Source organism: Leucopleurus acutus (assembly GCF_964270905.1).
Source record: "Leucopleurus acutus genome assembly, chromosome: 2".
NCBI lineage: Eukaryota > Metazoa > Chordata > Mammalia > Artiodactyla > Delphinidae > Leucopleurus > Leucopleurus acutus.
Genome location: NC_139143.1, coordinates 87,044,186 through 87,188,364, shown reverse-complemented (window position 1 = coordinate 87,188,364; position 144,179 = coordinate 87,044,186). Strand labels below are relative to the sequence as shown.

The 144,179-nt window shown below is 40.3% G+C and overlaps 2 protein-coding genes across 6 annotated transcripts; both read right to left on the bottom strand.

The window, feature by feature from the left end:
* Window positions 1-53,140: 53,140 nt before the first annotated feature.
* PRKAB2 (protein kinase AMP-activated non-catalytic subunit beta 2) lies at window positions 53,141-66,527 on the bottom strand. Of its 2 annotated transcripts, none has more exons than XM_082832945.1 (8): window positions 66,339-66,527; window positions 65,889-66,071; window positions 61,968-62,134; window positions 61,080-61,173; window positions 60,723-60,843; window positions 56,950-57,083; window positions 56,209-56,277; window positions 53,141-53,878 (listed from the first exon to the last, which is right to left on the bottom strand). In XM_082832945.1, exons 2-8 carry the CDS (start codon window positions 66,042-66,044, stop codon window positions 53,801-53,803), a joined length of 819 nt encoding a protein of 272 aa, XP_082689071.1. In that variant the 5' UTR covers window positions 66,045-66,071; window positions 66,339-66,527; the 3' UTR covers window positions 53,141-53,800. The 2 variants fall into 2 exon arrangements, with proteins under 2 accessions (XP_082689071.1, XP_082689072.1); XM_082832946.1 differs by lacking the exon at window positions 66,339-66,527 and adding an exon at window positions 66,298-66,331.
* A 19,066-nt stretch (window positions 66,528-85,593) lies between these two features.
* Window positions 85,594-114,261, bottom strand: LOC309976820 (flavin-containing monooxygenase 5). Of its 4 annotated transcripts, none has more exons than XM_082862600.1 (9): window positions 114,184-114,261; window positions 113,776-113,953; window positions 103,610-103,798; window positions 101,501-101,663; window positions 99,822-99,964; window positions 96,869-97,068; window positions 93,357-93,709; window positions 87,497-87,569; window positions 85,594-85,954 (listed from the first exon to the last, which is right to left on the bottom strand). In XM_082862600.1, exons 2-9 carry the CDS (start codon window positions 113,908-113,910, stop codon window positions 85,609-85,611), a joined length of 1,602 nt encoding a protein of 533 aa, XP_082718726.1. In that variant the 5' UTR covers window positions 113,911-113,953; window positions 114,184-114,261; the 3' UTR covers window positions 85,594-85,608. The 4 variants fall into 4 exon arrangements, with proteins under 4 accessions (XP_082718726.1, XP_082718727.1, XP_082718728.1 ...); XM_082862601.1 differs by having other exon boundaries at window positions 114,106-114,255; XM_082862602.1 differs by having other exon boundaries at window positions 113,776-113,948; window positions 114,108-114,255.
* Between the last annotated feature and the right edge of the window lie 29,918 nt (window positions 114,262-144,179).

Here is a 144,179-nt window from a genome sequence, read left to right as displayed (position 1 = left end):
TCTTAAGTCCAGGCTAGACTATAGTGAATATGCCTTGTTTGGTTTGATTTGAGTTGGAAACCACATTCATTTTTTTATCATTATAAAATTAAATTAATTTTTAAAATGTCGCCTCTAGACATTGAAAGCACAGTGTAACAAATGAACCTGTGTATGCCTTTTGTGGAACAAGCATATGGATAAGAACTCACCCAAGAGGCTATAAAACACAATAATTTATATGTACCCCAGGACAGGGACAGAATTTAAAAACTGCTTTCTTCAATTGTGTTGTTATTGGCATTGTTAGTATTTCTTTATTCTTTTGTCCATGTAATGTAGGAAAAAGCAAAGGAGACTGTGAAATATCGTATTTCTGTTAGTCCCAGTGTCCTTAAAAACAAAAATACTGGTATTAGAGAAAAGAGATGCAGATGTACGATAGACGTTCAATAAAAAGCCTGTAGTTCTGAATTTGAATTGTGAATGTGGATATATGTGAATACATGAATACATACAAATATGAGTATTTCCTAGCTCTGTCCACTGGAAAGACCTAGAAATAAACCAATTCCAATGAGTATCTTTAGGTTACACAGTTTGACTTGAGAATAATGTTTTGCACAAAAAGAAACCAGAGATTCTTAGAGAAATGACTGAGTCCAACTCAGGCAGAAAATATTCAAGATGAGACAGAAGCACCTTGTCATACTGATATCAGGAAAGTTCTCAAAGACTATTAGGATCTTATCAAAAGAATGAAGGAGACAGCTTAAAGTCACTTTCCGTACTGAAAGAGAGGATAATTGGAGTGTCAGTAAAGACTATATTGCCATGAATTGAAATACTTCAATGTGTTTGAAACTTTGAATTCATATTAGCACAGGGGAAAAAAAAGAAATAAACTAACTGGTGACCACAGAAGATGCTTGGGGAATTGCTCATTAAGTTGCAGTTTTTTTTACAGAGGGTACCACTAAATAACTAAACAGTATTTAGTATTTAGGGGAAGTTTCTTTTTATATAAGTGTTCCAGTTAAATAATACATGATGATGGAACATCACCCTTTTGCTCCACATAATCAGTTAATGGATCTAGGCCTTGAACTCCAAGAGCTGCTAATATTATTTGAAGAAACACACAGGATTTGATGTGCCTCCTGATCAGAGAGCACACACCACTTCTGAGGTAGTCTTGCCAAGATATCAGACGTGAATCTCATCAGTCTCTGTATCTGCCAGGTCCAAAATAGGGGCCACTAGACACATATGGCTGTTGAACACTTAGAATGTAGCTAGTAGGACTGAGGAACTGGATTTTAATTATATTTAATTTATAATTCATGTGAATGTAAACTTAAAAACTGAAGACATGCACAATATTTTTCTATTAAACACAGCTTTAAAACTGGTAGAATTATATTTCCTTTACTGTGTAGCATTAATTAGCTATGTATTGAATAGGTCATATTTATATTATTGAGTGATTATACTTTTTTAGCTTGCAGTGTGGCTACTAGTAAAATTTAAATTACATATGTGCCTTGTGTTTTCTTTTTATTACAGCATTGCTCTAGATTCTACCACCAAAAAGGAAATAAGGAGGACAAGAGAATTTATGAAAGTACACCCAGGTATTCAATTTAGACTGCAGGAACGCTACAGAACAAACAGCTCAGTTTCTTCAACAAATGAATGATTTAAAAAAAAAATGACAGCAAGAGACCAAGAGAGAGCTGGAGCAAGAGAGAGAGAGGAAGGAAGGAAGGAAGGAGGGAAGGAGGGAAGGAAGGAAGGAAGGAACTGAGGGTAAACATATATGTAAAGACTTAAACACATATCCTACTGATTACAATTTGTGGATTTTATTTGGCTCCCAAGAAAGGATACTAACTTAAAAACAATAACTGGGAATTTGAACACTATTTTTATGATATTAAAGATTTTAAATTGATTTATGAATAATTGTAGTGCTATGATAATACTTTCAGAAAGAGTCTTCATTTAGGGAAACATACTGGCATAATTACAGATGAAATATGATGTCTGAGATTTGCTTTAAATAATATAGGAAAAGATAAGTGGGTGGAATTGTAGTGAAACAATTTCAGCCATAAGTTGATAAATGTTGAACGTGGCTGACGAAGATGGGGATGTTCTATTATATAATTCTGTCAATTTTGTGTACTATTGAAATTCTTCATTTGAAAAAGAATGATAGGAGACCACAGATCCACCTAGGATAACGGCAGCTGAATCTATCAACACATATTTCAGAGGGCTAGAGACTTAACATAGAGAGTCAAAGACACCACTCATAACCCTGCCGTAAACAACCAGAGGCCAGAGAACACTGTGGATTCCAACTGGTTTGTTTTCACCCAGGTCTTGGAGCCACACAGTAGTAGAGGGATCAGCAAAGACTCTGCATATAAAGGAGAGGAGAGCAAGGAGGACATACTCAGGAGGGAACCCAGGTAAAATTACTCACAGAAAGAGCATGTGGATAAACTCAGAGGATGCCTAAGACCTGGTCATATATAGCTCTGGTGTCTGGGGAATTGACAGGAAGGTGTTTGACAGTGCAGAGAACCAGAGGGTGACAATTTTGAGGAGGCACAATTACTGGGATCAAGTGTGAGACCTAGATGAAGGTAGCATCCTTTGGAAGCTTGTGGTGAAGAGAAAGAATGAAGTAACTGGTAGAAATTAAAGGTCCTACTGGAAGAAACAGAATCCCAGAATCAGGAGACACACCATGCCTTTCCCCAAAACCTTACATCTGCTAAAATAATTGCACAAGACAGATCTAGAACTAAGAAATCGACTAAGCCACTCAAAGCACTAATCTGTTCCTACCCAGAACTGTTCCTACCTAGAAACTGCTGTTTCTCGTTCAAGTAAACCCAGTCATGTTAAAATGAAAATCATACAACAGACATTTATTCTAAGATGACAGGATAAAAAACATAAATAGTTAAAAATTTCAGGTCATGAAAAAATTCCCTTCAAAATCCATCACAAAACATAGGAAAAGTGTAAAACGGCATCTGTATCTGAATTAAGTGTTTGTGAACAAAGCATTTGTACACACACACACACACACACACACACACGGGGAAAAGCCCCAAAACTTCACATAACAAATACACAACACAAAATAGAAGTAGACAAGAAAGAAGAAATGAGAAATTAGAATTGGCAGAGATTAGAAAAAATTGAAGGAAAAGAAAAGTCTCTGGAAAAGAGGCTAAATGACAAAGTACATAAGGGATCATATTTGTCTGAAATTAGAAGGGACATTGAACGAAAAAATGAAAGCATCAAACAGAATAGTAATGAATAAAAGATAATGAGAAAGGATCAGAGAGAAAGTCATAGAGACCTGGGAGAAATAGAACTGGAATGGTCAACTCTAAGACCTATCCTGTTAGAGCTAAAAGATTTTATTTTGTTTAATTAATTTATTTATTTTTAAGATTAAAAAAAAAATTTTTTTCTGTGAAGCTCCAGGCCTCCCTTTGCCCTCAATGGAGAGAAAGTTACATTCTACATCTCAATAGAACATGCAAAGCAAGATGTTTTTTAAAAAATCAGTAAATTCATTATGGTCAAGTCATGTATATTCAGTCAAGCTGTCCATGTATCAAAGCAATAGAAAACAAGTATTAAATATGCCAAACTTAGGGAGTCCTTACTCCATCATGAGGAATCTTTAAGGATGAACTCTACTCATCAAGAGCTGACTGAGGAAACTTTGAGTTTTGTACAGCTGGTCATCATTGAATATATGTAATTGTAGATTTAAGCCAGTGTGTCATGGGCCCTGCTCTGGGGGCAGCCTGGGCATACCCTCGGGCCTCTGCAGGGAGGCTGCTGGCACTCCCAGGGTGGGGCAGCCATCCTGTGCCACTAGGGTGTATAAAGGGCCCAGTGGGCCCCTCCAGCTCCTACCCCTACCTTGCCGGTTCCCTCATTAAAAAAAAAAAAAATAGAGGTGGGGACAAGGTGGGAAAAATCGAATGTAAAGGGTATACATTTGATTGGGTTGAAATAATACTGTAAGAAGTGGTAGGTAAAGACAGAAGAAAAGAGAAAAGTAGAATAATGTCCTTGATCATCACAGTGGTAAAAGTTGAAGTTGAGAGATGTCATTTAAAACTTATATTCCAAATATTAGAAATGTGACAACATACTCAGGGACTAAGGGGTCAAAAATTTTAGTGCACTAGCTAAAATTAGTGCATTTAGCCAGTCCTTTGTAAATACCAAACACACACACACACACAAATAAAATAACACAGAAAACAAACACAGAAATACAATCGCCTACAAATGGTAAATATAGCTTAAAAAATGTGGGAGAGTTTAAGATATAAAGATGAATAGGAGAAACAAGAATATTTATATTATATCTATACCCACTAAAATCAATCATGATAATAATGGATTATAACACTGAATTTTAAAAACGCATGAGTCCACAGTGAAACTCAAAAACACTTTTAATGATATGGAAGGGGTATGGATTGTCTTTTCCACCACACAAGGCCAGGAATACAAGTTTACAGAATGATTGAATTAGAAAATGTCCAGGGCACAAACACAAGTATGATAATTGACATACATGAGGGAACAATAAGGGATGGTAAAATATTTAGAGAAAGAGCATCACGGAACAAGATATTCATAAACTCTCAAAGTACTGCTAATCAAGTTACTGATTATAGACAGAAAACATGTCTTTCCAGTGAACGGATCTCATGGCCCGTGCATAACAAAGTGTCCAATGCTAAAATGACAGTAGTGGTGACAGGCACAGTGGACACTCTTAGTCTCCAAAGGGGCTGTGCTTGGAAGCACACAGCATGTAGTAAGTGGTGTTCTTGGCAAAAAGGATTCAACTGAACCCTTGAGGAAATGATCAGACAACTGCAAAATGTAGATCCTTGAGCCAGACAACTGACCTGTCCTCTGCAAGCAAGTCAATGTCACCACCATTGAAGACAACCACAGAAAGCTGAGGAGAGGTTTTGGGTTCCCAAGGACTAAAGAAATATACTGACACAATCTTTTTAGTCCTTGGGAATCCAAAACACCTATTCTCCTTTTTGTTGTCTTATTTGTGGAGACGTTGACTGTTTGAAGAAAGACAGGCCACTTGTCTTGTTCAATGGCCTAAATTCTGCAGTCATCTGATAACTACCTCATGATGAAACTCAGGCTAAACAGTTTCAGCAAGAACACTGCATAGTTAATGCCCTCAGATCCTAGTACAGTCCATCTAGTGGCAAAGAATGACCGGGTTGACATGTTGCCTTCTTCCAGTTGCTCCTGATGCCGGTGTGTGGAGGATGAACATTGAGACGAGCAAGAGTTAAGGTCTCTCCAAACTGTGTGTCCATCAAAGCATCGGTCTTCTTATCAATGAATCACCCTTGGAGGCTGATAACTGGGATTTCTTCCATCAGATCTGTGTCTTGGAGTGTGGAGAGTAGTTGTTGGTTGTAAGGTTGATTCTCAGGAAAGGATCCCTCCAGGGTTCTATTTGGGCTTTAACTTGACTTGCTGCTGCAGATTTATTTTCATCAAATGGAAAAGGTACATTTTATAATGCGGTTTCTTCCAAATTGGCGATATCTTTTCTTAGTTCCTAAAGTAATTGGTATCTGTGAAAGACAGAGAGAGAGAGGGGGGGGGGGGAGAGAGAGATGAAATGTGAGTTTTGTTAGGTCCTGCTGATAGCTGAGCCTGGAGGGATGGCTACATGGTGACAGAGGCCAGGGGCAGGCTGAGCTCCTGTCGACAGGAGGAGCTGAAGGGGGAGCCACAGGCTGGCTGAAGTGGAGAGTGAGGTACATGAGTTAGAAGAAATACCTCCCTAAACTTTCATCCAGCCTGTGGTGCAGGATCTAGGGACCCCTGTCCTCACCCCACCAGTGCTTGGTGATATCCCAGCTCAAAGCTGCTGCAAAGCCTTAACCGAATCCCCACCACCCAATCCTTAGCAGCCACGTACGTCCCTCTTGAATCCCCTTCATCTGGACCGAATGATGACTTTCTCACATGTACCAGGATGGATGTGCTTAGCATCCCTTGTACACTTTCAGAAACAGACTGCTATGGGAGCAGAGGATCCTTGGTAGAGAAACACACCTTCTTCTATCTCTACGTCCCTCCCTTCTGAGGAGGAGGGGCAGGCTACAGGGAAAGCCCTGGAATGTGAGAGCCAACAGGAACCTCAGAATGTTTCCAAGTCCAGTTCCACCTTTGACAGATGAGGAGCTATGTTTCCAAGGGGCTAGGGACTAACTAAAACCACGTGGCCTGTTATTGACAACCCTGGCCCTAGAACCCAGGCCACAGGCCCTTTCCATACATTTGGGGGAAGGGAGAGGAAAGGCTCCAATCTGGAGGTGTCAACAGTTAATGGAGGTTGTTTGGTCACCCTCCTGGACAGGAATAAGGCTTTGCAGAGAAATCCTTCTCCAAAGGGGCTGAGGAACAAATGGAAAAACAGGAAACTCAAAATGAAATTAGCAAAAAGAGAGCAGGGAGTGTAACTGTGGCCCAACCCATTTGCATCCCATGGACACCAACATTCTAGAAAGGTAATTTCATGATGGATCCACCTTAGGGCATTTCTAGGAATATTCTCAACATAAAGAAAAACAAAACTCTGAAGTAAAAGTGAAAAAGCATTAGTTTTAGTTATACTAGATTCTCATCACTTTCTTCTCAAACTTTTCCCAAAGAAAGAGTCTCTCCTACTCTTTTATGCTAGTGCATAGAAGCGCATGAAAAAGGATAAACATAGGAGAATGAGGCCTAAGATTCATTATGGGGTTTTTGCATAAGGAAAAAATTAAGTGAAAAAAAAAAAATCAATTTGTTGAATCTGCAGTTCTGAACCCGTTAGGGAAATCCATTTAGTGAATAGCGAACTGCAAGTTGCATTTTAACAGTAGAAAAGGAAACACTAAATTTCATTATTGTGGGAAGGGGAGGTACTATTTTATACTCTGGGTTTTTATGTAATTTTTTTTAAACTCTATCTTGTACGATAAAAATTGTGAGAAACTTGGATCCAAACAGAGATATTATATATCTAACTTATCTACCTTTTTTCTCTTTTCTCTTCTCTGAGCTGTACAAATAGTTCTGTTGAGAGAAGAATGCAAATTCCCCTAATGGCTGATGTTCAGGTTTTCTATGAAGTAGCCACACTATGACGTTGCCATACTGGTTACTGATATCCTACCAGATCCACAATCCTTCTAATCCCTAGATTCAAATTAGCAGAGTTTTTAAAAATACTGATACCCAAACCTCACTGCAGAACTTTAGAATCAGAATTTCAATGGACTGGGTTAAGGCATTCATGTTAGATAAAAACTCACCCAGTTTTTATTTTATAATAGCATGATTTAGAACTACTCATTAGACCTACACTATTTCACACCATTCTTTTTCTCCTCTCCATCTACTCCAGCATGGACTTCTTTCCCACTGGCCCTAAAGATTTTTTGATCTTTCTCTGACACTCTCATATAAATAACTTGCCTTCTCAATTAGATTTGTCTGAAGCAATGATCATCTTGTATTCTTGTGTATCTCCCTGGGTCTTCATAAATCTGGCCCAAAGTTAATTCACTACCATGCTCTCCTACATTCCCTGGCCTCAGATCCCAACTCAATTCATTTCTTCTGGATTTTTACTGAACATGTAGAAGGAGTAATTTTAAGACAGGGGAGAGGGAAACGCAAGAGGGAAGACATATGGGAACATATGTATATGTATAACTGATTCACTTTGTTATAAAGCAGAAACTAACACACCTTTGTAAAGCAATTATACCCCAATAAAGATGTTAAAAAAATGATTTTATGAGTAAAGCTTCTAACAATGCAAATGCTTCTCATAGAAGAAAAGTCAAAAACATAACCCGAGAAGTAACGCAAACCAGGTTTTAATCTACACGCCCTATGAACTGCTGCCCAAGGGGAACTTGCTCATAAATTAGGTCAATAACCCCATCAGGTGTACAGGTTGTGGATAGTTTCCATGAGATTATACCACTGAGACTACACACACGATTGAAACTATAACCCACACGTGGAAGGCTCATTGTTGCTACACAGAGGAGGAGAACCATGGCTATTTCTGAAGGATGGGACACCAGAGACAGATCTTTGGCTTCCTGGAAATCACAGGGCATGGACAGGATTTTATATTCAGGATCTGATATGTAAATGCTTCAGAGGGAGGTAGGCAGCCCAGGGAAAAAGCCTGGAGCTGGCGAACAATGTAACAGACAGTGCAAATATGGAGCAGACTGAAAACGTGTGGAAAGCCAGAGACTTTGTAAGAAACTACAAAGCAGAAGGGAGTGGCATGATATATTTAAAGTGATGAAAGGGAAGAACCTACAACCAAGATTACTCTACCCGGCTAGGATCACATTCAGATTCGATGGAGAAATCAAAAGCTTTACAGGTCTCGGGGAAGATGGCGAAAGAGTAAGACGCGGAGATCACCTTCCTCCCCACAGATACATCAGAAATACATCTACACGTGGAACAACTCCTACAGAACACCCACTGAATGCTGGCAGAAGACCTCAGACTTCCCAAAAAGCAAGAAACCCCCCACGTACCTGGGTAGGGCAAAACAAAAAAGAATAAACAGAGACAGAAGAATAGGGACGGGACCTGCACCAGTGGGAGGGAGCTGTGAAGGAGGAAATGTTTCCACACGCTAGGAAGCCCCTTCGCGGGCAGAGACTGCGGGTGGCGGAGGGGGAAGCTTTGGAGCCAGGGAGGCGAGCACAGCAACAGGGGTACGGAGGGCAAAGCAGGGAGATTCCCGCACAGAGGATCAGGGCCGACTGGCACTCACCAGCCTGAGAGGCTTGTCTGCTCACCCGCCAGGGCGGGCGGGGCTGGGAGCTTAGGCTCAGGCTTCGGTGGAAGCACAGGGAGAGGACTGGGGTTGGCGGCGTAAGCACAGCCTGCAGGGGGTTAGTGCACCACAGCTAGCCGGGAGGGAGTCCGGGGAAAAGTCTGGACCTGCCGAAGAGGCAAGAGACTTTTTCTTCCCTCTTTGTTTCCTGGTGTGAGAGGAGAGGGATTAAGAGTGCTGCTTAAAGGAGCTCCAGAGACAGGTGCGAGCCGCGGCTAACAGCACAGACCCCAGAGGCGGGCATGAGACGATAAGGCCGCTGCTGCCGCCACCAAGAAGCCTGTGTGCGAGCACAGGTCACTATCCACACCTCCCCTCCCGAGAGGCTGTGCAGCCCACCACTGCCAGGGTCCCGGGATCCAGGGACAACTCCCCCAGGAGAACGCACAGTGCGCCTTAGGCTGGTGCAACGTCTCGGCCGGCATCTGCCGCCGCAGGCTCGACCCCCATCCATACCCCTCCCTCCCCCCGGCCTGAGTGAGCCAGAACCCCTGAAGCAGCTGCTCCTTTAACCCCGTCCTGAGGGAAGAAGAGACGCCCGCCCTCCGGTGACCTACACGCAGAGGCGGGGCCAAATCCAAAGCTGAGCCCCGGGAGGTGGGCTAACAAACAAGAGAAAGGGAAATTTCTCCCAGCAGCCTCAGGAGCAGCGGATTAAATCTCCACAATCAACTTGATGTACCCTGCATCTGTGGAATACATGAATAGACAGCCAATCATCCCAAACTGAGGAGGTGGACTTTGAGAGCAAGATTTATTATTTTTTCCCCTTTTCCTCTTTTTGTGACTGTGTATGCTTCTGTGTGAGACTTTGTCTGTATAGTTTTGCTGTCACCATTTGTCCTAGGGTTCTATCTGTCCGTTTATTTTTTATTTATTACTTAATTTTTTTCTTAATAATTTTTTATTTTTTATTTTAATAACTTAATTTTATCTCACTTCATTTTATTTTATCTTCTTTCTTTCTTTCCTTCCCTCCTTCCTTCCTCCCTCCCTCCTTCCTTCCTTCCTTCCTTCCTTCCTTTCTTTCTTTCTTTCTTTCTTTCTTCCTATTTTTTCTCACTCTTATTCTGAGCCGTGTGGATTAAAGGCTTTTGGTGCTGCAGCCAGGAGTCAGTGCTGTCCCTCTGAGGTGGGAGAGCCAACTTCAGGACATTGGTCCACAAGAGACCTCCCAGCTCCACGTAACATCAAACAGTGAAAATCTCCCAGAGATCTCCATCTCAACGCCAACGCCCAGCTTCACTCAACAACCAGCAAGCTACAGTGCTGGACACCCTATGCCAAACAACTAGCAAGACAGGAACACAACCCCACCCATTAGGAGAGGCTGCCTAAAATCATAATAAGGCCACAGACACCCCAAAACACACCACCAGACATGGACCTGCCCACCAGAAAGACAAGATCCAGCCTCATCCACCAGAACACAGGCACTAGCCCCCTCCACCAGGAAGCCTACACAACCCACTAAACCAACCTTAGCCACTGGGGACAGACACCAAAAACAACGGGGACTACGAACCTGCAGCCTGCAAAAAGGAGACCCCAAACACAGTAAGGTAAGCAAAATCAGAAGACAGAAAAACACACAGTAGATGAAGGAGCAAGATAAAAACCCACCAGACCTAACAAATGAAGAGGAAATAGGCAGTCTACCTGAAAAAGAATTCAGAATAATGATAGTAAAGATGATCCAGAATCTTGGAAATAGAATAAAGAAAATGCAAGAAACATTTAAAAAGGACCTAGAAGAACTAAAGAGGAAACAAGCAACGATGAACAACACAATAAATGAAATTAAAAATACTCTAGAAGGGATCAATAGCAGAATAACTGAGGCAGAAGAACGGATAAGTGACCTGGAAGACAAAATAGTGGAAATAACTACTGCAGAGCAGAATAAAGAAAAAAGAATGAAAAGAGCTGAGGACAGTCTCAGAGTCCTCTGGGACAACATTAAATGCACCAACATTCGAATTATAGGGGCCCCAGAAGAAAAACAGAAAAAGAAAGGGACTGAGAAAATATTTGAAGAGATTATAGTTGAAAACTTCCCTAATATAGGAAAGGAAATAATTAATCAAGTCCAGGAAGCACAGAGAGTCCCATACAGGATAAATCCAAGGAGAAATACGCCAAGACACATATTAATCAAACTGTCAAAAATTAAATAAAAAGAAAACATATTAAAAGCAGCAACGGAAAAATAACACACAAGAGAATCACCATGAGGTTAACAGCTGATCTTTCAGCAGAAACTCTGCAAGCCAGAAGGTACTGGCAGGACATATTTAAAGTGATGAAGGAGAAAAACCTACAACGAAGATTGCTCTACCCAGCAAGGATCTCATTCAGATTTGATGGAGAAATTAAAACCTTTACAGACAAGCAAAAGCTGAGAGAGTTCAGCACTACCAAACCAGCTTTACAACAAATGGTAAAGGAACTTCTCTAGGCAAGAAACACAAGAGAAGGAAAAGACCTGCAATAACAAACACAAAACAATTAAGAAAATGGGAATAAGAACATACATATTGATAATTACCTTAAATGGAAATGGATTAAATGCTCCCACCAAAAGACACAGACTAGCTGAATGGATACAAAAACAAGACCCATATATATGCTGTCTATAAGAGACCCACTTCAGACCTAGGGACACATACAGACTGAAAGTGAGGGGATAGAAAAAGACATTCCATGCAAATGGAAATCAAAAGAAAGCTGGAGTAGCAATTCTCAGATCAGACAAAATACACTTTAAAATAAAGACTATTACAAGAGACAAAGAAGGACACTACATAATGATCAAGGGACTGATCCAAGAAGAATATATAACAATTGTAAATATTTATGCACCCAACATAGGAGCACTTCAATACATAAGGCAAATACTAACAGCCATAAAAGGGGAAATTGACAGTAGCACATTCATAGTAGGGGACTTTAACACCCCACTTTCACCAATGGACAGATCATCCAAAATGAAAATAAATAAGGAAACACAAGCTTTAAATGATACATTAAACAAGATGGACTTAATTCATATTTATAGGACATTCCATCCAGAAACAACAGAATACACATTTTTCTCAAGTGCTCATGGAACATTCTCCAGGATAGATCATATCTTGGGTCACAAATCAAGCCTTGGTAAATTTAAGAAAATTGAAATTGTATCAAGTATCTTTTCTGACCACAATGCTATGAGAATAGATATCAATTACAGGAAAAGATCTGTTAAAAATGCAAACACATGGAGGCTAAACAATACACTACTTAATAACGAAGTGATCACTGAAGAAATCAAAGAGGAAATTAAAAAATACCTAGAAACAAATGACAATGGAGACACGACGATCCAAAATCTATGGGATGCAGCAAAAGCAGTTCTAAGAGGGAAGTCTATAGCAATACAATCCTACCTTAAGAAACAGGAAACATCTTGAATAAACGACCTAACCTTACACCTAAAGCAATTAGAGAAAGAAGAACAAAAAAACCCCAAAGTTAGCAGAAGGAAAGAAATCATAAAAATCAGATCAGAAATAAATGAAAAAGAAATGAAGGAAACAGTAGCAAAGATCAATAAAACTAAAAGCTGCTTCTTTGAGAAGATAAACAAAATAGATAAACCACTAGCCAGACTCATCAAGAAAAAAAGGGAGAAGACTCAAATCAATAGAATTAGAAATGAAAAAGGAGAAGTAACAACTGACACTGCAGAAATACAAAAGATCATGAGAGATTACTACAAGCAACTCTATGCCAATAAAATGGACAACCTGAAAGAAATGGACAAATTCATAGAAATGTACAACCTGCCAAGACTGAATCAGGAAGAAATAGAAAATATGAACAGACCAATCACAAGAACTAATATTGAAACTGTGATTAAAAATCTTCCAACAAACAAAAGCCCAGGACCAGATAGCTTCACAGGTGAATTCTATCAAAGATTTAGAGAAAAGCTAACACCTATCCTCCTCAAACTCTTCCAAAATATAGCAGAGGGAGGAACATCCTCAAACCCATTGTATGAGGCCACCATCACCCTGATACCAAAACAAAACAAAGATACTACAAAAAAAGAAAATTACAGACCAATATCACTGATGAACATAGATGCAAAAATCCTCAACAAAATACTAGCAAGCAGAATCCAACAACACATTAAAAGGATCATACACCATGATCAAGTGGGATTTATCCCAGGGATCCAAGGATTCTTCAATATAAGCAAATCAATCAACGTGATACACCATATTAACAACTGAAGAAGAAAAAGCATATGATCATCTCAACAGATGTAGAAAAAGCTTTTGAGAAAATTCAACACCCATTTATGATAAAAACTCTCCAGAAAGTGGGCATAGAAGGAGGCTACCTCAACATAATAAAGGCCATATACGACAAACACACAGCAAACATCATTCTCAATGGTGAAAAACTGAAAGCATTTCCTCAGAGATCAGGAACAAGACAAGGATGTCCACTCTCACCACTATTATTCAACATAGTTTTGGAAGTCCTAGCCATGGCATTCAGAGAAGTAAAAGAAATAAAAGGAATCCAAATCGGAAAAGAAGAAGTAAAGCTGTCACTGTTTGCAGATGACATGATACTATACATAGAGAATCCTAAAGATGCCACCAGAAAACTACTAGAGCTCGTCAATGAATTTGGTAAAGTTTCAGGATACAAAATTAATGCACAGAAATCTCTTGCATTCCTATACACTAATGATGAAAAATCTGAAAGAGAAATTAAGGAAACACCCCCATTTACCATTGTAACAAAAAGAATAAAATACCTAGGAATAAACCTACCTAGGGAGACAAAAGACCTGTATGCAGAAAACTGTAAGACACTGATGAAAGAAATTAAAGATGATACCAACAGATGGAAAGATATACTATGTTCTTGGATTGGAAGAATCAATATTGTGAAAATGACTCTACTACCTAAAGCAATCTACAGTTTCAATGCAATCCCTATCAAATCACCAATGGCATTTTTTACAGAACTAGAACAAAAAATCTTAAAATTTGTATGGAGACACAGAAGACCCCGAATAGCTAAAGCTATGAGGGAAAAAAACAGATCTGGAGGAATCAGACTCCCTGATTTCAGAGTATACTGGAAAGCTACAGTAATCTAGACAGTATGGTACTGGCACAAAAACAGAAATATAGATCAATGAAACAGGATAGAAAGCCCAGAGATAAACCCACATACCTATGGTCAACTAATCTATGACAAAGGAGGCAAGGATATACAATGGAGAAAAGACAGTCTCTTCTAAGTGGTGCTGGGAAAACTGGACAGCTACATGTAAAAGAATGAAATTAGAACACTCCCTAACACCATACTCTTTACACAAAAATAAACTCAAAACGGATTAGAGACCTAAAGATAAGAATGGACACTATAAAACTCTTAGAAGAAAACATAGGAAGAACACTCTTTGACATAAATTACAGCAAGATCTTTTTAGATCCACCTCCTAGAGTAATGGAAATAAAAACAAAAATGAACAAATGGGACCTAATGAAACTTCAAAGCTTTTGCACAGCAAAGGAAACCATAAACAAGATGAAAAGACAGCCCTCAGAATGGGAGAAAATATTTGCAAACCAATCAACTGACAAAACATTAATCTCCAAAATATATAAACAGCTCATGCAGCTCAATATTAAAATAACAAACAACCCAATCCAAAAATGGGCAGAAGACCTAAATAGACATTTCTCCAAAGAAGATGGCCAAGAGGCACATGAAAATCTGCTCAACATCACTAACTATTACAGAAATGCAAATCAAAACTACAATGAGGTATCACCTCACACCAGTCAGAATGGGCAGCATCAGAATATCTACAAACAACAAATGCTGGAGAGGGTGTGGAGGATAGGGAACCCTCTTGCACTGTTGGTGGGGATGTAAATTGATACAGCCACTATGGAGAACAGTATGGATGTTCCTTAGAAAACTAAAAATAGAATTACCGTATGACCCAGCATTCCCACTACTGGGCATATACCCTGAGAAAACCATAACTCAAAAAAACACATGAACCCCAATGTTCATTGCTGCACTATTTACAATAGTCAGGTCATGGAAGCAACCTAAATGCCCATCGAGAGATGAATGGATAAAGAAGATGTGGTACATATATACAATGGAATATTGCTCAACCATAAAAAGGAATGAAACTGGGTCATTTGTAGAGATGTGGATGAATCTAGAGACTGTCATACAGAGTGAAGTAAGTCAGAAAGAGGAAAACAAATATCGTATATTAACGCATATATGTGGAACCTAGAAAAATGGTACAGATGAACTGGTTTGCAGGGCAGAAATTGAGACACAGATGTAGAGAACAAACTCATGGACACCAAGCGGGGATAGTGGCGGGGGGTGGGGGTGGGGGTGTGATGAATTGGGAGATTGGGATTGACATGTATACACTGCTGTGTGTAAAATTGATGACTAATAAGAACCTGCTGTATAAAAAATAAATAAAATTCAAAAAAAAATGTGTACAAAGAAATACGATTTTTCCCCCCTACTTTGTTTCTAATTTCTGCACGAGTCCCTAGGCTGAGTGGGGAATAGGAAAGACAAACTGTCACGAAGAGCTCACCTCACTGTCTAATGCTTGAAGTCTAAGTTTAAAAGAATGATCTACCCTCTTGTCATTTTGTAACAATCCCCTTATCTAAAAGTACTAAAGGGCAGTTCTTACATTTAGAGTGCCTCAGAATCAGCTGTGGAGATTACAGAAGCTCCTTCCTGGGCTCCAATCCCCGGAGGTTTCGTTGGTGTGAGGCCTAGAGTCTGCAGTTTTTCACGTAAACACAGACCACACGTTTCTGATGTGGGTGGGCTGCGGATCCCAGTTGAAAACCTATTGTTCTATAAGACTGATTCAAACCTATAAATAAGCTTGTCTTCCTTTAAGAATCTTTAATTGAAAAGTGTATAAGTCATACCACAAATTGACATAAAGATCTCAAAGCATTCCTTGGGAAAAGTCCTTAGTTATGTTCTTTTGCCTACCAGAATTAAAATCAAGCACTCACTGCACAATTGTTTCCTAGTAACGGTTGAAAAATTAAGCAACAACATGAACAAAAAGCTCAACCATTGTCACCACCACCACCATCAATCACAAAAAGATCCATCAAAAGACTCAGGCCTGAGGTAGACACATGCTCTCCTTCCGTAGTAGATGAAGTGACCTCGACTTCTGCTTTTACACTTGGTTATTTAAGTATTTTCCATGAGTGCCTTTAGCTGTCACTACAGAGGACCTCACTGGCAGAGTTAGCAGAATGGATGAAAAGTCAGCCAATCTATGAATTCTTACTTAAAGATAAAGCAGTAAAATTTGAGGACCTCTTGCCCTGTGGTGATGCAAGCATCCCAGCAATTCTTCCTTCCTCCCTGTGCTGCCAGGGCTGGAAGGCATTGATGGTGTAATCAGTAGTCAATGGAGAACTCAAATATTCCTTCTAAGAACTTCATTTTAGGGATGTAACATTTATGAAAACAACAGCATATGAATCCAGTAAATCTCAGACCTGGTCAGGATCAATTACTTTTAGGAAAAACTCCTAAAAGGCATTCTTGTGTTTCACCTTTGAAAAGTAGTTCTTCACCCTAATAAAAATAAAGTTGCAAAAAATGTATCTTTGGAATGGAGGATTCTACAGTATTTAACTTTCCATAAATTATATTGTTTCCCTCTACATGTTAGAACCCGTTCTTAAAAGCAAATGTGTCGCCACCAATGTCTTCAATTTGCTGTAATTGCAATGAGAACCATCTTGGGTACACCTGTGCAGGAAACAGGGTGAGAGTTCTTTAGGGGAAAAAAATGGAAAGGAAAAAACATACCTAATGTAATGCTTCAAACATGTACCAATATCTCTTGACTTGTCAGCCAAAGACAGACAGACAACCTGCAGATTTATACAGGGTTCATGTGTCCCCCGTCTTATTATTGCTAAGGTGAATATGCTAGACACTTATTGAATTGGTGTTCTATATCTGCTGTAATAAGTGACCACGAGTTTAGTGGCTTAAATGAACACACATTTACTATATTACAGTTCTGTAGGTTAGGAGTCCAACAAAGGTCTCACTGGACTAAAATCAAGGGGTCAATAGGGCTGCCTTACCTTCTGGAGGCTCTAGGGGATAATTTGTTTCCTTGTCTTTTCTGAAAAGGTTTTAGAGGTCACCCACATTCCTTGGCTTGTGCCCTCTTTATCCATCTTCACAACCAGCAACAGCAGGTAGAGTCCTTCTCACTTTGCATCATCCTGACCTTCTTTTCTGCTTCCCAATTTTAAGGTCCCGTGTAATTACAGGGGGCCCATCTGAAGAGTCCAGGATAATCGCCTCATCTCAAGGTCTTTATCCTAATCACAGCTGCAAAGTGTCCTTTTCTATGTGATGTAATATATTCACAGGTTTGGGGAATTACAACAGGGACAACCTAGAGGGGGCATTATTCTGCTGCTGAGAACACTACTAACTAAGGTGCCAACTAATATTGGAATAAAGAAAAAAAAACTTGTCTACTTTCAACAAAGTTTAGTAAAATTAAGACAGTATATGAAAGTGCAATGTAGGACAGCAAAGCAAGACAAAGTCAAATCAGAACCGTAGAAACGCTCCATTGATGGCCATACTATTGCACAAGAACTAGTCAGTTTAGGACTTCCCTGGTGGTGCAGTGGTTGAGAATCCGCCTGTCGAGGCAGGGGACACGGGGTCGTGCCCCGGTCCGCGAAGGTCCCACATGCCGCGGAGCGGCTAGGCCCGTGAGCCATGGCCGCTGAGCCAGTGCGTCTGGAGCCTGTGCTCCACAACGGGAGAGGCCACAACACTGAGAGGCCCGCCTACCGCAAAAACAAACAAACAAACGAAAAAGAACTAGTCAGTTTAGATTAGGTTTCTTTTCCCAGATTAGGTTTCTTTTCCCAGATGTTGCTTCCCCACCCTCCCCCCACCCCCAGGTTGACTTTGATGGTGGAAATCTCATCCAAGACTAAGAGCCTGTGGTAGAGGAAGTGAAGGTGGTGGTGGAGTCAGTGCACCTGGGACCCCACTAACTTCTGACTATGAACTTTCAGCTGGTCCCTGTGGAACAGATGGGTTTTCTCAGACCCACCCTTGCATAAACACCAGGTGGACGGGGGGAGACGCCATGCCCCTTTCCTTGGAACTTCGCCTTGTAAAGAAGCAGGCATCAGAAGGTTAACCTGTCTGGGGCCTCCTGAACCAGATGTTCCAGGTCCCAGTAGAGAGCTTCCTGACTTTTGGTCACACATCCCCGGGGTCGGCCTAAGGCCCGTGCTGCCTGGGTTGGCTGTGGAGGATGAGCTCCTCAGGCAGAGCCATCTTGCTCTGTCTCCTCCAAACCAGGTTCTGACCAGAGAGCAATGTGTTTGTGTTTCTCAGGCTGGTGGAAGATACTCCCTCGTCGTGCTCTCAGACTGGGGCAGTCCCTTCCCATGTTGGCCTGCTCTGAGGGTCGGGGGGAAGGGATGGGAGGATGGGAGCAAGAGGGGCAGGAACAAGAAGGAGGAGTGGGAACAAAAAAGCCTGGGGAGAAGATAGGGGAGGATGGCGAGGACGGGGGAGGCGGAAGCTGAGGAAGAATAAGGAGGACGATGACCAGAGCGTGAACGCCATGGAGGTTCTAGCCTCTGGTCCCAGAATGGCAGCTGCCCTCTCTTGAACTTCCCCTGACCTCATGCTGGACACACACACACCCCAGCCTCCTCTCTCATCCTCCAGACGCCTTTATCCCCACAAGAGCAGCCTCCCATGCCTTGATTCTGGGGATCTTTCCTTTCTCCCTAGGTTTCCCCAGAGCTAGGCACAGATCCCTTACCAGCAGCCAAACCCTGGTCTGTGGTTCTGGAGAGTCCAAAGCACGGAAATCTCTCATGAGAAAAGGAAATGCAGGCCACATGGGGTCACGGGGTCACGCTGCAGAATCTCAGTCCAGCTGTCCAAGTCATGCTAGGTTGATATTTGGGAAGATGTCAAACTTGTTTAAAAAAAAAAATCTAAGAAGATCCTTGGTGCAGGTCATTGCTACATGGAGTAAATTGCACTATGAAATTCTAAACCAGGTGATCAATCTTCATTCTAAAGTCACCTATCAGCCCTAACAAGGGCAAAACAGGTTGCAAGTACTAATTACAGGGAATGAACAAAACTGGGGCAAATCCCACAAAGGCCAGTTAGGAGAAGCTGCTTGGGCCACTGGCTAAGTAACCTCCTGTATTAGTCAGCTTGGGCTGCCATAAAAAATTACCATAGACTGGGTGGCTTAACCATAAATCTGTTTTCACACATTCTGGAGGCTGGAAGTCCAAAATCAAGATTGATGTTCTTGCCAATTCAGTTTCCAATGTGAGCTGTCTTCATGGCATGCAGATAGCAGATGCCTCACTGGGTCTTCACATAGCCTTTTCTCCTTGCTTGAGCTGGGGTAGGGCAGGAACCCAAGCTCTCTGGTATCGCCTCTTGTAAGGACACTAATCCTATCAGATCAGGGTCCCAAGGCTATGACCTCATTTAATCTTAATTACTTCCTTAAAGGCCCCTTCTCCAAATACAGCCCTACAGGGATTAGGGTTCAAGATATGAATTTGGGGGGCGGGTGGTGGAACACATACATTCAGTTCCTAACACCCTCTCCAGCCTCCTCCTCCCATGAAGGCGTTTGCAGCTCTCAGCTCTGGTCCCTGGGAACTTCCCAGGCACTGGGGCCTCAGATTCCTCTCCCCACAGACCTTCTCCTTCTCTCTCTCTGACTCAAATGCCTCAACACGGGGCACAGCTGTTGACTGGCTGACATTCAAAGGCAGTGGACTCAGTTGCTTTCACCTGGCTTTCAGAAGAGAGGGGCCGCCACTGACTGATATGTTTGCAGAAATGTGTTCACTGAGGAGACTGGCTGTGGCGGCAGAATAATGCTTCCCCAAAGATGTCCACATCCTGGTCCCTGGAATTTGTGAACATGTTACTTGACATGGCAAAAGAGACTTTGCAGGTGTGATTAAATTAAGGACCTTGAGATGGGGAGATTATCCTGGAGGGTCCAATGGAATCACAAGGGTCCATATAAGTGAAAGAGGGAGGAAGGAGAGTTGGTGTCAGAATAATGTGTTTTGAGAACAACTTGATCAGCCGTGACTGGCTTTGAAGATGGAAGGGGACTGTGAGAGTAGAATGTGGGCATCTTCAAGAGGCTGGAAAAGTCAAAGAAAGAGATCCTCCCTTAGAGCCTCCAGAAAGAACCTCACCTCCACTGTCACATTAATTTTAGCCCAGTGAGGTGCATCTTGGACTTCTGACCTCCAGAATCATAAGATAATAAATGCGTGTTTTTACAAGCCACTAACTGTGTGGTAATGTGTTACAGTAGCAACAGGAAACTCCTACATTGGACATTGGTGGATAGAGAGAATTTAGAACCAGTTTTGGTGGCTATTTCTTACCATGGCTTTAGATCAATTACTCTACCCCCAGAAATATGAACTTTCAAACTTTTCAATTCTCAGTGGAGATAATGTAAATAATACTGGATGATGTACCCACCATCCCTGTATAAGAGGTTGAAACCCTCACCATGTGCTCAGGGATAAACATCTAGTATGCTCCGAGGTTGGGTCGTGCACACGTGTATATTTGAGGCAGGGTTGCAGTGGCTTGGGCACTGGATTTATAATGTTATCCACAGGGCTGGCTGCAGGGTGCTGGGTACAGGGGGGGTCTTTTCCCATATCTAAGCCATCTAGTATCTGAGCCCCCTTTGTATGAGGAACTTCCCACATTCTGCAACTTTTAAGGATCACATACTTGCTTTCTTAGTTTTCCTAGGGGCTAAGATGGGGGTCTATTACCGAGAGCTGGCCAATCCTCATCAGCAACAACTACTCGAGCATTTGACAGGAGTTGAGAGACACAAGGAGTAGGCCCCGGGGAAATTTTTTCTGTCCCCTGCAACAGAAGAATCTCCCTACCTCAAGATCCTTAGTTTAACACCGACCAGGTGCAGCAGAAGTCATGGAGCCATTGGAGGTGTCTAGTGTCCAGGGCCAGTAGTGTCACCTGTGCAAAGCTACAGGGTCTGTCACTCAGCAGGGGGCACTAGTGTCCTTCCCATTTGGTCTGTGTGCTCCCTTCCATTGGCCTTTCGTATTCTTCCCTGTTTGTACAGTCTGGTTCTCCAGTTTGCTGGAGATTCTCTGAGCTATTACTATCCCTGGAATAAAGCATATTTCAGATGAAATGAGCCAGAATTTATTTCTGATGGCTGCAGAGAGAGAAAGGAGGGGAAAGGGGGAGGAAAGGAAGCTTCTTCCTGGAAGTTAGCTGGGTGCTGAGTTCCTTTGTTGTTGACTCCAAGATTCTCCAGAAGAGTCAACTTCCCCCTTATGCCAAAGGCATCCTCAAGGATCAAGTTACACCACTCCTTGCTCTCTGGTCTGAAAACACAAATTGGCTGCTTTCTGCAGTCTCCCCCCTCCCCGCCCTCAGGTCTAACCCAGTCTTACCCAGTAAGAGAAAACCAACCAACCAACCAACCTCTCTTCAAGCAAACAAGTCATCTTTCTATCCCTTATCTTGGTCATCAGCTTCTTTTTCAGAATCTTCATTTCTTGTATTCTGTATGGTGGGGAAAGGAAAAACATGGTCCCTGGGATACCACGAGATTGAAGTATAGAAGGACGTGCACAGAAAATACACCGAGTAGCACTCTGAGATGAAACCCTGAATCTGTATGTCTATACACAAGACACACACATATATACTTGTATCCATTGTTTTACAACTTCTTTACTACTTAAAAAATTTTTGTATCAGCATAACACACGATCCCAGAATTCCTTTCCCCGGAGTGTAACGCAGGACAAAAGGTAAGAATTCGAGAAGAGTGGCAAAATCCCGCTGTATCTCAAATAAAGGATAAGAGGCGTGTTACCTCGGCTTGGTGGGCTCCCGAAGTGGGCGGACATTGTGACGTCACTTCCCTTTCAGCAGCCGGCCCGCCCATTGGTCATCTCGGCAGGGCGGGGACAGGGCGGGGGTTGGAGGAGAGGAGCCGCCTTAGAGGTCAGGAATGGGGCTTGGCTTATGTAAATCTTGCAGCTTATGGGTACAATTCCCGGCGAGCCACTTCCCGGACTGTGGAAGTTTTCGGGAGAAGTTGCTTGGATTTTATTAGCAGAGTCGTTTGGAGGGGCTGAGAGGCGTGGAAGGGGAGGGGGTGCGGAGGGTGGGTGGGGAGCGTGTGTGTACAGTGTAGGCGTCTAAGGCTGTACGGGGGGGCGGGGAAAGCGATTCATACTTACCTGGCAGGGGAAATACCATGATCATGAAGATGGTTTTCCCAGGATGAGGCTCACCCATTGCACTTCGGGTGTGCTGACGCTTGCGATTTCCCCAAATGCGGGAAACTCGACTGCATAATTTGTGGTAGTGGGGGGCTGCGTGCGCGCTTTCCCCCTACAACTGGTGTTTAATAGTAGAATTAATTTCTGCAGTCTATGTAACATACAGCTAGGATTTCTGTACTTTTATTTCGGGCTTTACAGATACTTTAGGAAGTAGGTGTTTCTGGTTGTGTAGTGGTTAGAAATCCGTCTATCAATATTGGCGGCGGGGGTTCGTGTCGGGGAGCGATCCGGACCCATGAGCCGTGACCGCTACGCCTGCGCGTCCGGAGCCTGTGCTCTGCGTTAGAAGGACCCACGGCGGTGAGAGGCCCGCGTACCTCAAAAAAAAAAAAAAGTAGGTGCTGTGTGGGAGAGTAGGCGCTGTTTCTATTTTTACTTTGCGGGAATCGCGCATAAACTTTCCATGCAAGTGGTGTGATGCTCTACAGAAACCATTTTTGAAAGATTATTTTAGTGCTTTAGTTTCTTACTCTGAGTGTTCCTATACTCCGCAGTAATTAGTCAGGGTTTCCGCAGACTTTTTTTTTTTTTTTTTAAGAAGTTAGGCTTTCACAGTAAAAATCTAGCAGGAGACGTGAAACACAGGTTTCTTTGGCGAGTAGTATGCGGGTTTTCCTGGCAGTGCAGGGGTTAAGGGTCTCCCGCGCGGGGCGGAATACGGGTGCGAGCCTACCAGAAGTCCCCTGCTGCAATTATTGTACTCTGCGTACTTGAAAGCCTTGCTCCGCAGCGTGAAACAAGCCACTGCGTCAGGAAGTACGGCGATGAATAGTAGCCACCGCTACCGCTTGCCGCAATAGGAAAAAAGCCCGCGCGTAGCAACGGCGACCCAACGCAGCCGCAAATCAGTGAAATTAATTTTTTTAAAATTAAGAGACTAAGAGTCTGATGAAAAATGGTAGTGAGTTATCCTGAGGGATGGGAAACTATGGGTCCAATTTATTGCTTGGAGAGTTTGCAAGCAACACGCACGAGGGCAAACTGAAATGGAGCCCAGTGGACCTTGTTGAGTTGAGAGCACGGAGCGGACAGCAGGAAAACCGCAGGAGTTATCTTTCAGCAGACAGACTCACAGAGATGAGAAAGATGCTAAAAGTAAATCAGAACTGCGAAGGAGATCTGTTCAGCGTGCAGCACAGTACTGAGCAGTGCGGCCGTAGGAGGAAACTCCCTAAGGTCGGGAGAAATCTTTGACAAGATCAGAGACTCACACAGGTCGTGCTTTTTACAAGCAGGTAGACTAAAGGGAAAAACAACGACAAAAATCGTAATTCGTACGCGGTACCATCTTGCCTGAGTAGCGGAAGCTGGTTAGCCCCAGAGGGAGCGCTGCTCGGAACCCCTTCGCAAATCCTAAAAGCAATACCTTGAAACGATCAACCTGTTTGCAAGTAACTTAACTGCATCCCTCAGCAAAGTTCAGCGTTTACAGGAACCCAACTGTCCAGCTGCCAACAAGGCACCATTCACAATGCCTGCTGTATCAGAGATTTTGAGGTAGCCAAAGAGGCAGGAGGAATGACCCATAATGCAGAGACACATCGGTCATTTGTAAATGACCCAGAGCTGATACAGATGTTAGAATCACCAGAGAAGGACATTAAAACATTCATTCCACCTGTATTCCGTAACTTAAAACAGTTAAATGTACACACGGAAAAACATTTAAAAAAAAAGACCCACTCTAACGTAGAGAGATGAAAACTACACTGTCTGAAAGGAAACGTACGTACTACAAGGGATTAACAATGAGAAATTCGAAAACACAGAAGAAAAAATTTTGAATAGGAATTGTCTTGACTTTGCAGAACACTTGGCGTAGAAAGCGACAGTCCCAAACGAAAGGGCGGAGGCGTCCTGAGATGGGGCGGTGAATACTCCGCGCGGGCGGTGCCATGGAGCTTGATTTATGACGTCGCAGCTTGAGTAAGGGATGGCCGCCACCCGTGTGCGTGTGCCTTCATCCTCTGGCAGGTGTCCTGGAACGTACAAGGCAGATGACTTAGTGAAGGCAGCCCTCCAGGTGGTGCAAAGAGACCACGGGGCACCAGGTAAAAACCGGGAGCAGGCGGAGATCATCAGCTGGGTGGAGATTCCGGGAAAGGGTCTCTGGGGAGGAACTGAAAGGGCAGACGCATAAAAGCGACAGCTGAGACCTCGCTCATCGCATTCCAAGACCAATCTTCGTCCCTGGGTGGGCTCGAACCACCAACCTTTCGGTTAACAGCCGAATGCGCTAACCGATTGCGCCACAGAGACGAGCGGCTGCGAGGTTTTCTTGTAACATCCTGGAATCAGAACGTATTCCCCGTCCCTTCCAATCCCAGCGGAAAAGAGATTCAAATGTATCTTGTCCAACCTCGCTGGCGCCATAGACACTGAGTCTCGTCGTCGGGCACGTCCGGCCGTGGACACCGAGCCCGAGTGAGCTGGGGGCTCCGACGAAGCCACGCCGGGCCCACGACCATCCTCGCCTGCTCCTGGCCGCCTCGAAAGCGGCCCCTCTACACGAGACGACGGCCGCCTCTCTCGGGCTCAAGTCCTCCATTTCCCACTCGTGATCGGCCTCACCCGTCGCGCTCACCGCAAGTCCCCCTCCAGGCCCGGGTGGTCGTACGGGGGAAGGACAGCAATCGGCTGTGCCCCCACCGTTCTGCCCCCTCTGGGCGCCTCCAGAGAAGGGCTCCACGAGGCACGACCCGGAGTTTGTTCACCAGGCAGCCCCTCGCCCGGAGCAGGGCCTGGCATCCAGCAGGCGCCCAATAAATGCCTCGCGGAGGATGCATTCCGCCGCCGGGGCCCGGCGTGGTGGGTAGACCAAGAATTCTTATGCCACCTGTAAGGTTTTAGTCCTCGAGGAACCTAGATTTTTCAGATCAGCTGTTCTTCAAAACCTTTCTTCTAGCAGCTGATTTAGAACCAGATAAAAGTCCTAGAAAGGCCAGGAGGGCACCACCCCGACCTGCTCTGAACTCCCCACCCAAGGCGGTGCTGCGGCCTCAGCCTGCGGGGGCAGGTGTCGGGTCTGAGAGCCGTGAAGGAGGAAAGCTGCAAAGGAGAAAGACGGCTGGGCTAACGTGGATCCGACCACAGCTCCGTAGGTCGCCGGTGGAGCATAGCGGTCGTGGTGTGATTGGTGCGGTGATGGGAGCCTGCCTGCTTGGTCTGAATTCGAATCCTAACAGAAAACGGGTTTCCCGTGCCTGATCACCCCCGGCAACACCGTATGGTTCTACCTTTTGGACTTGGTGCCTTGCCCCCTACTGGCCACAGAGCAGGCGGGAGAGGTGGCGAGGCGCACACCTCACCGGAGGACTCCACGTTCTGAGGACCCCCCGACTCCGCCCGAGACCCCCACGGCCTGAAGTCAGCATTTCCTCCAGCTGCGCCCTCGCTGACGCTCCCGGTGCCGCCCACTCTGAGGAGAGCGCCTGCGGCTCCAAGAACAAACTTCTCCTCTGACTGGGGGCATTTGGCTGGGTTCATTTGTTACATTGTGTTTTCGATGTCTAGAGGCGACATTTTAAAAATTAATTTTATAATGATTAACAAAATGAATGTGGTTCCCAACTCAAATCAAACCAAACACGGCATATTCACTATAGTCTAGCCTTGACTATAAGATCTGCACGTGTCTCAAAGGCCTGGAGGGAGGTGGGTCAGGGATCCCTGCTCTCCTCAGACGCCGGAATCCGCAGCCCGGGCTCCCCTTTCTGGCTGAGCTTGGGATGAAAGGATGAGATTTCCTAGAGTCCAGGTTCAAATCTTAGCCTAAGAGTGCCTTTTCGTGTCCAATGGAGACTTAAGAGCGAGAAATTCTGAATAAAATGGGAATAAACTGGAATAGGATCAATTAAAATTCTGAATAAAATAGGGCACCTGAATACAATACAGTACTTCCCATCCAGGTCTGGAACCCTCGACCCGAAAGCTAAGACGCTGTCACCCTGGCTGCTCAGCGACGTCACAGCCCCGCACCGCGACCCTTTACTCACAGGGACCAGCGCGCAGTTACAAGACGTGCGGTGCGAAGCCCCCTCGCGGGGCAGGAGTCAGTGGGCGCAGCCTCTGCCTTTTGCCCCCGAGACCCAGGGTGACCCGACGAGGGGGTGCCACCGGCTTGGTCGCTGAGCCCCTGGGCAGCGGGGCCGGGGCCTCCGATGGCCAGCGACGGGCAGAGTCGCCAGGGTCCAGCGGGGACGCCGCGGGCTCGTCCCCCCACCTGCCCTCCACGTCCGCGTGGACCGCGCGGACCGCGCCTCTCTGGGACGCGGGAGCGGGAAAGCACGTCACATCTGAGGAGTAAAAAATCCTTCTTCTAACTAAGCAGAAAGGTCCCACCGAGATTTGAACTCGGATCGCTGGATTCAGAGTCCAGAGTGCTCACCATTACACCATGGAACCCTCTAACGGCCGCTCCGCTGCTCCCTCCACTGAGCCAGGCCGCGCACAGCCCCGCGGGCCCAGGAGCGGCCTCCCGCCGGGCGCTCTCGTCACTCCGCCCCGAGCCCGCTTCCTCCACGACGCCAGGAGACGCCTGACTCGCCTGCCCTCGGCCGTCTCTTCAGGTTTGCTGGTCGTAGAATAAAATGAAATCCATTCGGGGTGAGCTACAGGGAAGGGCTTTTAGGGCTCCCCTAAATCCACCTGCTCTGCCGCCATTTCTAGAGTTTTCTGCCCTGAGGTAAAATTCCCGCGAGGAAAAAAAAAAGTTCTTTTCCTCTTCTTTCCAAGTGTCCTCTTCCCGCTGCCCTGGGAGCTCTGAAGACCCTCAGGACAGCCCTTGGGACTTCGTGGGATTGCCTCCTCCTCCGCCTCCGATTCTACTCTCGAGAGCCCTCTCTCCTTCCTGCGTTCCTTGCTGTCTTCCTCCTCATCTTTCCCGCTTCCTGCATCTGCTTTGCTATCACTCGTCCTCACTTTCCCTGCGCCCGTCCCAGTACACAGCTTAGGCTATAAGAACATGGGGAAGAGCGGCCACAGTGTGACAGGAAGGTGAGGAACATTTTCCATCAACGAGAGAAGCCCGACTGCTTCTCGGGTCAGGACCCTTTAGGGGACTTTGCTCGAGGAAGTGGCTGAGCGTCTATAGCCAGTGCTCGAGGCCTGGGCAGCGCGGGCCTTTTGCCCGCCCGGGACCACCCTGGAGCCGGGGTGACTCCAAGATGAAGAACTTTGGGTTCGGCGCAGCTCCTGGGTGATTGGTCAAATGCCACGAAAGTGAACCGTCAGCACTCTTCTCCTTTAGACCTTCAATTGGGAATAATCAGTGGCTCATATCGCCCCCTCGTGGCTACATCCGGTACCGCGCACAATGGGGTGCAGTAGATACCAGAAAATTCAAAGAACGCTGGGCGATACTCAGGACCTTGAAATTAAAAATCCCACACGGCTTCTCCGGTGGCGCAGTGGTTGAGAGTCCGCCTACCGATGCAGGGGATGCGGGTTCGTGACCCGGTCTGGGAAAACCCCACATGGTGCGTACCGGCTGGGCCCGTGAGCCATGGCCGCTGAGCCTGCGCGTCCGGAGCCTGTGCTCCGCGATGGGAGATTCCACAGCAATGGAAAGGCCGAAGTGCCGGAAAAAAAAAAAAAAGTCTGACAAACTACCGACTAAAATACATTCATGGAGGGGAAAAAAGCATGCTCCTCCCTTTTGGCTACAAGCCAAAAAAGGGCTTGAAAAAGCAACCTTCTAATGTTTTAGGATTCAGGCAGAAGAAAGATGAATGGGTCATAGAACGTCCCACCTTCCGCAGCCAGCCTTCTTATTTTAAAATTTCCAGTGGCCCAGAGACTCTGCTGCAGGTCTCCCACCACCATCTGTGCACAACCCAACATCTGAGCGTGTGGACACTCATAACTCTTGAGTAGAGAGTGGGATCTTACACTCATTGTGTGGAAAGGGAGAGAAGAAGAGAAAAGGTCTTGCCCCTTAGACTGAAGTATATTAGTCAGATTCAGTGGGGAATTATAAATGAGCCAGAGCTGTGGTTTATGTCCTGTTAACAGCGGTTACTCTTAGGGAAGTTAGTGTGGAGGAGAATTGAAATTTTTCCTTGTACATTCTTTTATCATGTAACTTACAAAGAATATATACAGGTGTAGCTTGGGTCTAAAAAAGAAAGGAAAAGAAAAAATGAAAGAAAGATGCTTCAGATGCCAGTGCAGAGGCAATTTAATTGGGGAGGGGGAAGGAGAGCCTCTTTGGGGAGAGAACTCGGAGAGGGTGCAAGAATTCTGAGAAGATCCCTGGGGATAAAGCTGGAGCTGCACTAGGACCAATTGGGGCAGAGGAAGGAGGTTTGGCTACTGGACTGAGCAGCATTCTCCTACAGTTGGGTTCTTCTGGGATCTATCCCTGCCCTCATACTCTCCTCTAAATCAGATGGCTCTCAAAACCACGCTCCCCCTACTAACGCTGTCTGTGCTTGTGAAATGAGTGTGATCACAAAGGTTGATGATTTCATAATGATTGGACCCCATTTCCCATATTTAAGAATGACCAGTTAATACATAACATACCTAGAGTACTTTGCAGCCATAAATGTGAGGAATATCTCTATGAATCAATATGGAGTTATTTCCAGAATGTGTTTGTATGTGGAAAACAAAAGGCAAGGTACGAAAGAGCAGGTACACAGTGTTACCAATCCCGGTCTTTGGACTTTTCAGTCAATAGAAATTGATGAGACCAGATGAGAATTTCAGGCAAGGCTTTACTGGGGCTTGTGCTGCAGCACAAGGGAGTGAAACCTAGAAACAGGTGCCCTTGCTTGCTCCCAGAGAGAAGCTGCTTGGGTCATTAAAAGGAGTAACAACAAGGGCAGTCCATGGATTGGTCAGGTGACCTGGTCTGCCCACCCCCTTGGTGGTGTTGTGTGCAGGGATCAGGTGCAGTACCCTGCTTTTGCTCCAGGCACCTCAGAAATGGCAGTTGGTTTGTGGCCTTTTTGTAGTGTATTGTTCATAATTGTCCCAACAGTGAAGGTGTGCAGTTATTTTATTTTTAGTCCGTTATAGTTTCTTTGTATTCTGTTGCTCTAGGAGATGTTTGTCCAGGTGCAAGCCCTCCAGTAAAGGGTCCTAGGTCCCAGCCTATCTCAACAGGATGCTATCTTTTATGTAAGGAAAAGGGGAAATAGATATGCTTATCTTGCAGGAAGGATAGGCCAGAAAATAATGAAAACGTTTTTATCTAGGGTTGCACAGGAATGGAGTCTAAGATATGGAGATGGGAGGGGATTTTTTCTAAGTGTATCTTACAGTTTTCATTTTTTAAACGATGTCACTGTTTTACATATTCCAAAAGAGGATGAAAAAGCTAATCTTAAAATTAAAAAATAAAAGCAGAACAAAAGAATTTAATTATATATCAAATGATAGCATAACCACATAGAATATAATTAATTCAAGTAAATTTTGAAAGCAGTGCTTGTCTGTACACCCATAGTGGGATATATCCTAAGGACATCTTGAACTTTACTTAATAGGTTTAAGGTTGGTTGTAGAATTGGTATAATAATTCTGAAGCTGTCTTGTGTGTATAGTAGGATAGAGCAAATAAGTAAAAATGTTGATATTATCAGGAATCAAGGTTATCAACTTGGGAGATGAAGGACAAAATTATGAAATGGGAAGAGCTGAGGAAGAACCTTATAGTGTTGGATTGGAATTGGAGATAGCCATATCAACTAATTGTTACCAAGTCCAAGCTCTCCTACTTTGTGCTGCACAACAGGCCAATAAATTGAGAGATGAATTGTTAGGACAAGAAAAAGTGACTTGATTCAGAAAGCCAGCAGACAGAGAAGATGGCGGACTAATGTCCCAAAGAACCATCCTATGGAGTTAGAATTCAGGCTTCTTTTATACCGAAAGGGGAGGGAAAGTGATTGGTTATTGAAAATTTCTTGGTGCCAGAATCATTTGTTCTTGCAGCTGTCTGAGTAGGTCTGATCACAGTGTTCCTATAAACTTCCAACAAGACATTATGCCTTTTAAAGGTCAGAGCCTTGAGAATGGGCTGTCTTGTATATTTCAGGCTATAGGCAACATTCTTTTAGTTATTAACTTGTAGCAAAAGCAATAGAATACAGAGTTTAAAGTAAAAGAACCAGATCCAATCTGGAGTCAAATTTGTTCTTCCCTATTACAAAATGATACCCACTGATAAGGTCTAGAAGCAGTGATACCTCACAGTAATGAGCTCATCTAGTGGTCAGTTTCTAAATACCATTTGTCTGGGATCCCTTGTAGAAATGCCTGATTTTGTGTTGGGGGAGAAAAGTATAAGTGAGCCTGCAACATTTTGTTGTGTCCAAAGACTAGTACAGACATGTCAAAAGATCACAGGGCTTCCCTGGTGGCACAGTGGTTGGGAGTCTGCCTGCCGATGTAGGAGACACGGGTTCGTGTCCCGGTTCGGGAGGGTCCCACGTGCCGTGGAGCGGCTGGGCCTGTGGGCCATGGCCACTGAGCCTGGGTGTCCGGAGCCTGTGCTCCACGGTGGGAGAGGCCGCGGCAGTGGGAGGCCTGCGAACCGCAAAAAAAAAAAAAAAAGATCGCAGAAGCCAGCCTGAAAAGTTCCCCTGTTTAACCTGGAGACCAATGGAGCATCAAAAAGAATAATGATTATATTATTACACACTGAATGAGAGAGGAATCCATATAATATATATGTAGTATACACATAGTATAATCCATGTGCTATACTTAAAGAAAAGAAGGAGGAGGGAAAGCTGTATCTTATAGAAGAATAGCAGTTAATAAGTGTGGAAGGAAAAATAAGGTTGTCTGTTAGAGTCCATGTTTACAAGAAATGATTAAGTTTTCATTTTGCGGGGGGGACCAAAGCTAAACTGGGTGACCACAGGTTTTTTTGTTTATCTCAGGTTTTAGATGTTGACTGCAGATGGTGTTCATGTTTATTCATAATGGTGAAAGGGCAAAATGTCAGTTTTACTACCGTAGTTCCTCTCTGTAGTCAAATTTCTACCTGTAAGGCATGGTTCCATTCACCTAAGTGCTTGGCAATTTTCTGGTTCAATACAATTATTTTGAATTTTTATTTTATTTGACAAGTTTTATTTGCATAGCTGTAAAAAGAAATGTTGATTAATGCCCATAAACATCCTTTTTAACATATAGTTAATATAATTAGATACTAAGGCTATGAGTTAACTTCTTTCTGGAAGCCTTGTAAAGCCTCTGGGGTTGTAATTTATTTTGGAGGGAATGCAAGAAGTATTTTATTCTCTTACCAGTTTTACTGAGATCAAGAACTAATAATTATCCAGACTACCTCTACCAGGATTTATCTGCTGCACCTAAAACTGTATGGGTCCTCTTTCCCTAAGATCCCCATACTTGTCAATGTTGTGGCCTATAGAAAGGGACATCTTTTAGTATCTGTAAGCCTGGGATTCCATAAGCCGTATACCAGGTAAGAGACCATTTTTCTGAAAGGACTTTGTAGGCATCATTTCTATAAGTGAAGTATGGCTCTTATGCCTTAAAGTGAGTTTGCACACCAAATTTAACAAGATCTGTTGCATGCTCATATATTACAATATAATATATTATTATGTTCTGGTAGGAAGAATAAGGATTCTTACTGAATATTTGTAAGTAACTACAAGATCATGAAAAATAAAGGAATTTAATAAAAGCATTTTCCATTATGTTTAACCATTGTTACATTATGCTGAATAGTTTTGTAAGCCAATCAACACATACGTTTTTTTTTTCTTGGCCGTGCCACGTGGCATGTGGGATCCTAGTTCCCAGACCAGGGATCGAACCCGTGCCCCCCTGCAGTGAAAGCATGGAGTCCCAACCACTGGACCACCAGGGAATTTCCCATATTATTTTCTATAGAGTCATTATTCTTAGATTTTCTTGATGTTTAATTGGCTTACAGTCTATAGTAAGACTTCCCCAGGATGTCTTTTCAGTATTCCAAAGACTCAGGTATCATGAAATACCATTTAAACAATGTTTCATTTCAGTTTGTACAAATAGACCCTGTTAAATTGAGGAGTCAAGGTGTATTAAAAAGAAAAGGGGTTTTCTCATATGCACACTAAAGAGAATATTAACCACAATTTGATTAGTTCTTTTGGTACATTTAGACCCAGTAATTAATTCATGTTTTGTTGATCTTGGGTAAATAATCTACTTCCTTACAAAGTCATCTGCTTCTGGGTAAAAGAGTCCTGGAAATCCTTGCAGGAATCCTTGTACAAGTTGGAGTCACTTGCACAGTCTGACAAATGTCTGTCTGAGGTGATGATGTTAGCTTACACTGGAAGCTGTACCCATGAGTCTATTTCCTGTACTATTAACAGTTAAGACTAGATACAGTCTTTTACTGAGGCTCTTTTGATGTTTCTTTCAGAAGCCTCAATTTCTTTCTAATTTGTAGTTTGTAGGAGGGACATTGCATAAGGGAAAAGCAAAAATCACTGTGTATGAAAAGACTGAATGGCTCTGGATAATTCTATATTATAACCAAAAATCTCAGTATGGCTAAGAGTGCAGTTGTCTATAGAAATATACACAAAACGAATTAATTAGAATTTAATCATTGATTACCCTGAGACTTGTACCAATTAAGCCATTAAGTTATGTCTTCCTTGCTAACATAGGGAGTTTGACAGCATTCATGATTGGGGGTATGCAGGTAAAATGGTGTTCAATCTCTCTCTCTCTCTCCCTCTCCCTCCCCCTCCCCCCTCTCCACCCACATACAACTGTCTTATTTGCACAGATTTACTATAAATAGTTTTATGCATTTAGTAAGTTACAAGCCAATAAATTCAACTGAGCAGTTGTGAAATCTAACATGCAAGAGCTTGACTTAAACTTAGACAGTGATTCACGATATTTCTGACATGTCTTCAACTGGTGAAAGAGAATATTTGGTTTCCTTCTTATTTTCAACCTGTTATTTGACTATCTTCCCAATGAACATATTTCATGTTCTTCTTTACCATTCTTGTTTTTGCTTTTGGATCGAAGCAATATGACTTGCATACACTTAAGCCCAAATAAAGCTCTTGTATTTCTGTTGAACAGTTTCAATGCCTGTCAACATATTTTGTTGAAAAGTCAAGATTTTCAAGTCTACCTTGGTTATATTTAATTTCAGCTTCCTGCTGACAGCATCGCTAGATCTGACAGGTGTGTTGTGTGGATTTGTCACCATAAGCTCCTCTAAACTAAAGGCTTCTTTGCATAATTGTGTTCATTGATGTATAGTTCTACAAGTTTACGCTATGCTTCTTCATCCCCAACCCAGATTCTTCTAAATACTCATTCATATTAATTCTGAACAGCTTTCACATTTCCCCAGGGTGTTTGAATTTCAATTTTATGTTTTCTTATAGAAGTATCAGCTGGATCTTTTGTAAAATTGGGTCACATAGCTATATAACATCATTATATCTTTCCATGGCGTCAGATTTCACTTGACTCTGTGACTGCCAGGAAACTTCAACTCCTGAAGGCAAAACAATGCCAAGGCATACTGACCATAGCCTAGGGCTGCAATCATTACCTATTCACATATTATCCAACTACCATCTCCAACCATAGAAGCATATTCACTAATTAACTCTTAAACTTTTACCATTTGACCACTATTTCAGGAAATTTGTTCTTTCCTTTTTCTCATTTTATCTCACATCTTCTTCCTAAAGCTCAAATCTTCTAAAAGATAAGACCTTTGTCATCTTTCCAGGATCTAAAGGCAGCTGTGCACTTTCCCTGGAGAATTTTTAAAATTATAATCTTGTGATCATTTTGTTTTTCATGTCATCATTCTTTTTTTTTGAATTTTATTTTTTTATACAGCAGGTTCTTATTAGTTATCCATTTTATACATATTAGTGTATACATGTCAATCACAATCTCCCAATTCATCACACCACACCACCACTACCCCCCCGCCACTTTCCCCCGTTGGTGTCCATAGGTTTGTTCTCTACATCTGTGTTTCTCTTTCTGCCCTGCAAACCGGTTCATCTGTACCATTTTTCTAGCTTCCACATATATGCATTAATATACAATATTTTTATTCTCTTTCTGACTTACTTCACTCTGTGTGACAGTCTCTAGATCCATCCATGTCTCTACAAATGACCCAACTGCGTTCATTTTTATGGCTGAGCAATATTCCATAGTATATATGTACCACATCTTCTTTATCCATTCGTCTCTCGATGGACATTTAGGTTGCTTCCACGACCTGGCTATTGTAAATAGTGCTGCAATGAACATTGGGGTTCATATGTCTTTTTGAGTTATGGTTTTCTCTGGGTATCTGCCCAGTAGTGGGATTGCTGGGTCATATGGTAATTCTATTTTTATTTTTTTAAGGAACCTCCATACTGTTCTCCATAGTGGCTGTATCAATTTACATTCCCACCAGCAGTGCAAGAGGGTTCCCTTTTCTCCACACCCTCTCCAGCATTTGTTGTTTGTAGATATTCTGATACTGCCCATTCTAACTGGTGTGAGGTGATACCTCATTGTAGTTTTGATTTGCGTTTCTCTAATAATTAGTGATTTTGAGCAGATTTTCATGTGCTTCTTGGCCATCTGTATGTCTTCTTTGGAGAAATGTCTATTTAGATCTTTTGCCCATTTTTGGATTGGATTCTTTCTTTTTTTAATATTGAGCTGCATGAGCTCTTTATATATTTTAGAGATTAATCCTTTGTCCGTTGATTCATTTGCAAATATTTTCTCCCATTCTGAGGGTTGTCTTTTCGTCTTGTTTATGGTTTCCTTTGCTGTGCAAAAGCTTTTAAGTATCATTAGGTCCCATTTGTTTATTTTTGTTTTTATTTCCGTTACTCTAGGAGGTGGATCAAAAAAGATCCTTGCTGTGATTTATGTCAAAGAGTGTTCTTCCTATGTTTTCTTCTAAGAGTTTTATAGTGTCCAGTCTTACATTTAGGTCTCTAATCCATTTTGAGTTTATTTTTGTGTATGGTGTTAGGGAGTGTTCTAATTTCATTCTTTTATATGTAGCTGTCCAATTTTCCCAGCACCACTTATTGAAGAGACTGTCTTTTCTCCATTGTTTATCCTTGCCTCCTTTGTCATAGATTAGTTGACCGTAGGTGCATGGGTTTATCTCTGGGCTTTCTATCTTGTTCCATTGATCTATATTTCTGTTTTTGTGCCGGTACCATATTGATTAGATTACTGTAGATTTATAGCATTATCTGAAGTCAGGGAGTCTGATTCCTCCAGCTCCATTTTTTTCCCTCAAGACTGCTTTGGCTATTTGGGGTCTTTTGTGTCTCCATACAAATTTTAAGATTATTTTGTTCTAGTTCTGTAAAAAATGCCATTGGTAATTTGATACGGATTGCACTGAAACTGTAGATTGCTTTGGGTAGTAGAGTCATTTTCACAATATTGATTCTTCGAATCCAAGAATATGGTATATCTCTCCATCTGTTGGTATCATCTTTAATTTCTTTCATCAGTGTCTTATAGTTTTCTGCATACAGGTCTTTTGTCTCCCTAGGTAGGTTTATTCTTAGGTATTTTATTCTTTTTGTTGCAATGGTAAATGGGAGTGTTTCCTTAATTTCTCTTCCAGATTTTTCATCATTAGCGTATAGGAATGCAAGAGATTTCTGTGCATTAATTTTGTATCCTGCAACTTTACCAGATTCATTGATTAGCTCTAGTAGTTTTCTGGTAGCATCTTTAGGATTCTTTATGTATAGTATCATGTCATCTGCAAATAGTGACAGTTTTACTTCTTCTTTTCCAATTTGTACTGCTTTTATTTCTTTTTCTTCTCTAATTGCCATGGCTAGGACTTTCAAAACTATGTTGATTAATAGTGGTGAGAGTGGACATCCTTGTCTTGTTCCTGCTCTTAGAGGAAATGCTTTCAGTTTTTCACCATTGAGAATGATGTTTGCTGTGGGTTTGTAATATATGGCCTTTATTATGTTGAGGTAGGTTCCCTCTATGCCCACTTTCTGGAGAGTTTTTATCATAAATGGGTGTCGAATCTTGTCAATTTGTTCTTCTTTCTCTAGTTCCTTTAGGTGTAAGTTTAGGTTGTTTATTTGAGACTTTTCTTCTTTCTTGAAGTAGGCTTGTATTGCTATAAATTTCCCTCTTAGAACTGCTTTTGCTGCATCCCATAGGTTTTGGATTGTTGTGTTTTCGTTGTAATTTGTCTCTAGGTATTTTTTGATTTCCTCTTCGATTTTTCCAGTGATCTCTTTGTTATTTAGTAACATATATTTTAACCTCCATGTGTTTACGTTTTTACATTTTTTTCCCTGTAATTGATTTCTAATCTCATAGCGCTGTGGTCAGAAAAGATGCTTAATATGATTTCAATTTTCTTAAATTTACTGAGGTTTGATCTGTGACCCAAGATGTGATCTATCCTGGAGAATGTTCCATGTGCACTTGAGAAGAAAGTGCAATCTGCTGTTTTTGGATGGAATGTCCTATAAATATCAATTAAATCTAGCTGGTCTATTGTGTCATTTAAAGCTTGTGTTTTCTTATTAATTTTCTGTTTGTATGATCTGTCCATTGGTGTAAGTGAGGTGTTAAAGTCCCCCACTACTACTGTGTTACTGTCGATTTCCTCTTTTATAGCTGTTAGCAGTTGCCATATGTATTGAGGTGCTCCTATGTTGGGTGCATATATATTTACAATTGTTATATCTTCTTCTTGGATTGATCCCGTGATCATTTTGTAGTGTTCTTCCTTGTCTCTGGTAACATTCTTTATTTTCAAGTCTACTTTATCTGATATAAGTATTGCTACTCCAGCTTTCTTTTGATTTCCATTTGCATGGAATATCATTTCCATTCCCTCACTTTCAGTCTGTATGTGTCCCTAGGTCTGAAGTGGGTCTCTTGTAGACAGCATATATATGGGTCTTGTTTTTGTATCCATTCAGCGAGCCTGTGTCTTTTGGGTGGAGCATTTAATCCATTCAAGTTTAAGGTAATTATCGATATGTATGTTCCTATTACCATGTTCTTAATTGTTATGGGCTTATTTTTATAGGTCCTTTTCTTGTCTTGTGGTTCCCACTTAGAGAAGTTCCTTTAGCATTTGTTGTAGAGCTGGTTTGGTGGTGCTGAATTCTCTTAGCTTTTGCTTGTCTGTAAAGCTTTTGATTTCTCCATCAAATCTGAATGTGATCCTTGCCAGGTAGAGTAATCTTGGTTGTAGGTCCTTCCCTTTCATCACTTTAAATATATCATGCCACTCCCTTCTGGCTTGTAGAGTTTCTGCTGAGAAATCAGCTGTTAACCTTATGGGATTTCCCTTGTATGTTATTTGTCTTTTTTCCCTTGTTGCTTTCAATAATTTTTCTTTGTCTTTAATTTTTGTCAATTTGATTACTATGTGTCTTGGTGTGTTTCTCCTTGGGTTTATCCTGCTGGGGACTCTCTGTCCTTCCTGGACTTGGGGGGCTATTTCCCTTCCCATGTTAGGGAAATTTTTGACTGTAATCTCTTCAAATATTTTCTCAGGTCCTTTCTCTCTCTCTCTTCTCCTTCTGGGACTCCTATAATGTGAATGTTGTTGCATTTAATGTTGTCCCAGAGGTCTCTTAGGCTGTCCTCATTTCTTTTCATTCTTTTTTCTTTATTCTGTTCCGTGGCAGTGAATTCCACCATTCTGTCTTCCTGGTCACTTACCCATTCTTCTGCCTCAGTTATTCTGCTATTGATTCCTTCTAGTGTATTTTTCATTTCAGTTATTGTATTGTTCATCTTTATTTGTTCTTTAATTCTTCTAGGTCTTTGTTAAACATTTCTTACATATTCTTGATCTTTGCCTCCATTTTTTTCCCCCAAGGTCCTGGATCATCTTCATTATTCCCAATTCTTTTTCTGGAAGGTTGCCTATCTCCAATTCATTTAATTGTTTTTCTGGGGTTTTATCTTGTTCCTTCATCTGGTACATAGCCTTCTGCCTTTTCATCTTGTTTATCTTTCTGTGAATGTGGTTTTTGTTCCACAGGCTGCAGGACTGTAGTTCTTCTTGCTTCTGCTGTCTGCCCTCTGGTGGATGAGGCTATCTAAGAGGCTTGTACAAGTTTCCTGATGGGAGGGACTGGTGGTTGATAGAGCTGGGTGTTGCTCTGGTGGGCAGAGCTCAGTAAAACTTTAATCTGCTTGTCTGCTGATGGGTGGGGCTGGGTTCCCTCCCTGTTGGTTGTTTGGCCTGAGGCGGCCCAATACTGGAGCCTACCCGGCTCTTTGGTGGGCCTAATGGCAGACTCTGGGAGGGCTCACGCCAAGGAGTACTTCCCAGAACTTCTGATGCCAGTGTCCTTGTCCTCATGGTGAGACACAGCCAACCCCTGCCTCTGCAGGAGACCCTCCAATACTAGCAAGTAGGTCTGGTTCAGTCTCCTATGCGGTCACTGTTCCTTCCCCTGGGTCCTGATGCACACACTACTTTGTGTGTTCCTTCCAAGGGTGGAGTCTCTGTTTCCCCCAGTCCTGTCAAGTTCTGCAATCAAATCCCACTAGGCTTCAAAGTCTGATTCTCTAGGAATTCCTCCTCCTGTTGACAGACCCCCAGGTTGGAAAGCCTGATGTAGGGCTCAGAACCTTCACTCCAGTGGGTGGACTTCTGTGATATAAGTGTTCTCTGGTTTGTGAGTCACCCACCCAGCAGTTATGGAATATGATTTTATTGTGATTTTGCCCCTCGTACTGTCTCATTGTGGCTTCTCCTTTGTCTTTCAATGTGGGTATCTATTTTGGTGAGTTCCAGTGTCTTCCTGTTGATGATTGTTCAGGAGTTAGTTGTGATTCCTGTGTGCTCTCGCAGGAGGGAGTGAGCACACATCCTTCTACTCTGCCCTATTGAACCAGTCTCCCATGTCATCATTCTTAATGCCAGTCCTTTTATCCTGAATCATCGCAAAATAGCTTGCCTGGCTTAAGTTCTAAAAAAATTTAGGTGTGTGATATTTTTGACAAGTAAAATGCAGCTTTGTTCCCACATTAAAACTACAATTGAACCATATGAATATATTATGATGGATTATTTTCTTTATTTCCCACAATTACTGACCTAAAACACCAATTTGTTTAATTTTTCCCACAGTCTTGAGGATATCTGATAATACAAAATATAGAATCTCCCTAATGCACAGCCTTACCTGTCAAGGAGTTATCATTGAGCTTTGCTTTTCATAGTCTATGTCTTAAAAATAGTGGGCTTTTTTCGAATATCTTTTCTCAAACAATACACGTGCCTCTTTCTCTCTCTCCTTCACCCTGATATTGTTTCAACACCTGTCATTTCTTCCTTCTTATTGAGAAACTCTGTCCTAGTTATTCTGTTCCCCATTCCCTTGTTTCAAAGCATTTTTCCTTGATGACACACGAGTCACTAAGCTTCCTGTTCTGAGACTGTAGAATCCTGAGAAACCTAATTTAGGGGCTGAGCTTATCACTGGTCATCCAGGAGATAATTCTTCAGATTTTGAACTACGTATTTACTTTGCTTCTTCAGTGGTGGTATAAGAATGACCTAGGAAATTTGTGGAAGAAAGAAACATCCTGTGCCCTATCCCTATGCCCAGAGATTATTAACAAGTTCCTCATGTGATTGTGGTGTAAATGATCCCTAGGTCTGCAGCCCGTGCACCAAGGATTGGAGAAAAAGGAATTCATATTAATTGAGTGACTTCTCAGACACTGAACTTAGTAGTTTGTCTGTTTGTCTGTCTGTCTAGCCACACACACACACACACACACACACACACACACACACCCATACATACACAAACACACACACATATTTAAAATCATCCAAAAGATCTATACATAATGTTATATTCTCTATTTTGTAAAATGGGATAATGAGGCTCAAAGAGATTAAATAAATGGTCTACTATTGCATATTTAGTTAGTGGTAGATCTGGTATTCAAATCCAATAATATCTTTTCCAAATCCATGGTTTTATTTCGTTAATCCAGCTCCAGTAAAGGATTTTGTGAGGAATACACTTGGAACTAAGGAATATTGGTAAAAATTAGCTGTTAATCAAATAAAAGTTTATAATGACTTTTATTCATTCATTCAACAAGTATTTATTGACTATACTATGTGGCAGGGACTTGTATAGTAAGGACAAGGGGGGAACAAGACAGGTCCTACACACACAAATATTGTCTTCTAACAGCCAAACATTATATAGGTAATTACTAAATATATTGTAATTGTAATGAGTGTTAATTATTATTTACGTGTTCCTTCATCTAGTTTCATCAACTAGGGATTGAAAGCTGACTGGGCATAAAAAATAGACCCATGGAATCCATGAGAATATATTTTTCCTGGGCAGGAATCTTCTTATTTTTTCATCTTAAAAGTGAGAAAAATCACTGTTTATTCCACTCTGACATTCTAATATGAAGCTGTATGGCACAGTGTAAAGAGCACTAACCTGGAAGTCTTGAGGTTCCCAGATTTATAAAGGTACCTCTGCCACCAACAAGCTGTGGGAGCTCTAGCAAGTTTCTTAATCTTTGTAAGTCTCAGTTTCTTCATCTATAAAATTAGGTTATTGTCCTTCATTTTTCCAGTTTTGCAAGTTCCCTATAGAGGAACAGCCCCGCCATGGTGCCCTGGAAACCTTCTTTGTATTCACATAGTTCACACAGGCTTAAATTGCAGCTAATCTGAGTTTTGGCAGAATGCGTTTTTATCCTCTGGAATGCAAGAGGATGGGAGGCTTGTGAGAAGTTGCCTTGAAGATCCCACTAGTCTCCCTGTTTCCCTTGCTAGTCTCTCATGAGATAGATTATCAACACCTACCAGGTTTCGATGAGATATGATGCTTTCTGCCTGCTTTTCTCAAGGTACAGCTGAGACTACAAAACCAATTAGTTCCAGTCTAGAATTGGCTCCTCAGCAGTGGGTGTCCTACAACTCACATTGCAGTCATCAGCCCCTTTTTTTTGGTGGTGTACTTTTTGATATGTAAGACAACGGCTCAGGGAGCTTGTACGTTTGACTACTCTTTTTTCACTGTCTATGTAAGTAATAAACTGCATCTAAAAGTGGCTCATTGTATTTTTGCCAGCTGAGTCAGTCAGGCCTTGGTCTTATCTTGTGTGCTTGACAGTTTCTTCCTGCTCCAGTGTTCTCTTTGAGCTGTGATGAACTCAGTGTGTGTTAAACGGTCATTAGGAACTGCAACCAAGACCAGGCCATAGTCCTTGGTGTATGTATTTGCTGAAAAAACATTATGCTTAGCCTATGCCCTGAGACCATATAACTGAGGAACTAGCTGGAAGAGTGTCTACATGTTTAGAGAATTATAAAAGCATGTTGAAGGATGAGCTGATGGTAGTCTTTTGGTAGCCAAAGGGGATGAAAATAAGGACAGTATTCAGGCTAGGTTAGGAAAGCTTGAGGGGAAAATAAGAAATGCCTACAACAATATCCAGCTCCTTAAGGGGCAGCCCAAGCTGAGTGGTGTGGTCTGAGAGAGTAGCTTACCCCACAGTGAATTGTGCACCTGGCCAAGGAGGTCCACAGAATGGACCCAGGGCTAATCTATACTGCTGGGGAGCATCACCTCCAGGGGGAGGAGGATGTAATCATGAGGCTCTGCTGTACACCTCAGAATTCAGCCTTGGGGCTGTCCTTACAGTAGATGCCTACCAAATAACTTTTGGATTAGCAGGAATGAAAGATGCTTGAAGATGTATAATGAATTTTACCTTAATGGATCTTCTTCATAGGATCAGAAGGGGCTAAGGAAAAAGGATCATTGCATGTAAAGAAATATAGTAATAATCATTTTCTTCTGTACTTTCAGTTTACAAAGGTGTTTTTTTTTTTTTTTTTTTTTTTTTTGCGGTACGTGGGCCTCTCACTGTTGTGGCCTCTCCTGTTGCAGAGCACAGGCTCTGGACGCGCAGGCTCAGTGGCCATGGCTCACGAGTCTAGCTGCTCTGCGGCATGTGGGATCCTCCCGGACCGGGTGACAAACCCGTGTCCCCTGCATCAGCAGGCAGACTCTCAACCACTGCGCCACCAGGGAAGCCCGACAAAGGTTTTTATACACATTGTTTCATGAATATTTATTGAGTAATTAATTTCCTGACTCCATGCTAGGCACTGGAGTCACAGAGTCAGTCAAGTTCTCCTTGAGAACCTCAAATTGGTAGGAAATAAGGCTCAAAAACAGATACTTTTATCAGAATGTGGCAACTGTCCTAACCTTTGGATATTATAGCAGCATAGAGGAGGGGCATGTAGTACAAGACAAGAACATGTCTTGCTAATAGGAAGGTGAAACAGTGAGAATTTTCAAGGACAATCCTATTCTCATCATAGTTCACCACAGGCGAATGTCCTCAAGAATGGATGGTATAAGGCAGGGTCTTTCTAAGGAAGGGTCTTTGCTGAATCTTTGAAGAGTGAAAAGAATCCCTCAGAGGATTCTTGGGATAAAAATGCAGGAGCTGAAAGCCGTCTAAATTTTAAAAGGAGAAGTAAATTATCTCTGTGCACAGATGACATGATCTCATATGTAAGAAATGCTAAAGATTCCACACCAAAAAAAAGTTAGAAAAAATAAATGAATTCAGCAAAATAGCGGGCTACAAAATCAACACACAAAAATCAGTTGTGTTGCTATACCCTAACAATGAACTACTAAAAAAAGAAATTAATAAAACAATTCCATTTGCCTCAAAAAGAATTAAATACTTGGAAATTAACCAAGGAGACGAAAGACTTGTACAATGAAATTACAAAACATTGCTGAAAGAATTTAAAAAAGACAAAAATAAATGGAAAGTTGGCCAAAGTTCATGGATTAGAAGATTTAATATTGCTAAGATATCCATACTGCCCCAAATGATCTGCAGATCCAATGCATTCCCTATCAAAATCCCAACTTTTTTCACAAAAATAGAAAAATCCACCTTAAAATTCATATGGAATTTCAAGAGATCCTGAATATCCAAAACAATTTTGAAAATGAAGAACAAAGTTGGAAAACTCATATTTCCTGATTTCAAAACGTACTACAAAGTTACAGTAATCAAAAAGTGTGGTATTGGCATAAAGACAGACATATAGACCAATGGAATAGAATAGAGACCAGAAATAAACTCTTACATATATGGTCAAATGATTTTTGACAAGGGTGCCAAGACCATTCAATGGATGAAAGGACAGTCTTTTCAACAAAGAGTGCTGGAGGAAATGGATATCCACCAGCACTAGAATAAAGCTGAACTCTTATTTAACACCATATCCAAAAATTAACTCAAAATTGATCAAAGACCTAAATGTAAGAGCTAAAACCATAAAACTCTTAGAACAAAACAGGGGGAAAGCTTCATGACATTGGATTTGGCAATGATTTCTTGGCTATAACATCAAAGGCACAGGCAACAAAAGAAAAAAATAGGTAAATTAGACTTTATCAAAATGAAAAATTTTTGTGCATCAAAGGACTTCTATCATCAGAGTAAAAAGGCAACCCACAGAAAAGGAGAAAATATTTGCAAATCATATATCTGATATGGGATTAATATCCAGGAAATATAGAGAACTCTTAAAACTCAGCAACAAAAAACATACAACCCAATTTAAAAATGGGCAAAGGACTTGAATGGACATTTCTTCAAAGAAGATACACAAATGGCCAATAAGCATGTGAAAAGATGTCAACATGACTGATCATCAGGGCAATGCAAATTAAAACCACAATGAGGTTTCACTTCACACTCATTAGGATGGCTATTATAACAATTTTAAAGGTCTCTAAACAAGAAAACAAAACAAAACAATTTCTACTACAGAGGTTGAGAATGTTTCCAGGAAAATTATGTACTCTATGATACCCCCTCTATCTCTTCCTGAGCACATATGTGAAGTTACTTTCTTACAGAATAGCCTTCAAATTAAACAAAATTCTTTATGTTCTCAAGGACAGTGTTTTCTCTTACCTAGTCTGGCAATCTTAATCTTTTAGTTCATTGAAATTTAATGTAATTACTATTATAGCTGGGTATATGTCTACCACTTTATTACTTGGTTTCTATATTTACCATATGTTTTATGTTCCACTTTCCCCTCCTTCTTTGCTTTCTTTTTGATTAGACAAATATTTGATGTTATTACATTTTCTCCTCTTAACTTACCTTACCATTCTTTAAGAGTTTACCTTAGAAATATCAACATGCAACATTTTTTATTTAGTATATTTTTTTGTTTGTTTGTTTGTTTTTTTTTTCTGCGGTACGCGGGCCTCTCACTGTTGTGGCCTCTCCCGTTGCGGAGCACAGGCTCTGGACGCGCAGGCTCAGCGGCCATGGCTCACGGGCCCAGCCGCTCGGTGGCATGTGGGATCTTCCCAGACCGGGGCACGAACCCGTGTTCCCTGCATCGGCAGGCGGACTCTCAACCACTGCGCCACCAGGGAAGCCCTTATTTAGTATATTTTTATACAAATGATTACTTTCACAATACTGCTAGAATTCCAACTAGGATTATTTTCATTCTTTCATAAAAAGTAGTTTTAGAGCTTCCCTGGTGGCACAGTGGTTGAGAGTCTGCCTGCCGATGCAGGGGACACGGGTTCGTGCCCCGGTCCGGGAAGATCCCACAGGCCCGTGAGCCATGGCCGCTGAACCTGCGCGTCTGGAGCCTGTGCTCCGCAACGGGAGAGGCCACAGCAGTGAGAGGCCCGCGTACCGCAAAAAGTAGTTTTAGTATGTTTGTAATATCCTTTGCTGGTGAGTCTTCTCAGTTTTTGTTTGTCTAAAAACATAGTTATTTCACCGTCATTTTAAAATTCTTAACATTTTTTGATTTATTGATGTATAATTAACTACACATATTTAAAGTGCACACTTGATCTGTGAGGCATCACCACACTCATGATAATGAATATAACTATCATCCCCCAGAGTTTCCTCCTGCTCTTTCATAATCTCTCCCTCTTTCCTATCTCTACCATTGATACCTCCATCCCTAGATAATCACTGATCTGATTTCTGGATCATATGGTATATGTTCTTTTCTGTTGGCTTCTTTTGCTCAGCCTAATGTTTTTGAGATTTAACCATGTTATTATGTTGTGATGGCTTATTTTATGTGTCAACTTGACTTGCCCAAATAGGATGCTCAGATAGGTGGCAAAACATTATTTCTGTGTGTCTGTGAGGGTGTTTCTGGAAGAGATTAGCATTTGGTCTATTAAGCTCTATCTCTGTGCAGCTTTCTCCTCCTTGGTACTCTACCCCGTGCATTCTGCATTGTTGGTCTTTGCAGACTTACCAGGCTGGAAATTCTCAAGGTATTCAGCCTGGGCAATTAAAGGGCTCACTTCATTTGTTTCCTGTATTTCAGGGATTACTGTCCTTCACTGCTTGTTTTTGAATGTCTAAAAACCATTATTTAATATATTTTGTCTGGATCTTTGGTTGTTTTAGATGTGAGGATAAATCTAGTCCCTGTTATTCTATTTTGACCAGAAATAGAAGTCTCCTGGTAATTTTTGATTGGATGTCAAATATTGTGACTGTTTACATTGTTGAGTGCTGGATATTTTTGTACTCCTATAGGTATTCTTGAGTTTTGTCTTGGCATGCAATTATTTGGGAACCATTTGACCTTTCAAGAATTTTTAGTATAGTTCTTTTGTGTCCCATCCCGCATTAGTCCAATACTTGACAATGTCTTGGGACCATGTGCTTCAATCAAGCCCCTTTTCTCCAGTTAGTCTTTACTACCTCAGAACCAGGAGACTTTGGGACATTTCACTCTGCTTTTTATAAGCTCTCATGCTAGCTCTTAAGCCTTCCATGCAGTCCAGACTTCAGTAAGTGTCCTTTAGGGAAAACTAGCTGTGCATCTGATGACCTTCAAGTTTTCAACTCATCCCTCTATCACCACATACCCACTAAGAGCTTTGTTGGTTTCACTTTACCCCCATCAGATACCCTCTGCCTGGGCAAAGCTCAGTCCTCAGCCCATGCCCAGAATCAGCAAATAGCTACAGGGAATAAGATGGCTAGTGATCTCACTTCACCTTGGGCAGTTCTGCTTTCCCTCCTGAACATTAGATAATTTAGTCCTGGCTGCAGCCACAGTTCTTTGTTACATCTAAAAATAAGATGCCACTCTCAGAATCCATTCTGTGCTCAGACTGGCTCTTGATCAGGTAGATCCCTGGATTGTCAAATTCCTTTACTCTCCTCAGATATCCTAACTCCAGGTCATTCTCCCAGACAACCTACAGGAACCAGCTCTGCTAACTGGGGGAGAAAAAGAAACACCATCTTCAGGTTGCCACAAATGTTTCCATTTGTGGATACAACAAAAGACCCCAAACGTTCAAAGTATCTCCAGTCTGTCCCCTGACCCTCAGAAATATTTTCTGAGATCCTGTTGAATGTAACACCCATTCCACTACCCAATCCCAAAATGTAACTTGTAACTGTGACCCAGACTACTGTAATCGATGACAAAGATCCCTGAAAACTAGAACTAAGTTAGGTCTGTCATCATAGTTTTGAGGATCAGTTGGCCTGGAGTTAAGGCTTTTACTCCTAAGATCCAGGTATACAGGTCTGCAGTAATCTTTGTGGCTCTTTCAGGTGTTTAGACTTCTCACCTGATGTTCTCATCCTAAGCTATCACTAGCAGGAGGGCTTTGGAAGTTGTAGTGAAGGGAAATTAGTTTTGGAGTAGTTGAGAATTTGGTGAAAAACTACTTTGGGTTTTAAAATATCATATAGCATATGGCCTTCTGACAAAGAACCTTGCCCTCCTCCCTAGAAAGTCAACGAAGAGAATACTCTCAAGACAGGAGTCTCCTTCAGCATATGACCGAGTGCCTGAAGAATTCTTACTGGTAAAAGAGCACAGAGAAGTTCATCTGTAAGTACCCTGGAGCCAGGGAACGGGTTAGGGAAAGGGAGGTGGTACTCCAGATCTGCATATGTGCTGCTGGATGAATAGTGACCAAATAGGGCAGCGGAGAGACTCACAATGTCTCCCAACCACCTGTGTCATGGGTAATTGTCGATGCAGGGGAGGAGTTTGTAAGGGATACAACAAAAGACCCCAGATCAACTGGGCCAGAAGGAAGCACTTTGGGAAGCATATATCAGTGCAAGTGTGGGTCTTGACAGAATTCTGGTGCCATTTTATTGTTTCAGTGACCAGGGTACATGATGTTCAGGAGACCATTCTGTTAGTGCCTGAGTCGACGTTACACCTACCACTCTCTACCTCTGGTCTGCAGGCAGTCTTTTGACCTGCTGTTGAGCTTTGAGGCTGTTTTGGTCCATATCTACTATCACATGTCTTCATTACCTGTCCTTCTACTTTACATCTCCACTTCTCTCTTCAACTCCCTCTATTCTTCTCACCCTCTAGTCACTCCCGCAGTGTCATTCCCTTCTCTCCCTTGAGGAAATTTAACTCAGTTGAATCTTTACAGCAGCAAATACAGGGTAGCCTTGCTGTGTTATCTGAAGAAAAGTCCAGAGACCAGCTATGTAAAAACCCCATGAAATAAAGGGATGGAAAATAAAAAGGATATTATAATCATGGCCCTGAACAAAGACATCTGAGGGAAGTGATTGCTGTCAGAATGAAGTATATAACCTGCTTTCAAGTACATATCTGACAGAGAAAGAATGAGTAGGGAAGTTCCAGGATAATGGATATATATATCTCTGGATATATGTTAGAATCACCTGGGGAGCTTAAAAAAATATAGATACCTGGATCCCATAGCAGAGATTTTCATTTAATTGGGGTGGAGGTAGTAGACTGGGCAGCAATATTTTTATAGAATCTGTATAGGTAGTATTAATGTCAGCCAGCGTTGAAACGCATTAGACTAGGATCTCAGCTAATCCAGCACAGGATGATGGCTAAGTGTGCAGTTTACAGAAAGTGCTAAAAATCAAACCAGAGTTTGCATTCCTCTAGTTAATGTTGGCAGAGCCTGGAACAAAAAGAAGAGAAAAGGTGGCAGATGGAGGGATGACACCATGTGTCCCCTATACCTATTACTTTTCTCTTTATTCAAAAGTATCTGTGTGGCAATTTACATTCTTTAGATCCTGAGGCTAATTGAGTGGATAGGTCTTGATAATATAATCAGTAATCAATGAAGAACTCAAATATTATTGCTGTATAATACTTTTATTCAACAGTGTTACGGGAAAAAAACCCTCACATTTCTGTATGTGTTATATCACATAATTTTCAGACATGTCAGAGTCCAGTGAAAAATCACATTTGGAGAAAAGCTTTAAAATTCATTCTTGTATGCCACTCCTTTGTGAAATACCGAAAAGCAGCTCTGTATCGCAGCACTAAAGGTTACAAAAAGCACCATTTAAAGGAGGACTCACATGTTTAATTCCCTTTATAGTCTTATTCCCCCTTTGTAACAGAGCTGTACTCACTCAAAATGCTTCAGTGTAGTAACAACCAACATTCTCCAATTTACCAAAATTTAAACAAGTTTCACATATGGGGCCCAGTGTGGAGATTAGGACTAATCAACATTAGTGAGCTTTGGCTGTTCTAAAACCACAACCTGGGTAGGTGTTCTGTAGATGGGAATAGAAAAGAAATAGGATGATGAACACATAATGTAATACTTATAGTAGGTACCTCCTCGACCATTGTAACCTGACTATAAAATCCACATAGCGTTTAGTTTTTCATATCAATCTTACTGCAAAAGCACTGTGCTACACAAAATTCGACTCCAACTAATGTTGGAACTAAAACAAAATTTAATTTTTAACAAAACGTATTCATTCAAAGCACAACTGAGGGGCTTCCCTGGTGGCGCAGTGGTTGAGAGTCCGCCTGCCAATGCAGGGGACATGGGTTTGTGCCCCGGTCCGGGAAGATCCCACGTGCCATGGAGCGGCTGGGCCCATGAGCCATGGCCGCTGAGCCTGCGCGTCCAGAGCCTGTGCTCCGCATTGGGAGAGGCCACAGCAGTGAGAGGCCCGCGTACCGCAAAAAAATAAAAATAAAAAAAGCACAACTGAGTAAAGCAAATCAAGACAAAGCCCAAATTTGAATCCTAGAGGGATTCCACTGCGAAGAATTGGATTTCGTAAGTAACAGATTCTTGGAATTCTTTCCTTTTCTTTCTGTTTTCTTATAATTTTTAAAGATTTGGCCTTTTTACTCCAAAAGTTTCAGTTCATTTCAGAAATCACAGCCCTTCAACCTCCAGTTGTGACTGGTGCTTAAGGAGAGACAAATGCCTAGATCCAGAGTTTTAAAAGACCCTAACTCCTATCCCTCCCAGGTCCTCCATCCCATGGGTAACTAGAGTCAGCAGTTCCTAGAAGACAGCAACAACTTGGCTTTAAGGATGAGTCACAATAATGCAGGAACCAACTGTGTATCTGCTCTTAAGCCTAGGCCCCAAATCACTAGAACGTGAGGATTTAGAAATCTCTGAGAATAGAATGTATTTCAAACATACGCAAACATAGACTATTGCATATCATTTTTAGTTGAGGTCAAAAATTTAAAAGCTCTACTTCCCCAATTAAAAGCAGGGGATTCTATATCATTAATGTGTCTCCTTCATTTATACCCAGATTAATATAAGACCAGTCTAGAGGTAACACTTCTTTCTGAATTTACCTTCATTTTAGCAGCATATGTGGAGTACCAACACTTTTCAAAGATTTTATCTCAGATCCATTAGGTCTACGAGACTAGAAATAATTGGGGTGAAGTGAGTGGGCCTGGGTTTGTAGGATCCTGTCAGAAACCTCTCTTGGATTCTTCTTTTACAGAGCTTCTTTACCATATATAAGCACTGTTTTAAAAAAAAAAGCCAACACTGTTGAGGCCAGGTATGACCTTCAGGGGTTTTGCCTACAGTGATTAAATCTCATTCAACTCTAAGCTTAAAACAAGCTAATAACCATAACACAGAAGTTCTCCTTACCAGCAAGATGACTAATATTTGTTTTAGGTAATGTTTGACTTTAGACCCTGGTAAAGCCTGCCTGACACGTGAAGTTAAAGCACAACATAGGAGAAAGTGTAGTAAATAGAAACAAGAAAAAGATTTTTTATACTGTAAATTCTGTACAATGAGATCCAAAGACACCAGTATATGTTTGATTTAATTTAAAAAAGGATATTTTTAGTTCCGAGTTACTTAAGCCTTAACTTTCCTAGTACCACTCCTCAGCTCAGTTACTCTTTCTTTTTCCCATAACTCCTAAACCATGATACAGTTCAAGAGTCAGCCCTCCCTAAGAATTACATCCTTACTCTTTGACTGTGAAACTCTTATAGGCAAAACAAATTTAAAAAACCCTAAAAAAAGTTTTTTCCTTTATTCATTTTCAAAATCTGTCAAATTCTTCTGCAGAAAATAAACTATCCCTTTAACCAATATAAAAGAATGAGTGAACTGTACTCTTGGGTACCTTCCTCCCTCCCTCGCAACCTTCTAGAACAGTTTCTAGGGGACAGACTGAGAGTATGATAGGAATTCTCAAGGCCGTGGTATGTTAATCAGCAGTACAGAGGAGGGACAGGGCTGAATGAGTCATCATCCGATTCCTCTTACTGATCCCTTTCCATACAACCTGGTAGGCTCCAGTTTCACATCTGGCTGAAAGATTACCTCAGAATTTGGAAAAGTGACACTTTCTACACATTTCCAGATTAGAAGGATCTGAAGGTCACCAGCACCAAAACCTACAGTCACTGGAGACAGACCCATTTCACAGAAGCCTCTGGCCTGAGAGAAACTGAAGGAATCTCTTTTCCTGCCACACTCTAATTATCTGTGCAGAATAGAGATTTTAATACAGGAACACAGAGACAATTACATGTCAATACTGCTGACAAGACATATGAGTACAACAAAATCCTCTAGGTGACAACCAAGATTTTAAATCCTCCTAAGTGGCCCACTTGTTTAATGGGTAATGGAAAAAACAAAATTCTAGTATAACTGAAGACAGTGTAGATCCTGAGAGTTGGTAATAACAGAATTTGGCCTGGATTTTTAAAATGGCACACCATTCTGAAAGTGATTGGAACCATAAAACGTTCTCCACAAAAGCCTTTTGAGGCGGATGGTGGCCTTGAGTGGCTAAAGCAGTATTTACTCTCAGCAATTAACCACCAAAGCACTGAGCAATTTACATTCCCAGCAAGACAACAATCCCACACCCTACTGCCTCACACACAGGATCTAGGAGTTCTACATACTGGAAGACAACTGTATCATCAGCTTTACGTGGGAAAGACAGGAGGTAGCTAATTTACCTGTGGGTGCCCTTTCAGTGGGGCTGGGCTCATCTTAGCAGTCAAGGAGCCTCTCCAGCAACAAGTTTAGCCTCCTTCAGTACTGAATGTTTGGCTTGCATTTATCTGTAATGGAAGAGCCACAGAAACTTGGGGGAAAATATCTTATCTCTGAATCTCAAGAGTGGATTGAATAGATACTTTTTACTCCACAAATGGAAATCACTGACCCCAGTTCATCAACAAACACTTTCTGGAAGAGACAGAAGAACAAGATAACTCTGTTAGCATTTAGTGCATGAAAGGGATACTTTTCATGGCTGGGAACACCAAAGGTAATTTCTTGCCTCTTGAATCCTTAAGTCGAGGGACACTTTTAGGTGCATAAAATGAGCCTGAATGGGTCTGTATCTAGAGCAATGTTTACTGTAATGACGTACACAGAGTCAGCCTTATTAATCTAAGACTGTAGGGGGCCAGACTAGAGAAGAAAATATTGGGGGCAATTTATCATAAGCCTGAAGTTCTCCAAATGCAGTCTCTTAAGACCAATGAAAAGGCATTTTTATTTTATTTTATTTTATTTGTGCGATACGCGGGCCTCTCACTGTTGTGGCCTCTCCTGTTGCGGAGCACAGGCTCCGGACACGCAGGCTCAGCGGCCACGGTTCACGGGCCCAGCCGCTCTGCAGCATGTGGGATGTTCCCAGACTGGGGCACGAACCCGTGTCCCCTGAATTGGCAGGCAGACTCTCAACCGCTGTGCCACCAGGGAAGCCCGAAAAGCCATTTTCTGATAAAAGAAAAATGTAGGCACATAAAAATCTTCCAAGGATGAAAGATATGAAAGTTTTCCCTGGCTTCACTCCCACCTTCAAAGCTATCTGCTCTGTGAAAGAAAACATGGAAGCAGGGCCAAACCAGGTGGGAAAAAGTATGGGAATGTGCCAATACAGCCTAAACTGTGGCACCAAACCAAAACAAAAAAGTAGACCTGCATTCTGCCTTTCATACAAGGCTGAGCCATATTTTCTTCAGTAGAAGTTAAAATAAGTGGTGACAAAGTGTCATGGGCCTGTGCTGAGCTTAAAAAGGAGACTTTCTGGCCGCCCTAGTCTGTAAGGTGGGTCAGGTCTCACACAGCCTTTTTTTTGTTTGTTTGTTTGTTTGTTTGCGGTATGCGGGCCTCTCACTGTTGTGGCCTCTCCCGGTTTTGCGGAGCACAAGCTCCGGATGCGCAGGCTAAGCGGCCATGGCTCACGGGCCCAGCCGCTCCGTGGCATGTGGGATCTTCCCAGACTGGGGCACGAACCCGTGTCCCCTGCATCGGCTGGCGGACTCTCAACCACTGCGCCACCAGGGAAGCCTTCACACAGCCTTTGAAAGGGGTCACTTACCCACTGAGTTTTGCGTTAGGCAAGAGTCAGATATAGGATCTGAAGGAGGTTAACAAAGCAAGAATGTGGAATGAGAGGAAAAACGGTTCTTGTGGGGTACCTGGTATCATATAAAAAACAGATTGTGCACATACTCTGGGAATACAGAGAACCCATGCAAGAAAAGCTGCTTCTGCAAGGAGGCAGCTGTAAGTAGGGCAGCACTCTGGCACAAGTCCATCCCTTGGAGAGCCAAGGTAGCAGTGATAGAATCTCCACCCAACAAGGATCCTGAGAGTTTGCTCTTCATTCACTTTAGGAAAAAAGCTTCCTGTAATGGTTCTTCCTGCAGCTCTCCCCAACAGATCTTGGTGAGTTCCCACAGGTAGAGAGAATACATCTAGCTAGGAGGCTTCCATTAACTTTCCTCTCGTGTGTGTGCGTGTGTGTGTGTGTGTATATGATTTTTTCTTAAAATAAATTCCATGAACTCCTAAAGCTCTCATTTGCAATCAAATGCAAAAGCAGAGCATCCTACTCAGAGGCTCTGAAACACATGTATTAGCCTCAAAGCAAATCAGCCTTCCAGTCCCAGGTAAGACTGGTCTAGTCCAGAAAGGCAAGGGAGATGCTTCTCCTGAATCCTGGGAGGCAGGAAGGAATCCCTTCAGATGGGCTTGTACAGCAGAGTAGTGACATACTTCTTCTTGTAGCGATGGGTTGCGCTAAGGACCATCACACTGTCCTGCAAGGGAAATAAACGTATGTAATTAATTCACTAGTTCAGGACGTAGGCAGCTGTTCCCAGCCATTAATCCTTCACAACTGCTCACTTTTAACAGAGTTAGTTTGATATTATAAAAAAAAGGTTGGTTTTGGATTCAAATCAATTTAAGTTTTGATCCTGACTCCTACTGTGACTCTATTTGTGACCTTGAGTAATCTACTTAATGTCTCTAAGTTTTTTCTCATCATTACAAAGGACAACACCTACCATTAATATGGTTCTGATGATTATATGAAATATCTGACTATCTGAGAAAGTAGGTGCTGAAAAAATATTAGTCTCCTACCTCACTTCCTTCCCCACCTCACATTCAAATATTGGGCTTAAAACTATGATGGAAAAAAAGGGCTTCCCTGGTGGCACAGTGGTTGAGAGTCCGCCTGCCAATGCAGGGGACACAGGTTCGTGCCCTGGTCCAGGAAGATCCCACATGCCGTGGAGCCGCTGGGCCCGTGAGCCATGGCTGCTGAGCCTGCGCATCCGGAGCCTGTGCTCCACAATGGGAGAGGCCACAACAGTGAGAGGCCCGTGTACCGCAAAAAAAACCACAAAAAACAAAAGCAAAAAAAACAACTATGATGGAAAAAAAGAAATATCCTGATATCTATCTCTAGAAGGAAGTCTTAAAAGCAATGAGAAAAAAGGGCAGTGATCCTTTTGAAAAACCATTTCCAAGCCCCATTTAATACCAGGGATGAACTTTAAAAAAAGTCATCTCTGATCAAGAGGGGACTCAGGAATCATCTTCTATCCTTGAACAAAGTGGACCCTAAAATCCTCCTTGGAAAGACACTCAATCCAATGGATCAGTTCCAAACAGCTTAAACAATCTGAGAGAACCAGGGATAGGTCAAGGCCAAGCTGAACCACAACAATCAAGACCTTGACCTGGGTTAGAACCAGTGTGAAGAGTAAGAGGTACCATTTCCCAAGCAGTGTTACAGATGCTGGGTGTACCATAGAAAGAGATGGCAGACTGTGGACATCACCTGATAGCCAAAGAGCAGATACAGGAGGCAAAATTCAGTTAGATCACAAAGAACCCAAGCAAATCCAATTAAGAAACCAGTGCCTCTTCCTATTTTCCTCTATATTGTATCATCTACAATGAAGACTTCTCAGATTGACATTCTGTGACCACAGTATGCAGATCACAGCCTAAAAATGACAGAAGCAAGGCAGGTAAAAAATTCAACTCCAGAAAGAGTTTGGTGGAAATGAAAAGTGGGTGAGAGAAAGAAAGATCTACTTGGAAGAAACAGCACAATGGTCTCTAGGAAAGGACATGGAATAAAGATGGGAGGACTGGACCTCAGTCCTCTCTCTTGTACTTATTGGCAATATGACCTTCTATGAGCCTTAGTTTCTTTATCTATAAAACAGGGTTAAAAAATAATACTTATCCCACAAGGTTATTATAAAAATTAAATTCAATAATATACATTTAGTAAGTACCAGGTAATCTGTTAAAGTCAGCTGTATCAGTGATTTCCCTAATCTGGCTGCACATCTAAGAAATATAAGCAGCTTAAAAAAATTACTGAGGCCCATCCTAGATGCACGTATTCAGAATCCCTGGGGATGGAGCCTCTGAATCTGTATTCTCCCGAACTTCCCCCAAGTGATTCTGATGATGTTCAGCTTAGTTTGGTAACTACAGAACTATATAAAATATTATTCCAATAGCCAGACCACAAAGACATGACAAGACTGAACAGATATTTTCAATCCAGAATCTAAAGCAGCAGAGAAACCAAGAAGCATTCTAAGAGCTGGGACGGGGATGGCGGGGGGAACAGGTTAAGTCTGGTCACATTTCTCCTTTAAGTAGTGGATAGGAAAGATGCAAGCACTTGGGTATATATGACTCAGGCAGCTGAAAGCAGCTCATGTCCACCTCTAAAAAAGTGGAAACCTTAATATCACATTCAAGCATTCTTTGAACTGGAAGGTAAACTTGCTTTTTCTGTAAATGAAATCCTAGTACTATGAACTCAAACTTAAGTAGGTGGTGCAAAGGTTATAGCTACCCAGAAAGAAACCAGGAAGCAAAAAAGTCCATTCAATCACAGCGCAATTCAGCTAGCCAGAACTCAGATATCGAGACTAAAATTTAAAACAAACAAACCCACTAGTTAAAGAAAGAAACTTCTTCTCCTATAATCTGACCATTACTGCCAGCTTCAGCTTCAGTGACGTAGCAGAGCAAGTAGCCACTAGGGAACACGTGTTCAACTCTTCCCCTCCCATTTTGGGGAACTATGTGAAGAACCAGGCCCACCACTTACCTTAATGGACAATGCATAGAGATGGTTCAGCATAACATGATTGGGCTCGGGGAGCAAGGCTGGATCACACTAAGAGGGGTAAAAAAAAAAACAAACCCAAAAAAACACCACTAAATGGGGTTAAATGCACAATCCTAAACCAGTTTATTCTTCCTCAGAGATCTTTGGGACTGTTGAGAAACTCAAAACTAGAATGTATTATTTCCTTTAAATAATGCACTCATCCTAGTATATATAAATAATACATTCTCATTACAGAAAATTAGGAAAATTCTGAGTCCAGGGCAGAAACCCTTAGCCTCACTACCTATTCATCCTCTTTAACAGACCTTGCCCACAACACATCTAGAAGATTTGTGTAAGAGACAAAAATAATCTTAGTGGGAATCAAGTGAATTGACTAGAAACGTAAATTATATGCAAAATATACTTCTTTTGGATATCCCCAAATGATAAATACTCCTTATCTTATGTTGGAATAGAAGTCTTAGAAACTGGTTCTAGCAATCCATAGCTCTGAGCCTGATATATTCGGACCAGAAGACAACTATGAATTTTGGTAACAGTATTTGGAAAAGTCGCAACTCAGCCCTGGAAAAAGGAACTTGTAAAGCTACTGATACGTATATGATTTATACTCAACACACCTTTGTAATAATCCCAACCTCTACGATTACTACACTGTAGCTCAAATGGTCTAGTAACCCCCAGATGCCCCAGCAATACTCTTAGGATACTCACAGATATATTAGTGTCCTTGTTAAGAATAACTTGGAGAAGGTGAGGAGGCAGGATGGGTGGGGATTTGAATCTCTCCTCTGATCGAAACACATACATTTCTTGACCATAAGGCCCTGGGGGTGAGCTGGAAAGGTCTGGAAGATATTTATTCAAATATAAGGGAAAGTTGGAGAGCTATTAAAGATGCATGAAAAAACTGTCAGTACATGGCAGCTAATATTAAATATGGTAGAAGTCAAGAATCATAAACTTGTGACTTGTTGGGTCTACAACTGTAAGGCAAACAAAGAAAAAGTCTGCGTCATCCTGAACATAAACCATGAAGTTCCTCAACATGGTAACATGACGTGAAGGATAGGGGAGGAGATGAGGGGTAAAAGATGTAGGTTCAGGGAAGAGCTACTCCATTTATCAATTGTATGACTTGGGACAAATCCCTCTTCTACAGTCAGTTTCCTCATTCATAAAATGAAAATAACAATCTCTGCCCTATTTCACAGTGCTTTTATAGGAATCAAATGAGACAACAGATGTGACAATGTCTTATAAACTATCAAACAATATGAAAATATTAGATTTGTTCTTTTTTCCAGTCAAGCAGCAAGGTTATAAACTTTAAAACTACTGATACTATGATGACTGCAACAAAAAGGAAAAATTAATAACAATGTAGTAGTCATTAGGGGAATGCAAATCAAAACCACAATGAGATACCATTTCACACTCATTAAGATGGCTAGAATAAAAAAAGACAGACAATAATAATTATTGGCGATGATGTGGAGAAGTTGGAACCTTTGTATTATTCCCATTGCTGGTTGGAATGTAAAATGGTGCACCACTTTGGAGAACGGTTTGGCAGTTCCTCCAAAAGGTAAGCACAAAGTTACCATATGACCCAGCAATTATACTCCTGGGTACATGCCCAAGAGAAATGAAAACATATGCACACAAAAACTTGAACACAAATGTTCATAACACCATTATTTGTAACAGACAAAAAGTGGAAACAATCCAAATGTCCGTCAGCTAATGAATGGATAAATAAAATGGTATACGCATACAATGGAATTTTATTCAGCCATAAAAAGGAATGAAGTAATTATATATATTACAACATGGATGAACCCTGAAAACATTATGCTAAGTGAAAGAAGCCAGACACAAAAGACCACGTAGTGTATGATCCCATTTCTATGAAATGTCCAAACTAGGCAAATCCATAGAGACACAAAGTAGATTTGTGGTTGCCAGAGGCGGAGGGAAGGAGGCAATGGGAAGTGACTGCTCATGGGGATGGGGTTTCTTTTGGGGGTGATTAAAATACTCTGGAATTTGGACTTCCCTGGTGGTCCAGTGGTTAAGAATCCGCCTGCCAATGCAGGGGACACGGGTTTGATCCCTGGTCCGGGAAGATGCCACATGCTGCGGAGCAACTAAGCCCATGTGCCACAACTACTGAGCCTGCACTCTAGAGCCCACAAGCCACAACTACTGAGCCCATGTGCCTAGAGCCCGTGCTCTGCAACTAGAGAAGCCACTGCAATGAGAAGCCCACACACTGCAACGAAGAGTAGCCCCCACTCACTGCAACTAGAGAAAGCCCGCGTGCAGCAGTGAAGACCCAGCGCAGCCAAAAAAAACAAAACAAAACTCTGGAATTATATAGTGATGATGGTTGCACAACTCTGTGAATATACTAAAACTTACTGGATTGCACACCTTAACAGAGTGAATTTTATGGCATATGAAATTATATCTTAAAAAAATGGAAAAAGTGTATGCAGACAGAATAGAAATACACAAAAATGAAGAGAACTATAATTTTTTGCTTAAAAATTTTTAATGTTTTTTACAGTTTCTAGTAAAAAGGATTTTAACAACCAGTTCAGCATAAGAACTCAGATTTCAATTAAATATACCGTGGGACAAAAGAAAAGAGTAGCAAAAATACTGTTATATTAAACAATATCTTAAAAATGTATAGAACTTGAAACTTTTCAAAGTACTCTCAGGTATTTTATCATAGATCCACAAAAACACTCTTTGCAAGTACATAGAACAGTTTTTTTTTTTTTTCCCTTTCCATCAGAAAAAAAAATGGTTAAGTCATCTACCCAAAGTCACATACACGGCAAAGATGGTCACTGAGTGCAGATTAAAACCCATTATCTGAAGATTCCTAATAAAATGTATTCTAAACCCTACCTCAGTGGATCAGGAAATTGGGTGAAAGTGGGAAGAGAGAAATATCAAAAGTATGCTAGTCCTCTTTCTCTATAATTATGATTATATGTCTATTATTCATTGGTTGCTTTGCTAGAATCATATAATGCAAAAATTTAGAGTAACTAGTGGCCTCATCATTCAATTCAGTATTTTTAAACTCTTTTAAATCTCTGCGCCACCAGTTAAGAACAATGTCCAGCCTTACTTTCTGAGCTTATATAATGAAAACAATATTTTTGTAATTTTCCTAAACAATTATTATACTATTGCTTATTCTTTTAGAAACTGCATAAGCCACTCTTGTGTCCTGAGATTCTAATATGTCTCACTTCAGGTATTGTGTCTCCTCAGCTGTGAATCGCTGAGAGTCTAAGCCTCTGATTTTACTGATAAGGAACCAAGAACCAAAAAGGTTGAAGGAGTTGTCCGTGATGCAAAGCTAGTTAGTAGCAGAGGCAGGCTTTGAACTCACAAGGGAGAAGTGTGCTTACTGGAAACACAGTTCTTTAGACAGTCATAGCCTTTACTGTAAAAACAACAAAATTGGTAACTGTGAGTATGGATAGCAAATCCCTTTTCTGGTTTTATAGCTAATGTAAGGAGAGATGAAGGCCTTGGAAAAAGCACTGGGAGAAACAAAAGGATACAAGTCTTTTCCTCTACGAAGGGATTTTTTTTTTAACCCAAAACTTACAAAACTTCAGTTAACATATACACAAAAGAAATGTGAGGTTTGGGAACTTCCCTGGTGGTCCAATGGGTAAGACTCCATGCTCCCACTGCAGGGGGCCCGGGTTTGATCCCTGGTTGGGAACTAGATCCTGCATGCATGCCGCAACTAAGAAGTCCACCTGCTGTAACTAAAAGATCCCGCATGCCGCAACGAAGAGCCTGTGTGCCGCAACTAGGACACAGCACAGCCAAAATTAATTAATTAATTAATTATTTAAAGAAATTAAAAAAAAAGGAAATGTGAGGTTTTTATAACCCTTTTCCCCCAAAAAACTGCCATATATGTAGGCCCTATAAAATTATAGAACTGCCAACTGAGCTATCAAACTGGCAGGATTAAGCTGAGGCAGCTAAACAAGGCATATGAGACACAGCTAGCCCCTGCTAGTTGATACTCTCAAAGGTCAATGAAAAACTTGAAATATTATTAGAAATAGCTTTTTAAACTATAGACCATAGCCTATTAGTGGTTTATAAAAAGAAGGATAAAATAGAGTACTCTACATGTAATAAAGGCAAATATTATACTGTAAGACTTGTGTTACTGGTGTGTGTGTGTGTATATGTGTGTGTGTGTGTGTGAGTGTGTACTGGGTTACAGTGTAAACCTACTGGTTAAAAAGTTTGAAATCAAATACACTAGACAGATTTTTTTCTTGAAGACGGGTACCTAATGTTTATAGGAGAAACATATACATACAATTGATAAGATTCCTAAGGAGAAAATGAAAAAACAAACAAAAACCACTCTTGGGAAGAAACACGCATTATAAGAAAAATAGATCAAGAAAGAGCAAATACTACAAAATTACCTCGACAAGATGTCTCTGAGCTTTCCATTGAATCTAGCTTTAAAGCATCAAACACCTCAAAATCAGACTTCTTGACATGGATCAAATTGTTAATTGTGCCAAGCTGACTGGTAACCACAGGCTGAAACAATGAATGGAAAAAAAATTCATGAAACCCCATTTCAAATACATCTCTTCCATTCAACTCTCCTCTTTTTAAAAGGGATCATACTTGGCACCACCATCTTTTATCAAGAAAGAAATCCAACAGAATAGGAGCCTATCAGTCCTGACTGCAATGATGTTTGACACCAAGGGGAATGATAGTTTAAAGGAGACTGTTAAGTCAGTGGTTACCCTCGGAGATCAAGGCCTTACCTCTGATGGATCATGAACCCACTGTCCATCCACAAAGAACTTGTACTGGTGCTCTCCCTCAGGGAGGTCCAGGATGGCAACAAAGTCATTATGGCTATAGAAGAAAACAGAAAGTTAAATAGGCCAAATTTCTATTAGAAGACAGAATATAAATGTAAAAACCACGAGGCAATCACAATATCATACCAATGATCTCCTGCATTCTTAAGTGATTGCAACCCCTGTAGTAAAAAATAATTTATAAACCCATTCTCCTTTTTTATATCACCTTGAGCATGTATTTGCTAGCCCCTCCCAATAACTTTAGTTCTTAACTAATATCTGGAAAAGAACAATAAAGATGTTAATCCTCCCGAATGTTCCACCTTAGTACAACTATTTTGCTTCAGCAAAACGGATCCCTCATGAATGTAAATAAGATAGCAAGTAGGTTCAGGATAAGAAGTGCCTCAAGGTACCCTTCCCATATTTTGGTGGCAGATTCTAGAAAATTACCTATATACAAAGGGCCATAACCAGTTACATAATTCACTGTTGCTCTGAAAGCAACAAACAACATTACTACCTAGAACTTTACAGTGTGTTTTGTTTTAGTGCAGAAGTCAGAGCAACTGGACTCAGGCAGTTATGGAAGACTTCCCACAAGCATAGAAAGGACTGGTGTTAACACAGTCTTAAAGAAAATGACATTCTAAGTGGTAAAACATCTCTTACTCACTATGAGGTTAGAAAAAAATGTCACAGATATACTTATTGGTCACAGAAAATATTCTAGAGAGAGTCCCTAGCAGGTGGAGAGGAGTAGTCCAGCCAGGTCTCTCTCCTAAGAAAGGAAATCAAGTCTCTACTCCTGGACCCTGTAGACTCAACCAAGACACTTGTCTTCACCTCTTAATCAGTGGAATCTTGGTGCTCCAATTGTTGAAGGACCCAGAGATGAAGACCTCCTTGCCTCCTTCAGACCAGCGGATAACAGTGGGCCGGGCCTGCTGTGTGGGCTTTACGGAGTCCTCCAAATCCTGCTGCCATGATACAAACTCTTTGTCCCCAGGGAGCTGTAAGAAGGATTAGGTCATCCCTAAATTGTGACCCAGGAATTCTGAAAAGGTCACTATCCTCCCTAGGGCAGAGAGGGGTGCTACGTTTCTGCTAAGGATTAATAAGCCTTGAAATTAGCAACTAAATCAGATTTTGAACAAACTATAGAAAAAGAACTCATCTAGGACCAAAATGGTCAACTGGCTTATGCTCAAAGGCTACCCAAATCACAGCCTAACTTCTGAGTCTGCATGTATCACTCATTCTTTCAGAGCCTTAGGATTTCCCTTAAGAAACAAACAAAAAACCTTACTTCCTCTTACCAGATTAACTCATAGGCAGACAATTATGATATGCTTCTGAGTGTCTCTTAAGAGAAAAAATATGAAAATAAAGTATGGTTCTACAAAAAATAATTAAGTTAACCACATGCAAATATGAGCAGCTCCCAATTTATCAGCTGTAATAGAAATTAGAGATGCTAAAATTCATAAGTAATTCACAATCTCTACTTTAGTTAATAGGTTACAAAAGGACATTAAAAATATAAAAATCAGGGCTTCCCTGGTGGTGCAGTGGTTGAGAGTCCGCCTGCCGATGCAGGGGACGCGGGTTTGTGCCCCGGTCCGGGAGGATTCCACATGCCGCGGAGCAGCTGAGCCTGAGCGACCGGAGCCTGTGCTCCGCAGTGGGAGAGGCCACAGCAGTGAGAGGCCCGCGTACCGCAAAAAAAAAAAAAAAAAAAAAAAATATATATATATATATATATTTAAATCAGATCATTGGTTTCATAAATTTTGAGAAATGGTTATGAAATCTTACTTGCTCACCTATGCCAGGTTTGTACTAGTTATTTCAGGAGTAGGGATGAAAATTCTGGAGCCCCAAGAAGCATCAGATCAAAACCACAGTTTCCTTTAAAAAAGTGGTTCCAATATCAAATGAAGTATGTAGGATTCCGGAAAAACAACTGATTCCTTACTTAGTTTCTTTTCATTACCATCCTTCAGAACAGGAATTGGCAAACTATGGCCAGTGAGCCAGATGCTTTTACAAATAAGGTTTTATCAGAAAATAGCCACACTCATTCACTTACTCATTTTCTACAGCTGCTTTCATGCTACAATGGCAGAAGTGAGTAGTTGTGACAGAGACTGTATGGTCCGCAAAGTCTAAAATATTACCTACCTGGCCCTTTATAGAAAAAGTTTGCTCACCCCCACTTCAGATTGGCTTAAATAACTTTGGTAAATAAGACTATATGGTACCAAGCCAAAATATTACCAAATAAAATAATGTGGGTTAAAAAAAAAAAGGACTAGTTTATTCATTTGGGCTTTACTTTCAAAATGGCTGAGGCAGACTACCTTCCATACTCTCTCTCAATATTCCTCAAAACTACGCTATGAGATACCAGTAGCAGCATAATCCAAAGCAAGCAGAGAAAGAGAATTGAAGGAACTTTCACATTATATAAGGAAGTGGCTTAAGAGGAAAGTCTGATCTCCATTTTCTCAAAGCAATGAACTCTTATTTGACAGGCTGCATTAGAATTACAGAAATGTTTACATATGCCTAACAATTACATATGCCTCAGATTCTGATTCAGATATAAGGTCCGGGAATCTACTTTTAAAAAGCTTCCCAGACAGTAATACTGAAATTATATTAAAAATAAAGAAAGAAAAAAAAAATAAAATAAAGAAAGAAACCTCATCTTTAGAGATACATCCTAAAATATTTACAAATAAAGTAATATTTGATATGATGGTCTGGGATTTGCTTCAAAATAATTGGTGGAGGAAGAGTGGATTAGGGTATAGGTGACATAAATTCATTCATGATTTGATCATTGTTTAAACTGGATGACAGTTAATACAGGAGTTCATTACACTGTTCTCCTGACTCTGAAACATGGAAAATGTTTCAAATTTTCTATGCAGTGTTCAAACAAATCTCAGGTGAGTCTAATGTGCAAATAGGACTGAAAACCATTGAACTAGTAAACCGAAGAAGGCTGGCATTTGAAGCAATGTAGACCCGCCTGCCACTGTTTCTATTACTTACTTTTATGATTTAATAGTTTCAGTTTAGAATTTGAAAGCTACAAACTATTAATATGCCTAGCTTTGGAAGAAAGCCCTTCCACGTATGACATGACATTTCTGTGGTAGGCATGAGTGCAGCTGACTAGCAAAAAGATTGTTTACTCCAAGTTAAATAGTCAGCAAAATCATCAGGAAAAGAGGCAAAACAATTAGAATTATAACTGAAAAATGTTTAAGTGAAACATTGAGGGAAGAAATACAGTAGATTGAGAACTATAAAATCTTAGATTTGGAAGTGACCTTGGGAATTATTTGAACCAATTTTCTTATTTCACAAATGTCAAGATTGAGGTAAGGGAATGAATGATCCAAAATAGGCTCCATTTCAGACAGAGCAACCTGGCTTTTATTCAGGACGCCGATTACTGCAGTCACAGTTTGACAAATACACTGTACTTAAATCCTGAGTCACCAATGTAGGAAACTGGTAAAAATACAATCACCTTGAGAAAGCTCTGAAGAAGTAAATTCAGATGGCTGAGGAGAGGGCCCAAATGTTGAGGAAGAAGTCCTGAAGTGGGAGAAGGAAGAAAGGAACGAAGAAGAAACCTCAAGAAATCACCCTCACTTCTCTTTGTGATTATGTTCTCAGTTGTGATCCAAGAAAATAAACAGTAGAATCCACATTTCATGTGTTATCAACACGGCAGATTATTCTCTATTTACAAGAGTAAATAAAATAAAACCCCAGATGGGTGGGACAGGATGAGTGATAACATCAAACCTACCCCAATCTCCCCAACCCCTCCATTTTTCTACTTCATTCTAGTCAGACTACCAGGAGGAATTAATGTATTTAATGCCTACAACTCTGAAAGTGATTAGAAACATTCGAATAGTAATTACATTGCTGTCAGCTCCATCTATCCTTTCTGTAGGGTGAATACAAGTTGCCACTTCCCTGAAAGTCCTTGATTGAGAGCAAGGTCTTCAGGGCAACTGTGGGTTGTCCATTCTCAGCCGCGGTAACATTATGAAGTACTACCGGAAATTAGAGAAATCCTGGAATTATTTGCTCTCCCACTTGAGAAGCAGCTGGACGTGAAAGAAGCAGCTCAGCCAAGACTACTGTAAAGTATGAGATGAAAGCTAAGCAGTCAACCAAATAATGTCCTTTATTGATCCCCAAGACTAGAAGAAAGTATTCATATGCTGCTCACAGCCATGCCAAAGGGGAAGAGGATCTGAAGTGATGAGCTCTCAGAAGGGCAAAAATGATGCTGATACACAACAGCTATCAGGAAAAAGAAATTCATTTACCTACCTCAAGGCAAATGCGAGAAAATGCCGCCTATGGTCAGCAACTCGGGTAACCTACCCTCTGAAGTTTTTCACCAGGGCTCACAACCTACAAATTCATCAGTACTCTAGAAGAGGGTGCCTGTTAGGAGAACCAAGGGCGACCGGGCGGAGGTTTGTTGGCCTCATCCTAAAAATGTGGCCAAAAGAGTAGTCGAGTAACAAGAACTCCGCCTCTATCCTACTTTGAGACAGCACTGCGAAAGGAATTACCACTCAATATCTCCGTCCCCGAAAAAAGCCTTTAATTCTAAAAACCGTAACCCAGGTCAGTGTGATAAGAAAAAATCAAAATAGGGAGGAGAAGCCCTGACACCCAGACTACTGCAGCATCGCCACCAACTGGGGGCGTGGGGACACTCACCTTGGAATCCGGCAGGCTGAAGACGCTGGGGTCATCGGTGCTCCCCACCATGATCTTATGTTCCTTGCCCGGGGCATGGCCGCCGGCGCCCTCGGCGCGCGCAGCCTTGGCGCCGTGGCGCTCCCCGGCCACCCGGTCGCTGGTGGTGTTTCCCATGGCGGTGCAGCTCGAGTCGGGGGCCACCTGCCGTGCGGAACAACACGGGGCTAGGGACACCCCGGCGGTCGCGTCTGGGGAGCCCCTGGCCCCGCCCCTGCGTCTGGGGACCCGGGCAAGGGAATCCCCGCCCCAGGAAAGCCGCGCGCAGGGGAGCCCGCCCTCCCTCCCTGGCCGCCAGGAACCCCCGGAACCCCCAATCCCCCTAGTTGCCCGCTGCTCAAGAAACCCGCTTTCTGAAACACCCCCGCACCCTCCGCGCTCACTGCCCAGGGGCGCTCCCACCCCAATCACCTCCCGCGATGCTCTGCCTCCTCCCGGGACCAATGGTGCGATGGCTGTTCTGCGGATAAGGCCACCAATAAAGTTATTGAAATTGAAGCCACGCCCCGGGCTAGCGACCCGGGTTTCCTCCTAAAATGGCTACAAGGCCAGAGACGCGGGGTCGCCCCGCGCGCGTTCCCTGCGGCCGCGCCGCGGTAGCGCCCGGAGCCCGCCGGCCTCTCTAGCCACCGTCGCCTCGATGGTGGGCAGCCGCGCGCAGCCTTCAGCGCCAGGCGGGGGCGCCGGTTCCGCAATCCACCGTGTGCGGGGCCAGGACTGCTTCGCTGGCGAGACTGCGCCGAGATCTTTGGTTGAGCCTCAGGGATTGCCATCGGGTGGGGACGGTCACCGAAGGACACGGGGTCCCCTCACGGGCTCTGGTGCGCACCCGGTGGAGCGGCATTGCTTTTTTCCCCGCTCCCTCACCTGGCCTCAGGTTCGCCAAACGTTTTCATTTTGTAGCGTCTTTTCGACAGGCATCCCGGAGAGGTGAGTTCCTATAGGGAATAAGAAAACGGACTTGCAACTGAAAGCTAAGGAAGTAGTGGTAATTGCTCGAGGTTAAAACTAAGTGCTATGGGGAGCAGACAGCCTGACTGGGTCCCCAGGGAACAGGGAATAATTAGGAGATAAATATTTTTTAAAAAAAATTTTTGTTTATTTATTTTTGACTGCATTGGGTCTATCGTTGCTGCGCACGGGCTTTCTCTAGTTGCGGCGAGCGGGGGCTACTCTTTGTTGTGGTGCTCGGGCTTCTCATTGTGGTGGCTTCTCTTGTTGCTGAGCACGGGCTCTAGGCGCACGGGCTTCAGTAGCTGTGGCTCTTCGGCTGTAGAGCGCAGGCTTAGTAGTTGTGGTGCACGGGCTTAGTTGCTCCGCGGCATGTGGGATCTTCCCAGACCAGGGATATAACCCATGTCCCCTGAATTGGCAGGCAGATTTTTAACCACTGCGCCACCAGGGAAGTCCCAGGAGATAAATCTTGACAAATTGTTAAAATTAGTATAAGGAGAAGGAGAAAGCTATTCTAGGCTAAGAAACAGCACTTGCAGTGAGCAACCCCAGAAGAAATGAAATTCAAGAAAGAGAGCAACAGAACCATCAGAAGGAATACTTAGGTGGAAAAGGGCAATGACAGTCTTGTTGGAGCAGTTTTAGGTTTCTACTGATAATTAATGGGACTTATGTGGTATTTACTAATTCTTACTTTGTATTATGATTATATGCATGTCTCATTACCTACTAGAAACCCTTGTCACTCAGCATGTGTTATAGTGACCAGCAGCATTGGCATCACCTGGGAGCTTGTTAGAAATGCTGAGTCTGAGGCCCCATCCTACAGAATCAGATTCTGCATTTTAACAAGATCCCCAAGGGAATGTGTATACACATTAAAGTGTAAGAACCACTGCATTGACTACTGGCAGAGAGCAAATCTAGGTTTAATTTTTCATGTTCTTGCGTGCATCTTGTACAGAGTAAACATTTGCAGAATGAAGGGTACATGAATACTGTTTACTACATTTATAACAGGATAATTGCACTTAGTCTTAAACACAGCCAGTAATGGGGAACCCCAAGTCACACAAGGCCACCTTTTCTGAATGAGCAGCTCTATTTGTTAAAAAGTTCGTTTTATATTAAGTTGAAAACCCATCCACTTAAGTCCAACAAATCCTCTGCTCCCCCTTTTGTTTTTGCTCTGCCCCTAATAAACTCAGTTATTCTGTAGCTCTTAACCAAAGACAGTTTGCAGAAAAAAAGGTACATTTTTTTTACTGCAACCTTTTGCTCACCCCTCCAAAATCATTACTGTCTAGTTACCTCCTTCTTGGATAATCTTACCCCCCCCCCCCTTATTCCCCGAGTTCCTTTCAGTCTTTCCACAGGACTCTGAAGCAAGGTCCTTGAAGGACTAATACAATAAACATTAACTTGTGTACTGTTCAGCTTTCTAGCCCCAGGGTGGTTTCTCCATGCCAAGTAATATGTCCCTAGTATGTATTTCCTTGCAAGCGTCAAATCAGCATAGGAGGAGCAAATCTGCTTTGGGGATTATTCATGACACTGTTCTGCTCTAATAACATTTATAAATCGGTCAGTAGTTAATAATAAAAGTCAACTTTGCATATTGTGTATTTTAGACATAAGACAAAAGTAATTTGACACTGTAGGAAGGATTAATTGCTTCTCCCTAGTCCCATGTTTGTTTGTTTTTTCCTTATACTCAGGAAAGACTAGGTAAAGAAACATGATCTCTTAACCAACACCAGTATAATTTCTCTCTTCAGACTTAATGCTGTTGCCCCAGTGTCCTATCCTTCCTTCTAGAGGGAAGGAAAAGAAGAAGGTAATAGGCAAAATAATTGGTGGGGGTTCTCTTGATGTTACTGTATCTCAGATGTCATTGCCACTCGTCTCCTCAGATAAGCCATTCTGCCTGATAAACTGAGGAGAATAATGGAGAGCATGGGAGGCTTCACAACACAGTATACTTTTATGCATGCTGCTAAAGGTGTCCTACTTCCTCTGAGAGGTGAGGATGGGGGAATGGGGGAAGAATATATCGATTTTACAGAACTGGATGACAGGTTAGATTCGGCATCTGGAGCTTTACTTTCCTGTCTCTGCTCCCCAGTTTGCATCCCCACCTGTGATCAGGAATGAGTGTGACATCTCATCTTGGTGATTTCCATTTCAAAAACAATCTGATCTTTTTTATAAAGTTAAACATACACCTAACATGCAGTTTAGTAATCTCACTCTTAGGTATTTATTCAAGTGATATAAAGACAGGTTCACACAAAAACCTGTACATAAATATTTATTTGTACAAAACATATGTGGCTTCACTCATTTTCACCCCAAAAGGTAAACAACACAAGTGTCTTTTGCCTGGTAAATCTATAAACAAAATGTGGTATAGCCATAAATGGAATACTGCTCAGCAATGAAAAGGATTAAACTCTTGATACATACAACATGGATGAGTATCAGATGCATTATGGGAAGTGAAAGAAGCCAGAGTCTATTTACATGACATTCTGGAAAGAGCAAGACTTAGGGTCACAAAACAGATAAGTGCTTTCCAGGAGTTGAAGGTGGGAAGAGGTGTTGACTACAGAGGGGCCCTAGGAAATTTGGGGGAGTTATAGAATACTTCTGTATCTTGATTGTAATGGTGTTATGCATCTGTCAAAACTTACAGAACTGTACACTAAAAAGGGTGATTTTATTGTATGAACATTATACCTCAATAAAAAATAAAAACAATTTAATACTATTTAAAATATCAGCTTTAGGAAGAGGAAGATACAAGTTTATACACAAAAGAGACTACTCAACCATTGTGGAAAGTAATTATTTTTAAAAACAAATACCATTGATACTAATTTTTTCCACCTTTATTGAGGTATAATGATAAAATTATATATATTTAAAGTATGCAGCATGATGACTTGATGTATGTGAACACTGTGAAATGATTCCCACAATCAAGGTAATTCACATCTATCACTTCACACCTCTGTGTGTTTGTGTGGGAAAATGCTTAAGATTTACTCTCTTAGCAAATTTCAGGTATATAGCACAGTATTATTAACTATAGTCACCATGCTGTGCTTATTCATCTTATAACTTAAAGTTTATACCCTTTGACCAACATCTTCCCATTTCCCCTAACTCCTGACCCCTGGCAACTATCATTCTACCCTCTGTTTCTCTGAGTTCGACTTTTTTTTTAGATTCTAGGTATAAGTGATACAACACAGTATTTGGCTTTCTCTGACTTATTTCACTTAGCATAATGCCCTCAAGGCCCATCCATGATGTTGCACATGGCAGGATTTTCTTCTTACGGCTAAATAGTATTCCATTGTGTGTGTATATGCTACATCTTCTTTATCCATTCATCTTTAAACAGATATTTAGGTTGTCTGCATATCTTGGCTACTGTGAATAATACTGCAGTGAACATGGGAGTGCAGATATATCTTCATGATCCTGATTTCATTTCCTTTGGATATATACCCATAAGTGGGATTACTGGATCATATGGTAGTTCTATTTTTTAATTTTTGAGGAATCTCCATACTGTTTTCCACAGTGGCTATACCAGTTTACATTCCCACAAAAGCATGCAAGGTTTCCCTTTTCTCCAAGTCCTTGCCGACTCTTATCTCTTATCTTTTTGGTAATAACCATTCGAACAGATGAGGTGATGATATCTCATTGTAGTTCTGATTTACATTTCCCTGATGATTAGCAATGTTGAGTGCCTTTTCCTGTACCTGTTGGCCATTTGTATACCTTCTTTGGAGAAATACCTATTCAGGTCTGTGATATCATGGTTTATAATAGGAAACATATATTTGGTCTTTGTCCCTCTTTATGAAATCCCAAAACCCTTGGCATTTCCTAAGTGATGAGAGCATTAAAGGTGTTTCTCGTTAGGTTAACGAAATGCCTTTTGGACTGAACCTAAGAATGGGAGCTGTTGTCAGGAAAACCAAACACGTGATTAGAGGGTTGGAACTTTCAGTCCCACACCCTGACCTCTGGGGAAGGGAGAGGAGCTGGAGGTTGAAACAATTGCCAATGGACAATGAGTTAATCAATCATGGCTGTGTACTGAAGCCTCCACAAACCCCCAAAAAGGACAGGAATTTGGAGAGCTTCCAGATGGGTGAACACGTGGAGATTCACGGAGAGTGGCCCCCTTGGAGAGGGCATGGAAACTCTGAGCCCTTTCCCCATACTCTGCCCTCAAGGAGATGGATCAAAACTGTCTACCCCTTAAGTATGGGCGGAGCATATTAACTTCCTTCCAAAGAATACAATATAGAAAAGGGGAAAAAAGGATAACTTTACAGTGGAGAAACTTAAACACAACCTCAGCCCGCTTAACATCATTAGTGGGAAGTCAGTAGCAGTACCTTTGATACAAGGTGATGAGAATAGCACTTTACCTCTGTAGTTTTCCTCCTGACAGCCCAAACCCCTAGACTAATCATGAGGAAAAAATATCAATCACAAATTAAGGGATAGTCTACAAAATACTTAACTAGTACTCCTCAAAACTGTCAAGATCATCAAAAACAAGGAAAGTGTAAGAAACTGTCACAGTCTAAAGCAGCCTAATGATAAGGAGTAATGTGATACCCTAAGTGGGAGCCTGTGATAGAAAAAACATTAGGGATAAAGTAAATAAATCAGAATAAAGTATGGAACTTAGTTCTTTTCAAATTGTCAAGTTCCTGAAAGAAGCAAAACACTGAAGAACTGATGAAGATTAGAGGAGATTAATGATACATAACAACTAAATGCAATATAAGATCCTGGAACCAAAAAGGGAAATTAGAGGGAAAAGTGATGAAAATTGAGTAAGTGATTTAGTTAACAGTTTTATATCAATGTTAATTTTCTTGTTTTGATAATTGTTGTAATGTTATGTGAAGTCTTATCTTTAGGGAACCTGGGTAAAGCTTATACAAGAAGTCTTTGTATTTTTTTTGCAACTTTTCTGAAAGAATGAAATCAATTCAAAATAAAAAGTTTAAAAAATTACTAAAGTAATCCAAATAGTAAAACACATGAGGAAGCCCAGTGACATGATCTTGAGTCAGAAGACTTTTTTTTTTTTTAAATTTTTGGCTGTGCTGCGCAGCATGTGGGATCTTAGTTCCCCAAGCAGGGATCAAACCCGCACCCCCTGCATTGGAAGTGCAGAGTCTTAATCTCTGGACTGCCAGGGAAGTCCCAGAAGACTCTTCAAATGACATTTTCACCCAAAGAAATAGAGAAAAAGAATACTCTGAAGAGAGCTTTAAAATAAGTTTATTTAAAATCCTCAAGGAAGGGAAGATACTAGTTTGAATACACCCCAGCTCCACACCACTCTCATCCCAACCCAATTTTCATAACTCATCATCTGTTGGTTCTGGTAGATAGTAGAGACCTCAGAATCCGTTCAAGTCCTGACAGAAAGAGCAATTACAGGTCTTCCTCGCCTTTTGGCTAAATCGGTGGTTCTTAAACTTTACCATGCATCAGGAGGGCTTACTAAAACACAGATGACTGGTGACTGGAACTTCTGATTCAGTAAGTCTGGGATGGGGTCTGAGAATTTCTATCAAGTTCCAGATGATGCTGGTGTTTCTGGATCAAGAACCAAATTCTGAGAAACACTGGGGCAGGCAACAGTCTGGAGACGAGTACTGGAGATCCCTAATAAAAGGCAGTGTGAGGAAAGAGGTAGCTGACTCTTGGAACCATAATAGTGCTTCCCATATCTCCAAAAATAAAGAATTAAAACCAACCAGAATATGGGGAACAATCTCCTATACAGAAAAATTCCACATTTATGTATGTATTGCCTTCTCAAGGAGGTGGAGCATAACTCCAGTCCTGAGGTTGCTTATCCTTCGGAAGGCCACCTTGCATCTTTGGCCGATGGCTGGTGTCTGGGAATTTGGATTTGGGGAGGGTTCTTACCACCCCAACTGATAAGAGTGGCTCTCTGTGCCTATACTGTGTAACCGTGTGGTTTATACTGAACACCTGCTCTCCTTCTGGGAGTCTGGAATTTTGATATGGGCAGGCAGAGGGTGCCTGTGGACTAGCCCTATTACAGACCTTGGGCACAGAGTGGAAAGATGTGAAAGTCTTCTGATTGCTTCTATTTTCTTAGAGAAAAAAGAAACAAGGATTAGTGGTCATGAATTTAAGACGTCAAATGAGCACAGTGATATTTTTCTCTTGCCATATTTGTGTTTTAGTGCCGGCACATAACCAAAGGTAATGTTTAGCCAAGCAAGTACGGAGGAAAGGGCAAAGGAATTGAGAGTGCATGGTAGGGTATGATTATAATTTTGGACCATGGCTTATAGACCAGGTGGGCTAGGAAGTGAAGATAGAGCAGGTTGATGGAGGGCATGAAGTGGAGTCAAAAAACTGTGGAGTTAGAGTACTGGAGTGAATGTGCTGAAGAGATAAGAGACGGTATTGGAGAGTGGGTTGCTTGAAATTGAGATTTTGGTGGTAATGACATAGGTAGATTATAAGATCATTGGAATGAGAAGGTCATTGAAGGGAGAGGCCAGGTGGTAAAGGCCTACCTCAACACTCATACTCATTCTCCCGTCCTCCTTAATAACAGCACCTTGATTTTACCTGGACACACTGCCTCTCTGTATAAAGACACATTTCCTACGCTCCCTGGTAGCTAGATATATGTGACTAAATACTTCCAATGAGATCTAAGTGGAAATGTTATATGGAGCTTCTAGTAATTTTCCTTAAAAGGGTTGTGGCCTTCTTCTATATTTCTCTTTCCCTCTGTGTAGAATGTCCATATATTGGCTGGAGCTCCAGCAGCCATCTTGGACCATAAGGTAGAAGCCATATGCTGATAGTGGAGCAGAAAGAGATGCTGTGGAGCTGTTACACCATTTCAGGACTATCTTCCTCTAGAGTTTTTCATAGGAGAGGGAAATAAACTTAAACCTTGTTTAATCCATTGTTACTTTGGGTTTTTCTATTATATGCAGTGGAATCTAATCCTAACTAATACATTGGGTTGGTGAAAGTATTACCTACACAGATGTGAACTACAGAATAATGCTGCACATCCAAGTTCATGTCAGCATTATTCACAACAGCCAAAACATGGAAACAACCTAAGTGTCTATCAGTGGAGAAACAGATAAAGAATATGTGGTGTATATACACAATGGTATATTATTCAGCAAGGAAATGAAGGAAATCCTGCCTTTGCAGCAACATGGATGGACCTTGAAGGCATTATGCTAGGTGAAGTAAGTAAGACAGAGAAAGAGAAGTATTGTATGATCTCACTTCTGTGTGGAATCTAAAAAACAGAACAAAGCACCTGAACTCATTGATGCACAGAACAGATTGGTGGTCGGCAGAGGCGGGGGGTGGGCAAAATGGGTGAAGGGGGTCAAAAGGTAAATACTTCCAGTTATAAGATAAACAAGTCCTGGGGATATAATGTACAGCATGGTGAGTACAGTTAACAATACTGTACTGTATATTTGAAAGTTGCTAAGAGAGTAGATCTTTAAAGTTCTCATCATAAGAAAAAAATTTGTTAACCATTTGTGGCCATAGATGTAAACTAGACTTACTTTGGTGATCACTTCATTACATATATATATAGAAATTATTATATGGTACACCTGAAACTAATATAATGTTATATGTCAATTATGTATCAATAAAAAAATTGAGGTTAAAAAAACTGCTGAAAAAATTAACTACAGGAGTAGTTATATATATAGAGAGGGGGAAAGCTTGGTGCTAAAATCTTCACTGAATGAAGAGGAGTAAACGGGAGGTCCGTAAATAATTTCAAACAGGAGAGGCAGTGGTTGCTTTAAAGAAGCTGGGGAATTTGAGAAAGCAGGGAGAAACAGCAGTGAGGACCAAGGCAGCAAGGAGGATCGAGGAAGACACGCACCCCACCTTCGTTCCCGCGCTAAGATATTGCCTTTTAACATCCTGTGTTTGATTGAGGAAATAAGATATGGATAGGACATGTCTCTTGTGTTTCAAACCAAACAATGTTAGCGATGACATACTGACTCAGAGCAATGATCTATCCCAGAATATTTTCTGGAAGAACATGCTTGCCCCACAGACATTTCAAAATGTTAAGCACCTCATAATCTCCTCAATAACTTTTTAATAAAATAGTGAAGTATTATTCACTATTTTATTTACTCCTTTAAAAACTCATCCATATTTTTATCTCCCACACTGAGCTTAATTAATTAATCATTTAATTAATCATTGATTTACTGAGGTCTTACTGTGTTTCAGGTACTATATTAGGCACTAGGAACATACAGATTAATTACAAAGTATCTTTCTCAAAGGAATTTACTAGTTCAAGGAGGAACTAGGTGACAGAAACAATTGACATTATATAGTGTGACAAATGATAGTCACCACTTATAATTGAGCAATATACCAGGTGTGGTGTGAAGCATAAAGATAGGTCACCTATTTAATCCTGGAGGTTTCTAGAACAGAAAACAGATTACGTGAATCTTGAAGGTGAAATAGGTTGGGCAAGGGGAAACATAAGAATGTATATAGAAACATGGAAAAACACAGCACTTTGGGAAATTCCAAGTAGACAGCCTGGAGGATGTTTGTATAGTATTATACATTATATTACTACTGACAAAAGTAACCATGCACAGATCCAGTACTGAGTAAAATTACCTCATTCATGAATATACTTGTTATTAATATACCGTACATTTTGCTAGTGGAGACTATTGGCTTAATGTGCTCAGCTATAAGAAAGAACTTACCTAAGTATTTCAAGAAAATGTGTCTTTTGACCTCATATTACCATTTTCTCCTCTCTACAACTGTAGTCTATACTTATTCAACAAAGGAACAAAATTGCTATAGTAAGTAATAGTATGCTTTATTAGAAGAACTTAATTTGTAGAGTAATCAAGGGAAAAGATAGTAATTTAAATGAATGGTACTATCCAATATTCTTCCTCCTCTGAGAAAATTCCACTAGACTGAGCCTCTGGGTCAAATCCTGAACCAAAAGAATACTTTTTTAAAAAAATAATTTTAAAATTTTAGAATAGTTTTAGATTTAAGAAAAATTGGGAAGATAGTACAGAGTTCCTGTGTATCCCACACACAATTTATTTTATTGGTAACATCTTACGTTACAGTGCTACATTTGTCACAACCAATAAACCAATCAGTACCTTGTTATTAACCATAATCCATACTTTATTAATATTTCTTCAATTTTTACTTAATGTCTTTTTATGTTCCAAGATCCCATCCAAGGTACATTACATTTAGACATCAGGTCTTAGGCTCCTCTATACTATGACAATTTCTCAGACCTTCCTTTTTTTTGATGAGCTTCAGTTTTGAGATGGTCAGGTATTTTGTAAGATATTCCTGAACCTGGGTTTGTCTGATGTTTTCCTCATGGTTAGACTGGGTCATGGTTTTAGGGAGGAAGACCACAGAGGCAAAGTACCCTTCTCATCACATCATATCAAGAGTACATACTATCCACGTGACTTTACTGTTGATGTTAATCTTGATCACCCAGCCGAGGTAGTGTTTGTCAGATTTCTCCACTGTAAAGTTATTTTTCTCCCTTTACTGCTCTTTGGAAGGAAGTCACTCTATGCAGCCTACACTTAAGGAATGGGGAGTTATGCTCCAACTCCTGGAGGGCAGAGTATTTATATAAATTGTTTGAAATTCTTCCATATGGGAGTTTTCTCTATTCTACCCCACTTATTATTCAATCACTTATTTATACCATTATGGACTGATGGGTATTTTTTATACTTTATATTATAATCCAATGCTAGGCTATTTATATTGTTCAAATTGTTCCAGCTTTGGCCATTGGGACCACTTTCATTTGGTTCCTGTGTCCCTGTGACATTCCCCCATCGATTTGCTTTTTGAGCACTTCCTTACTTTCTGGCACTACAAGAAAGCATTTTTCTGTATAATATAATTGGGAAAATGATACAACCTTTTAATATAATTACAAAAGCAAGATATGGTAAATTGATGATTAATACACATTCATCAGTAACTGGGGCTTTGTATCTTGAGTTGTTTTGAGTTCACTTTCCTATTCACATCTTACTTTTAGCTTGGTTTAGAATTTAACCAATGATTTTTTTGGGGGGGTAAACTTTCATATTATAAGGAAACTGAGAGAGTCAGTGAGCTTAGAATTACATGCTTTTTATTTAAAGAGGAAACTGGGGTACTTATTGCTGATAACTAGCAATTACATTATCAAAGGACTTTAATTCAACAGACTTACATGCTGAAAGAGGCAAATTTATATGTTGAAAGAACGAAATGGAAAAGAAGCGGCTTTCAATTTAATTTTGAACAAGAATAGTGTGCAGATTAAAAGATACTAGGTCCATTTTAATAGAGGATAAATCCCCAGTACCACAAAGATTCTGGAAGAAAAAAGACCATCCAATTCTCAAAAAGCATTTTCCACAGGGAAAATTAGGCAAAATAGCAGGGAATTGTACAAATAGTTATATGATTAGGAGGAAGTTGTAGTCTCACATTTCTGGTTCTCTTATTTATTGTACATTGGGAAAGATAATGATTTCTAATGTTGTTCTTCCAGTTGTTCAGATTTATTTTTTGGTTAAGCAATAGGTAGCAATCCCAAATGTATTACACCACAGCTTATTTATGAACACACTTGGCTGGTACATCAGTTCCTTTCTTCATGAAATTAGGTGTGTCAGACATCTAACACTTAGTTAACTACTCTGACAGACAAGAACAGAGCAAAACTTCTACGGATGAGAAAACAGAATCAACAGCAGATAAACTGGAGGCCTCCAGATAAACTGGAGGACATAAACTGGAGGCCCTGGTTTCATTTCATTTGCTTTGTTTTTCATAACTACAATGTGTGACATAAGAACTGTTATAAGCAGAATACCCCTATATTTAGTTATTAATCCTCATTTATTACATAACTGACCTCTTCGAATACTTACTACTTAGACTCTCTGTGTGAGAGGGTGTGGAGGGGAGATAGTAGGAGTTGGGGGGAGATAAATCCAATCACATTTGTAGGCCACACCACAGCAGTTGATGGCTACTTATCATAGTTCCTAAGTTAAAGTCTTGTATCCTAATATGGGAACTAAGAGATCAAAAAAGACTGGACAGCTCATTTAAAATCCCAATTTTTCCAGCCAAGTTGAACCTGCTGGTAGCTGCTAGATTGTTAAAATGATCCATGAGCCTAGAAAGTTGGAGGTGGTTTCTTCATTGAGAAAATAGAGATGTGTTGCTTAGAGGAAAAGAGTGAAAAATGACCAGGTATCAGACACACTAGTGAACAGCTAGTGAAACAAAGTGTTTAAGTATCTATATATCTTATCTTAGGTATATACGACTGTTATAAGACCATTATTTCTCTTATCTCTGAGGAAAAATACATTTAGTTACAATATTAAAAACAAATAAAAGATTAAAAGTCTAGTAGAAAGCCAAATCCTGTCAGAAGCACAATTACATGGAATCTCCCATTTCTTATGTAGATATTGGCTTATTCTTCCCACCATATTATTTGATAAATGACAGCAAACATTTATTAAGCACCTACAACAAGGGCGGAGTCAAGATGACGGACTAGGAGGACGCGGAATTCGCGTCTCCGCATAACTAGGGCACCCACCATACACTGGTGGGGGACCACAGACAACTAAGGGGAATGGGAGGAACCTCCAGTGACAGGGTAGGATGTGGGGCTTGTGGGGGGGAGTGAGAGAGGAGGAGAAGTGGAGGTGGGACAGGACTGGTGCCCCTGAGGGGCGGCTGTGGGAAGGGAAGGGATCCCATGCACAAAGGGGGAAATTGGGGGACCATTGGGAGGGCAGAGGATCAAAAGGGAGCATGCCCAGGTTTTCCCTGCCCTCTTGGGCCCCTGGGAGCCTGCTGAGATCCCAGGCCTGATCCTCTGCCCACCGAGGCCCCCTCCAGCCACGCGGGTCCTGAGGGAGTGGGAGGGAGGTAAGGGGGAGCAAAAGTAAAGGCTGACATACAGGACAGGCATCCCTGAGGGGTGGCTGAGGGATGGGAGGAGTTCTTACACCCAGTGGGACCGACCCACAGTTAGGGGGGACGGCAGTTGCGGGGACACCCTAGAGGGTGGCGCAGAGGAATGGAAGGGAACGTGGCCAGCGCTTTCCCTTTCCACTTAGGCACCAGGGAGCCTGTTGGGCTCCTAGGCCTAATCCTCTTACTTTGGAACCTCCTTCCTGCCATGCAGAGCCCAAGCCCAGCCCCTACACCCCACCCAGGGCTCTACCTCTACACTCGGAGACCCCCTCTGAGAGCCCCTACAGCCACACTGGGCCTAAACCCCACCCACACACCCTCACCCAGGACCTTACCTCCAAACTCCAGAACTCCACACTCCAGAGGCCCCCCTTTGGATGTGCTGCCTCTCCCCTTCTGCGCAGACCCTAAGCAGAGCCCCTGCCCCACGTTTGAACGGAGCCTGCCTAGGCCCCACCCCCAAGGCCTTTTCCGGCTGCATGGGTCCTGAGCCTAGGCCATGCCCCACTCCCAAAATCACCCATCTCTCGCCTAGGTTCCGCCCCCCACGCTAAAGCCCACCACTGCCTAATTTCCACCCACGCTGAAACTCTGTGCCCCATAGCCAAGGCTTTTTTTTTTCTTTTCTCTTTTTCCTCTTTTAGATTGAGGTTCTGTTTTACCTTGATTCATTCTTGTTGATTCATGTATATTTTTATTTTTTCTAATAAATCTTTTAGTTTAATTTTATTCTTTATACTTTGTTACTGTTCTGCTCCTTTTGGCTTGTTCTCCCCCTTTTTTTCCCTTTCTTTTTTCTGTTGTGGTTTTGTTTTATCTTGTTGCAGTTGTTTCAATTATATTTTTTTTCCTAATATATTTTTTATCTTTCTAATTTTATTTTGTTTTTTATTCTTTGTTCTTGTACTGCTCCTTTTTTTTTTTCTTTTTTTTTTTTGCTGCGCCACGTGGCTTGCGGGATCTTGGTTCCCAGGCTGGAAGTCAGGCCTGACCTCCTGTGGTGGGAGTTCTGAGTCCAAACCACTGGACTAAGAGAGAACCTCAGACCCTAGAGAATATTAATTGGAGTGAGGCCTCCCGGAAGTCCTCATCTCGGCGCCAAGACCCGGCTCTATCCACCTGCCTGCAAGCTCCAGTGCTGGATGCCTCAGGCCAAACAACTAGTAACACAGGAATACAGCCCTACCCATCAAATTAAAAAAAAAAAAATGACAAAAAATAATTACAGACGAAGGAGCAATGTGAAAACTTACAAGACCAAATAAGTGACGAAATAGGCAACCTACCTGAAAAAGAATTCAGAGTAATGATAGTAAAGATGATCCAGAATCTCGGAAACAGAATGGAGAAAATACAAGAAACATTTAACAAGTATCTAGAAGAACTAAAAAGCAAACAAACAGTGATGAACAACACAGTAACTGAAACTAAAAATCCTCTAGAAGGAATCAGTAGCTGAATAACTGAGGCAGAAGAATGGATAAGTGAGCTGGAAGATAAAATAGTGGAAATAACTGCCAGGGAGCAGAATACAGAAAAAAGAATGAAAAGAATTGAGGACAGTCTCAGAGACCTCTGGGACAGCATTAAACGCACCAACATTCAAATTATATTCAAACATTCAAATTATAGAAGAAGAGAAAAAGAAAGGGTCTGAGAAAATATTTGAAGAGATCATAGTCAAAAACGTCCTTAACATGGGAAAGGAAATAGTCAATCAAGTCCAGGAAGCGCAGAGAGTCCCATACAGGATAAACCCAAAGAGAAACATGCTGAAACACACATTAATCGAACTATCAAAAATTAAATAAAAATAAAAAATTTAAAAGCAGCAAGGGAAAAGCAACAAATAACATACAAGGAAATCCCCATAAGGTTAACAGTTGCTCTTTCAGCAGAAACTCTGCAAGCCACAGGGAAGTGGCAGGACATATTTAGAGTGATGAAAGGGGAACACCAACAACCAAGATTACCTGGAAAGGATCTCATTCAGATTTGACGGAGAAATCAAAAACTTTACAGACAAGCAAAAGCTAAGGGAATTCAGCACCACCAAACCAGCTTTACAACAAAATGCTAAAGGAACTTCTCTAAGCGGGAAACACTAGAGAAGAAAAAGACCCACAAAAATATATCCAAATCAATTAAGAAAATGGTAAAAGGAACATCCATATTGATAATAACCTTGAATGTAAATGGATTAAATGCTCCAAGCAAAAGACACAGACTGGCTGAATGGATACAAAAACAAGACCCTTATATATGCTGTCTACAAGAAACCCACTTCAGACCTAGGGACACATAGAGTGAATGTGAGGGGATGGAAGAATATATTCCACGCCAATGGAAATCACAAGAAAGCTGGATTAGCAATACTCATATCAGATGAAATAGTCTTTAAAATAAAGACTGTTACAAGAGATAAGAAAGGACACTACATAATGATCAAGGGATCAATCCAAGAAGAAAACGTAACAACTATAAATATTTATTCACCCAACATAGGAACACCTCAATACATAAGGCAAATGCTAACAGCCATAAAAGGAGAAATCAACAGTAACAATGGTAGTGGGGGACTTTAACACCCCACTTACACCAATAGACAGATCATCCAGAGAGTAAATAAATAAGGAAACACAAGCTTTAAAAGACACAATAGACCAGATAGACCTAATTGATATTTAGGACATTCCACCTGAAATGGAAAAACACACTTTCTTCTGAAGTGCATATGGAACACTCTCCAGAATAGATCACATCCTGGGTCACAAATCAAACCTTGGAAAATTTAAGAAAACTGAAATCGTATCAAGCATCTTTTCCAACCACAACGCTATGAGATTAGAAATCAATTACAGGAAAAAAACAGTAAAAGACACAAACACATGGAGGCTAGACAGTGCACTGCTAAATAACCAAGAGATCACTGAAGAAATCAAAAAATACCTAGGAACAAATGACAACAAAAACACAATGATCCCAAACCTATGGGATGCATCTAAAGCAGTTGTAAGAGGGAAGTTCATGGCAATTCAAGCTCACCTCAAGAAACAAGAAAAATCTCAAACAAACTATATAACCTTACACCTAAAGCAACTAGAAAAAGGACAAAGCCCAAAGGTAGTAGAAGGAAAGAAATCATAATCAGAGCAGAAATAAATGAAATAGAAACAAATGGCAAAGATCAATAAAACTAAAAGCTGGTTTCTTGAGAAGATAAACAGAATTGATAAACCTTTAGCCAGACTCACCAAGAAAAGAAGGGAGAGGACTCAAATCAATAAAATCAGAAATGAAAAGAAGAGATTACAAGTGACACTGCAGAAATTCAAAAGATTATAATAGACTACTACAAGCAACTCTATACCAATAAAATGGGCAACCTGGAAGAAATGGACAAATTCCTGGAAAAGTACAACTTTACAAGATTGAACCAGGAAGAATTAGGAAATATAAACAGACCAATCACAGGTAATGAAATTGAAACTGTAATTTAAAATCTTCCAACAAACAAAAGTCTAGGACCAGATGGCTTCACAGGCAAATTCTATCAAACATTTAGAGAAGAGTTAACACCTATCCTTCTCAAACTCTTCCAAAAAGTTGTGGAGGGAGGAACACTCCCAAACTTGTTCTACAAGGGCCACCATCACCCTGTTGCCAAAACCAACCAAAGATATTACAAAAAAAGAAAATTATAGACCAGTATCACTGAAGAACATAGACACAAAAATCCTCAAGAAAATACTAGCAAACAGAATCCAACAACACACTAAAAGAATAATACACCATGATCAAGTGGGATTTATCCCAGGGATGCAAGGATTCTTCAATATACATAAAACAATCAATGTGATACACCATATTAACAAATTAAAGAATAAAAATCATATGATCATCTCAATAGATGCAGAAAAAGCTTTTGGCAGAATTCAACACCCATTTATGATAAAAATTACAGAAAGTGGGCATAGAGGGAACGTACCTCAACATAATAAAAGCCATATATGACAAACCCACTGCAAACATCATTCTCAACGGTGAAAAACTGAAAGCATTTCCTCTAAGATCAGGAACAAGAGAAGGCTGTCCACTCTTGCCACTATTAATCAACACAGTATTGGAAGTCTTAGGTACAGCAATCAGAGAAGAAAAAGAAATAAAAGGGATACAAATTGGAAAAGACCTAAAACTGACTTTCCCAATGATATGGTACTATACGTAGAAAATCCTAAAGATGCCACCAGAAAACTACCAGAACTAGTCAGTGAATTTGGTAAAGTTGCAGGATACAAAATTAATGCGCAGAAATCTCTTGCATTCCTATACAGTAACAACGAAAGATCAGAAAGAGAAATTAAGGAAACAATCCCATTTACCATCACAACAATAACAATAAAAAATACCTAGGAGTAAACCTACCTAAAGAGGCAAAAGACCTGTACTCAGAAAACTATAAAACACTGATGAAAGAAATCAAAGATAACATAAACAGTTGGGCAGGTATACCTTGGTCCTGGATTGGAAGAATCAATACTGTGAAAATGACTATATTACCCAAAGCAATCTACAGATTCAATGCAATCCCTATCAAATTACCAGTGGCATTTTTCACAGAACTAGAACAAGAAATCTTACAATTTGTATGGAAACACAAAAGACCCCAAATAGCCAAAGCAATCTTGAGAACGAAAAATGGTGCTGGAGGAATCAGTTTCCCTGACTGCAGACTATACTCCAAGGCTACAGTAATCAAGACAGTATGATACTGGCACAAAAACAGAAATATAGATCAATGGAACAGGATAGAAAGCCCAGAGATAAACCCATGCACACAGGGTCACCTTATCTTTGACAAAGGAGGCAAGAATATACAGTGGAGAAAAGACAGCCTCTTCAATAAGTGATGCTGGGAAAACCGGACAGCTACATGTGAAAGAATGAAATTAGAACACACACTAACTACAGACACAAAAATAACCTCAATGGATTAAAGACCTAAATGTAAGGCCAGACACTATAAAACTCTTAGAGGAAAACATAGGCAGAACACTCTATGACATAAATCACAGAAAGATCCTTTTTGACCCACCTCCTGGAATAAGGGAATTAAAAACAGGAATAAACAACTGAGACGTAATGAAATGTAAAAGCTTTTGCACAGCGAAGGAAACCATAAACAAGACGAAAAGACAACCCTCAGAATGGGAGAAAATATTTGCAAACAACAACTGACAAAGGATTAATCTCCAAAATATACAATCAGCTTATGCAGTAACACAAAAACAAACAACCCAATCCCAAAATGGGCAGAAGACCTAAATATTTCTCCAAAGAAGACATACAGATGGCCAAAGAAGACATACAGATGGCCAAGAGGCACATGAAGAGATGCTCAACATCACTAATTATTAGAGAAATGCAAATCAAAACTACAATGAGGTATTACCTCACACCTATTAGAATGGGCATCATCAGAAAATCTACAAACAACAAATGCTGGAGAGGGTGTGGATAAAAGGGAACACTCTTACACTGTTGGTGGGAATGTGAATTGGTACAGCCACTATGGAGAAGAGTATGGAGGTTCCTTAAAAAACTAAAAATAGAACTACCATATGACCCAGCAATCCCACTATTGGGCATATACCCTGAGAAAACCATAATTCAAATAGAGTCACATAGCACAATGTTCATTGCAGCACTGTTTACAATAGCCAGGACATGGAAGCAACCTAAGTGTCCATCAACAGATGAATGGATAAAGAAGATGTGGCACATATATACAATGGAATATTACTCAGGCATAAAAAGAAAGGCAATTGAGTTATTTGTGCTGAGGTGCATGGACCTAGAATCTGTCATACAGAGTGAAGTAAGTTAGAAAGAGAAAAACAAATACCATATGCTAACGCATATATATGGGATTTAAAGAAGCAGTACTGATGAACTTAGTGGCAGAGCAGGAATAAAGATGCAGACATAGAGAACTGACTTGAGGACACAGTGGGGAAGGGGAAGCTGGGATGAAGTGAGAGAGTAGCATTGATGTATATACACTACCAAATGTAAAATGGATGGCTAGTGGGAAGCTGCTGCATAGCATAGGTAGGTCAGCTCAGAGCTTTGTGAAGACCTAGAGAGATGGGATAGGGAGGGTGGGAGGGAGGCTCAAGAGGGAGGGGATATGGGGATATATGTATACATATAGCTGACTCACTCTGTTGTACAGGAGAAACGAACACAATATTGTAAAGCCTTTATACTCCAATAAAGATGTAAAAAAAAGAAAAGAAAGCACCTACCACATTTCAGGAACTCTGCTAAGGACAAAACAAAGATGACTAACAGAGTACCTGAGCTCACAGTCCAGGAATGACTGAAAGGAAAAAGTGATGGGTCATAAGAGTAAGGGAGGTAAGTCAGTACAAATGAAAAGGTGGGATTTCACTATAGGGAAAAGAGGGGAAAGGATTAATGCTTTGGAAAGAGAAAAGTAGCTTTCTGGGCAATGTGAAGCTGAGAGTTGTTCAATCTTGTCAGGTTCTGAAGGCATCTCCAGATCCAGCTTTCAAAGAAAACTGGGACAGTGACAATGGCACAGCTAAATATAGGTAATCATTATAGCAAAGAAAGCCACAGCCAGCATAAACTTGGCCATTGTTATTGTTGAAGTTGTGGAATTGTTGCTTTCAATTACTCTTGTCATTAGCGGCTTCCTGATACGATCTTCTGTGGTGAGGATAGCTTTTCGAGCTCCATCCCACTTTCCAGGGCCCTGTAGCCGATACTGGATTGGAGTACAGGGTCCCCAAAATAACTGTAATGCCAATTTGGGGTCAGTGAAGGCCAGGGACAGCAGATTGGGCCTGACGCCCACCAGGTCAGCAAGCTCATCCATGGTATCTATATAGTCTCCCTGGATGGTGTGGCGTTGGCTGTCCACATACCTGAAGCAGAGAAGACAGAAGCCATGCCTATTAACAATTCAGTCACTCCATCAATTAATCAATGCTTCCTATCTGCTCTTGGCTCAATATTGAGCTAGGAGCTGCAGAAAATAGTGAAGAAAGACACTGTCTCTATCCTTAAGGGCCTTATAGTCCACTGGACTCGATAAGATAGATACACATGAAACAGAGAAGAATGTAAGACTTTTGGTAAATCATGTGGTATTAGACTCCTAAATAGAAATGTAGAAGAGGGTAGTTAAAATCGAGGTATGATAAGTCCTTGAAGGATGTGGAAGAAATAGATAAGCTGAGAACAAAGAGGAAAGGATTACAAGTCAATATATATAATGTAGAATATATATTGTAGAAGTTTGGCAGTGAAAGGAAGGAGGAAGATAGGAGAGCACTTAGAAAGGGTATCAGGGTTAAGTAAAAACTGTCTTTCTCCTTGCAGAAGGGAGAGTTATGCTGGTATAATCAGTTGAAGAAAACCACGTCTTTGGGCATGGAATGATTGTGCCTCTGACTTCTCCACAAAAATCTAGGAGCTTTATTAACATCAACTTTGTTCAAATAAAAATCAGCAGTGAATAAGCTCAAGTTCTGAAATTCAGACTGCTAAATGTGTCCACCCAAGCACTAAAATACGGGCTGGTGGTACCACCTTCCCAGATCTTATAGATTACTCATACTAAGAGCCACTGTGACCTAAGTATGCTGTCACATGACAGCCAGCAAAGTGGCCTCTGCAGATTTGTAAATCTACCTACAGATTTGTAATTTAACCATATCTACCTCTCATTAATTCATCGCTGCCCTTCCTTCCTCTGGCAGCTCTAACAGCCCTTCAAGTAATCCTTGCCAAAATAATGTACCAGGTTTTCTCTCCATGTGCTTTTTCCTACTTGACTTTTCTTTTAGGCCCTAAACATAGAATTTTCTTAAGCTTTTCTCTACTTTCCCATCCATATTCAAACCACTTGGTGGTAATTCTCTATTCTATTGTCACAAACTATGATTTCCTTTTCCTTCAAAATATAATCTAAATCCTTAAACAAACACGAGGACAATAAATACAGTACAACATTGCTCTTATTAAGAAGTAAGTGGGGGGACTTTCCTGGTCGTGCAGTGGTTAAGAATCCGCCTGCCAATGCAGGGGTCATGGGTTCGATCCCTGGTCCAGAAAGATCCCACATGCTGTGGAGCAACTAAGCCTGTGTGCCACAACTACTGAGCCCGTGTACCACAACTACTAAACCCCGCGCACCCTAGAGCCCATGCACCACAACTACTGAAGCCCACACGCTCTAGGGCCCACATGCTGCAACTACTGAAGCCCGCGTGCCTAGAGCCCATGCTCCGCAACAAGAGAAGCCACCACAATGAGAAGCCATGCACCACAAAGAAGAGTAGCCCCCTGCTCTCCAGAACTAGAGAAAGCCCATGCACAGGAACGAAGACCCAATGCAGCCAAAAGAGAAGAAAAAGAACTAAGTGGGAAAAATTAACCACCTATCTTCCTGGGAGAACTCTTACCTTTTGGCCATATCCTCTTGAACCTTAGCTATTTCTTTTATCATTTCATTTTGTAAGGGTAATGTCTTTATCCCTAAAGAGAAAAATCAAAATTTTAAGTGTAAAATTACCTCAGTATGAACACTAACCCTATTAACAATTACCATGCTATGGAAAATTCAAAGGAATACAGGCTAGTTGTCTGTACCAAGGAGGTTACACCTTCACTTGATCACCTTACCCTACCACCACCAGAATATAATCATATTAACCTCAGTAGCTTACTCTTTTCTGCTTTGTCTTTGTAAGGTATTTCTCCTAATCTGCTTTCCAACCAAAAGCTGCCTCCTCCCTAACATAGTCTTTCAGTTGGGAAATGAAATCTGGACATGAGGAAATGATAAATGGCCTTAAAAGTGTACGGAAAATGAGGTACAAAGTAAAAGGGCGGGAGGATTGGAAACACACCTGTACTTGTACTCTTAATAAGAAAGAGGCTTTATACCACAGGGAGAAGGAAGTAAAAGTAAACTCTCAGTCCTGTTGTATGCCTACAGTTCCATGGAAGATAAGCCTTACCTTCTAAATTTTTTATTTACTGAGAGTGAGGGGTAAGGTCAAGGGCAACTCATAATACCCAATCTTAACAGATAAATTTAAGCACCAATGAACAGTTCCAGTAGCAGGAATTTAACACCAAGGACATGGCTAGACAAAGGTAGAATAGTATTTAAGTTGACATAGACAACTCTCAATTTAAATGATTAGCTTTATGCCCGGATTTACAATCACTATGCCATGTAGAAAACTTTAGCCACACCCAACTCTAAAGTGTTATTCCACAAAATTCTGGAACGTGTAATTTTAGAATGGGAATATATCTTACCTAATACAGTCCTCTCTACAAGTACTCTCAAGTGGTTATCTCATTCCTCCTTAAATATCTCTGGTGATGGGGATCTCATCACCTGAGGAGATGATTTAATTGTTTGGCTGCTCTACTTGCTGGAACATTATTCTTTTCATTGTCCCCAGAACCTGGCTCCATGCAGCTGGCACCAGTGGACTTAGTTCTGCCTTCTGGAGCCAAGGAGTCTAGTGTTAACAAATGACAGCGTTTGAACCATTTGAGAACAACTGTCATAACTTCTTTAAGTCTTCCTATCAGCCTTAAAGCCTTAACAGTTCCCCATATAACAGCTTTCACGTTCTCTGCCCCACTGGTTGCCTTTCTCTGGGCACACTCTAGTAACTATCCTGGTGTGTCCCTCTTAAAACATGAGACTCAAATTCAACCCTCAAGAAATAGCCTTCTGTGTTTTGCCATGTGTTCTTTTCATTTTAGCCTTGGGAATTATTATGTATGTTCGTAAGTCAATGAGGAATCACTGAAATGCTTCATTTGAAGTTAATCACAGGTCTTAAGATGCTCATGAAGCACAGTTTGAGAGTTGATTTCCAAATTATTTCTCATGGTACAACCATAATTTTTACTTCTCTTAAGTAGAAACATTATGGAGGAGGAGGTGATTTCTTGCCTGTGATTCAGCCAATCCATCCAAAAAACAAAACAAAACAAAAAACAACAAAAACACAACCAAACAAAAAAATCATTATAAATTAGATAGGTAGATAGATAGGAATATATAAAGATGTGTACTGTATCTGGTGGTGCAGTTCTTAATTCATTGATTCTGTTGTTGCAGTGTTTCCTCGTTCAGGCACATGTCATTTTTACCATATGTATCTCCCTCCTTCCTATCTTGCTCCTCCTCTTATATTACTAGCTTACATCAATGGCCACAGCCCTGAGCAGATTCTTTTCTCTCTTTCATCTCCAACCTACATTCCCTCCAAATCCTTTCAAATTCACCAATGAAATTTCTTTCAAATATTTCTCGTGTTCCTTTACCTTAGTTTAAAGCCCTCATTATGTCTTTCTTGGACATTTGTCACAGGCTCGCAACCTATTTCCCATTTCATTTCCCTCTAATACGTCTTCTGAGTTACAAATCTGATTTGACTCCCCCTCTGCCCGTTAATCCTTCAAATGTTCTCTATTGCCTACATTGAATGTAAACTTCTTGCATGGCACCTAAGGAATTTTCTTGGCTTTGCCTCTATAAATATCTCCAGCTTCATTTTCTTTAATTCCTATAATACTTTATTCTCCAGAATTCTGAACTCCTTGTAGTTCTCAGGACTTGGTTTATTTTGTCATTTTCTCTAACTTTGCATAAATATTACTAATTGTTCTCTTCTCTGTTATGTTCAAGATGGCATTGTCCTTTTAGTAAACTCTTATTTTTTAACAGTGTATTTGCACTTGTAGGGAGAATTGGGTACTTATTCCTTCCTGCTCCCATAGCCAGCTCCTCTACATTGTTATTGGACCCTTGTTTAGGATATAGTAAATACCTGCTGAATGAATGAACACATTAAATGTCTGTTTACTTGTCTCCCTTGCTTGACTCTGAGTTCCATAAAGATAAGAATTTTCTATTTGGTCATATTTGTATCTCCAGCACCTAGCAGAGGGTCTGGCATATACTAAGAGGCCAGTAAATGTTAGCTGAAGAATGTTGTTGAAGAACAGTGTGGAACTGAAGTTCAGAGATTTCCTAAGGGTTCCAAGGCAAGGTTCAAAGGGGGTGAGCCTGAATTGTAACTCTGTGGAACTAAGTCTTTCAGTCGGCTCTCGGGCCTATGGCAGATTGTATCTATGTAATCCTGACTAGTCCCTGCATGTTTAATGTAAAGGTAATGTTACAAGAGAAGGAGGTGTGGCTGCCATTCTGCTCTTTCAGTTCACTCCAGCCTTTTACCATGACTGGAAATTGAGAAGATAGTTCATAAGCTGAGATCCTCAGATAAGAACTTTCTACTGTAGAGTTTAGAAAACCTCCAAAACTAAACTTGCAGTCATTGAATAGAGATGTATTAGCTACCTCCCATGTTCTAGGCACTGGTCTAGACTTGGAAGACAAAGGCAAATAAACATGATTCTTTTATTTAAAGAGCTTTCAATATACTACAGAGAGGGAGGAAATAAACAGGCTCTTTCCACACAAATAACAAGTAAAAGGGAGGCATACCAGGCAGAGAGAACACCAGAAGCAAAGGCACAGGGTATAAGAGTACCTGCTGTGTTTGCTGCATAGTGGGTAAGTCATTCAGTGCATCTAGAAGATTGTAGGATGGATGGTAAAGACCTGCAAAAGATGGGCCTGAGAAAGCAGCCTGTATCCAATTTGTGGAGGAACTTGAATGCCATGCTATGACATAATGCTTCCTTGTGATCCAGAGAATTGGTATCATTTCATATGGTTTGCAAGGTTTGCAAGGGAAGAAAGTTACTAAATGAAAGTGGAACACTTGCAAGGGCTCTTGAGAGGGCTACAAATGCGACAAAAGAAAACTAGATTTCTGTCAAGGCAAGCAAGTGGGTTCAGTGTTCTAGGAAAGGGTGGAATATTTTCTTGACAAGAGAATAGTAATTCTAGAGAACAAAGGAAGTAGGGAAATGGGGCTTGGTGAGGAAAGGACAGGCCAGGGAAGAGGACAGGCGGAGTTGGGCAGGTGTGAAAGAATGGTCTTAAAATTGGCACAGTGAAGGTAGAATTCTGGGCTGAGAAAGGCAAGGATTTGGTAGGCAGACAGTAAAACAAAAAACTCAGGGCTCCTTTTGGAAATTTGATAAAGTTATAGGGATTCTCTGATGATTCCTTCCTTCCAAGTGTTAGAAGAGAGCTAGAGGGATTAGCACTAAGATTTGCTAGCAGAGGAAACTGAGCTTTTTGTGCATTTCCCCTAAGATCCCCTAATCCCACAGTCACAATGCAGAATCTTCCAAATACTCATTTGCCCTAATCCTCTCAATGGTTCACTTGGTCCTGGAAAAGAGTCTCGTTTTTGTTCAAAGTTTACTAAGATGCTGTGGCCTATTTTAAAGCAACCTTTCCCTCTTACTTTATTGACCCAATTAAAAGATCCACTTTAGCAGGCTTCCCTGGTGGCACAGTGGTTGGGAGTCCGCCAGCCGATGCGGGGGATGTGGGTTCGTGCCGCGGAGCGGCTGGGCCTGCGTGTCCGGAGCCTGTGCTCCGCAACGGGAGAGGCCACAGCGCGTACCGCAAAAAAAAAAAAAAAAAAAGAAGACCCACTTTATATGACTGGAATTAAGCCAACTTAACCGGTTACTTGCATTGTATTGCTGGGCCAGTGCTCAAGGAGTACATGATCTACTGGATAGAATTAAAAGGAATTAAGAAATGAACTTTGGGAGTTCCCTGGCAATCCAGTGGTTAAGATTCCATGCTTCCACTGCAGGGGGCATGGGTTCCATCCCTGGTTGGGGAACTATGATTCCCACATGCCCCAGGGTACAGCCAAAAAATTAAAAAAAAAAGAAATGAAAGAACTTTGGGGAAATTTGGAAAAGTTTTTTATCTATCAACTCTAACATCATTGCTTCTTTTTTCTCTGCTACCATGAGGACCTTCACTAGGGAAGAAGAATCTGTAATTTCAATAAGAACGTTTTTTAAAAATATTTATTTATTTATTTGGCTGCGCCGGGTCTTAGTTGTGGCACCCAAAATCCTCTTTGCGGCATGCATGATCTTTAGTTGAGGCACGTGGGATCTAGTTCCCTGACCAGAGATCAAACCCAGGCCCCCTGCATTGGGGATGCAGAGTCTTAGCCACTAGACCACCAGGGAAGTCCCTCAACAAGAACTTTGAACAGTTTTAATTAAACATTAGTAATGGTAGCAAATTTTATTATAGTAACCATAGAATCAAAGAACTTCTTTATTAGAAGGGACCTTAAAAGTCATCTGATTTCTCCCTATTCTGAGGCTTGAATCTACTTCCTATTGGCCTGGCAAAAGTTTATTTTTAATGTTAAGCTGATATTGTGCAAACCCTCAAAGTTTCACTCCTTGTTTCTAGTTCAACCCTTTGAAGTGATACTAAGCAAATATAAAAAACCTTCTGCCATGGGGCATCTATTCAGGTATCTGAAGGGAACTTCCATATCTCCCCTAAATCTTATCCTCTCCAGGCCAAACCTCTCCAGCTCCTTTAGTTGTACTTCAAATGGCACATTTTCAAACCCCTTAACCACTCTTGTCTCTCTCCTTTTAATGTACGCCAGTTTCACTTTTAAAATGTCTTTGGGTGTGGTCTCACCAGTTCAGGGAAGAACAGTTGTAGATTCCAGGACATTATAGTTTTTTAATGATGACAGATATAGTTAAGTCTTTTGGAAGCCACATCATTCTGCTGATTCATATTGAGCCTACTATCCCAAACCCCAAAGTTTTTTCTCATGTTTTCCTAGCCAAAACTTTCTGAAAGAGGGAACATAAAGGGGGGGAAGTAAGACTTTGAGTGGCTGAATCTTCTTCATTCTGGACTAGTCTTTAACCAGCTCTTCATTTTTGTCTGAAATGAAATCACAGCACTTCTATATGTGACTCTCTCTAACTATAATGAAAGAAGATTAAATTCTTTTGCTTCACAAATATGTATCAGTTGTCTGAAATCTAGATGAGTGGATTTTAATCTGGAGTGCATGTGTGAATCACCTGGGGAACATTTTCTCAACAATTTTATGTAAGCCCCACTTGAGACTTATTAAATAAACACCACCAGGCAAAGCATGCCTATTTTTGGAAAACTTCCTAGGAGATTCTGCTATATGTCCATGGTTATAAGTTACTACTTTATATTCCCTCAAAAATTAATTTTTGAGCACTAATTTTGTACCAGGCACTGTTACAATCATACATGCTGTCTCAGCTATTTATAAGCAAGAACATAAACATAATTAAACAAACCACTAAGTAATTCGGTAGTCATCTTGCATGGTCACTTACCTTTAAATACTTGAGTGACCCAGCGTCCTTGGAGCTCTGAAATGGGCATAATGGCACCCAAGGGCTGGATCAAGCCTATGATTGCAAGAGTTGGCTTTTCTAGGTTAGGCGGGAAGACCTTTTTATACAGGGATATCTTGTTTTTGACTACTTTGACAGAATCTTCAAGAAAAGGAAAGGCAAAGCTATAGCCTGTAGCAAAGATAACAGCATCAATGTCATCCTCCCTGGAGCCATCCTCAAATATGGCCGCTGTCTCTGTGAATTCCTTCACGTTTGATTTCACCTTCACCAAGCCAGAAATTATACAGTTTGGCAGAAAGTCATTTACCGTTGGATGCTGACTCAGAGCTCTGTGAATGATGATAAAGAAGGAGAAATCAAGAGAGATCATGAGAGGGAAAGATCATTACCATGTAAGTAAAATTCTATTTTGATTGAGGTGGTTAATCAATATGCCAATAGTCTCCCTTTATTCATGAAATTTGGGAAAGGTCTAATGTATACCAGCTTGATAAAGGTAAGGATCTCAGAGTACAAGTTGGACCCTGGATGGCACTGAAAGAGAAGCTGTTGGAGAAGTGAGGGAAGGATTGTTTTATTTGATGAGTACGTGCATGGTTTCTCAAGGACTAATAATGCTCTCAGTGATATAAGGCCACAGTCTAGTAGCTTCTACCCATATGTCAAGAAATCTGCAGAACTGGACTATCAGCATTCTCTTGAGTCCCTTTTCCTCTTCAAAGGCCCAAGAGCCAGGCTTGGACCATCATTTTCCAAAAGATATAATAAATTGCATGTGTATAGTGACTTACAGTTATAAACTGTTTTGACATACATTAATGTATTTGAGTCTCACGCAAACCCACTGAAGGAGGCAGGACAGTTGTCATTATCCAGGTCTTATAGACGAGGAAACTGAGGCCTGAAGAAGTTAAGTGGCTTGCCCAAGGTCACACAGCCTAGGATTTTAGGATTTATATCAAATGTTTTTTTATGAACTCCCTTGAGATACTCTAGGCATGGTAAGTAGTGTTTCCTTGAAATAACATAGGATAAGGTGCAGAATCTTGGACCTTTCTAAAAGCAGTGTGAATCCTGGACCCTGTGTTAACAGGCTCTGAGAATCCTCAGCCCATCATGTTCAGACAGAGCTGGCCTCCTCTTAGGAACAAGATATGTTTAAACAGTATTACTGGTTTGCTGCATTTAGTAATTCTTTGACGCAAACCTTTAGGTACAGATTCTGTTCTCATTCCAACCTCATCATTTCATCTTTCTCTCCAAACTTACTCCTGTTTACTAACAGTACCACCATCCACATTTTGTGGCCCAAGCCACAAAACTGTGAGTCTTACATCTGGTCACCAAGGCCACGCTTTCTCCTCTTAACACCCCCAGAATAGTTTTACTTATGCTGTTTCACCTGGGCCATTACAGCTGTCTCTAGTGCCTCCTGCTCCATCCCCTTTCAGTCTATGTTCTACATCATTTTTGGAGTGATTGTTCCAAAATGTGTTTATTATTGTGTCACTCACCTGCTTAAAATCTTTCAGTGGCTGTGGGCTGTCTTCATCCTAAACTTTTTATTTAGCAGAGCATACAAACATTTTCATATATCTGCCCAGTGAACCAGGAGATGTACTCAGTCACTCTTCCATCTTTGCCTGTAGTCCAGCCAAACCAAACTATGTGCAGGTCTCAGAGCATAATGTATTTTTTGCTATTCCAAGACCTTGTATTTATAATCAGAATGCTACTTCCTTACCCTGTTTGTTTGACTATATCTTATTATTCTATAAAGCCTCAATTTATTTTGTTATCACCAAAGTTATGGATGCTACAGTTTCCATAATTGGGTGAAATAAATGGCTGAAAGTTTGGGGAACACAGTCTCAAAATATCACCCCACTGGTTAGTTTCAAAGGAAAAAAATCTTTACAAAAGAGAAACCTGGTAGTTTTCCAATCCAAGTTGTCAAATTTTACATCATTAATATGCAATAAACTGCTATCTTATGGCTCCTGATATGATCCTCCAAGAAGGCACAACATAACCTATGGATATTCACACCAAAATTGTTTAACCTAAATATAATAAAGGAAGAACAGCTATGAAAGTCCAAATTTAGAGACTTTCTGCAAAACAAATGGCTTGAATTCTTAAAAAAAAAAAAACCCATGTCAAGAAAATGGAGATTTATTTCAGATTAAGAGAGATTAAAGAGGTATGACAACTAAATACAATGGTGTAATACCTGACAGGACCCTGGATTTAAAACTATAAAAGCTACAGGAAATTCCCTGGCGTTCCAGTGTTAGGACTGCTAACTTTAAACAATGCAGTGTGGCCAAACAAATAAATAAATAAGCTACAAATATTATTGAAACAATTTGGAAAATTTGAATATGCATTATATTAGATAATGGTATTTTATCAATGTTAAATTTACTAAGTGTGATAATTATGTTTATGTAGAAGAATGCCCTTTTTCTTAGGCAATATATGCTAAAGAATGTAGGGTAAAGTGTTGTATTGACTGCAGCTTACTCTCAAATGTTTCAGAAAAAATTTATGAATATATGTATGTATATATGGAAGCTATATATGTGTGTATCTATCTATCTCCAGAGAGAGGGAGAGAGAGAAAGCAAATATAGTAAACCATTAATAATAGGTGAATCTAAGTGAAGGGTATATGGGTGCTCATTGTACTTACTATTTTATAGCAAGTAAATCTAAACATTAAAAAAATTAAAAGCTGGAGGGGAAAACAGCATTTAAAATCAGCTTCTAGAAATGCTGTCACAGTCTACCTTCTAGGCTGTGTGAGAACTCCTATCTTTCATACTCTCATAGCACTCCATGCATTTCTTTATCATATTCTATTGTCTATCTTCTTGTTAGAGTATTAAAGGAAATATCCATTTCTCAAGTCTGTCATTTATTACTTGTGTGATCTTGGGCAAATTAGGTTCTCTAAGTGTCAGTTTTTATATCTGCAAAATGGAGATCAAAATAGTACCAACCTATAGGGCTGCTGTGAGGATTAAATGAGATAATGCGCGTAACTCATTTAAAACCGTGCTTGTCTTATATTAAGTCCTCAAAAAGGTACAGTGTTATTAGTATTACTATTAGGTCTTTAGTCTCAGTATTCTCATGCCAGTATAATGCTTGGCTCATAACAGATGCTCAGTTGTTTGTTGGATGAATGAATGAATGAATGATGCATTGCCCGCTACTACCATTTTGTTGTTGCTATTGGGCATCATGTAAAAAGAACTGGTACCTCGGGGAATGATAAAATGGTTAATGCCAAGGAGAATTATAGCCTGAAAATTACAGACCAGTAGATCTTGGACTTCTGTGGGGGAAAAGTAGAAATCTAATCTCAGATTCTGTGGACTTGCTTAATGTAAACATAGAGGTAACCGTACTATTAGCCTATGTGAACAGTCCTTATTCTTTGCCTTGGCTGTTACTGCCCACCTCCCAGCCTGGGAACATACCTGTGTTTAGGCTTCAGGCCAAACATTTCGTGATCAAACCTTTGGTTCATCTTTTTTTCCAAAAATATATTTGCTAATGTTTGACCACAAATCTTCTTCATAAAATGTTTAAATCGAGAAGAGAATAACACATCAACAGGATATCCATAGTCTCCGACACGATTGAAGATCCAAGCCCCTCTTCTGGTGCTGAGGAAAACCTGAGGCATGGGGAAAAAATGTTTGTTTTTGCCATTCTCTGACTTATTTCTCTGAAGGAATGGGAACCCAGTTTCTTCAAGATGAAGTTCAGACTCATTAGTCTGGCTTTTTATTCCCTGGCAATATATATATTTTTAAATTTCCTGCCATTTTCTTCTCAAACACTAAGCTTACAATTAAATTGGTGTAGTCACTGACCAAGACTATGTCTTGCTCCCAACCACCAGTGCATTTCTGTTTAATGTCATTATGCCTCCCTGAAAAACCCCCATCCCCTTCATTCTCCAAAGCCTATTCATTTTTCAGATCCAGATCAAGTCTGCCTCCTCCATGAAGATACCACTGACTGTTCTGGCTGATAACTTTCTCTCCATCTTCTGAACTTCTCTAGCACTTGTCACCTGTCCAATTCATTTAAAATCATGGAACAGTAAAGCTGAAAGCAACTGGACATCATTTGATCTGAAATCTTCTGTCTTTTTTTTGCCTTTGATATTGTTTGCAGTATTAGAAAAAATGTATCATTTATATTGATATTTAATATTATATATTCTTATCTTTCCAAATGTGTTTTCTCCAAGGTGGGAGGTAGAGCATATACATCCTTTAGTCCCCAGCCTATCATCAGCATCACTTCCTTTTACTGAGAATTGTAACCTGTCAGTCACTGTACTAGGTCCTTTATCTATATTTTTATTTGATCAATACAACAACCTCTTGAAGTAGGTATTGTTATGTCCATTTTATGGATGAGAAGCATGGAGAGGATGAATACCTTGCCTGAGATCATATAGCTACTAAATGATAGAGCTGAATTTCCAACCTAAGTCTAACTGACTCTGAAGTCTGTGCTTAAGTAATGTTTCATCATTTATTTAAGGGAAAAACTGAAGATTGCAAGTAGCACAACAGGGAACTGGTCTGTCTTTCTGTGTTATCTGCTGGCTAAAGTCCACGTAGTAAAAATTTGGTATTCAACTACCTGGCAAAAGCATCACTTTCTCTATATTATAAAATTCGCTGGAGATATTTTCCAGGGTTGTAAGCTATATAAGTACATTGTTTTATGGTCTCTTGTCTAAGCCCTCATGTTAAAAGGTGACCTGTCTACAGAGGGATAATCATGTACTTCATACATATATTCTCACCCATGGTGACCTTAACTGCTATCATAAATAAGCACTTTTACATGTCACCGTTGAAAGAGCCTGTGTGTAGTCTTAGAAATCAAATGGTTTTGTGTGCAGTGTGTATAACTTTTTAAATATAGGTTATGAGTAATGTAAATGCTCAGAGCTTCATTTAAAAAGTTCTCTATGTATAAAATAGTGGCAATAATATATAGGTCACAAAGCTTTCTCAGACACAACCACCTTACCTACACCCGCTCTTGCTGCCTTGTTCTTTGGCAATTTACAATTCCTCAGTGCTTGTAAGGCCCAGCTCTTCTATAACTGACCATTTAACAAGCCAATGGTATTAAAGAAAGCTCATGCCTTCAGTCCCCACCACACACCTGGTAGATTCTTTTATCATAGCACCCACACACATTTTTACCCTTTATTGTTTATATACCTATTTCCTAATAAATGCTTGTTGAATTAATTCATGGAGTAATATATAAAATTAGTTTTGTGGTGATAGATGGGGATAGACCTGAGAAGAAGTGTTATTGAATGGAGTTTGTGGGTAAAGTTCATTTCACAAAGTTGTGGCATTAAACTTCTATTTGGGGTGGGATAGGGAGGGTGGGAGGGAGGGAGACACAAGAGGGAGGAGTTATGGGGATATATGTATATGTATAGCTGATTCACTTTGTTATACAGCAGAAACTAACACACCACTGTAAAGCAATTATACTCCAATAAAGATGTTAAAAAATAAATAAAAATAAATGCCAACCCTAAAAAAAAATAATAATAATTTTAAAACAATTTGTGGAGAAGCACAACTTAATTAAAGTTACTGAAGAACAACCAGGCATTTACTTATTGCCAACAAAGTTACAATTCAATAAAGACGTGAATAACAAAATATATCAATGATGTCTTTTTCTAGGAATTTATAATTAAGATACTTTTTTCACAGTTCAAAAGCTATGATACAAAAAACAGAACAAACAGACCAAAAAACCTCAAGGACATAGAAATTGCTTTAGTGTGAATGTTATTCTGTGTTACCTAATGGTATGCAAAGGCTGGGGAGAGCTGCTTGCATGTGCTACAATGTGGATGCTTTTCATACTGATACCCATGTTGTCTCTAGAAGGATTAGACTTCTTTTTTCCATTCGGGAAGTGATGAAGAGTGAAGAGGAAAATTCCTCCAACATCCTATTAGTGAAAAGCTTTCAATGACTGAGGACACTTTCCTTCAGATAAGAGCATTATCACTTCTACTGGCCAACAGGTGATCCACACTCTGAATGCTGCATTCTAACAAGCTCTCCCAGCAATCACCTGGTCTTCTTCAGAGCCAGAAGCACACTCTGAAGAGACAGCTGAGTGAGATTATGAGCACAGTTTGTGGTCATGACCAAATTCCTTAGTGTGAGGCCAAGTGAATGATGGGAATCTAACTTGTAACCTTGGCTCCATCACATCATCAGTCAAAATGTTGCCAACTGAGGCAGTGAAACCAAGCCCTGCATTTGCCATTGGCACTGATGGGCTGTGTGCAGGTATCCGTACACTCTGCTGGGTCCACCTGCAGCTTCCTTGGTGAAGCAAAGTAAATAATTTACTAATTCAAACCTGCTTGGCTGTGTGGCTAATTTCCACAGCCAGATCGCTTCCAGAATTCCCAATGCCAATTATAATGACTCTTTTTCCAGTGAAACTCTCTGAATTCTTATAATCTCGACTATGGAAGTACTGTCCTTTGAACTTCTCAATTCCTACAAGAGAAGGGAAAATAATTATTGGGTGATGGTTTATCTGATATCATTTGTTAAATCATTCACTTTTTTGCAGTGTGTAGAGTTTATGCATATATTCTCCATATGTTCTGCTTTTACTCATGTGCACTGTTGCCTTTCTGAATATTTTGCCTGTTTCCTTTTCCCATAGCCTAAGAGTGGAACCTTGTGATTTCCTTATCATAAGTAGCCTACTTAACTCAGGATCTGTTAGTATTTTGGACCTGTGGACTCACAAATCCAAACTGCTTCAGAAAACCTCCATTCTCTTTTGTCTTTTCATCCTGTTTATTATTTTTTTTATTGAAGTATAGTTGACATAATATTATATCAGTTTCTGATGTACAACATAGTAACTTGATATTTATATAGATTATGCAACATACAAAGTTATTACAATATTACAGTATTTTGACTATATTCCTTGTGCTGTATATTACAGCCCTGTGACCAATTTATTTTATAACTGGTAGCTTGTATCTCTTAATCCTCTTCACCTATTTTGCCCATCCCCCACCCCCTCTTTTCATCATCTGTAAATACCTACTTCCATTCCAATTGGAGTACATATGTTCTTATATACTCTAAAGTATACATAGAGTGCTTTTTTCCCCAAAGAATGAAAATCCAGGTCAAAGACTGTTAATTAAGCTCTTTCTTTAAGCTTTATTTTCTTCCTTAGAAACTCAATATTTCTGTTTCCTCAGTTGCTAAAAAAGCCCTCATTCAGGTTGAAGAAGACGTGGTAAATATATACAATGGAATATTACTCGGCGATAAAAAAGAACAAAATACTGTCATTTGCAGCAACATGGATGGACCTAGAGATTGTCATACTGAGTGAAGTAAGTCAGAGAAAGACAAATATCATATGATATCGCTTATATGTGGAATCTAAAAAAAATGGTACAAATGAACTTATTTAAAAAACAGAAATAGATTCACAGATGTAGAAAACAAACTTATGGTTACCAGGGGTGAAAGGTGTGGGGGAGGGATTAACTGGTAGACTGGGATTGACATATACACACTACTATATATAAAATAGGTAACTGATAAATACCTACTATATAGCACAGGGAGCTCTTCTCAGTACTCTGTAATGACCTATATGAGAAGAGAATCTAAAAATGAGTGGATATATTTATATGAATAACTGACTCACTTTGCTGTACAGCAGAAACTAACACAACATTATAAATCAACTATAGTCCAATAAAAATTAAAAAAGAAAAATTCCCTCATTCAATCTAATGCAGATCAACTTTTATCCTTAAAAAACTAAAATTATTGTAAAACTAAATATAGAGCCTTCTAGTTTTCCTCTAGTCCCCCAAATTACTGGTATCTCTACCTAATACAAGTTACCCCATCACCTTTCAGAAGAATATGCAGAATTAGGATAAGCTTTATTTCATCCCAAGATAGGAATCACTCAGACCACATTCCTCCCATTCTTTAGGGATCAGGTCACAGGCATAGTTCAAGTATCTTCCTTCCTTGTAGGCTACTTACCAGGGAAGCTTTCCAAGGGTAAGTGAGCATTGGTGTGATGGCCAGTGCAAACCATAACTCCATCGAAGACATTCACCTCCTTTTTCCCTTCAGATACCGTGACCACCTCCCATTGGCCTGAAGTGGAGAAATCAGGCTGTTTCTTCACACTGCACACGGTGGTCTGAAAAGTAAAGGGGTAGCCACAGGGCACTATAACCACAGCCCATATAGTGGACATCTTCCCTGACAGGACTCTCCTTGCAGAGGGTAAACAAAGGGCTGATACCCCCTAACAGGCCTCATGCAGGGGTATTTGATTTTCATACTCCACAAATCAGAACTTTTTTGTTTGGGGCTGTGGTCAGAGTGAGAAAACTTCCATGAGGCAAGCTAAATAAAACAGAGTTGGCAGACTAATGTTGCACTCTCCTCTGCTTCTAGAAAAGTGCAAATTACTAGTTCTTGTGGACCATACCCTAGGGCAATGTGATACTTGAATAAAGTTTGGGCTTCTCTTGTGCTTCTGAGACACTCCATGCACGAAATGCCTATTCCTCCCCATACCCCCAGATATCCTGAGACCTTCTGATGCCTTCTTACTGCAAGTCCTGTTCTCACTGTCTGGCCTTAAACTTGTGACTGAGCTAGAGGGCTCCCTTTCCTAACAGAGTAGAGAAACATCTCAGTGGCTCATATTTTATGTAAATGAACCTCTCTGACTCCCATAAATGCCCATTTTACAAGTAACTATAAAGAAAGAAGGTGTGAGATGGGATAGTCAGTGGCACAATTTTTAGCTTTAAAAAATAATAATAAATATGGGTTACTCTACCCAGGTTAAGGAAACATTAAGAATGTGTTCATGTGTGCTTCTAGGGTTTATGACCCTAATGTCTTGGTTGACTAATAGAGATACCCCTCTTGTATACCTGAGACATCCTATACTACTTATAGTTCCTCTCTATCATGTTCTTACTTTTACACAGGCTGGTGCTTCTGCCTGAATAATCCTTTTACTCTTTCTTCATTTGGAGAAACTCACCCTTCAACATTTAGCTTGGTATTATCTCCTCTAAGAAAACTTCCCTGGTGTCTGATGCCTCATGCCCTGATGGGCTGTGTCCCTCCTCTGAGCTGCAATGTATAGATTTCAGTGGCATTTATCACTCTAACTCTTTATTTTTATAATTATGTTTACAATGAAATTTCTCTTCATTTTTCTATCTCCTTAACTAGACCGTGAAATCACTGTTTTTTTGTTTTTGTTTTTGTGTCTTCACTGCTTAGTATGGTAACAAACCTGTTCAATAAGCATTTAAAGAAGTGAAGAGAAGGACCACCAGGCTGTAAATGACTGACTTTGAAAGTCGTCACTGGATATTGCCATTTTAATTTTGTCATTAAACAGAAAAAGGCATGATTTAGTAGAATGATCAGAAGGTAGAAGATTTGGGCTTTTTGCCTGCTGTCAGAAGTATTGATTCTTTTATGGTCATGGTTTAGAATGATAGGAATATCACAGAAGACTTTACAGCAGGAAGGAACCAGTGAAGTGATCTAGTACAGGCATCTTGTTTTACAAATAAACTTAAGACACATCGGCATTGAGGAACTTACTTGTCTGAAGTCACAAGTTGATTAGTGGTAGAACAAAGACTAGAATTCAAGTTTTTGCTTCCCAATTCAGTGTTCCTCCCTCTACACCAGAGTTAACTTATTTGTTCTCTCATAACTTTTCAATACCTACTTCACTTGGTTGTTGTGATCACATAAATAATGCACTGGAAAGTACTTCAGAAAGTATAAAAGGGCTAAGCAGCAAGTTGTGGAAACAGAAGGTTTTCAAGTTCCCATGCCTGTCAGTTCCCTTCATTGTTTTATTGTAATCAAATGATATAGAATGAAGGCAATGAAATGAAGGTGGCTTCCTGGATCTGCAGTCAAAATACATAGAAGAGGGACCTTTCCATGAATATTTTGAGACACAGGGAAGACAAAGAGTAGAATCTGTCTGGATAGGTTAGATACATGAGCATATCAAACCAATCTATACATAAGCACTGGTAAATGAGAACAGTTATTCATTTACTTGAAACTCCGAACAGAGATACCCACAAAATTCCCTACCTTAAACCGAATGTACTTTAGAAGCTCAAATTCTTTGGCATACATCCTGAAATACTCCAGGATCTGGGAGTTGTGCATGAAGTTAGGATAGTGATCTGGGACGGGATAGTCACTGAAGCACATCATCTCCTTAGAAGTGTTGATGATCACTGACTTGTAAATACTGGCCCTTCCTTCTTCAGGTTCTTCCTGCAGTAAATAAAAAGCATTCATAGCAACTTGAGAATTAAGGTCATGGTTTATAAACAGCCAACAAACATTTGAAAAAGTTTTCTGAAAGAAATGCCAATTAAAAAAAGTCCCCTCCCCACAACTCTTCACATCTCCCAGTATTTGTGCCCTCGTGCAGTCTCTTCCCCTTGAATCTAAGTTGTCTTCATGGCTTGCTTTTGACCAACAGCATGCAGTTGGAATGATACTGAACGGCTTCCAAGACTAAGTGATAGGTAGTCTTGCAGCTTCTGTCTGGGTCTCTTAGAAAGCTTGCTGTGGTGGAAGTCAGCAGCCACGTAAGAAGTCCAGCTACCCTGAGACCACCATCCTGTGAGGAAGCCTGAGCTAGCCACGTGAAGAGCATGTTTGGGATAGAGAGATGTGCAGCCAGCCCCCAGAAGGTCTAGTTATCCCAGCTGACGTTCTAAATATGTGAGCAGGGAGGTCATAGCACACATCCAGGCCCAGGTGTCACCTGATTGCCATGACGTAAGACTCCAAGTAAGAACTACCCATCTGAGTCTTTTAAATAGTATATATATTTCAAAGCCTAGGGAAGTTTCAAGAGTTTCATACACTTGCCACATTGTTCTCCAGGAAACACTGTACTAACTTACATTCTGTCCACTATGTGTTCCCATTTTACCTCGTTTTTACTAATTACAAAGACAATTACTCAGTGTTAGCAAAAATGAGGTGAAATGAGATCTTAGTACAATGTTTTCTGGACAGCAATGTGAAAAGAATATGAAATCCTTGCAACTTAGCCTTTTAAAGAAAGATTCAGCATTGTAGACAAAGATTTATGTTAAAGGATGTTAATGATAGCATTATTTATAACATAAAAATGAAATAAGCTAAATGCCTGCAATATTGTGATTTATAGGAAATATATATTTGGTCATCCAGATGGTCAAAATATATTTCTCATATATATTTGGTCTTTCTCCACAGTTCCTAGCTCAGAGCTCCCCAAACTCTCCTAATTTCCGAAGTGTTGAGAGTGATGAAAAGTACCCTTTGTTATGTTAATATGCTGACTTTTAGAAAGCAGCTAAGGATGGGGGCTGGTTACCAATGGAGCAAACCCTGTAATTAGAGGGTTGTAACTTTCAGTTGCCTATCCCCTGATCTCTGGGGAGGGGACAGGGCCTGGAAGTTGAATCAATAACCAATGCCCAGTGATATCATCAATCATGCCTATGTCATGAAGCCTCTATAATAACCTAAAAGAGTGGGGTTCAGGGAGCTTCCAGGTTGGTGAACCAAAGAGACTAGGGGAGAGCGGTGTGACTGGAGAGGGCATGGAAGCTCAGTGTCCTTTTCCCTATGTATCTCTTTCATTTGCCTGTTCCTAAATTATATTCTTTTACAACAAACTGGTAACCTAGTGAGTAAATGGGTTTCCTGTGTTCTGTGAGCAAATTAATCAAACCCAAGGGGTGGGGGTGGGGGTGGTCATGGGAATTTCTGATTTATAGTCAGTTGGTCAGAAGTATAGGTAAAAAACAACCTGGACGTGAGACTGGCATCTGAAGTCCAAATCCAAGGAGGGGGTCATTGGAACCTCCAATCTGTAGCTGGTTGGTCAGAAGCCCAGGTAATAAGCAGGACTTATGACTGGTGTCTAAAGTGGGGTTGAGGGACTGAGCCCTCGATCTTGGAATCTGACGCTGTCTCTGGTTAGATAGGCATCAGAATTGAGTTGAATCCTTGGACATCCTGTTAGTGTTTGAGAATTGTTTGCTGGTGTCTGGGGACCACCCGCCACCCACGCACACACACACACACACACATTGGAATTGGTCTCAGAACCATTTAATGCCCAACAAAATTCACTGCAATTGAGAGAACGACTGCTCCAGATCCTTGCTACCTGAAGTAGGATCTGTGGACTAGCAGCAGGGGCATCACGTGGAAGATTGTTAGAAATGCAGAATCTTAGGCCCCATCCCAGACCTACTGAATCGGAATCTGCCTTTTAACAAGATCCTCAAGTGTTTCAGATGCATCTGAAAGCAGAGAAGCATTGCTCTAGCTGATATCAAACCCCAGTTCACTGTTCTTTCCCCATCAAGGTTAACTTCTTTGCTTCCTCAAAAACTTCTACTAACTACCTCATGGGGTTGTTGTAGTGATCACATAAAATAAAGCGGTATCTACCCAGATTGTTATATTAGTCTGTCACTGAGATATCACAAACCATGACTTTTCAACTCTATTATAGTTTTTAAAAATTGTTTTGATTATGGAAAATTACCTTAACCAATTTGGGCCCCCTCTTCTCTTTTTATTCCGAAAAGATATATGGATGTTATTGAACATTGAATGGCCACAAAGGAGAGTGTTCCTTGGTTTTGCCGACATTAGAGATGATTTTCCTCCCATTTTTAGAGAAGAATTTTTCAGTTTCAGAATCCTGAATTGATCATTCCCATTTCTCTGCCCCATACTTCAAGATCTCATTCCCTTTGGCTGCTAATGGTGTTTTTACAAGTCTCTTCCAATCTATCCTACCTATTTCAACCAAAGTGTTCTTTCTAGGGTATGGTTGTATCTCTGCCCTAATTAAAAGTTTGGATGCTGCCCCATTTTCTCTAGTGTATATTTTTCAGCTTAGGATTCAAAAACCTCCATAATGTCTTATAGTCTATTCCTTATCTCCCCAACTAGATTGTAGGCCCCTTTACTTGTATTCATGCTCTTTCCCACAGCATATAAAATTATAAATAGCACTTAGTAGATATTTAATAGTTGTATGTTGAATTATATTAAGAAAGGTACATATAGAAAAAGGAAGTAAATTTACATAATGCATAACAAACTAATGAAATACATCAAAGTTCATTTAAAAACAGTTGAATAAGATATTTTAATCTTACTCACAAAAATTTGTTGTAAGGAAAATTGCAAAATAATATAAACCCAAATGCATAGAGATATTCATTTTATAGTATTTAAAATATCTATTAATTAGAAACCACTTAAAATGCCCCCCCTCCCCCAATAGGAAAAGGGTTTAGAAAATTATGGTATCTCAATATGATGAAGAATTTACCTTCCACACCACTCCTTAAGTATCCTGCTAAATTCAAAGCAGATCCTGTCACCCCACTGCTTAATGGCTTCAACTGATTCCATTTGGAAAAGCAAATTTCTTATTTTGAAACTCAGCATATTTCACAATCTATCCCAATCTACCTTTTTATCTTCATTTAGTGCTCTCCTCAGTTAATTTCAAGCTTCTGAGTCATTAAATTGTTGTTGAAACATTCCAGACTCTTTCACAACTTCAAACTTTTGTAACACTACAGTACAGCTTCTTCATTTGGAAAATTCCTAGCTATCATTCAAGAGTCACATCAAATGTCACTTCTTTGGAGAAATATTTCTTGTCCTCTCCACTGAGTTAAATGCCCCATTCAACCTCCAAGCTGCCAAAGCTCTCCGCTCATATTGCCATCAGGGCAACTTAGAACACACGATATTCTGAATTTGTTTCTATGACTATGAGGTACCCAAAAGTAGGATTTGTGTCTTATTTTTTGTAGCTCTATCATCAAAACAGTACCTCATATATAGTGGATGCTTAATAAATGCTTTGAAATGAATTAATGAGTGAATTATAGAGATTGAATTTGGAGATACTTAAAACTATGATTTTGAAATCTGTGTAGAAACATTGAAAATGGCCTATGATATAACTTTAAGTGGAAAAAGTAATACGACAAAATGCAAGGCACATTCTAATCACCGAGTATATAATATTATGTATGCCTAGGGCAACTGTATACCTATGTCTACTCATATTTATATAATTACACATTGTATAATGTCTCCCCTGTTATACGAGTATATTTTATTTATTTTAAATCAATAAAACTTGAAAGTAGGAAAAACAAATTGATTTATTAAGGAGGTATGATTTTTTCTTTTATTTTTGTAGAAATGTTGTTTATACTACACCTTCATGTTAAAAACCTTCAGCAAACTAGTAATAGAGGGAAATATCTTCAATTTGATAAAGAACATCTACAAAATACCTGCAGGTAACAGCATACTTCATAGCGAGAAAATGGACAATTTCCCCATAAAATTGAGAACAAGTTAAGGACAGCCTCTCTTACCACTTCTATTCAACACTGTACTAGAAATGCTAACTAATGTAATAAGATAAGAAATGGAAATAAAAGTATACAGCCTTGGAAGGAATAAATAAAATGATTTTTATTCACAGATGATATGACTGTAGAAAATCCCAAAGAATTAAAAAGAATTAAAAAAAATATTCCTGAAACTAATAAGTAATTATAGTAGTGTTGCAGGATACAAGGTTAATATACAAGAGTCACTTACTTTCCTATATACCAGAAATGAAAAATTGGACTTTGAAATACAGTACCATTTATAATAACACCCCCCAAATTAAGTGCTTAGGAAAAATCTAACAAAATATGTATGAGACTTATATGCAGATACCATAAAACACAGAAGAAGGAAATCAAAGATATAAATAAATGGAAAGATACGCTGTGCTCATAGATTGGAAGACTCAGTATTGTTAAGATGTCAGTTTTCCTAACTTGATTTGTAGATTCAACGCAATCCCAATCAACATCCCAGCTAGCTATTTTGTAGATATTGACAAACTGATTCTAAAATTTATGTGGAAAGAAAAGAGGCTTAGAATAGCCAACTTTGACCTTAAGTGTGGACTGTGCATAGTGACTTTCTTGCAAACAGTATAGTATGACAAGGGAGAAAAAAAGGAGCAACTTTACAGTGGCAAACCCTGATAAACAGCATCTCAAGCCAGGTCGGCAAGGTTAACATCAATCAATTGTGATAAGTTTGATAGTATGTACCATTGATATGATGTGATAAGAATAGCACTTTACCTCTAAGGCCTTCCTCCCCAAAATCCATGACTCCAGTCTAACCATGATGAAAACATCAGGCAAATCCCAGTTGAGGGACATTCTATAAAATACCTAACCAGTAATCCTCAAAACTGTCAGGGTCATCAAAAACAAGTCTGAGAAATTGTCACAGCCAAGAGGAGCCTAAGGAGACATGACAACTACATGCATTGTGGTGTTCTGGATGGGAACACCTGGAACAAGAAAAGGCCATTAGGAAAAAAACCTAAGTAAATCTGAATAAAACATGGACTTCAATTTATAATAATGTATCAGTACTGGTTCATTAATTAGGACAAATGTATCATACTAATGTAAGATGTTAATAATATCTGGGCATGGGGTATATGGGAACTCTGTACTACCTTCCTAATGATTCTGTAAATCTAACACAGTTCTAAAATTCAAAGTTTATTTAAACATGTTGTTTGTATATAGCACGTTTTTTTTAAAAAAAAAATTAAATTAATGAGTGGTAGGGTCCTTTTGGAACCAAGATGTTTGAGGGGGCAAGGGTAGACACATTCCTAACTTTTAAATTCGACTTCATTCATTCTTTCAGTAGATATTTCTGAAGTCCCTCTGTAATAAAAACACTATATTAATGCTAAAAAATACAAGTCTGTCCCTGTTTTCCAAGGGTTCAAAGTTTAGTACAAGGAGTAGAGCCATGCTTTCCACAGCAGGTGTGTTGGGATGACTGAGCTAAATGAATCACAGATCTTACCCCTGTGACAATAATCATATATTTGTATTGTTTTTCAAGCAACTAAGACAACAAAGTGTTATTGTGTGTCAACAAAAACCTTCAAGCCCTTCTAAACACCTGATTGGATCCTAGGTGGGGTTCATCACTGTCAACTCACTGCTTTATAAAAGAGAGTGAGGGGAGAGCAGTACTGGGTCAGTGAGTGGAAGAAGCAGCTTCTGCTCCTGCATTTTAGTTTTTCCTACCATCGGCGAATAATCTGCCCTCTAGAGATGTATCTTGATTCTATTTCCTGCCTAAGCACATGACTCGCATTGAGTAGGAAGTTCATATGAGAAAAGAGAGAACAAGGGACGTAGGGTAGTGTAATTGGAACTGAGGGGACTGGAGGCAATAGTAAGGGCAGAAGAAAGGAGAAAAATGACTCCCCTTCAGTGGGAGGAGTGAGAACAGTGTGGATCTTCTGTTCCTTTGACAGACTCTCAGAATCCCGTGGGACAGAAGCTGTCTTAGGACTGTTGTTCTCAGCGTTGTCTTCACACTGGACTCATCTGGGGAACTCTAAAATACTAATGCCTGGTCCTTACTCCCAGAGACCCTGTTTTAATTGCTTCTTGTCTAATGTGTAGACAAGGTTGAGATCTGCTGGTAAGAGGTCGTGTGGTGGCCCCGGAAAGCTCAGGGCAGAGTTTATCCCATCCACCTCAGAAGTCCTTTCTCCATACATCCTTAGCTAAACTGCAGAATGCCTGAGGGCAGTGGCAGGAGGTTATATAACTCTGTGTCTCCACACCATCTAACAAAGTCTGAGCTTCAGAAATGTTTGTTCAATGAACTGTTATCGATTTTGTTTTCAACACGCAATGTGATCCTCATTTATCACCTGGGAAAGCTGGGGTAAAAGCTGAAGGGCAAAGGTTTCCATGTTGGCTGCACATTAGAAATAGCTAGTGGAGAGCTTCATTGGCACCCAGGCCAATAAAACCAGAATCTGGATGGACTGATATCAGTATTTGTTAACGTTTGTTAAAGTTCCCCAAGTGATTGTTCAGTGTTGCAGCCAAAGCTGACAGCCACTGCTCTACAGTTACCCTATTTTAAGTATTTTTGTATCCATTCAGTTGTCTTTTTGGGGGAGGGGGGTTGATATATTTAAGAATTAAAAACACCCGTTCATCTAAGGGTGTTTATTACTTAATTTTAAATTAAAATGTACTAAATATGCCCATCTTACATTATATTATATCCATATGGTACCTTTGTATCACATATACACTTTAGAACCTCACTACGTGAACTGTAGTTATCAGATCAACAGCATCAACATCACCTGGGGCTTTACCTGAAATATAGAATCTTGGCACCACCCCAGATTAATGAATCGGAATGTACACGTCAGCAAAAGCTCCAGTGATTCATGTGCACATTAAAGTTGGAGAAGCACTGCTTTGGTGTGCTTTAAGGATTTTTAAAATTCAGATTGACTAAAGAATATTAAAAATGATTTTCCAGCATTACATACTTCTTAAAACCTCAGCATTTCATAAGGGATTTATCATTTTAAGCTATTTCGTTCATAAAGTAATATTGCAGTATGAAAATTAAAGTGATATGTCTCACATTTCTACCGACTTTTCACCATCAGTCTGGTCTAACTTTAATGAGGAGATCAAGAAGAAAGAAATTTATATTGAGTCCCTGAGACCTGTTACAAGAAAGAGAAAATGGAAGCCCTGAGTTGCCAGTGGCTTACTGGACACCTGGTAGCAATGGTGGAATTCCAAAGTGCTTGGGACAATCCTATATATGAAACCCCCAATGAATTACAGAAAATTTAGGGGGGGTAGGATGGGGGAGAGGAAGGCTCCAAATAACAAGCAAGTGGGTCACAGAAAAGCAGATCTGAGGCAAATCTTGAGGAAACCAGCATCAGCATGTAAAACATGTTTAATCTGCAATTAATGGATGTTTATAATCCCTCAGGCTCCACAACTGTGTAACTGTGGAATATGTGAGAATGAAGGTCTCTATTTCACAAGCATTCTAAGCAGCCACCCAAGATATTTTGCTTCTCTAGGATTCATTTATAAAATGTCAATATATTTGGTGCCTAATATATGCCAGGCATCCCCCGTGGCTCTAGAAATATAGTGGTGTTTGTGTGTGCATTTATAATATATGTAAAATATATGTATGTTGTATATAATGTAATAGACACAGATGTGGTCTGTCTTAACAGCAGTCAGAGCATTATGATGAAATATAGCTTATTTATTTTCAAGAAAGCAGTTTATAAGGTGCTGAAATTTTGCCAAGAGTATAATCAGAAAACACTCCAAATTGGATCTTTAACAGAGAGGAAGTTTAAACCACTTTGGAAATAAAACCTGATAATCAGGTAGGATGGTGGACCCTTCACTAATTTCATGCCTGGTCAGTAGTTGCCAGACCTGGCTAGGATGCTTACCAGACACCAAATGTGTGGGCCACACTCTAGGCCTACTGAATAATAACTGATGTTTAGCAATTATTGTGCCACTGTTATTAGTGATGACATAAGTATTCATTCACTTAATCCCCACAATAACTATGAAGTGGGTGCCAATATTATCTCCTTCTTAAAGATGACAACACAGAGGTACAGAGAGGGTTAATGGTTTTCCCCAAGGTCACAGTAGGATTTGAACCCAGACGTGCTCTTAACGTCTACACCATGCTGTGGCTGGATTTCAAAAGTAAAATTTCCTATTTATTACAAAATATTTATTAACAGTCTTTTCAGCCATGCCCAAGACTGATTATGACCGAGGCATGCATGGTGTGCTGAGGAGTATCCACCCTAGATCTGAATAGGGACGATTGTCAAATAGAGTTAGTCCCCAAGACGGAGCCCAGATGCAAAACAACTGTACTGCTGTTCTACTAAGGAATGCTGTGAACGAATGAAACCACTTTTAAGTAGCTGGCCAGCACCGTGTTCGTTTTGTGAAATATGAAACAAATCTGGACACCTTAATACCATTCACTGGCTTAAAAAATGAGTTGAGAAGCAAACCCAATGGATATTGCTTTGGAGATCAGTTAAGGAGGGTGATATTCTTTGACATATAATAAGCTTAACTATCATTTAAGTAAGAAGATACCTTAACTGTTAGTAACAAGTTGCAGGACTCGGTGTGCATATTAAAGCAACTCAACTTTAAACTGAGTCTGTGCAAGGACAAGAAAACCCAGTTGCAGGTGCCCTCTGCCCTTCTCTGAAGATGGGACTACTGCTTTGATTTCTCAAGTGAAGGAAAAGTGCAAAGCAAGGAAGGCAGCCAGATTTTATATCCTATTCAAGCACTAGAATCATTAGAGAATTGTTTAAAGTAAAGAAGGAAGGAAGCAACGAAGGAAGGAAGGTAAGAAAGAAAAGAAAAAAAAAACAGTAAGATTAGAAGAGATTGAAAAGGGGGATTCCTGGAAGGAGTTGTAAGCAGTATTCTAGATCACTTACCGATGAACGCAGACCAAGAGCAACCACTTTACATGATGCCATTCTGCTACACCCCCCAACCAAGATTGTTACCCTTTTCTGGATAGCGGCAAAACTCATTACAGACAGTGCCCAACATGTGATTTTTTGACTTTACAATGGTTCAAAAGCGATACACATTCCATAGAAACCACACTTCGAATTTTGATCTTTTCCTGGTTTAGCGATATTTTGTAACATACTCCGGTGATGCTGGGCAGTGGCAGCTTCCAGTCAGCTGGAAGGATCAGGAGGGTAAACAACTGATAGACTTATAACCATTCTGCGCCCAAACAACCATTCTGTTTTTCATGTTCACTACAGCATTCACTACAGCTATTCGACACTTTATTATAAAATAGGCTTTGTGTGAGATGATTTTGCCTGGCTGTAGGCTAATGTAAGTGTTTTGAGCATGTTTAAGGTAGCCTAGGCTCAGCTATGGTGTTAGGTAGATTAGGTGCATTAAATACATTTGTAACAGGATATTTTCAATTTACGATGGGCTTATCAAGATGTAACCTCATTGTAAATCAAGGAAGATCTGTAAATGAAAATGATCTCTGTGCCATTTTCACAGACATCAGTAAAGGACAAAATGAGTGATACCTGTGTCCCATTTTGCTGCCAGCGTAGGGAAAGAGGAACCTGCATAGAACCTGAGGTGGTGGCTGCTGAGAGGAGGTCAGCAGGTTGAAGTCTGGCAGGTTTAATCACTGTGAAGCCCATCATACTTCCTGACACGAGGTAAAATATCTTATGCACCTAGTTACAGCGAGAGTTCCAAGTATTAAGGAACAAGATTTACCTGAAACCTCCACAGCCCTCCGATGTCATCAGTCCCTTCAAAGCAGACGGGCTCCAAGCCTTCTTCCAGGCAGCACTTGATAGACGTGAGCCCACTCACTCCTCCCCCAATCACAGCAATTCTTTTCTTGGTCATGGTCTCCAGAGATCTTCACCGGGCTGGGTCAGTGTAACCTGTCCTAAAGAAAGGATGACAAAAGACAGAAAGCACACATCAGTTAACACCTTTCAAAGAAGAGCTTGAACGTAGCATTTAGACAAATTCTGCAGCAGCAGGTGCCTTTGGGGAACCCAGATTCCAGTGTCCTCATGGACCACCAGGAACTACTACACCTTGGATGGGTGAGCCCTGTGCCTGGAAGACCCAGAGCTGAGACCCAGAGCTGAGAGCTCTGCTGCGGTGCCCGACCTCGCTGCCTTTGCCCCAACACTGGCAGATCCTTCAGCTGCGATCTGGAGGGCACTGCACTTTCAGCTCTTTGCAAAGAAATGCAAAACAACAAAGTACAAACAGCAGCAACAACCAATGTGGAGGGGCTGTTCAGCTCCACCTCCTTTCAGCCAACACACCGCCCACTCAGCAGCGCCCATTACCCCCACAGAGGGGAGAAAACGTGGGCCAAACCTGCTCTGGGCAGAAATAATTAACCCTATGACCTCTCTGTGTTTCACCTGCAGTTGCCGGCACTCTCAGATACTCTCGGGGAGACCCTAGGGGCCGGAATCTCCATCACCCGCCCTTCCCATTCACTTTTAACTTCCTGGTGTTGTCTTATAGTGACAAGCACCTACTGGTGAAGGGAAACTGTCACCAACAGCCCCGAAGCAAGTCTTGCTCAAAAGCTTAAGCGGAGAACATGTCTTTCAGGAGATCTGTCAGAACACATCCCGGCCCCTCGTCCACCTCTCCAAGCCAACCCCCAACCCCACAAATCGGATCTTTGGTTCCGTGCTACGGGAAGAAATTTACTGTAAAATACCCATGCACTGAGCTGGGCGCTGGGGTACAGTGGGGAGTGAGGGGATTAAGTTTCCTACTTAGAGGAGCTTATAGTTTAGTAGAGAAGACTGACACACAAACAGATAATTTCAAAAAAATAAAAATACTGCGAAAAAGAACTTTCCTCACACAGCTACCTGTGTGATTACAAACACAAAATATCCACTTTTAAAATGTAACAAATTTTTCAAATCATTCAGCAAAGACCAATGTAATGGATATAGGATTTCATACACTGGGTCAGAATCGGGGCTTATTCAACCCAGGAGTCTATTTTGACAGGTGTAAGGGGTTCTGGGAGAGCTGGGTTGTGACAGATGCCATGCATCTCTGTGCACCTTATACTACCCCCTGAGTCAACCTTGCTGAAGATGATTTGATGCCAATAATTCCAGCACTGGGTTTTGACTTACTGACCTGGTTTTAACTTAGTGACCTCACCCCGAAAGTATCCTTCCCAGGCCAATGGGTTATTTCTCAAGGGTTTACCTTATATGGTGCAAAAGATACAATGGGAATGGATCATATCTTTTGGGAATGCACACATATAATCCTCTCGACAACCCCATGGAGAAAGTACTATCAAGTAAGAAAAAGTACTTGTACTTTCAAGTAAGTACTATCAAGTTGTTACTTACTTGCAAGTAAGTGAAAAGACAGGTAGGTACACCTGGCAGTCTGGCTTCAGGCCCGGGCTTCAATCACTATATATAGTCTCCTTTATGAGAATATTTTTACATCTTATTTAGCCACAAGTCCTTTGTCCATTTCTCATCTCTCTGTTGCATCCCTTTTCTTTGCCTAACTCCTGCCTTTACAGTTTACACTTTAGTTGAACTGCTTTTAGCTATTGCCTTATTTGAACTACTTTAAAATATGTTTAAAAATAGATCTTTGGGGGCTTCCCTGGTGGCGCAGTGGTTGAGAGTCCGCCTGCCAATGCAGGGGACATGGGTTCGTGCCCCGGTCTGGGAAGATCCCACATGCCGCGGAGCGGCTGGGCCCGTGAGCCATGGCCGCTGAGCCTGCGCGTCCGGAGCCTGTGCTCTGCGACGGGAGAGGCCACAACAGTGAGAGGCCCGCGGACCACAAAAAAAAAAAAAAAAAAATAGATCTTTGGTTTGGGAAATCATTTGGCTTCATCAGGAAGTCTCCTGTTCAAAATATGGTTGAATTATATGAACACACACACACATGCACACACACCGTGGGGAACACAGGACATCAACATATCCTAATGGGAGAATAAAGGGAAAGAAGCTTAAGGATAGAGTTATATATTTTTTTCAGTAATTAAAAAAAGTGTTTTTGTTTTTTGATGTGGTTCTGTCTTTTTGATATGGTTCTTATTATCAAAATGTCATTAATCTCTCAATAGTCATCTTAAGACAAGCTAATCAAAAAGTTCATATTTTTCTTTAAAAATAAAAGCTCCTATTTACTTTTGTTCTGGATTCTCTTCTCACTTTGCTCCAGAAATCCCTTATTTAACTAGTGTCCTCACCATCAAATACCATGAAATAGAATGTCATTTGTCACCAAATATCTTTTCTGCTGTCTAAGGCTACTTTCTCCTAGAAAGAAAAAGCAGGGGTTTGTTTTGTTTTGTTTTTTCCAGTTACCTAAATGCATCTCCCTTGAGATTTCAAAAATATTAACCTCTCTTCTTATCCCTCCCCAAAATTTATGGCAGTGGAAGGGCCACCGAATACTAAAGAACAAGAAGTTCTCATATAATCATCCTGTTTCTATTAGACCATGGTTTATTGGGTGTTGGAGAAGTTAGTGACTTCCTTTGAGTTAATGAGTTGCTGGACCACAAAAAGCCAATCTGAGTCTGAGGGAGATGATTGCAAGTCACCCAGAGATCCCAGAATTTGAGCTGGATGCAGCACCTGGATGAATTTGGAGTTGTCTTCCTTGGGGTGGGGATGAGCATATCAGGAGAAGGATGAACACAGAATTCTAGTGGCTAGAGGGGTGTCAGACAATGCTAACTTTTCATTAAAATCTGTTTTCCTCATATTACAGCATTATAGGACTGTAGCTGGGATGGGGCTGCCCAAATAGCAACAGTATTTCCCAGTTTCCCTTGCAGCTGCACGTGGCCATATGACTAAGTTCTCACTAAGTTCTGTCTAACCCATTTAAAAGGCAATGGTTTGCCCTGGACTTCTGCCCACTCTTCTTTCCTGTAGCCTAGAATAATGATAACCAGAGAGACCTTTGGGAACTATGTATTGAAGTAGGTCCACCGTCAGATTGGGGCCCTAAATGACGGGATATTCTAATCTGGATCTATTAATCTTGGACTCTTACATGAGAGATAAGTAAATTGCTATTTTGTTTGTGCTATTGAGTTTTTAATTTTGCTTTTTACAGCTGTTTAGACAACCCTAATTAATATTAGTATCAACATTCTTTGGACCTGTAACTTTTTAAAGACTGATATCTTTCATAAAAGTTTTCAGTTATAGGGCTTCCCTGGTGGTGCAGTGGTTAAGAATCCACCTGCCAGTGCAGGGGACACAGGTTCGAGCCCTGTTCCGGGAAGATCCCACATGCTGCGGAGCAACTAAGCCCGTGTGCCACAAGTGCCGAGCCTGCGCTCTAGAGCCCGCAATCCACAACTACTGAGACCACGTGCCCCAACTACTGAAGCCCACGCACCTAGAGCCTGTGCTCCAACAACAAGAGAAGCCACCGCAATGAGAAGCCTGCACACCACAACGAAGAGTAGCCCCCACTCGCCGCACCTAGCGAAAGCCCACGTGCAGCAACAAAGACCCAATGCAGCCAAAAATAAATAAATTAAGAAAAAAGATTTTCAGTTATAAATGTGAACTTATACTATAATAATACCTTTAAAAATAAAATTCTGAAAAGAGTGTTTTAATGCAACCATTTTACATATGGGAATTTTAACTTATAAATGAATTACTTGGATAATTTTGGATGTGTTAGAGATGCCTAGTTATAGGAAAACTGATGAATACTTTTATAAACTGAATATTAATCTCTCCCTACTGAATCAGTTTTACAATTTCAGAACAATACAAGAATTACTTTTAAAACTTAATATTGTAAAATGTAATTTTAATGCTCTACTACTTTGTGTTTTGTAATTAATTACTTTTACACCTGGCAAATATGTTTTATGTTGTTTTTAAATTACTTGTAAAACGTTTTAAACCTTGACTCAAATTTTCTCTGTTTAAGCTAACTGCAGATTTGCAAGTGAGTATATACGGGCTCAACTTTGACTAAAGCTTTTCTACAGACAAAAGGCAGGCAGAGGACATGGGGGTAGGGGGAGGACCATAGGGTCCTGCTCCATTTCAGCTGTGCTTCCTGTGCATCCAGTGGTGCAAGCCATGCTCTAACACACAAACACAAGTAATGGAAGAGCCTGCCCTTCGTGATTTTCAAAGATGATTGGAAATACAGAATATAAACCCATTAAAAAGATTTAGAGATACTTAAAAATACCATAAAAAACAAGAGGAAAATCTCCAATGAAGAAACGACTGGGTTCTAAAAAGTTAATCAATTTTAATCAATTGTTGAAAATCAGAATACATTTTCCCATAGAACCAATGTCATTTTTTATAGTTAAGGCACTGGAAATATTGTAAAAACCGACTGAAGCACAAAAGAAAATCAGTTAAAATTCTGGGTCAGTAGGAATGGAAGTTTTGTGGTAATGGCTCATTCACATTGAGAAGAACAACACTCATATCTGATGAGTCTCTGGGGGCTCTTGTCCTCCCATTCAGTCTTCAGGCACAGTGTCCTTGTGGCCTGCACATCAGAGACAGTGAGACTTGTCCTAGGGTGAGGACAGGGGAGATCATGAGAAGAAGATGATTCTAGGTATGGTTCAGAGGTAGAATGACTGTAATGATGGATGTGGAGCAGAGGTGTCATACAGAGAGTTTTCTTGTGCACATTCCCAGCCAATATCCACCTCCAGAGGTAAACATTGTTTCCTTTTGTTTTTGTTTGTTTTTTATTACTGAGGTATAATGGACATGTAACATATTAGTTTCAGGTGTACAACACTTGTGCATCTGAATATTTGTATATTGTGAAATGATAACCAAAATAAGTCTAGTTACCATCTGATGCTTTTATTTGTTCTCAAACTTCATATAAATAGAATTACATAGTATATACTCTCTGTGCTTGGAATCGTTACACAATGTAGTGATTTTAAGATTTATCCAGGTAGTTGCGTGTATCAGTAGGTTGCTCTTTTTATTTGTATGAATCTATAATTTGTTTATCCATTCTCCTATTGATGAATATTTGGATTATTTCAACTTTTTGGTGTAATGAAGAAGGTGTTTTATTCTTGAACAAGTCCTTTTTGTGGACGTCTGCTCTCATTTTTCTTGTGTGCCTAAGAGTGCAATTGCTTGGTCATAGGGTAGGTTTATGTTTAACTTTAGTTGCAACAGCCAAAAAGTTTTCAAAAGAGGTTGTGCCATTTTATACACTCACCTGCAATATATAAAAGCTCCAGTAGCTTCATAGCCTCTCAGCACTTGGTACTGTTCGTCATTCTTGTGGGTGTGTGGTATTATCTCATGGTGTTTTTGATTTGAATTTCCCTGATGACTTATGATGTTGAGCGTCTTTCCATTCAATTTCTTGGCCATTTGTATATCTTCTTTGCAAAGTGTTTGTGAAAACGTTTTGCCTATTTTTTAAAAGCTGAGTGGTCTTATTATTGAGTTGTAAGAGTTCTTTTTTTTTTTTTTTTTTTTTGCCGTACGCGGGCCTCTCACTGTTGTGGCCTCTCCCGTTGCGGATCACAGGCTCCGGTCGCGCAGGCTCCGGCCACTCAGGCTCCGGCCGCGCAGTCTCCGGACGCGGCTCACGGGCCCAGCCGCTCCGCGGCATGTGGTATCTTCCCGGGCCGGGGCAAGAACCCGTGTCACCTGCATCGGTAGGCGGGCTCTCAACCACTGCGCCACCAGGGAAGCCCCTGTAAGAGTTCTTTGTACAAGCTGGTTAAAAATTCTTTGCAGATATATTTATTTCAAAATATTTATTATTTATTTATTTTTGGCTGTGCTGGGTCTTCACTGCTTTGCGCGGGGGCTTTCTCTAGTTGCGGCGAGTGGGGGTTACTCTTCGTTGCCGTCAGCAGGCTTCTCATTGTGGTGGCTTCTCTTGCTGTGGAACACAGGCTCTAGGCACGTGGACTTAAGTTGTTGTGGCACGCAGGCGCAGTGCTTGTGGCTTGCAGGCTCTAGAGCGCAGGCTCCGTAGTTGTGGTGCTCGGGCTTAGTTGCTCTGTGACATGTGGGGTCTTCCCGGACCCGGGATCGAACCTGTGTCCCCTGCACTGGGAGAGAGATTCTTTTTTTTTTTTTTTAATCTTTATTGGAGTATAATTGCTTTACAATGGTGTGTTAGTTTCTGCTTTATAACAAAGTGAATCAGTTATATATATACATATGTTCCCATATCTCTTCCCTCTTGCGTCTCCCTCCCTCCCACCCTCCCTATCCCACCCCTCTAGGTGGTCACAAAGCACCGAGCTGATCTCCCTGTGCTATGCGGCTGCTTCCCACTAGCTATCTATTTAACGTTTGGTAGTGTATATATGCACATGCCAATCTCTTGCTTTGTCACAGCTTACCCTTCCCCCTCCCCATTTCCTCAAGTCCATTCTCTAGTAGGTCTGTGTCTTTTTTCCTGTCTTACCTCTAGGTTCTTCATGACATTTTTTTCCTTTAAATTCCATATATATGTGTTAGTATACGGTATTTGTCTTTCTCTTTCTGACTTACTTCACTCTGTATGACAGACTCTAGTTCCATCCACCTCATTACAAATAGCTCAATTTTGTTTCTTTTTATGGCTGAGTAATATTCCGTTGTATATATGTGCCACATCTTTATCCATTCATCCGATGATGGACACTTAGGTTGTTTCCATCTCCGGGCTATTGTAAATAGAGCTACAATGAACATTTTGGTACATGACTCTTTTTGAATTATGGTTTTCTCAGGGTATATGCCCAGTAGTGGGATTGCTGGGTCATATGGTAGCTCTATTTGTAGTTTTTAAGGAACCTCCATACTGTTCTCCATAGTGGCTGTACCAATTCACATTCCCACCAGCAGTGCAACAGTGTTCCCTTTCCTCCACACCCTCTCCAGCACTTATTGTTTCTAGATTTTTTGATCATGGCCATTCTGAACGGTGTGAGGTGATATCTCACTGTAGTTTTGATTTGCATTTCTCTAATGATTAATGATGTTGAGCATTCTTTCATGTGTTTGTTGGCAGTCTGTATATCTTCCTTGGAGAAATGTCTATTTAGGTCTTCTTTGGAGAAATGTCTATTTATCTTCTGCCCATTTTGGGATTGGGTTGTTTGTTTTTTTGTTATTGAGCTGCATGAGCTGCTTATACATTTTGGAGATCAATCCTGTGTCAGTTGCTTCATTTGCAAATATTTTCTCCCATTCTGAGGGTTGTCTTTGGTTGTTTATGGTTTCCTTTGCTGTGCAAAAACTTTGAAGTTTCATTAGGTCCCATTTGTTTATTTTTGTTTTATTTATTTTTATTTCCATTTCTCTAGGAGGTGGGTCAAAAAGGATCTTACTGTGATTTATGTCATAGAGTGTTCTGTCTATGTTTTCCTCTAAGAGTTTGATAGTTTCTGGCCTTACATTTAGGTCTTTAATCCATTTTGAGCTTATTTTTGTGTATGGTGTTAGGGAGTGATCTAATCTCATACTTTTACATGTAGCTGTCCAGTTTTCCCAGCACCACTTATTGAAGAGGCTGTCCTTTCTCCAGTGTACATTCCTGCCTCCTTTATCAAAGATAAGGTGACCATGTGTGCATGGGTTTATCTCTGGGCTTTCTATCCTGTTCCATTGATCTATCTTTCGGTTTTTGTGCCAGTACCATACTGTCTTGATTATTTAGCTTTGTAGTATAGTCTGAAGTCAGGGAGCCTGATTCCTCCAGCTCCATTTTTCATTCTCAAGATTGCTTTGGCTATTCAGGGTCTTTTGTGTTTCCATACAAATTGTGAAATTTTTTGTTCTAGTTCTGTGAAAAATGCCAGTGGTTGTTTGATAGGGATTGAATTGAATCTGTAGATTGCTTTGGGTAGTAGAGTCATTTTCACAATGTTGATTCTTCCAACCTAAGAACATGGTATATCTCTCCATCTATTTGTATCATCTTTAATTTCCTTCATCAGTGTCTTATAATTTTCTGCATACAGGTCTTTTGTCTCCTTAGGTAGGTTTATTCCTAGATATTTTATTCTTTTTGCTGCAATGGTAAATGGGAGTGTTTTCTTGATTTCACTTTCAGATTTTTCATCATTAGTGTATAGGAATGACAGAGATTTCTGTGCATTAATTTTGTCTCCTGCTACTTTACCAAATTCATTGATTAGTCTAGTAGTTTTCTGGTAGCATCTTTAGGATTCTCTATGTATAGGATCATGTCATCTGCAAACAGTGACAACTTTACTTCTTCTTTTCCGATTTGGATTCCTTTTATTTCCTTTTCTCTGATTGCTGTGGCTAAAACTTCCAAAACTATGTTGAATAAGAGTGGTGAGAGTGGGCATCCTTATCTTGTTCCTGATCTTAGTGGAAATGCGTTCAGTTTTTCACCATTGAGGACAATGTTGGCTGTGGGTTTGTCATATATGGCCTTTATTATGTTGAGGAAAGTTCCCTCTATGCCTACTTTCTGCAGGGTTTAAATAAATGGGTGTTGAATTTTGTCGAAAGCTTTCTCTGCATCTATTGAGATGACCATATGGTTCTTGTCCTTCAATTTGTTAATATGGTGTATCACGTTGATTGATTTGTGTATATTGAAGAATCCTTGCATTCCTGGAATAAACCCCACTTGATCATGGTGTATGATCCTTTTAATGTGCTGTTGGATTCTGTTTGCTAGTATTTTGAGGATTGTAGATTGAGGATTTTTGCATCTATGTTCATCAGTGATATTGGCCTGTAGTTTTCTTTCTTTGTGACATCCTTGTTTGGTTTTGGTATCAAGGTGATGGTGGACTCGTAGAATGAGTTTGGGAGTGTACCTCCCTCTGCTATATTTTGGAAGAGTTTGAGAAGGATAGGTGTTAGCTCTTCTCTAAATGTTTGATACAATTCGCCTGTGAAGCCATCTGGTCCTGGGCTTTTGTTTGTTGGAAGATTTTTAATCACATTTTCAATTTCAGTGCTTGTGATTGGTCTGTTCATATTTTCTATTTTTTCCTGATTCAGTCTTGGTAGGTTATGCATTTCTAAGAATTTGTCCATTTCTTCCAGGTTGTCCATTTTATTGGCATAGAGCTGCTTGTAGTGATCTCATGATCTTTTGTATTTCTGCAGTGTCAGTTGTTACTTCTCCTTTTTCATTTCTAATTCTATTGATTTGAGTCTTCTCCCTTTTTTTCTTGATGAGTCTGGCTAATGGTTTATCAATTTTGTTTATCTTCTCAAAGAACCAGCTTTTAGTTTTATTGATCTTTGCTATCGTTTCCTTCATTTCTCTTTCATTTCTTTCTGATCTGATTTTTATGATTTCTTTCCTTCTGCTAACTTTGGGGTTTTTTTGTTCTTCTTTCTCTAATTGCTTTAGGTGCAAGGTTAGGTTGTTTATTCGAGATGTTTCCTGTTTCTTAAGGTAGGCTTGTTTTGCTATAAACTTCCCTCTTAGAACTGCTTTTGCTGCGTCCCATAGGTTTTGGGTCGTCGTGTCTCCGTTGTCAGTTGTTTCTAGGTATTTTTTAATTTCCTCTTTGATTTCTTCAGTGATCACTTCGTTATTAAATACTGTATTGTTTAGCCACTATGTGTTTGCATTTTTTACAGATCTTTTCCTGTAATTGATATCTAGTCTCATAGTGTTGTGGTAGGAAAAGATACTTGATACAATTTCAATTTTCTTAAATTTACCAAGGCTTGATTTGTGACCCAAGATATGATCTATCCTGCAGAATCTTCCATGAGCACTTGAGAAAAATGTGTATTCTTTTGTTTTTGGATGAATGTCCTATAAATATCAATTAAGTCCATCTTGTTTAATGTATCATTTAAAGCTTGTGTTTCCTTATTTATTTTCATTTTGGATGATCTGTCCATTGGTGAAAGTGGGGTGTTAAAGTCCCCTGCTCTGAATGTGTTACTGTCGATTTCCCCTTTTATGGCTGTTAGTATTTGCCTTATGTATTTAGGTGCTCCTATGTTGGGTGCATAAATATTTACAATTGTTATATCCTCTTCTTGGATCAATCCCTTGATCATTATGTAGTGTCCTTCTTTGTCTCTTTTTATAGTCTTTATTTTAAAGTCTGTTTTGTCTGATATGAGAATTGCTACTCCAGCTTTCTTTCGGTTTCCATTTGCATGGAATATCTTTTTCCATCCCCTTACTTTCAGTTTGTATGTGTCTCTAGGTCTGAAGTGGGTTTCTTGTAGACAGCATATATATGGGTTTTGTTTTTGTATCCGTTCAGCCAATCTGTGTCTTTTGGTGGGAGCATTTAGTCCATTTACATTTAAGGTAATTATCAATATGTATGTTCTTATTCCCATTTTCTTAATTGTTTTGGGTTCGTTATTGTAGGTCTTTTCCGTCTCTTGTGTTTCTTGCCTAGAGAAGTTCCTTTAGCATTTGTTGTAGAGCTGGTTTGGTGGTGCTGAACTCTCTCAGCTTTTGCTTGTCTGTAAAGGTTTTAATTTGTCCATCAAATCTGAATGAGATCCTTGCTGGGTAGAGTAATCTTGGTTGCAGGTTTTTCTCCTTCATCACTTTAAATATGTCCTGCCAGTCCCTTCTGGCTTGCAGAGTTTCTGCTGAAAGATCAGCTGTTAACCTTATGGGGATTCCCTTGTGTGTTATTTGTTGTTTTTCCCTTGCTGCTTTTAATATGTTTTCTTTGTATTTAATTTTTGACAGTTGGATTAACATGTGTCTTGGTGTGTTTCTCCTTGAATTTATCCTGTATGGGACTCTCTGTGCTTCCTGGACTTGATTAACTATTTCCTTTCCCATATTAGGGAAGTTTTCAACTATAATCTCTTCAAATATTTTCTCAGTCCCTTTCTTTTTCTCTTCTTCTTCTGGAACCCCTATAATTCGAATGTTGGTGCGTTTAATGTTGTCCCAGAGGTCTCTGAGACTGTCCTCAGTTATTTTCATTCTTTTTTCTTTATTCTGCTCTGCAGTAGTTATTTCCACTATTTTATCTTCCAGGTCACTTATCCGTTCATCTGCCTCAGTTATTCTGCTCTTGATCACATCTAGAGTATTTTTAATTTCATTTATTGTCTTGTTCATTGTTGCTTGTTTCATCTTTAGTTCTTCTAGGTCCTTGGTAAATGTTTCTTGCATTTTGTCTATTCTATTTCCAAGATTTTGGATCATCTTTACTATCATTATTCTGAATTCTTTTTCAAGTAGACTGCCTATTTCCTCTTCATTTGTTAGGTCTGGTGGGTTTTTATCTTGCTCCTTCTTCTGCTGTGTGTTTTTCTGTTTTCTGATTTTGCTTACCTTACTGTGTTTGGGGTCTCCTTTTCACAGGCTGCAAGTTCATATTTCCGTTGTTTTTGGTGTCTGTCCCCAGTGGCTAAAGTTGTTTCAGTGGGTTGTGTAGGCTTCCTGGTTGAGGGGACTAGTGCCTGTGTTCTGGTGGATGAGGCTGGATCTTTTCTTTCTGGTGGGCAGGTCCACGTCTGGTGGTGTGTTTTGGGGTGTCTGTGGACTTATTATTATTTTAGGCAACCTCTCTGCTAATGGGTGGGGTTGTGTTCCTATCTTGCTAGTTGTTTGGCATAGGATGTCCGGCACTGTAGCTTGCTGTTCGTTGAGTGAAGCTGCGTGCTGTTGTTGAGATGGAGATCTCTGGGAGTTTTTCGCCTTTTGATATTATGTGGAGCTGGGAGGTCTCTTGTGGAACAGTGTTCTGAAGTTGGCTCTCCCACCGCAGAGGTACAGCACTGACTCCTGGCTACAGCACCAAGAGCCTTTCATCCACACGGCTCAGAATAAAAGGGAGAAGAAGTAGAAAAAAGAAAGAAAGAAAGAAAGAAAGAAAGAAAGAAAGAAAAAAGAAGGAAGGAAGGAAAGAAAGAAAAAGATAGAAAGAAAGAAGGGAGGGAGGGAGGGAGGGAGGGAGGGAGGGAGGAAGGAGGGAAGGAAAGAAAGAAAGGAAAAAAAAAGAAGCAAAATTAAAATAAAGTAAGATAAAATAAAGTTATTAAAATAAAGATAATTATTAAGAAAAAAAATTTTTAAAGAAAAACAAAAACAAAAAACGGACAGATAGAACCCTAGGACAAATGATGAAAGCAAAGCTATACAGACAACATCTCACACAGAAGCATACACATACACACTCACAAAAAGAGGAAAAGGGGAAAAAATCATAAATCTTGCTCTCAAAGTCCACCTCCTCAATTTGGGATGATTCGTTGTCTATTCATGTATTCCACAGATGCAGGGTACATCAAGTTGATTGTGGAGCTTTAATCCGCTGCTTCTGAGGCTGCTGGGAGAGATTTCCCTTTCTCTTCTTTGTTTTCACAGCTGCTGGGGCTCAGCTTTGGATTTGGCCCCGCCTCTCTGAGTAGGTCTCCGGAAGGCATCTGTTGTTCGCTCAGACAGGACGGGGTTAAAGGAGCAGCTGCTTCGGGGACTCTGGCTCACTCAGGCCGGGGGGAGGGAGGGGTACTGAGTGCGGGGGCGGGCCTGCGGCGGCAGAGGCCGGCATGACGTTGCACCAGCCTGAGGCGCGCCGTGCGTTCTCCCGGGAAGTTGTCCCAGGGTCATGGGACCCTGGCAGTGGCGGGCTGCACAGGCTCCCCGGAAGGGAGGTGTGGATAGTGACCTGTGCTCGCACACAGGCTTCTTGGTGGTGGCAGCAGCAGCCTTAGTGTCTCATGCCCGTCTCTGGGGTCCGCGCTGTTAGCCACAGCTCGCGCCCGTCTCTGGAGCTCCTTTAAGCAGTGCTCTTAATCCCCTCTCCTCGCACACCAGGAAACAAAGAGGGAAGAAAAAGTCTCTTGCCTCTTTTCCAGCTCCAGACTTTCCCCCGGACTTCCTCCCGGCTAGCCGTGGTGCACTAACCCCCTGTAGGCTGTGGTCACGCAGCCAACCCCAGTCCTCTCCCTGAGCTCCGACCGAAGCCCGAGCCTCAGCTCCCAGCCCCGCCCGCCCTGGCGGCTGAGCAGACAAGCCTCTCGGGCTGGTGAGTGCTGGCTGGCACCGATCCTCTGTGCGGTAATCTTCCCGCTTTGCCCTCCGCACCCCTGTTGCTGCGCTCTCCTCCGCGGCATGGAAGCTCCCCCCCCCCACTTCGCCACTCGCAGTCTCCGTCCGCAAAGGGGCTTCCTAGTGTGTGGAAACCTTTCCTCCTTCACAGTTCCCTCCCACTGGCGCAGGTCCCGTCCCTAACCTTTTGTCTCTGTTTATTCTTTTTTCTTTTGCCCTACCCAGGTACTTGGGGACTTTCTTGCCTTTTGGGAGGTCTGAGGTCTTCTGCCAGCGTTCAGTCGGTGTTCTGTAGTAGGTGTTCCATGTGTAGATATATTTCTGGTGTATCTGTGGGGAGGAAGGTGATCTCCGCGTCTTACTCTTCCGCCATCTTCCCCTCTAGGATCTGGCAGATGGATTCTTAACCACTGTGCCACCAGGGAAGTCCCTCACTTTCTTAATTGTGTTTTTTGATGAGCAGAAGTTTTAACTTTGGATGAAATCTACTTTATCATTTTTTTCCTTTACGGTTAGTACTTTTTGCTCTTATTTAAGAAATCTTTGCCTATTCCAAGCTCATATAGTCTCCTGTGTTTCCAGCTAGATTTATATTTTACATTTCACATTTAGATCTGCAATCCATTTTTTAAAAAAATTATTTTTTGGCTGTCGGGCCTTAGTTGCAGCATGTGGGATCTTCACTGAGGCATGTGGGCTTCTCTCTAGTTGTGGCGTGTGGGTTTTCTCTCTCTAGTTGTGGCGCTTAAGCTCCAGGGCACGTGGGCTCTGTAGTGTACGGCACGCAAGCTCTCTCCTTGAGGCGCAAGCTCAGTAGTTGTGGCGCTCGGGCTTAGTTGCCCCATGGCATGTGGGATCTTAGCTCCCTGACTGGGGATCAAACCTGCGTCCACAGTATTGGAAGGTGGATTCTTTACCACTGGACCATCAGGGAAGTCCCCTGCAATCCTTTTTTTTTTTTTTTTTTTTTTGCTGTACTCGGGCCTCTCACCGCTGTGGCCTCTCCCGCCACGGAGCACAGGCTCCGGATGCACAGGCCCAGCGGCCATGGCCCACGGGCCCAGCTGCTCTGCGGCACGTGGGATCCTCCTGGACCGGGGCACAAACCCATGTCCCCTGCATTGGAAGGCGGACTCCCAACCACTACGCCACCAAGGAAGCCCCCCTGCAATCCATTTGAAATTAATTTTTTTGTGAATGGTATGAGTATCATAGTCAAGGTTTATTTTTTTTTCTATCTGGATGCTGTATTCTTCCAACACCATTTATTCGAAGACCTTTCTTTCCCTTCAAATTGCACTGGTGTCTTTTTCATTGGTCAAGTAACAATATATGTGTGAGCCTATATCTGGACTCTATTCTGTTCCATTGATCTATTTGTTTATCCTTATGCTTATACCATATTGTATTAGTTACTTGCCTTGGTAGTAAAATTTGAAAATTGGTAGCATAAATCCTCCATCTTTATTTTAAAGATGATTTTGACTTTCTAGGTTTTTTTGCAAATGCATTTAAATTTTAAAATTAGCCTATCAATTTCTACCAGAAAAGCCTGCTGGGATTCTGATTAGGATCGCATTGAATGTATAGACCAACTGGGGAGAAGTGACATCGTAACAATTAAACATTACTCCATGAAATAGGCTAGTTCTTCTTTTATTAGGTCTTTTTTGATTTCTCCTTGTTTTATGATTTTCACTGTAGAATCTTCTGCATTTTATTTAGTCCTGTGTACCTTATTATTTTTTAAAGCCTATTGTAAATGGTATTATTTTTACATTTTCATATTTCAATTGTTTGCTGCAAGTATAAAGAAATATAGCTGATATTTGTATATTGACTTTGTATCACATGACCTTGCTAAATTCACTTATTACTTCTAGTAGTTTGTACATTCCTTGGATATTCTATGTACACAATCATGTCATTTATGAATAAAGCTAGTTTTACTATTTCCTTTGCAACTAAAAAAATTTTTTTCTCTCCTTATTGCACTGGCAGGAACTCCAATACAGTGTTGAATATAAGTGGTGGTAACAGACATCCTTATCTTGTAAGGGCGAAGCATTCACTATTTCACCATTAAGTATGATATTATTTGTATGTTTTAGGTAAATAATCTTATCAAATTGAGGAAGTTTCTCTCTATTGTTAGTCAACTAATAGTTTTTATTATGAATGGGTTTTGAATTTTATAAAATGCTTTTTCTGTATCTTTTAAGATGACGACATTGTTAAAATTATATTGAATGACTTTTTAAGTGTTAAGCAGCTATGTCTTTTTGGAATAAACTCACAAGACCATGATGTGTATGGTTCTTACATAATACCGTATCTGATTTGTTAGTATTTCATTTGGATTTTTTTCCACCTGTATTCTTAAGGGATATTACTCTGTAATTTTTTTTTTTTTTGTAATGTCCTTGATAGACTTTGGTATCGAGGTTATGCTGGCCTCTCTGAAAGATTTTGTGTAGAATTGTTCATATTTTTCCCTAAAAGTTTGGTAACATTTATCAGGATAGCCATCTGGATCTGGTGTTTTTGTTGTTGGAATGTTATAAATTATGGACTTAATTTCAGTAAAAGATACAGGATTATTCAAAATTTCTGTAAGTTGTGTTTTTCTAAAAAGTTGCCCATTTCATCTAGGTTGTCAATTTTATTGACATAAAGTTGTTCATGAACCCTTATATTATTTTTTAAATGTATGTGGCATCTATAGTGATGTTGCCTCTGTCATTCTTGATACTAGGTGTATCTCTTTTCTCTCTTAGTCTTTTCCTTGATCAATTCTATCAATTTTATTAATCTTTTCAGAGAACCATCTTTTGGCTTCATTGACTTTCTCAGTTTTTATTAAATTTTTATTTAAATTATTTATTTTTGGCTGCATTGGGTGTTCGTTGCTGTGTGCGGGCTTTCTCTAGTTGGGGCGAGCGGGGGCTACCCTTTGCTGTGGTGCACATGATTCTCATTGTGGTGGCTTCTCGTGTTGCAGAGCACGGGCTCTAGGTGCGAGGGCTTCAGTAGTTGTGGTTCGCGGGCTCTAGAGCACAGGCTCAATAGTTGTGGCGCACAGGTTTAGTTGCTCCGTGACATGTGGGATCTTTCCAGACCAGGAATCGAACCCGTGCCCCCTGCATTGGCAGGCAGATTCTTAACCACTGCACCACCAGGGAAGTCCCTGACTTTCTCTGGTTTATATCTCTTTTCTATTTCATTAATCTCTGATTTTATTTCTTTCTTTCTACCTTCTCTTTTTTGTACCTTGTTGAGATAGATACTTAATTCATCAAATTTACATCTAAGAACTACTCTAGCTGTGTCCCACAAATTTTGATATGCTGTATTTTTATTACTGTTACTTTCAAAATATTTTCTAATTTCTATTGTAATTTCATCCTTGATGAATCAGTTACTTAGAAGTAAGTTACTTAATTTCCAGATGATTTGGGATTTTCTAGATATGTAACCAACAGGATCTTATGGGTCCTTCCCCTGACAGGCCTCTTCCCTATATCCTCTGCTTTAGCTCCTCTAAAGTATTGTACTTAGATGACTGTATCTGACACACAGTTCCTGAGTTGTTTTATAAATGCTAAACCCCCCACCAAATGGATGAAATTAACTACTTGATGACTGTGAGCACATAACCCGCAGACCTACTGGAGCCTGAGGATTGATAATGTTAACCCCTGTGACACCGCCCTGTTACCTCACCATCAACCAATCAGAGAATTTGGCAGGAGCTCATCACATACACTGGGATGCCCCTCCCTTACCTTACCTTTAAAAATGCCAAAATGTTCATTGCAGCTCTATTTACAATAACCCGGAGATGGAAACAACCTAAGTGCCCATCATCGGATGAATGGATAAAGAAGATGTGGCACATATATACAATGGAATATTACTCAGCCATAAAAAGAAACAAAATTGAGCTATTTGTAATGAGGTGGATAGACCTAGAGTCTGTCATACAGAGTGAAGTAAGTCAGAAAGAAAAAGACAAATACCGTATACTAACACATATATATGGAATTTAAGAAAAAAAAATGTCATGAAGAACCTAGGGGTAAGACAGGAATAAAGACACAGACCTACTGGAGAACGGACTTGAGGATATGGGGAGGGGGAAGGGTAAGCTGTGACAAAGCGAGAGAGAGGCATGGACATATATACACTACCAAACGTAAGGTAGATAGCTAGTGGGAAGCAGCCGCATGGCACAGGGATATCAGCTCGGTGCTTTGTGACCGCCTGGAGGGGTGGGATAGGAAGGGTGGGAGGGAGGGAGACGCAAGAGGGAAGAGATATGGGAACGTATGTATATGTATAACTGATTCAGTTTGTTATAAAGCAGAAACTAACACACCATTGTAAAGTAATTATACCCCAATAAAGATGTTAAAATTTAAAAAAAGCCTTGCTGTTCGGTGCTTTATGACCACCTGGATGGGTGGGATAGGGACGGTTGGAGGGAGGGAGACATAAGAGGGAGGAACATATATATATGTATAACTGATTCACCTTGTTATAAAGCAGAAACTAACACACTGTTGTAAAGCAATTATACTCCAATAAAGATGTAAAAAAAAAAAAACCTTGCTGAAACCTATTGGAGAAGTCAGGCTTTTTGAGCACTCGTTGTCCCGGGTTCCTTATATGGTGCCTTACAATAAATGTTGCACTTTCCCTCACCACAACCCACCAGGCAAGTGGACCCACGTTTTGGTTTGGTAACAGATACCTTATTGTTAGTGATTTCTGGTTTAATTTTTCTGTGGTTAAAGAACATATTTTGTATAATTTTAATCCTTTGAAATTGATTGCTAGTTTTATGGCTCAGCATATGATATATTTTGTTCATTGTTCCATATGCACTTGAAAACATGGAGCAACTTACAGCTGTTGAGTATAATTTTCTACAAGTGTCAGTTAAGTTGCTTAGTATTGTTGCTCAAATGTCCTATATCCTTACTAATATTTTGTCTGCTTGTTCTATTGATTACTGAGGAGATATGTTAAAATCTCCAACTCTAATTCTGTATTTGTCTTTCCCATACAGTTTTGTCAATTTTTTGCTTCATAAATTTTGAAGTTATATTATTAGGTGCATATACATTTAGGATTATGTATTTCTCCTATGGAATTGATCTTCTAATTATTATGAGTATTCTTTTTTTCTCTGTTACTTCTTCCTTAACATCTACTTTGACCATTAATAATATAGCCATATCAGTTTTCATATAGTTACTGTTTCCACGGAGTATCTCTTCCCATGTTTTATTTCCAATTACTTATATTTGTATCAATTATGTTTAAGGTGTATCTATTGTAGTCAGGATATTGTTGTTTCTCTTTTAAAATAAAGTCTGACAATCATTTTCTTTTAAAGAGTCATTAGCCCCTTTAAATTTTTTGTGATTACTGATATGGTTAGCTTTAAGTATATCATACTTGTGTTTTTAAGTTTTTCCATCTGTTACTTGTCTCTTTGTTCCTCTTCTCCAGCTTTCTTTCAGGTTAGTCAAGTATGTTTTAGTTCTTCATTTTTCCTCTTTTGTTGTCTTTTTACATATAGTTCTGATAGATTTAGTAGTTACCCTAATGATTACAATATACATATTTAATTTATTACTATCTTGAATTAGTACTTAATTGCTTCACAAACAACGTAACAGCCTTACAACCGTATAATTATAATTTTATTTATCTTTCCTGAATTTTGTTATCATTGTCATATATGTTACTTCAACATGTTATGAACCCCATAATACATTGACAGTATTATTGTTTTAAACAGCAAATAGTCTTTTAAAAAGAGTATGAAGTGAAAATTTTTAAATTTCAAATTTCTACCATTTCTACCATATCAAGATATCAAATTCCTGGGAATAAACCTAACCAAAGATACACAAGTCCTCTATGCAGAAAGTGGGAAAAAAATATTGGAAGAAATTAAAGAGACCTAAATTAATGGAATGAGATACCATGTTTATGCGTTATGAGTCAATATTGCAAAGATGTCAGGTCACTGCAATTCAGTCTTCAGATTCAATGCAATGCCAATCAGAATCTCAATGTGTAGTGTGTGTACACGTGTGTCTGTGTGTGTGTAGCTGATTTTGAAATCTTAGCCAAGGCACCTGAAAAAGAACAACGCTCACCAAAGAAGATATATAGATGGCAAATTCTAAGACTCACGACTGAAAAGCATATGAAAAGATGTTCCACATCATATGTCATCAGGCAAATGCAAATTAAAGTGACAGTGAGATAACTCTACACACCTATGAGAATGATCAAAAACCAAGAACACTGATGACACCAAATGCTGGCAAGGTTATGGTGCAACAGATACTCTTTCATTGCTTGTGGGAATGCAAAATGGTACAGACACTTTGAAGGTTTCTTACAAACTTTACATACATCCAGCCATCAGCAGTCGTGAGTCTTGGTATTTCCCAACGGAGTTCAAACTTATGTCCATATGTAAACCTGCACTCAGATTTCCACGCCCCATCACCCAGCTTAATTGAGGTATAATTGACAAAGAAAATTATATATATTTAAAGTGTACACCACGATGATTTTCTGCATTTATACATTGTGAAATGATTACCACAATCAAGTTAATTAACACATCCATCACCTAACACAGTTACCTTTTGTGTGTGTGTGGTGAGAAAGCTTAACATTTACTTCCTTAGCAAATATCAAGTATCCAATACAGAATTATTAACTATACTCACCATGCTGTATATTAGATCCTCAGAACTTATTCATCTTATAACTGAAATTTTACACCCTATGACCAACATCTCCTCATTTCCCCTACCTTCTAGCCCTTGGTAACCACTGATCTACTCTGTTTTCATGAGTTCAACTTTTTTTTTTCAGATTCCACATATAATAATTCCACATCCTACTATTTGTGATAGCATACAGTACTTATCTTTCTCTTCTGGTTTATTTCACCTAGCATAATGCCTTCTAAGTTCACCTATGTTGTCACAAATGACACGATTCCCTTTTTATGGCTGAATAATATTCTATTGTATATCTATATAACATAGTTTCATTATCCATTCATCTTTTGATGGACACTTAGGCTGTTTTCATATCTTGACTATCATGAATAATGCTGTAATGAATATGGAAGTGCACATATCTCTTCCAGATACTGATTTTGCTTCCTTCAGGTACATACCCAGAAGTGGGATTTCTGGATCTTATCACAGTTCTATTTTTAATTTCTTGAGGAACCTCCATACTGTTTTCCATAATAGCGGTATGAAATTACATTCCCACCAACAATGTACAAGAGTTCTCTTTATGCCACATTCTTGCCAACATTTGTTATTTCTTACATATATTTCTTTTGACAATAGCCATTCTAGCAGGTATGAGGTGATATCTCATCATAGTTTTGATTTGCATTTCCCTGATAATTATTGATGTTGAGCACCTTTTTTATCTATCTGTTGGCCATTTGTATATTTTCTTTGGAAAGATATCTATTCACATCCTTTGTCCATTTTTTAATTGGATTATTTGTTTTCTTCCTATTGAGTTACATAAGTTTCTTATATATTTTAGATATCAACCCCTTATCAGATATATGATTTGCAAATATTTTCTCCCATTCTGTAGGTTGTCTTCTCATTTCCTTGATTGTTTCCTTTGCTGTACAGAAGCTTTTTGGTTTGATGTAGTCCCAGCTGTTTATTTTTGCTTTTGTTGCTTGTGATTTTGGATGATCTAAAAAAATCATTGCCAACACCAATGTCAAGGAGCTTTTCCCTATGTTTTTTTCAAAGAGTTTTATAGTTTCTGGTCTTACATTTCAGTCTTGAATCCATTTCAAGTTAGTTTTGTGAGTGGTATAATAGGGGCCTAATTTCATTCTTTTACAATGTGGATATCTAGTTTTCCCAGCACCATTTATTGAAGATACTACCTTTTCCCATTTTATATTCTTGCACCCATGCCAAAGATTAGCTAACTGTTTATGTATGCATTTATTTCTGGACTGTCCACTCTCTTCCATTGGTCTATGTGTCTGTTTTTTATGCTTGTATCATACAGCTTTGATTAGTAGAGGTTTTTAATGTAGTTTGAAATCAGGACGTGTAATGCCTCCAGCTTTGTTCTTTTTTCTCAAGGTTGTTTTGGCTCTTTGGAGTCTTTTGTTGATACAGATGTTTATAGCAGCTTTATTTGTTTGTTTTTCATTTTTAAATTATTTATTTATTTACTTTGGCTGCGCTGAGTCTTCGTTGCAGCACGTGGGCTCTTTGTTGTGGCATGTGGGCTTCTGTAGTTGCGGCGTGCAGGTTCTAGAGTGTGCAGGCTCAGTAGTTGTGGTGCGTGGGCTTTGTTGCAGTATGTGGGATCTTAGTTCCCTGACCAAGGATCAAACCCTGGCCCCCTGCCTTGGGAGCATGGAGTCTTAACCACTGGGCCACCAGGGAAGTCTCTATAGCAGCTTTATTTGTAATTGCCAAAACTTGGAAGCAACTTGGATGTCGTTCAGTAGGCAAATGGATAAATAAACTGTGGTACATCTGGACAGCAGAATATTATTCAGTGTTAAGAAGAAATGAACTACCAAGCCATAAAAAGACATGGAGGAAACTTAAATGCATGTTACTAAGTGAAAGAAACTAAAATGAAAAGGCTACTGTGATGGTTAATTTTTTTTTAACCATCTTTATTGGAGTATAATTGCTTTACAATGGTGTGTTACTTTCTGCTTTATAACATAGTGAATCAGTTATACATATACATATGTTGCCATATCTCTTCCCTCTTGCATCTCCCTCCCTCCCACCCTCCCTATCCCAACCCTCTAGATGGTCACAAAGCACCGAGTTGATCTCCCTGTGCTATGCGGCTGCTTCCCACTAGCGATCTATTTTACATTTGGTAGTGTATATATGTCCATGCCACTCTCTCATTTTGTCACAGCTTACCCTTTCCCCTCCCCATATCCTCAAGTCCATTCTCTAGTAGGTCTGTGTCTTTATTCCCGTCTTACCCCTAGGATCTTAATGACTTTTTTTTTTCCTTAAATTCCATATATATGTGTTAGCATACAGTATTTGTTTTTCTCTTTCTGACTTAACTTCATTCTGTATGACAGACTCTAGGTCCATCCACCTCACTACAAATAACTCAATTTCATTTCTTTTTATGGCTGAGTAATATTCCATTGTATATATGTGCCACATCTTCTTTATTCATCCATCCGATGATGGACACTTAGAGGAACATGGCGGAAGAGTAAGACGCAGAGATCACCTTCCTCCCCACAGATACATCAGAAATACATCTACACGTGGAACTGCTCCTATACAACACCCACTGAACGCTGGCAGAAGACCTCAGACCTCCCAAAAGGCAAGAAACTCCCCACGTACCTGGGTAGGGCAAAAGAAAAAAGAAAAAACAGAGACAAAAGAATAGGGACGGGACCTGCACCTGTGATGGTTAATTTTAAGTGTCAACTTGACTGGGCTAAGGTATGCCCAGATAGCTGGTAAAACATTATTTCTGAGTGTGTCTTCAAGGGTGTTTCTAGACGAGATTAGCATTTGAATTGGCAGACTGAGTAAAGAAGATCACTCTTTACCCTTGTGGGTGGGCATTACCCAATCCGTTAACGTCCTGAATAAAACGAAAAGGTGAGGGAAGGACAAATTTGCTCTCTACTTGAGCTAGGACATCCATCTTCTCTTGCCCTCACATGTGGTCGCTCCTGGTTCTTGGGCTTTTGGACTGGACTATGACTTAAACCATTGGCTTCCTTGGTTCTCAGGCTTTCAAACTGGGATTGGAACTACACCACTGGCTTTCCTGTGCTCCAGCTTGCATATGGCAGATCAGGAGATTTCTCAGATTCCGTAATCAGTGAACAAATCCCTCATAATAAGTCTCTTACTGTCTATCTACCTATCTATCTATCTATCTATCTATGTGTATATATATATCCTATTAGTTCTGTTTCTCTGGAGAACCCTGACTAATACAGCTACAAAGTATATGATTCTGATTATATAACATTCTGGGAAAGGCAAAACTATGAAGACAGTAAAATGATCACTGGTTGCCAGGGATTTGAGGGGAGGGAGGGATGAATCGGTGAAGCAAAGAGGATTTTTAGGGCAGTGAAAATACTCTGTATGATAATATAATGGTGGGTTTATGTTATTATATTATATTTGTTCAAGTCCGTAGAATATACAACACCAAGAGTGAGCCCTAATGTGAAGTATGGACTTTGGGAGATAATGATGTGTCAGTGTAGGTTCTTTGATTGTAACAAATGTAACACTCTGGTGGGGGATGCTGATGATGTGGTAGGCTATGCCTGTGTGGGGCTGGGAGTATATGGGAAGTCTCTGTACCTCCCATCAATTTAACGTTGAAGCTAAAACTGCTCTGAAATTTAAAAAAAGTCTAAAAAATTGGAATCAAAAAAATTGTTTTCAATAATTCTCTTTTTAAAAAAAAAACAAGGTGGAAGGCTTGCTGTACTAAGCTACAATTGTGTTGTGTTGGTGTAAGAATAGTCAAGTAGATGAATAGGGCACCATAGAGAATCCAGAAACTGGTTCATGCACATAAAGACATTTGATTTATGATGAAGTTGTCACTGCAAAGCACTTGGAAAAATAGCTTATCAATAAATGGTGCTGGGTGGAAAAATACCCACAAAGCTTGATTCTTACTTCATATTCTACAAAATACTAATTCCAATTTATAGACATAAATGTACTAGAAATCTTAGATGGTATAATAAGAAAAAGAACTGGGACTTCCTGGTGGTCCAGTGCTTGTGGCTCTGCGCTCCCAATGTAGGGGGCCCGGGTTCGATCCCTGGTCAGGGTACTGGATCCCGCGTGCCTCAACTAAAGATCCCACATGTGGCAACGAAGATCCCGCATGCTGCAACTGAATATCCCTCATGCTGCAACAAGGATCCCATGTGCCACGGCTGAGACCCGGAACAGCCAAATAAATAAATAGATAGATAGATAGATAAATAAATAAATTTTTTTAAAGAAAAAGAATGAGAGGTATTTAAACTGAAAGGAAGAAATGTCCCTACTTGCAGAGAACACCTTTGTCCATGTAGAAGATTCCAAGGAATCTACACAAAAAGCTACTAGAACTTACAAGTGATTAGCAAGGTCACAGTATAAAAAAGGTCAACATACAAAAATCAACTTGCATTTCTATTTATTTGTAATAAACAATTGGAATCCAAAAGTTAAAAACGGTACCAATAGATCTTCATAAATGAAGCACTAGGTATAATTATAATAGGACATGCAGGATCTTTATTTTGAAAATCAAAAAATGTTGATGAAATAAAGCAGAGAAGACCTAAATGAATGGTGAGACTTACCCTTTTCATTGATTGAAAAATTCAATATAGTTAAGATGCCAATTCTCCCTAAGTTGATATAAAGATTTAATGTAATCCCTATTAAAATCCCAGCAGAATTCTTTGCAAATATAGAAAAGATAATTCTAAAGTTCATATGGAAATGTGAAGAAACTGAAGTATCTAAAACAAGTTTGAAAAACAAGAACACAGTTGGAAGACACATTACACATTAAGATATATCATAAAGCTACGGTAAAGAAGACGGTGGTATTGGTGAAAGGATAGATACATAGATCAGTAGAACAGAATAGACTCCAGAAATAGACCTTCACAAATTCAGTCTATTGATTTTTAATGATGGTACAGAAGCAATTCAATGGAGAAAGGACAGTCTTTTGCACAAATGATCCTGGAAAAAATAGACATCCGTATGCAAAAAAAAAGTGAACCTTGACCTATATCTCACACCACATAGAAAATGAATTTAAAATGGATAACAGACCTAAGTGTAAGATGTAAAACTATAAAACTCTTGGAAGAAATTATAGGAGAAAATTTTCATGACTTTGGATGGGGCAAAAATTTCTTAATACAAAACCAAAAGCATAATCCATAGAAGAACAAATTTATAAATTAGACTTTGTTGAAACTTAAAACTTTTTCTCCTCAAAGACATTAAGAGAAGCCTTCCCTGGTGGTGCAGTGGTTGAGAGTCCGCCTGCCCATGCAGGGGACACGGGTTCGTGCCCCGGTCTGGGAAGATCCCACATGCCGTGGAGTGGCTGGGCCCGTGAGCCATGGCCGCTGAGCCTGCGCGTCCGGACCCTGTGCTCCGCAACGGGAGAGGCCACAACAGTGAGAGGCTCACGTACCGCAAAAAAAAAAAAGACATTAAGAGAATGAAAAGATAAGCCATGGGCTGGGAGAAAAGTTTACTAATCATACAGCTGACAAAGAACGTTTACCTAGAATATATAAAGAACTCTTAAAGCTTGAAAAAAAATACAATTAAAAAAAGTGGGCAATGGGCTTCCCTGGTGGCGCAGTGGTTGAGAGTCCGCCTGCCGATGCAGGGGACATGGGTTCGTGACCCGGTCCGGGAAGATCCCACATGCCGTGGAGCGGCTGGGCCCGTGAGCCATGGCCATTGAGCCTGCGCGTCCGGAGCCTGTGCTCCGCAATGGGAGCGGCCACAACAGTGAGAGGCCCACATACCGCAAAAAAAAAAAAAAAAAAAAAAAAGTGGGCAAAAAATTTGAACAGACACTTCACTTCAGGAGATGTATGGATGGCAAAAAACACATGATGAACCCATTAGTCATTATGGAAATGAAAATGAAAACCAAATGGGAAACTCTTGCACACCTATTAGAATGGCTAAAATAAAAAATAACGACAATACCCAGTGCTGGTAAGGATCTCTAGCAACTGGAACTCTCCTACATTGCTTGTGAGAATGCAAAATGGAATAATCATCCTGGAAAACATGTTGATAGTTTCTAATAAAGTTAAACAAATACCTATGTGACCCAGCAATCCTACTTCTATGTATTTAGTCTAGAGAAATGAAAACAAAAGTCCACACAAAAACTTGTACATAAAGGTTCATAGCAGTACTATTCGTAACTGTCAAAAACTGAAAACAACCCAAAATCGCCTTCAACAGATGAATAGATAAAACAACCGTGGTGTATTCATACAACAGAGTGCTACTCATCAGTAAAAAGGAATAAGCTATTAATACACAAAGAACATGGATGAATCTGAAATACATTATGCTAAGTGGAAGAAGCCAGTCTCAAAATGTAACATAATGTATATTTCCATTTATATGACATTCGGGAAAAGATAAAACTGTAGTAATGGCAAACAGATCAGTGGTTTCTGGGGATTAGGGGTGGGTTGAGAGACTGATTAAGGAGTGTTAGAATTGTTCTTTTTCTTTCTTGTGGTGGTGGTTATAAGGATCTCTGCATTATTAAAACTCATAAAGCAGTAAACCAAAAAACAGAAAAAGAGTGAATTTGCTGTGTGTAAACTTTAAAATAATAGATAAATAAGTTGAGATATATTAGTGAAACGGAGCAGGACCCTATGGTCCTTGCCCCAACCCTTGTCCTCAGCCTGCCTTTTGTCTGTGGAAAATCTTTAGCCAAAGAATAGGTTTGATCAGAGAAGTGAGGAAATGCAGAAACCAAGGAAAACAGTCAAAGGAGACCAAATAATAATAGTTTAATCATTAAGCACAGTCAAGGACCTTTAGTTCCTCCTTAAGGGCTATAGACAATATTCTGAGCCATGTCCTGTGAGCTGTTTTGCAGATACCAAAGCCCCCACCGGGTGGAGGAGGATGACTACATGATGACCAAATTGAAGCCATGACATAAGCTGCCACAGTTCCGAGAACTGGTCTCAAAGAAATGGGAGCAAACTCTGGAACTAAAGATTAACTGTACTTAAAACAACCAAGGTGACACTGATCAGACCACCACATTACCGGTTTCAAGATGATTGTCAGAGCTGACTGTGCTGTTCTGCTCCCTCCCTCTGCCTATACAGCCCTGAAACTCCCCTTTAAAAGCCCCTTCCCCTGAGCAGCAGTTGGGAGTTGGTTCTCACACAGGAGTCCACCCTCTCCCCTGATTTCTGGCCTTGGAAATAAAGCAAGCTTTCCTTCCTACCAACACTTGTCTCTCAAGAATTGGCTTTCAAGCGGCAAGCAGTCGGACGTGGGTTCGGTAACATGAGAGTTTAGACTCATCATCTTGGGTCAAACTGAAAGTCCACATAGCCTACAATTTTATGGCTGGTAGTGCAGTAAAATAAGATAGTTGCTATTTATGCTCCCTGGCCCCATATATGCCAGTATATTTTAATGGTTATCTATGGTTCTGTTAGGCATTACTGACTCATTCTTACTCTGGAAACACATTTATTTTACCTTTTAAGCCATTTACTAAAGGTCACAGTAACATGCAGTAATATTTTTTATAAGTGGAAATTTTAAAAATCTAGAAGAATCAACTGAATAACTATTTGTACTAAAAAGACACTTCAATAAAGGGGCAGAATATAAGACCAACATACACAAATTGATGTTTTTTCCTATATATCAATTTAAAAAGTAAGAGAATAAAAGATCCCATTAACAATAGCAGGAAAGGAGACTTCCCTTGTGGCACAGTGGTTAAGAATCCGCCTGCCAATGCAGGGGACACGGGTTCGAGCCCTGGTCCAGGAAGATCCCACGTGCTGCGGAGCAGCTAAGCCTGTGTGCCACAACTACTGAGCCTACGCTCTAGACCCTTTGAGCCACAACTACTGATCCCGCATGCCACAACTACTGAAGCCCGTGTGCCTAGAGCCCATGCTCTGCAAAAAGGGAAGCCACCACAATGAGAAGCCTGCGCACCACAACGAAGAGTAGCCCCCGCTCGCTGCAACTAGATAAAGCCTGTGCGCAGCAATGAAGACCCAACACAGTCAGAAAAAAAAAAAAAACGAGTCTCTGGAATTCCCTGGTGGTCCAGTGGTTATGACTCCACACTCTCACTGCTGAGGGCCTGGGTTTGATCCCTGGCTGGGGAACTAAAATCCCACAAGCCATGCGGTACAGCCAAAAAAGAAAAAAAAAATGAGTCCCTATCTTTGCAGGTGCAATGGAAAAAGTAGCAGCTCAAATAAAAATTATAAAAACAAACAAACAAACAAAAACACCAGAAAAACAATAGTAGGAAAAACTAAACATTTCCTAAGAATAAACAAAAAAGTAATATGCAAGACCTATTTGAAGAAAACAATAAAACCTGACTAAAAGACATAAAATATGACTTGAATGAATATCTTGTTCCCAGGTAGGAAATCTTAGTATTGTACAAATTATTAAGTTTGCCAGTCTCCCAAAATTAATTGGTAATGTCAAGGCAATCCAATCAAAATTTCAGTTGAATTTTTATGGACCTTGATGAGTTGATTCTCAAATTTATATTGAATACTGGAAAAGAAAATGTGTTTAAAAAATTAAAAGAAAGACAAACATTGAAAAGGAATATTTAAAAACAAAGTAGCAGTATAGTGATTGAAACAGTGTGGTATAGTTGTGTAAAAAGATAGCCTCGTGTACATAAAGGAATTTAGTTTGTAATAAAGATGCTACTTTTTAATCATTGTAAAAAAGGATGAATTATCAATAAATAATCTTTGTTATCTATTTGGGGAAAAAGGTAAAGTTAAGTCCTGACTCAGCATTGTATCAAATTCCAGAGATAGATATAAAAAACAAAACTAGAGAACTACTAGGAGAAAATATAAGAAAATATTTGTATAGTCTGGGAGAAAAGGAAGGCATTTATAATAAGTAAGAGTCTAAAATCCAAGAACAGTGAAGGAGAAGTCTTACACATGCAAATTCAAAACTTCTGTATATAAATAATACTAAATAAGGAATTCAACAAAAGATTAAAATTCAAAATGTGTGAAGAGCTTCACATATCTATTAAAAAAAGACAATACAAAAATAAGCAAATGATATGAACAGTCCATTCAAATAGAAGGAACTAAAAACGGCCAATTCGTTTATAAAATGATCTTCAATCAGACATGTAACCAACAAAACTTTAGGTAATATTATATCTGTTTTCCTCATCAGATTGGAAAACAAAACAAAAAGATTGGTCATATTCAGAATTGGAAAAGTGATGGAAGTGGGTATGCTCACCTACTGTGGGTGGAAGATAAACTGATTAAGCCTTCATGTGGAACAAGTTTATCAAAACTGTGAGTTCCTTTTACCACCAATTCCCTTCCAGGATTTCCTGCAGAAATAGTTACATGTGTATAAACAAAGATGTTTATTGTAGCATTGTTTGGGGTATAGCTTAGGTGCTGGAGCCGGACTATGTGGACTCTACCCCCAACTACTTTTCTGACCTCAGGCAACTTAATATTTTTGTGGCTCAGTTTTCTCATCTGTAAAATGAGGAAGAGAATATTACCTACCCTGTACATTGTTGTGAGGAACAAAGAAAATAATACGTGTGAAGTGCTCAGCACATGGCCTGGCACATCGAGTTCAAGTGTCAGGTGGCATTAATAGTGAAAAATTTGAAATAACTTCATAAATGTTCATCAAGATGGGGAAGGACTCTATTACGGGACACCATACTATAGACATATATATATATATATTTTTTTTTTTTAAATTTATTTTGAATGAGGTGAATTTATTGTACTGACATGGAAAGATTAGCAAGGAGTTTAACCAGCACAGCCCCTGTTTGGTTTCTGTAGCTCTCTTGGCAAAGGGTAGGGACAATCTAAGCAAGCACAGTTAAAGCTTTAGCTCACATTGAGTACATCACATCCACTTGCATTCCACTGACCAAAGCAAATCATACGGACCCTGCATATTGGGAGGCACTGAAGTCATATTAGTTAAGGGCTGGATGTACAGTCATCTTACTGGGGAGAAAGTGAATAGTTGGGAACAGTAATACCATCTACCAAAACTGGCTATCCACGACCCCACGACCCCACCGTTGAGTAGACATCCCACACTCTGTGTGTGAGTGTGTGTTTTCTATTTACCTTCAGAATCCGTATCTATGGCCACACATATGAGAAAAACACTATGGAACATTTGCCTGTGGATTCCCCGAGCAAATGAGGTTACAACGGGACCTCAACAATGAGAGATAAATCCTGAGTTCTTGTGTCTCCACTGGAAAGATGTAGA

Excerpts from the sequence above, each read along its gene's own strand:
- PRKAB2 (XM_082832945.1), bottom strand. The coding sequence starts at position 66,044 with ATGGGAAACACCACCAGCGACCGGGTGGCCGGGGAGCGCCACGGCGCC. Across the intron at positions 62,135-65,888 it reads TCAGCCTGCCGGATTCCAAG|CTCCCTGGGGACAAAGAGTT; the intron begins GTGAGTGTCCCC and ends TCCTTCTTACAG. Across the intron at positions 53,879-56,208 it reads TCTATGCATTGTCCATTAAG|GACAGTGTGATGGTCCTTAG; the intron begins GTAAGTGGTGGG and ends TTTCCCTTGCAG.
- LOC309976820 (XM_082862600.1), bottom strand. The coding sequence starts at position 113,910 with ATGACCAAGAAAAGAATTGCTGTGATTGGGGGAGGAGTGAGTGGGCTC. Across the intron at positions 99,965-101,500 it reads ACCCTTGGAAAGCTTCCCTG|GAATTGAGAAGTTCAAAGGA; the intron begins GTAAGTAGCCTA and ends CTTCTCTTGTAG. Across the intron at positions 93,710-96,868 it reads GGCCTGAAGCCTAAACACAG|AGCTCTGAGTCAGCATCCAA; the intron begins GTATGTTCCCAG and ends CATCATTCACAG.